We start from the raw sequence: 144,179 nt of genomic DNA, 5'->3' as shown, positions 1-144,179 counted from the left end.
TAATAATGTCATACATGAGATGGGTTGAACGAGGGCTAATAGATTTGTTTCCCCAGTGAGCCTAAGGAAGGAAATAATTGAAATAGCCCACCAAGGTCATATGGGTGTAGTAGAATAAAAAATAGCATTTGTGAGTTATTGTGGTGGCTGTTTATGGATAAAGAGGTGGAAGGAATAGCGAAAAATTGTGGGATGATGTGCAAACAGTTATAGTTGTTATCCGATATGCAAACAACCTTTACAGCCAGTGAAGATTCCCATGAGGCCTTAGGAAACAAATAGCTGTCTGATATTATGGGACCAATAGATATGTTTGGTCTATAGTTGCAGTTGTGATTATTTCTGTAAGTGGTTCTACATTTAATATTGATGTTGATGTACGCAATTATACACGTGTGCAGAAAAATGAACCTGCATCACTGTTATCAAATCCACCCGATATGACCTCTCCATCAACCCTGAGTCCGAATCAGGAATCCCAGCACTAGACCTTGAGGTTCCGTGACGGTTCCGTGACGATTTGAACCCGTGTTTTCAAGTTTGTCAGAAATACATAATATTGGTATCAGTGAACCGCAAATGATCCATTTAGCATACCCTGGTGTTTTCGCTACGCTACAAGCAAGAGCACTCCTTTTATTAACATATTTCTGATCTACCCACGGCATCCATCTTAGATCATGGCAGCCATTTTGTGTTTCTTGCCCTCACATACGCAATAACCTCTGATCACTTCATTTCGATTAAGGACACGTAGCCTTAGCCGGAGATTCACCTCTTTCATGATACGTGCACCTTAAACCAGATCACGCTGTAGCTGCATGACTCGACAAAGACTGCCTCCTCTGCCCGAGGCCAGCCCTGTCAAACTGGTCTTCGTGTCCATTGTCCTGATCATGATTAGGCGGCCGAAGCCGGTAGCCTTGCCCATTTACAACCCACAAGCATCTCTTATCCCGCTTTCCCATCTTCCACACCTGGCTCCGTTCCTTTCTTTCTGAAACTTTATTAGGGGGAGGTAACGAACTTTACGATGAGGCGGTCCGGGTCCTGAATGCAATATTGACAGGGAATTGTGATGAACTAGTGGGAACCCCTCTTCGTAGATGTTTCGTATCAGATTTTATCAACGGTTCCTGTGCACGCCAAATATTTATTGTTTATGACACAAAGGTTTTGGGAATGTACCAACATGTGAAGAATTCGCCTGAAGGCCAAAAACTAGTATATAAGGAGCAACCCACTTTGTACAATTTGAACAGGCTCCTAGATTCTGCCCGTGTGTAGTATCTGTGACTTCTGTGTCCCTGCAGTAATAAACCTTTGGTCTTTGACGCCACCATCGAGAAGCCCGTGTTTCTGTTCATTTGTGCACCAAGGCAGGTGGAACTCCGGGGTCTTTGGGTGTTGTTCCCTGACACCTCTGGACGGAACCAAAAAGTCCAGAACTCCAACCTCATAATTAACAGCCAGGTCTTCGGCATCCTGTGAAAACGTAACTAATCCGAAGTCCTACATATATTGAGAGTCAGGATATTCGAATTAGCGGCTGCCAAAATTATGAAAAAACGGCCACCCATTCTAGGTTTCCTAAATTACCTGTTTTAAATCAGAACCTGTTTAGCGGAGCGAAGAGCGTGCGCTGCCATATAGAAAGTGGTCCGGTAGCCGGACAGTTGTCATATAGGGCTCTATGCATGTGACAGATTAGCTTAAAGATGGCTCTCTTACTAATGGGAAGGCAATGAGGAGAATTTGGACAGACTGTAGCTCATTTGAGTGCCACTTCAGTGATAGCAATCATCTCGAGGAAGTGCTCACCTTCTGGGGTGAAAAGCATCAATGGGCTTAGTCATAGCCTTTGTGCACTCATTCACTGCTGTTTCCACTAAACAATCCTATCTAATCATAGGGGGTTTGGAATGACTAGTAAAGGAGGCAGGATCTTCTTTCCTCCATGACCGCCGTAAAACAGGAGATGAATTATATCTACCTGGAGAACCATTTAATGAAGAAAAATAATTAAGAAACTATCTGACCAAATGATAGGGTTGATTAACTGAATAGTCACTGTATTTAAATGTGTGCCCTGCCTTAGTCATAGGACTTTATAACCACTGATTTAGCCCCATAATCTCCACCTCATTCTCCAGAGTACTACTCATGAATCCGACTGGTCCTGAAAGTGAAGGCAGACATCACTAATGAGAAGAAAGGGCCCGATTCACAGAACTAACTTAAGACAAAATCCTAAACTTACTACTTTTGGTATTCACAGAAGTTAGGATTTTGTCTTAAGTTTGTCTTAAGACAGACTTAAGTTAGGATTTTGTCTTAAGTCTGTCTTAAGTCTGTCTTAGGACAGACTTAAGACAATAAAGCAGATAGTTTTGCTGCCAACTCAGAGTTGTTACCAAGGGATTTATAAAGGCGAAGCTGAGAAATCAAAAACCTCACAGTTACCCCAGAGAAGTCAATCACCCTAACACACATACAGATCTCCATGAAGGATTGCAATGTCCTCACCCTTCCTTCCAACATGATTGCTTTTTTGCATCCTATATCCAGTCAGCACCGCTGAAGCAAGATCAGGCATGGTATGTCTATTAAGTGTAGCCATCTGTAATACTATGTCTGGCTTTAAGTTATGAATGACATCCAAGATTGCCATGCAATGTTTAGGCAGAGGTCTGGAATTAAAGTAAAGGTACCTGATAGACAAACCTTCAGGTCTAGCCTCTCTAAGAACATTCTTTCCCAAATGGCAACAGCCAGACACTGCCACAGCAAATAAATTAAAAATCTTGGAACCCTCCAAAGCCGTCCCAAGCTCAGACTGGTTCATTCATGTCCATTACAGTTGGCACAGGAGAATGGTCCAAATGCCATCCCTGTTGCCCCCCACGTAACAGATAACTATGGGCCAGATGTAGGAGCCCAAATACCGGTTGGTAACGGCCGAATTCGGCCGTTACCGAACGGTATTTGGTGATTGGGATGTAGGGGCATCATTTTACAGATTCAGTAAATGTACCGAATCAGTAAATTTACCGATTCTGTAAAATACCGAATCGGTAATTTTACCGATTCGGTAAAATCCAGATGTAGGTGGGACTCTTCTGAGTCCCAAAGGCCTTTCAGATTCGGTATTTTACCACCCAATCCAATTGGGTGGTAAAATACCGAATCCTGGTGTGCATGCACATGTGTGCATGCACACCTATGCCATGTGACAGACAGACATGCCCTTAGGGCATGTTTTTGTGCCACATGGCACACATGCCTATATTTGGGGTGCTAGAGGGTGTCAAAGTGACACCCCCTGCACCCTTGCTGGAATCGGTATTTGCCGAATCGGTAAATACCGATTTGGTAATGCCCATTGATTCCTATGGGCTTCAATGCCCATAGAAATCAATGGGCATTACCGAATCGGTATTTAAAGAATCGGTAAATACCGAATCTTAACAATTCGGTATTCACAGAATCTGTAATACCTACATCTCCCCCCTTCATATTTACAGACTCTTAAATACCGAATCAGTAAAATTCGGTATTTAAGAGTCGGTTAATATGAATTACCTACATCTGGCCCTATGTGTAGTAATTTGGAAATTTGGAACCATCAAGAACGAGGCATACCTATCCAGGGAGTCCTTACCGTGACTGCAACTGGCAAGAGCCCTGGGGGCGGTCAGGCATGGATGGGCACAGATGAACTTGCTTTTTTATCGCGCCTTAGTTACACCAGGAGTGAGGACGACAGCATCCGCGTTTAAATCTATCATGGCGGATGTCTAAAAGACTTTTAGCACCACGATGATGTAACACACCACTGGTCTGCTGCCTTGAGATGCCGCTAAGAAAGAAAAGCACTTCCAGCTACATTTTAAACAGAAAGAGCACCCGAGGTTTGCAGCTAAATAGAAAGATTGCCAAACACATAAATAGCCATTGCATAACAATGGAGTGACCCAAAAAATTATCTGAAGGACCTGGTAATTTGTGATACGTACCAACTGTGGGCCAATCGTAAAGTTACATAAACCCAACCTATCTTGATTACTTTTCAATAACCTAATCTCTCATAACTCAAAAATGGGTGTAGATAATATTTCTGATAATTAGGGGACAGTATGTTTTAATTCTATACATTTTACATCGCACACAAAGACAAACACATTTAAATGTCAACATTACTGCGTGAACAATCATAACATCTTAGCAACATCTGGAGCTTTACCAGGACGTGCAGTGCCCGCGTTTGTACTTCTCGTTCTCTCAGCTCGACAGCAGACTCTCCTCCCCGTCCGACCATTGAGGGACCTTTTTAAAACTGGGGTACACCATAGTTATAACACTCTGGTCTGGAGAAGAATACACTGGTACAACATGAGCCAGGCTCTCTCGAACTGAACTGTAAAAACAGCTGATTTTTGAGGAAGTCGTAGAAAAATCATTCACATATAAATTTGTTTCTCATGCTACTCCTATATTTTGGAACTTTCTTCCACAGGACATTTGATGCCAATAGGGCAGAAGAAACTAAAAATAATTCTCCTTAAGTTGCATCTAAATGTCGACTGTTAAATAAACAGCCATGATTAGTTCCAGACAAATCGTTTTCTCTCCTATGTGTATTTACTCATATCCTCTAACTGTAGAAGGATAAGCTTGTTACACTGTTACACATGCCTCTGAAAAATTGTATTACTGGAAAGTGCTTGGATCACTATGGGGACATGCAGTTCTACATACAACAACCTTAAATAAAGGCAACACAGCTATAAATATTTTGCCATTACAATATGGCAGGTTGGTCAGAGGGCCCAGAGCACACCCCCCACGCTGAACTATTGATGGCGCGGGATTACCAGTCAAGTATTTTCCAGACACAACATACTCACCTGGGTCCATAAACATACACACTACTAGACTGGTAATCACCTTTTCTGCCTATCAGGGGTTTATTAACTTTTAGGCCTTATACCTGTACACCATGACTTACCAAATCCTTGTCACTTATGCTCTGAGTCCTAAATCTGATGGATCAAAGAAAGTTAGAATAATAGGTAATAATATAACATTTACATTTCATAAAACAAACCACAGACTCGGGAAAGTTTTAAACACTTTATCTATGTAATATTTTGTGAGTTAGGTGCCACAGTAGTGAAATTAGGGACTTTGCAAGTAAGAAAATAATGATTAAAACATAAATCTTGCAAGACTTTAAGAAAATACTTTTAGACATTGGTACCTGGGATGGGTGGAAAAAGGAAAACAATGCAAGGACATACCACACAATATATTTACCTAGAATTGTGCGAGGACCAACCCTGGCCACGGGCTGGGACAAGAAAAAGGCTCCCGACTAATCAGGTGCCAACAGAACAGGTGCAGGACAGGACAGGCAACTTCCGCTAAGTGCAACACCAGCATCACACCCCTCTCTATGGCTACTCTCGGACTCCGACTGGGTAGATCGATTCTTCTCCTTCAGCAAACTCCCGATTCTTCTGTCAAAGTGCTCGACTAGCACTCTGCTCTCGATTCTCCTTCAGCATACGTTGGGTCAGTGACTGGTCTGTGACAAGTCGGACAATCTAACTAACTAAGCCTACCTTAGTTATACTATTTCCAGGGACGTGTACCACCCCCCAATGTTGAAAATGTGTGTATTCCCTTGTTTGATTGGTCAGAAAAGCGAGGAGGGTCATCACACCATACTAGCATGCGATCATTTCTATTCGATATAGTTGATCAATGCTCCCGCCCATAATTTACTTTCCCATGCTTTTATTCCAACCAGCAATATTTGCTTCAAATCATATACAATGTATTAAATACAGTTCATATTTCTTCCTCTCCTGGGGTCACAGGGTCAGGTTCCCAGGAACATTGCGAGTAAGTCAGAACTTTGGCTGCTTGTCAATGTCAGCATTTTCAAGGTTTTCTGTGATCATTTGCTCAGACGCAGCCCTTTCAAAATGGAGTTTGCGACACCCTTCAGGCCCAAATACAAGCTAATAATAAAATCATAGAGAGACATATTAGAATTCGAAAATAAATAAATGCACTGTATACCACTTATTTCTTCTCTAACCCATTTCTTTATTTTACCTATAGCATTATTAGTTAAGCAGGACATACAAAGTTTAGTTCGAGCAGGAGCATGTGCATTAGAATGTGAAGCACGACGCAGCCATTTTTGGCACTAGTGCGCAGCTGCAAAGAGTTCCCACCAAAAGCAAAGATACGTCACACTACCTAGATGTAGCAGACGCATGCACAGAAAGCATCCCACGTTTTCAGCGGCCATATTAGGACACTCGGTTTACTGTTAGTAAAAGCACATAGATAAACTTCCCCTAGATACTAGAAATGTTGTGTAGTGCAGTTTTGGTAATCACAAAACATGTTGGTTAATAAGTTACATGTTATTTCGAGAGGATTGAATACAAGCAAGTCTCTGTATGTATGAAACCTTGCTCCATCACTATGATGCTCCAGTGTATCCCATAGGAGCGGTTCACTAGTGAGGTACAGTAGACAGGTATGAGAGCAGTATATGTCATACTCTACACCCAGGTTTCCTAAATGATAGCTGGGGCCAGAGTAGGAGGAAATAGCTGAGTCTCCCCCCTGAGGAATGTGTGACTACATTGGTGACACCCCTCGCTGAACCATGAGGCTCAAATGTATCCCCTAAGAGGGGTTCATTAACGAGATACAGCAGACAGGTAAGAGAACTGTATGCCTCATATTTCTGCATGAGATGAATGTATGATTCAGTCAGGAAGTTCTTAAGCCCCGAAGAAGACTGTTGCAAATGGACAGGCAGATAAATGTATATGTAAATGTAGTGCTTTTTATATGGCGCACAAATCACCCCTGAAGGTGTCTCAAGGTGCTGTGCACATACCGCTGTGGAACTCTTCCTGGCCTTTCCCTGTGAAGTGCCCACTCCTGGGCACCCCCAAGGTGAAGCCAGGCATCCTAGCGCTGTTGAGATTAAGCAAGCTATTGCCCAGAGGTGCAGAGTGGGACCCATGATTAGAATAGGCACGAAGCGAGAATTTTCAGGTACGGTGAAATTGAGCCCAAGACCCGCTGAGGCAGGAATTGAACCCTGGTCCGGGCCAGATCTCTGCATCAGAGTCTGCCGCTCTAATCATTGAGCCACACTTCTCCACTCGGTCAAAACATGCTGCCAGTCAGGTCTGGTTAGGTGAAATATTATCCCTCACTCTGATGGCACCCATTTTTGTTTCTAATATAAACAAAGGATATCTATAAATAAAGTAAAATCTTGGCATACCCTAAGGTATTTTTTATGTACATCAAGACGCCTTCAATTTTCCTAAAGGAAAGAATATCAAAGAACTCCCAAGGTTAGTTGATTCCGCTAGAGTAGTATCTTACTCTAGCATGGGTAGGGGGTCGCCAATGATGAAGCATGCCATGAAAGGTTGTGGATGAAGGAGCCTCTCAAATATCTTCAAGTTTCCACCTAAGCCTTTTGAATACTCAAGCACCTTTTTACAATTTCTTTGTGCATTCCTCCCAGGCAGTGAAACAAAGCGGGACTGAGCATTAGGAGAATGGGCCATCGTGCCAGCATGGGTGTGGTGGAGCTGCCTTACATACATTTCGAAATGGCTGCCTTCAGCTCACTCTCAAAGGGACTTGACAACAGCCTATATTCACCATACGGTAGGCGCCCAAAGTCTTATTTTTTACTAATACCAATCACACAATTGTATTACCAAACCTTATCTGCAGCTTCATTAAGTTACACATTAGCCAACATTGTATTAAAAAACTATCAGATGTTTTTGATAGCTGTCAAGCTCACACATTACTTATATTTTAGAAAAATTAAAAAGAACAGGAAAGTTAGTTTTAGAAAAAATATATACCATTTGTATGTTTATTTCGGAATCACGAATAAGTCACAATGATCACAGTTAATTAAAACAATTTTACAGTAACATGTTAAAAAGCATTCAAAATCATTGGTATAAACAATAAACAAACAATTTATGCATTTGTCAAGTTAAAAATGTTCACAAGAACAGGGGTCGACGCGGCGTTTCGGTTCTGGGACAACAATTAAAACCTTCTTCAGGACCAAGTTCTAGAAGGAAACACACAATTACTTTTTTGTGTTTACAAATCTTTTTTAACAACAACACATAATCCTAAAACAATTCCTGTTGTCTATAAGAACATACTACAGCTATTTCGCAGTTGGCACTAGTCTAATTCTAGTTTTTGGTAATGTTATTGGTATATGTAAAAGACATTTTAGTTACTGAAAAGGTCACCACCGGTAAATACCAGTATCTAATTTCCATAGGAATGATGTTACACTGTTGCGATCTAAACAGTGTATTAAGCGTGGCGTTGGTTGCCCCAATTTATGAAACTCCAATAGTTGGTAATATCATTGGTGTTCCCACAACATACTAAATTCTATAACAATCACCATTGGTCTCTGGTTTGCGAATAGATGATGACTTGCTCTTCTCACCCAATAAATGAAAAGAATTTAGGAAACTATTACCTTAGTTATAAAACACTATCGTCCAGATAAATCATGGAGGACTAGCCGCACAAATATAATTTCCGGGTCTCAGCTATACTGCATATTTCCAAGTGTGGGGATATGTCTTTGCGAAATTATAGTGCCTGTGGGTAAATAACAGTAGGGCCCATGTCAATATCTCACCAAACATAATATATGGTGTGTTTAAAGAATAATGGAGCAATGAATCTATAAGTTATGCAGCTACCTTGTATTTTCATAAGATGGATACGCGCTCTGGTAGTAGGAGCCACCGATATGGGATTTCTGTTGGGCTGTGGATAAGTGAAAGTGAATTACTATCGTTTTTTTAGGGGTAATACCCAAAAAAGTCCAGAGAGGCTCTATTGTGTGCACTTACCCAGTTTATAAGTTGCTGGACCCTCAGTTTAACACGACCTTATCAAAAAGCCAATTGAAATACACGAAAAAGAGAAAGAGAATGACTCCTCCGAGGGGGAGGAAGAACCTGAAGAACCAGAAAAGACTACAGATACGATAGCGTATGTAGGTAAGGGAACTTAACTTAGGAAAGGCATTCGTCCAGAAAGCAAGAGAGTTTTTCTCTCTGGCATATCAAAACCGAATTCTCCTGAACATCAGTTCCAAGAGACTGATAAAATGCTTCGAGAACGAATGGGGTACCATGTACTCAATTCTATGGATGAACAAGAACTAGCCCGGTCAGCAGTACTATGGGCTGACAATCCGAACATATACAATGATGACACAGTAGCGCAGACATTCTTGAATCTATCCCCAGACAAACAGAAATTAGCAGGTGTATACATGATTCAGCACCTCCTCACGTTATACAGAAACCAACATTCTGATCCAGGTCCCTTACACGATACATTAGAAGCCCTACTCATGGATAGATGGAGAGGTCTAAGTACCAAGTTAATACAAATTATTCTAGAACAACGTCACAGATATAACACTTTCTTAAGCTCCGAATATGTTCCCGCTCCGCTCCCAGAAAGAAGAATGTATCATATGGAGCGTCTGCATGGCATTGAAAGTCAGAACCCCTTACGAGAAGTACATCCAGTTATGGGTACCGATAACAACTTGAAACGTTTGTATGTACACACGCCTCTGACCAAGTTAGAACTGTTGGAAATGAAGAAACTAGTACCCTGTCATGATAAAGACCCTGCGGGTTTTCACAGAGAACTTAAAGACATGTTACTGATGGGAGATTATGAGTATTGCTGGGATAGATGCACAGCAGGTTAATTGGATTTTGAGAGGTTTAGCTAGGTTTAGGTGCTACTCAAGTGACGTCAAGTGCCCGTGACGTTAAACTATAACCATAAACAGTGGGATTAGTGAGTCACTGGCCCCATCCTTGGGTGCACACTGTAGTTCCTCTGTGGTTCACAAAGGTTCCAAACTTGGTTGATTTATGAATTGTTCATATTTATTATATTCATAAACATGTACGTTCTTGCATTTTCAACATCTTGAGTCAGTATTTAGCGTCAATCCAATGCATTTCGGGGCTATACGCTGCCCCTTCATCAGGGATGGGGTACTGTAAGTAGAGTTCAAAGAAAAAGGTATAAGTGGTAATGGGGGATAAGAATAATAATAGAGCATGTGTGGTATGGGGAGCACTAAGGAATGTGAGGGGAACAGGGTGGTGTGTGAGTATTATGGGGTCACCTTCATGCGTTCAAGTCTGCCCGTGTTCAAAAGGTGAATAAAAGAGAAACCATGCTTCCATGGTAGCTTACGTTTGTCATTGGTATTGCGGTAGCGCCAGTGTGCTAAAAAAGTAAAAAGTGCATTTTGTAAGTATACGCATAGATTACTACGTAGCTTACAGTCGGTAGTGGTTCGTGCTGTCCACTAACCTGTTTAGAACGAAGAATAGGCTTCCAGGTTCATCCACTTGTGACGCCGGTCAGGACGCGAAGAGTATCCTGCCGCGTTTAGTCAGTTGTATTAGTAGCGGTCACGTGGGGAATAGACAGTGTAAACAGACTCGCGAACGGGGTCTGGCTTTGGACGAGGTAATTCGCCGGTCAGCATACCGATTTACGATGTGGAAAAAGATGTAAAAAAGGTATCATGCAATGTGTAGAGTAGTGTTAGTATAGTTAGTATAATTAGGGAAACGAGTAAATAAAAATCAAGTGAATATAAACAGTGTCCGGGGAGGACAAATATTTGCAATTAAGAATTGTGGGGGAAGATCATGATGTACACAGGGATAAATAATAATAAACAGTACGTTGGTTGAAAAGCAACAGGAAGCCTATTAGGCTCCAAGAGCAACTTTCATAGGTAGCAAGACAGTTCGATTCTATCATTGAGGCCCATAGGCTTCTGTGTGGAAAGTCTTTGGATCCAGGTGTTCTCACGTTGCAGGAGGTATTTATTATTGTCTCTGCCTTCCATTTTGACAACAGTTTCCAATATGATGAATTTTAGCTGCGAGATGTTGTGTTTGTGTTCTTCGAAGTGGATTGCCACGGAAGATTTGGTATTCTTCAGTCTAATGTTAGACTTATGTTCTGTGAGTCTGGTTTTGATTTTCCTTTCGGTTTTACCGATATACAGTTTCCCACAAGGACATTTAAGGGCATATATTACATTGCTTGAATCACAAGTTGCATTTACTTGTAGTTTGATGGTGTTGCCCTTCATCGGATGGTTAATCGTGTTGCCCTTTATAATGCTGTTGCAGTTCCCGCAGTTGTAACAGGGTTTGGTACCAGTGTGTTTGACAGTCATGGTAGGTTTGTGTTGGACCAGTTCACCTAAATTCTGAGCTCGGGTGAATGCAAACAATGGAGGTTCAGAGAAAATCTTGTTGAAATCCGGTTCCAGATTGAGTAATGACCAGTGTTGGTGTATGGTTTGTTTGAATTTCATGGTAGCTGTAGAGTATTTGGAGACTACTACTATCCGTGTCTGTTGTTTTTTGGAAGCAGGCTGTAGTAATTTTTGTCGGTCAATGCTGGAAATTTTCTGTTTGGATTCATCAATGATGTTCGGTGGATATCCTCTGTCTCTGAATTTGGTTGCAATTTGTTCGATGGTTTGTGTGGATTTTACTGGGTTAGATACTATTCTCTTAGCTCTGGCCATTTGTGAAAACGGGAGGAATTTTTTCAATTTGGGTTCATGGAAACTTGTATAGTGGAGCATGTTGTTTCTGTCGGTCGGTTTTACAAACAGGTTTGTTTCAAATCCCTGTTGGGTGATGGTTACCCTGACGTCTAGGAAATTGATACTCTCCTCAGATATTTCCCACGTAATTTGTATGCGTTCGTCTACTTGGTTAAACTGTGTCAATAGGTGTTGTAGTTTTTCTCTGGTGTTTTTCCACACGATGAAAATATCATCAATGTATCGTGTTAATAGCACCAAGTTGTCTGTCCATTCCGATTTGTTGAAGATATGGGTTTCTTCATATTGTTCCTATATTGAAGCCTATTCTTCGTTCTAAACAGGTTAGTGGACAGCACGAACCACTACCGACTGTAAGCTACGTAGTAATCTATGCGTATACTTACAAAATGCACTTTTTACTTTTTTAGCACACTGGCGCTACCGCAATACCAATGACAAACGTAAGCTACCATGGAAGCATGGTTTCTCTTTTATTCACCTTTTGAACACGGGCAGACTTGAACGCATGAAGGTGACCCCATAATACTCACACACCACCCTGTTCCCCTCACATTCCTTAGTGCTCCCCATACCACACATGCTCTATTATTATTCTTATCCCCCATTACCACTTATACCTTTTTCTTTGAACTCTACTTACAGTACCCCATCCCTGATGAAGGGGCAGCGTATAGCCCCGAAATGCATTGGATTGACGCTAAATACTGACTCAAGATGTTGAAAATGCAAGAACGTACATGTTTATGAATATAATAAATATGAACAATTCATAAATCAACCAAGTTTGGAACCTTTGTGAACCACAGAGGAACTACAGTGTGCACCCAAGGATGGGGCCAGTGACTCACTGATCCCACTGTTTATACTGATGGGAGATTACACATATGAAGATATCATGAAAATGTTAAAGGTATTGTTGCCTACCGGCATCTACGAGAAACTTAAGGAAAGAGAATGGGAGGTGGGAGACAAAAAGATTGTATGGGCAGAAATAGAAGACGAGGAGGAAAAACGTACCCCAGGGTTAGGCCTTGGGGAGAAAACTAAAGCATTACCAGGTTTAATAGTACAGGTTCTGCCAAGATTACTGACAACTAGAAAGGAAGACTGGGATGCAATCTCAGCATGTAAACAGAAACAGGATGAAGATACTAGTGACTTCTATTCAAGATTCGAGAAATGTTTCATTAATAATAGTGGTCTTAAACCAAGTAGCGAGTCGTACCCGCATCTTTTTGTATCAAAATTAGTGGAGAATTCCCTGTTAGCAGTTAGAAACCGTGTATACAAGGTTGAGAGTACATGGCAAGCAAATACGCCATCACAGATGTTACAGATGTTACAATACCATCAGAACAGAATTAGAGAAGAACAGGATCATGAACAGAAACGCATGAAAGACACGAAAATGAAAATGTTAGTGGCCCAATCGGTTCCAGCCGACGGCCAGAGAAAGGGTACGACCCAGACAAGTCACGCCGCAGCTCCCGTTAAAGGGACATGCAATTATTGCAAGCAGCCAGGTCACTACGTACATGAATGTCCAGTTCTGAAACATAATATAGCAACAGGTAAAACTAAGGAAAGACCGCATCCGCCTAGACAGGACCAGGTCCAGCAACAGACTTCACAGAATGCACAGCCCATGCAGAATACACAGCCTATGCATGCTTCACCACATGCAGCACAGACAGTAGCGGTATCATAGCCACAGCCCATTGCTGCGACTCAGCAAGTTTCACAACAGATGTACCAGTATGCCCAGTCCGCTTACCCTGATTATCAGCGATACACATGAAACAGCCTAGAGAGGGAGGTTGGCTTGCCTCTTATTGAAATTCCTGTAGATCAAGAGGGTCCTTATGTACATAGTCAAGTATTGGGAAAAGACAGAAAGTTTTTAATTGACACAGGGGCAAGCCGCACCACAATCAGCCACGATGAAGTCCCAGGGGCACCCCTCTCAGGCTCACAGAATGTTTCCCTTGGTTTTTCAGGACAACCTATTGTAAATGAGGTATCGAAACCCGTTCCCCTGGCTGTGGGTCCATTATCACGTGTTACAGACTTATTACTTACGAAATCATGTCCAGAAAATCTGTTAGGTATCAAAACACTAAAGGCTCTAGGAGCAGTGATATGTTGTTCCCCGGAAGGAGTTAGACTCTTTTTGCGGGATTTCAAAGGTCACTATGTATTACGAGAGTTTGATGTCAGATTGAAAAATGTACCAGATCACTTGTTGCATGCATATCACACCATACCGTGTTACACTGAAACCAGGTGTTGTTTTACCGCGAATCAGACAATACAAGTTACCACCCGATGCTGTAGTGGCTTTACTGGAAATCATTGAAGAGCTCATTGCCCAAGGAGTGGTCGTAGAGACCGACTCCAATATCTGTAATTCCCCTATCATTCCGATTCTTAAACGTACTGATCCCAATGCACCGCCAGTATATCGGCTGGTGATTGATTTACGAGAACTGAATAAATGCATCGTTCCACAGTACCCTGTGGTTCCCGATATCTCTTCCCTATTGACTGCTATTGATTCAGAAGCAACGTTCTTTACTGTAATTGACCTCAAGAACGCCTTCTTCAGTGTGCCTATTGATCCAGAGAGCCAATACCTCTTCGGATTCTGTTTAAATGGACGAAGTTTCAAATTTTCACGCGCACCTCAAGGATTCACAAAAAGCCCCAGCATCTATAGTCAAGCACTGAAAAGACAACTAGATTGTATTCAAATGCCAGTTAACACCGCTTTACTGCAATACGTTGATGATCTGCTGATCACCGCACGAAGTGAGCCCGAATGTGAACAAGCATCACTGACAGTTTTACATTTTCTGGCCGAAAAGGGACACAAGGTGTCTCCTTCGAAGCTACAATTCTGTGTTCAGCAAGTTGTGTACTTGGGTCACTTGCTGTCCAAAGTGGGGAGACAGCTCACTCCTGATCGCATTCAGCTAATTGTAAATATGCCACAACCCCAGACACAAAAGGAAGTGCGGGCCTTTATAGGCCTCACCTCGTACTGCAGACAATGGATTCCTCAGTATGCATTTCTAGCTAAACCACTCATTCAGTTAACAACACAGGAGGCAGCGACTTCGACTGCCCTTCCTTGGACTCAGGAACATACACAGGCTTTTGAAGAACTAAAGAAAGCTTTATGCCAGGCACCAGTTTTAGCGACACCATGTTACAGCAAACCTTTTACACTTTTTGTTACAGAACGTGAAGGTACAGCGTTGTCTGTCCTCACTCAAGACCAAGCAGGTTCACATAAGCCTTGCGCTTATTTCTCAAGTACATTGGATTCAGTAGCCCAGGCACTCCCTGCGTGCTTAAAGTCAGTAGCAGCAACAGCACTAGCAATCAGACAGAGCGACTCAATTGTTTTAGGACATCAATTAACAGTCCAAGTTCCACATGCTGTAGAAGTTCTTTTAAACAGAACCCAGACTCAACACTTGACTATAGCACGACTGACAGGTTATGAATTGACGCTATTCCAGCCACACATAGAAATCAGACGCTGCAGCATTCTAAATCCCGCAACATTGTTACCTTCAATTATGACAGATCCAGCCCCGCATGATTGTATAGAGATCATTAATGCAGTAACAAAGCCTCGACGAGACTTAACAGATGTCCCACTGACAAATCCAGACCTGACACTTTACGTGGATGGTTCATGCATGAGAACAAGTACAGGAGAATTAGTGGCCGCGTATGCAGTGACCACTGAAACTGAAGTAAAAGAAACATATCGTATTGACACGCTGTCCGCTCAAGCGGCAGAGCTCATAGCTCTGACCCGAGCCTGTATACTAGCCAAGAACAGAAATGTTAACATATACACTGATTCCCGTTATGCTTTCGGAGTTGTACACGACTTCGGAGTGTTATGGCAAGAACGAGGTTTTCTGACCTCTCATGGTGCCAAGATTCAACACGGTCCCCTCATTCAAGCACTGTTAGAAGCAATACATCTGCCTTCAGGCATATCTATCATGAAGTGTAAAGCACATACTAAAGTTACAGATTCTGTTTCCCAGGGTAACGACCTGGCAGACCAGACAGCAAAGCATACAGCATTGACTCACACCCAGACAACTGACGTGACAAAGACAATAGTACCGACACAGTGTATGACAGTCAGGGATCCCACACTAGATGTAATCGATATTCAGACACATGCTACTACAGATGAAATAAAGAAATGGACCGAACTAGGAGGGATCCAGACAGAGCAAGGTTGGATGACGAAGGGAAAATCTACATGGTTTCTCCCCGACTCTATGGTTCAAGTCATAATCAATACAGCACATAGTCCTGCACATCTAGGAGAGAAAGCGATGTTAGACAGTTTACAGAACCTCTGGTATAACAAACACTTACGAGCAGCAGCAAAACAGAAAGTGCGTACCTGCATGATCTGTTGTCAGTTCAATCCAGGAAAAAGCCTCCCTGTAGAGCAAGGTGGATTTCATCCTCCCGATCACCCTTTTGAAGTCCTCCAGATGGATTATATCCAGATGGACCGTTGTCGAGGATTCAAATATGTCCTCGTAATTGTTTGTGCACTTTCCCGTTGGACCGAAGCATATCCAGTCCCAGATTACACTGCTCCGACCACTGCCAGGCAGCTGGTTCGAGAATTCTTCCCACGGTACGGCTTGCCTCGTGTCGTGTACTCAGATAACGGACAGCCATTCTCATCCGAACTCATGAAACAAGTTTCCCTGCTGCTTGGATATCAGTGGAAATTCCATTGTGTCCGACATCCCGAAGCCGCTGGCCTTGTAGAGAGGCATAACCAGACACTAAAGACCCGCCTTGCTAAAATATGTAAAGAGAAAGGGGTCGACTGGATAGTCGCCCTGCCAGTTGCACTGTTCTACATGAGAATGGGTGCCCATTCGAGATCAGGACTATCCCCGTACGAAGTGGTCTTTGGCAGACCACCGAATATGTGGGGGACGCCCATACCTAAGAAAATTACTGATGTCGATTGTAATATGTTGACAGATTACCTTGCCTCCTTGATGTCTGCACTCCAATCATGTCGTTCACAGGTTGCCGCAGCTTTCCCTGACAACACTGATGTAAAGCCGCATGATGTCCGTCCCGGTGACACAGTCCTAATTAGGAACTTCGACAGGAAAAGTCCGCTGGAGCCCCGCTGGAAAGAGCCGAAGACCATCCTTCTTACAACTCGGACCGCTGTCAAGATTGAAGGCCGAAAGGGGTGGATCCATACCAGCCATATTAAAAAGTGCAACGAACTGTTACCCGAAACCGACTCGTCCACCCCCTCCAAGGACTGCCTCGATGCTAAAGACTTTAAAGTTACTAAACAAGAGAAAACTCCCCAAGAAGAATACCGCATGAAACTTCGATCTAGCAAGTCAGACAGTTTAATTGTTTAAGTCCTCCCCTAGGTGAATCGGTTAAATAGTTTCTGACATGTATCCCCTAGATCAAGATAGAGAGAGAGAGAGACAACTCAAGAAACGTACATATTGCAAATCACTCCGCAGTCACTGTATAGTGACTTTATTGATTATGTTTTTTCTAAGTCTTCTGATTATTGTTGCGAGTATATTGCTTCCTATCTACTACCCTATCTTCAAGCGTGAACAATCTGCTTACAATGTCACTGCTGAACATTCTTTTAGCGAATTACCTCCCCACGAACTTTCTTACAGACTCGCGCTGCGCAACAACACATTCATTAGTATGTTACATCACTCCCATCAGACTAACAATGCTACAAACTGCTGGATATGTGGCCGACTCCCTCCCTACCAGAAATACAAGGGAGTTCTGCCCCTCTGTCCGTACCCGTTCACTCACAATGGCTCCTGTGGTGCATGGTTTAGAATAATTAATTCCTTAGATCCTGATATTGCTGTTTTCAAAGGGAGCTGGGTTTGGGGAAACTTGAACTTGGTCCTGCTTAATGCCTGTTACCCTGACAAGAAGGGACTTCCCACTAGAATAGGAACTGATCTAGAAAATGAAGTATATGGATTAGGTAATTATACAATTAACCTTATGATTCTTACTGTTGAATCCGAAGCTGCACCAGTTCTCCCTGCTATGTCAGTATTACCAGTTACTGGTGATTTATGTGTTAGTAAGAAAGGTTCAGTACACTTAGGTCATAGTAAATGTACTACTGTGGTCGAATTCAGTGATCAAGGCAAATCTTCTTTTAGAGCTACCCGTCATTCCTACTTTGTTTGTGGTCATACCGCATACATACGTTTACCTCCAGATTGGGATGGTACCTGCTACATTGCATTCCTTCTGCCACCTGTTTTTCTAGCCCCTCCTGATTATCACCGAAATACAAATCTAGTAAAGAATAGACTCCGAAGAGATCTCCCGATCGTCGACTACACTGAAACGGCATGGGAGCAATACACAGATTTTAATAAAGGATTCTTTTTCTTCACAGGCCCCGTCCAGAATAGTAAACTAATACGCAGATTAACTAGAACACTTGAAGCAGTAGTGAATGAAACTGCCTCCGCCCTAGGTAACTTAACAGAGGAGCAGTCCGCCATGCGGGTTGTTGTTCTTCAGAATCGTCTTGTTATTGACGTCATCTTGGCAGATAGAGGCGGAGCTTGTAAGGTCATCGGGTCAAGTTGCTGTGTTTTCATCCCAGAAAACGCGCCAACGGTATACCAAGCTATTACACGTCTTCATAAAATTGCAAGTCAGATACATCAGAATCCAGGCACCTGGACTTGGTCCGGTTGGTTCTGGACAACGTTGACCGCTTGGGGATGGAAGATCCTATCCTTCCTAGGCATTGCCCTTGTCATAGTATTCAGCTGCTGCCTGTGCCTACAGTGTGGGCCGGCGATCTGTGGACTGTGTGCCACATCGTGCATTGAACATTCCAGTTTTCTCTCAAAACGTGAAAGGAAGAAAAAAGAGCAAATGATGTTACAAGAACAGACTGATCGATTCATGAGGATCGATATATCATGAAGGGTCCGTAGGGAACAAGGAGGGAATGAGGAAATATAAATTTTATGGTCAAGTTGTGTTCCCTAACGTGTACCCCACCGTCTCCATGTACCAGCTTAAAGTGCATGTAACTTCCCTCCTGTGCCAGCTATGAAGACGCAAATACATTTGCGTCCAACGTTAACATGTCCTCTTTCAGACCCACCCTGAACGGGTTGAATATTCCGTTTCTAAATATGCTATGCCAACGTCTTTTTGTGGTGTACTTTACACGTTTTTCAGCTCTGGCGAAGTAGGCCCTGAATTCTGCCATCAAGCCTTTTTCTGCCTTCTGACTCTGAGAGCCTCAGCCCAGGCTACCTCTGTACCCGTGACCCCTGCCTTACTCTCTGTGCGGCTCCTGGCGCTTAGCTCAGCCTGCTGCCTGCCAAGACTGAATTCAACCTTCGAATTATCTGTTCCGCTCCTCGAAAATGCATTCCTGCCTACTAGTTTAAGTAAACATCCTCCCAGCTGCAGAGCAAAGGGTCAGGCCTCACTGTCTCCGTGCAAGTAATTCATAGCCTCTGTTACCATGGAAGGCCCATGCCCCTCGCATTCTCATGCAGACACTTAGGCGCTTATACACGGACTCACAGTCAGTATAGAATAGCTTCTGCCCCAGAGACCTTTTCCGTTTAGATAATATGGTTCCCAAACATCAGATATCAGATATGATAGAGTACGAGTTGATCTGACATGCCAGACTTCTGTCTCTTTCCGCCAGTGTAAATGTCAAGTCCCCTGCACCCTCTGGTTCCACGTCAATCACACGTCATGCAGCTGCGCGCGCATCCAAGCCTCCGATTTCTGCTGACATTGCAACATTCTGCTTTGTGCCACCCACTTGTGACACCTACCTGTGACGTTTCTAGAACACACCTCCATGTTCACGCCTAGTTCACGCCTTCTAATTACGTATCACTACCACGTGTGTGTTTTATCTTGTCTTCTCTCAGCTGTTACGCCTACTGTATTGGTTTCTATAATGCAACTTAAGTATATAAGCTATGTATTGTCAATAAAATATTGCTCTATCCCTTCCTACACCCCTGTGGTGGTAGGAACCCGATATCCTGGTCAGACCATTCCTTTTTAAGGAATAAAACCCCTAAGAACTCTAACACCACGGACTCTGCCTCTTTCTTTCCGATTGAGTTATTATTGATTAAGTACTTACCTGCATAGAAATTAGGACGGTAAATCAAATATTTACCACAGTGGGAGGGGGTAGCACCTTGGCCTGAATAGGGTTGTGCCTGCCTTCCACAATGATGGCTCCACCTCCTGCTGGGCAGCTGATGACCCTGCCCCTCTCTCTGAAAGGAAAGGAGAGGCCAGGAAAACAAATTGCTCAAGGAACATCCAGAACTGGTTCAGACCGGGCTCGGAGCCCTCCTGCACAAAGGGAAAAAAGACTTTAAGGGGTATTAGTATAGGACCCCAGACTACAGAAAATTAGATCATCCTTGAATCAAGAAAGAAGCTCTGCCAAGGAGAAAACTGGAAGACTGAAGTGTGCTTGTGGACTGACCTGCAGTTGCTTTGCTGCCAAGGAGAGGGGAAATCTTGACTTTCAGGAAAAAAGTCACAGGGTTCATATCAACATAGCTACTATCTTGCACTTACCTGCTGATCTGGTGTAGAATTTTCCAAAACCTCAATAAACGGAGGTCTCAGATATTTGTATCTGGTTGTCATCAGAGGGTCCCTTTGAAGTCATGGATAGGGAACTGGCAAGCCAAATTAGGGGGCTACCTTGCTGCATCAGTTTTGGAGAGCATCCATATTTAAGCCTTTCCAGAATGCATCACTGAGCCAGGATAGGTGGAGGGTTTATTCCTGTTTGTTATAGCAAGGAGCGAAGGGATAAATAGAACCTAAAGGTTGGAAGGGTGCCCACCAGTCACAGGAACCCCCCCCCCCCCCTCCTGTTTTATGTCCATCAGAGGTTCAGAAAAAAGGGAACCTGCAGAAAATGGCCTGGCTGATGCACTCATTTCAGTACTTTGACATCTAGCTTGAACTCCAGCTTGTGTACTCTCTTTCAAGACCAATAGAGGGTGGACTTGCTTGAGACGCTAAAGGAAGGGGTTACCTTGACTTCATAACTCTAGCAATGGGCACGTAGAATCTTGCTGCTACTCACAGTCACCCTGCATGTGGCAAATGGCCGGGGTTGCTGAAGAGTGTAGACAAGTGGATTGGTATGCCATAGATGACTTGGAGCTGCTTTCAGGATCATCCCAGCTCAGTAGATTATGCAGACTGGATTTGAGGGCAGACCCATTCCCATAACGCCAAGTTGCTGCTAAGAATGAGAAAGAAACTAAGCTAGAGGCTCGAGAAGGCAGCAGGAATTCCTCAAAATGACTCTGGGGATCTGGAGGCCCCTGTATGGTAGTGCTGACCTTTCCATTGCAGACCTTTTAGGGAGCTTCCTTCATCACTCCGACATTCAAGATGCTGAAAAGCAAGTAGGGAGGAGAGCTGAGGCAGTGTTCTTCAGTAGAGGACATCAACAGTTAGGGTGCTGGATAATGGGGAAGCTAGGACCGCCAAGCTGTCACTGAGAAGACGTGTCGGAGCCCATATGATTGTCTCTATGCTAAAAAGCCACTAGACATACATTGTTAAATGTAAGCCATGTATGTGTTCTGGAATAGGCACTTTTAGTGTTATTGGTGTGTTCTGCAATTTGCTGGAGTGAAAAAAGTCATATGATACGTATACACTAAACAAAAATATCCTTGAGGCAATAATTCAAGCTTATTCATTGTACAATGTTGAATATGCCAGTCAACAAATTGCCTTCCAAAGTTGAACTCGACTCTACATTTCAATGTCATCCAAAGAAGACTATTGAACATATCTCATCATGGCCAATGGCCATTGCCTGTTGTGCATAAGAAACACTGTTATCAATTTCCTGTCTTACCCTGATTTCATTAAGAGCAGACCTACCTAAAATGTAGAACAAGCACTTTGTACCACTATTCATCATATATTTCAGGAAACATATCATTCAGGCTCACAATGTTTAAGGTAGGAGTCAATAGATTACTTGAGAATCATATAAATCATTGGTTTTAATATATGCAACGAAGGCAGCAATAACAGACATCATCTGTGGAAACACAATTTCAATTGTAAACTAGACTAAAACTACTAACTGGTATACTTGCATCAGCCTTCATTGCACCTAGGGAAGCCTAATTCCTATGGGATCCTGTCATTTCAAGAAAATTGAGTCCCACAAGCGCCTGCACAGAAGATAAAAAGAGATACATCTAGTTTCTAGTCCAAAGCATTGAAGTGCCAGGGGCTCCCTGTCTGGAAGACACACATCAAATGAGACTGCTTGTGCTCAGTTTTTTTTAAAGTTCTGAGGTATGTAAGAAACTATGATACACAGTCATAAAAATCTGCAAACGACAATAATTGTGTTTTCGCTTTAAAGTGTCTAGTTTGAAATCAATATTCAGGTATTAGCCATGATTATCTTGGTTTCTTCATTCGTATCTGTGGGTTGTCTGTCACATTTTCCTTGTATCACCAGTGCATAGCAACATATTTCTTAGAACGTGTTGGATATGTATTTTGAAACCCTATTGCAGTATTACACACCAACCAAAATGAATACAAATCCTTGTCTAAATGTATTTTACCAGTGTATCTTTACTCCATGTCATTGCGGAAAAATCAGTAGGCAGTGTACTACTACCTCAAATGCTTCGTCTCCCTGCAATGATTCATTCACACAAGCTTCAGAGCAAAGCAGTTACAGTTTATCATTTATAGCATTATTTCTTGAAATAAAATGGAGAAATATTAAGATTCACACATTTGTGTCCTTAATTTTTTTAAGTGCATTGATATGTGTGTGTGAAATCCTTAAACCATTCCCTCCTGAGAAGCGTAAATATAATACCTGTAGGCAGTGTTAATGAGGCAAAATGATGACTTTTACCGATAAGTTAAAGTTAGACCTCAGGTCGAAGTTTACCTTTGTGAAGAGGGCTCTTTGACTTCAGGTCCAAAGTTAGATTTTAGGAATAAGGGAATGATTTTGATCTTGGCGGACGAAATCCCGTTATATCCCATGGGATTTGCATTTTAGTGGATGGGATAACCGTCACCATTGTGACAGAGTAACCTGTCCTCCTCGGAACTCTAAATCAGGCCCATTGTAAACCGGACTCTGAGTGGGCAAACCACTTAATCAAGCAAGTGGGGACAAGAGTCACCAGAGGTCTGTGAACATATATCATAAACTACATTCACTGAGAAATGGAGAACCTGACCAAGCTGGCCCAATCTGAAAAAATATGATGTGACCATTCGATATTATTGGTAGCCATACTGATTGCTGAATTTGTTGATTCTTTGAAATGGTCGCTTTTTCTTCAGGCTGCTCAAGAAAGTCCATTGCATTGGTCTGTTATGGTTGATTTAATCCTTTCTGCAGCAATTTAGTAACATAGGTAAGCATACAGGAAGTGTGAAATTAATGAATATAGCGTAGACTTGCATACCCCAGATCACGCCCTCATTGTTCTGCATAAGTAGGTTTTCGGTTACTTAGGAGATTTATGAAAAAGGACTCAACGCTTCAAGAAAAATGTCAGGTATTCATCAGCAAGCCTTATCACTTCCACCTAAGGAGGTGTTGTTGCATGGAGGTAGACCTGCAGCAAACACATCACCAAGACTAAAGCACCGACATGTTTGGTAGGATCAATTCTAAAAAAATCAGCACATGCAAAAAAGAAAGACTACGTATGCTAATCAAACTTGATGGACTGCTTAGATAGGACAGGGTTTTGATACAGGATGTGGGTAACAGCACAACGCAGGATTATCTGCCCACTACCAATTCCTACAGATAGATGAGGAATAAGGGGTACCAAACAGTACAAAGGCTACCATAAGGTTGTTAAAAGTGACAGCTTGCAATCAGATTTGGGGGTATATTTACAAGCCCCTAGCGCCACAGAAACATCACTTTTTAGGACATTCCTGTGGCAACAGGGGCTTCGCCCCATCTACACAGCAGCGTTAAGCTGTTTAACGTGGCTTAACTCTGCCTTGTAATTAAGGTTCCCTTTCACGCTATGCTTAACATGAAAGGAGGGCAATGGTCGTTGATCTGTGGGTTCCTCTGCAACACCCTTTGATTCTGACCCTGCCCCCTATTTACAAGGGAGGCTTAAATAGGAGGCAGCGCCAGAATTAAGATTATTTCTCCCTTTTTGTATGCTGCTTTCATGTGTCACGCGTTGTGCAGCCACATGAAAACAGTAAACAGCCAATGATTGTTTGTGTGCAGGAAGGTCCCTCTTTCTGCACATTAACACATTTAAAAAAAAATTCTATTTTTCAACTTCTATGTGTGCTGCACTTAGCAGCACACATAGAAGTTACAAGAAAGCATTTCAACTTTGCTTATGTGCAGGAAGGGGCACATAAACAATATTTTCCTGCATGCAGACACCCTTGCACTATAATGCAACGGTGCCTGCCTTGGCACTAGGATGCTAAGTGTAGTGCCATCACAGGGGAAAATACAGGGCTGCGCCATATTCTTGTAAATATGGTGCAGCCCTACATTTCTGAAGTGGTGGAGTGAGGCGTTAAGCCAGGAAGGCTGATGCCTCACTCCGCCACTCAGAGTATTCAACCATTAGAGCCAAGATTAATGATTTGAACATGTTACCACCTTCAAGACCCATCCAGAAATGGTGTAGGTGACAATTGCAGTGCAGAAACTCCTGACTGGAGTTGTCACTTAGGTGCTTTGCTGCTGTTCAAAGGCAAATGTCTGAGGGCTACAGAACCTTTCAACTCTGTTATGTTATATTGAGCTGAACTACGTCGATGATTTTATTGTGTAGGGGTACACTCAGGGAGAGAAAAAATACACTAAACGCCTGACCAAACAGACTGGAAGGAGCGAAGAGCTTTATTTGGCTCATAAGCGACTGTACGTTTCTGAAGCAACCTAACTGTCCTCCAAAAATATGATCTATGCTGATACACATACCCTTAAATTCCACTCCATGCAGATTTTTTTTAAAGAGAGTGGGTGAGACTTTATCCGGGAGACATCATGAATATTCTGGTTGCATAATTTTTGGATGACTTGAAGCCAATGCATCAAATAGTTTGGTAGGCTGAGATGCACAAAATTGACATAGTCTAGTAAGCAAAAGCTCAGAGTGGGACACCTGGGGTTGAGCTTAGCTCTGAACCAGCCTGAGTCCGGCCAAAGGTCAACACGCATATTCACCTAAAACTATCTCTTTCTAATTTGTGTTAATTTTATGGAAGTTACTTTCTACGCACATCCAGATGTGTCTCATACATTTTTTAATTTAGCACTGAATGAATGGCTGCACTACCGATCGGGTGTAATCAGGGCCGGCTTTGGTGCTGGTGGTGCCCTGTGCGACAATGTCTGTTGGCGCCCCCCCAATGACCTGCTCTGCCATGGATTCCCTCACCACCACCCAATCTCCAGAACCACTGTCTCCCGGATTCATTTTGTTCTATAGAACACTCATACCAGTTTAGGATGTCAGAGCACTTTATATCACCCATACATTGCAAAGAGACAATCATAGGTGTGTAAATCTGTGTATAGGAAATGATAAATCTGACAGGACTACAATGTGTAGTGTAGGAGTAACAAGTCATTAAGACTGGTAGGCAATACAATTTAGGAGTCCATTGTTAGGGGTTCTCTTTGATAACAAGAATTGTTTTCCACCCAAATTAACACTTTTAGCAAGATTAGGATAATGAAAGACTGGGAAAAAAATATATAACTCTAAAATATACCTTGCAGTTTACATACAGCTCTTTGATGACATTTAATAGCTCAAGTTCTGGATTACAATTTTGACTTACAAAGGACAAGTAACAAAAAGAGCTGTTTTGCAGAAGCAGTAACCCACTGACCTATTTATATTATATGCACTTTGTTATCTGCGTGGTGTGTGTTTTCTCAGCAGCAGGTATTTTAACCCTCTATGCCACCTAGGATGAGTCAAAACATCCACTAGACAAACCTCCAGCCTCTTTCCAGGAACACAATAAATCACAGGAGGTATCTTGACGTTTTAATTGATGCCTACAAAAATAGCTTGAGGCCAGGAATGCGCCAGCAGGTTGGTGCTTTTAAAATGATAATATTACTTGTAAAAATTATATCCTCATCCCAAGTCAGTGAGGTGCGTTGGCACCGATTGCACCGCCCTAGAGCCGGCCCTAGCTGTCATCGGGTTTATCAGAAAGGAGAAACAGACACTTGTTACACTTCTAGACCATTGGTATAGAAGATTTTAGAGTATCCTCAAAAAACCCAATGCTGATATAGTCGTGCGGTATATCTGATTCATCCGCCCCGCATTCGGGTTGTTGGCAATTATCATCGGTTACTCTAAAGTAGTGGTATTGCCCGCCTCAGCCCGAGGCACCTCTGGTCTATTGTGCAGTGTCCAGAGAAGTGAAGAAAAAGTGTGCAAAAACAAATTCTCAAAAAAAGGAAGAAAAAGTTAAAAACTGGAGAATCCTCCTAGGGAACTTTTAATAATGGTATGATTTCCAGGTTGGTTAAAATGGTTAGGGTACTACTAGGTAGATCGAGTTACTGGATCTGAGTAGTTCTATATATACAACGTCGACATGTTTCAGGTCTCTGGGCCCTAGGGGTCTATAGAGCTTTCGTCAGGACTCACATACATATAAACAATGGACTTTTATTTACTCACACCATTTGTGTAGTTATTAACTGGTTTCCTGTTTTCATTTGCAGGAATATTGGCTCCTCCGGTTTCTGAAATAGAATGGGGAGAGTACACAGAGAAATACACACTTTTCTGTAAACATCCTGATTCAGGTTTGCGCATTAGTTGAATAAAACTATTATTCATTTACAAAGACTTATCAGATAGGGGAGGGTCTCGGGATTGAGTTTACCGCATTAGTGACATTAATTGTAAATCGGGATTGAGTTTATCGCATTGGTGACATTAATTGTAAATCAGAAGTCAAGTTGGTTTGCTTTACGCGCCAGTTAGAAAAGGGGCGCGCTGATTCGAATATGTGACCGGAGTCTGGTATTGTCTAGCCACATGTTTGTGTTAAAAATCCCTTGGTGTACGGGTGGGAGGGCTCGCAAGTTCTAAACGCTGTGCGCTGTCCTACCTTATGCCGGGAAAGCACTGGCTTGCATCAGGGAAGTCACTTGACTCAGAGCTGTGTTTAAAAATATCGCATCAGTTAGCATGTCACGCAGGCATCTTACCGGGGTTCTGTGGATTCACATTTCTCCCTCCGCCATTACCCGCGTGTGTTTGGGATTCCGTCTAGTGCTGGCTCTGCCCCCGGAAGTGACGAACTCGTAGGAAGGAATCATTTTTAAAGTCATCGGCCTGCATAAACAAGGAGGGTGTTCTAGAGTGGATTGACATGGCTAGAGTTTCCACAAATACATCAAAAAGATGAGGGAAGTGAGGCCAGACCTGAGACACTCTATCATCTGAACTGGCATCGGTTGTGTGAAATGAAGGAAGATGCACTGCCTGTGAGAGAACACCCCTAGAGTCTAAAAAGGATGGACTGGCCCAACAGTGTTAAATGCCTGTTTAACACCTTCAATGCTACAGCAATTCTCCCTGGGTGCTGAACTCCCTTGAATCCCCTTGTTCATGACGAGCTCAGCTCGTCATGAGCACACAAGCAGTGTACTGCATGACGAGCTGAGCTCGTCATGAGCATGGAAGGGGTTAAGCAGCCATCTTGAGATCATTTAATGTGGCTCGGAGAACAAACGCAGTACTATGGAGTGGACAGAAACCACGTTGGAATGGTTTTAAGTTCTTCGGCCTGTTTGCATGTACTTGCTTGATTGAGTATCGACTGACTTTCTAGTATATTACCTGTTGCTCATAAAGAGATATAGGGCAATACATTTTCATGATAGTATGTTATTTTCAGGAATGGCTCTGGGACCCTATCCAATTGAATTAAGGAACTTGAGGCCATATTATCAAGAAAGGGCGATACATTATTGCCGCTTTTATCGGCAGGAAACTGCCACTAAAGCGGCGATAATGGGCTTGATAATATACCCTTGTGAATTCCCATAGAAGCCCAGGTTAACACAGGTTAAGCCCAGGCTTGATAATATGCCCTTGTGAATTCCCAAGAAGCCCAGGTTAACACAGGTTAAGCCCGGGTTAACATACAGCTCCGCAGGGCGGCTTGCTGCATTGTGCTGCGTGAAAGTTTGTTAAATGTGCCCTTAAGTGTTTAATATAGTAGGATACAACAGTAAGTAAATGAAGAAGTATGAAGTTAGCAGGGAAAAGAGAAAGTTTGCGAGAGATAATTAAATAGGGGGCAATAGTGTGTTCAGCAGAAATTGTTTTCCTATATAATTCCTATATAGTCCTCTATAAAGATTGCTACAAATGCAATAAGTGAGAATAGTACATACTTAAAATGTAGAACTGCCAGCATTGAACTTGTACAATAATATCTGTTTGGAATTTAGGTACATAACATCCTACATTTTTTCTAGGTAAATTTTGGGTTTAAATTTCAAATTTAGTTTCCCTAAAACAGATAATATTTGGCAAACAGTTGTGATTATGATTATAATTTTATATTGAGAATACAAATCAATTGAATGTCACATATTATATGTGCCAAACTAATCCTGCTGAACATCTGTATTTGCCTGAATTTAGAGTGAGACAACTGATGGGGGGGTAGTAGATGGGATATGACACGCTGTCCCAGTTTAATTCTCGCATCATAGAAAGGATTAGGGGTTTGTTTTGAATGCCCACATATTTAATTTGCTTGATTTATTTCTGAACACCACTGAAAAGGCTGGTCAACGACATACAATGAATGTATCTCCACATATATTTCCACCTCCCTTTCTTGACGGATCACTTGTGTTATTACTGATGGCCCCACACTCTATGTTTGAGATAGGTATAGCTTCAGACAATCTGACGGGGAGAACAAAGTTCTAAAAAACTTAGGGTGGTATTAGACCTGGCATCTTTGGCATGGTTTCCCCCTATCTTTTTGCCTCTTCGTCCTGTTTTTTTTTATGCTGTGCTGGATTTCGTTTTTGCTGGTTTAGATGCTTTGGGAACTTTGACACTGCTGTTCAGTGTCAAAGTGCAAGTGCTCCCTGTGTAAATTGTTATTATGATTGGTTATCCATGATTGCCATATTTGTGTCACCAAGAAGTCCCTAGTAAAGTGCACTGAGTGTGCCAGGACTGGTGATAACAAATGCTACTAGTGTGCCTGCAGCATTGATTGTGCCACCCAGCTGAGTAGCCTAAAATGGTGTCTCAGGCCTGCCACCGCAGTGCCTGTGTGCAGTCTGTGAACTGCCATGTCCTCCTGGTCAGTGTCCCCACTGGCCAGGACTAACCCTTCCCTTTCTGTACACATTGGTCACCCCTATGGAAGGCCCAAGGTACGCCCTTGGGCAGGGTGCAGTGTATGTGAAAGGTAGAGCATGTACTTGTGCAGGTGACATGCTCTGGTAGTGAATTACAGCCATTTTCGTTTTTCACTATTGCAAGGCTATCTTGCCCCACAGGCTATCATGGGGAATGCTGGCTGCAGTGGCTACCAGCATATCTTCCCAAAGGAGCAAGATTGGACATACAAGTCTGGTATCCCTGAACTCAGAATTTAATAACACATCTTTCAGGAAAGGTTGTTGTTAAATCCTGTGTTTGAAAACAGTGCTTTTAGAAAGTTGCTGTTCTCTTGTCTGACCTTTCTGTATGCATTGGCCTGTTTGTGAATTGACTGTCTGGTTTGTGAGTGACAGGGGCTGGGTGGCTACCAGAGTCTGAGTGGGCCATCCCATCTGAATAGGGCTGTGCCTGCCTTCCACAATGCTGGCTCCACCTCCTGCTGGGCGGCTGACGACCATGCCCCTCTCCCTGAAAGGAAAGGAGAGGCCAGGAAAACAAAGTGCTCAAGGAACACCCAGAACTGATTCAGACCGGGCTCAGAGCCCTCCTGCACAAAGGGATCAAAGACGTTTAGGGGTATAAGTACAGGACCCCTGACTACAGAAAATTAGATCATCCTGGAATCAAGAAGGAACCTCTGCCAAGGAGAAAGCTGAAACTGAAGAAGGAAGACTGTCCTGCTGTTGCTCTGCTGGACTGACCTGCTGTTGCTTTGCTGCCAAGGAGAGGGGAAGGACTTTGCTTTGTGCTGTGTCCCCTGTCTTGAAGGAATCTCCAAGGGCCTGAGACGAGCTGGCTCCCTGTTAAGAAGTCCCAGGAACCAAAGGACTTTACCCCCAGCTTCCCTGAACTCTGCTGAGAGAGTTCTGTCCTTCCTAGAGTGCTTGGGCCAGTTGTGGTGCCTCTGGAAGTTGTACCTGTTTTGGGAAGCTGGAAACCAAGCTTTTAATAATAATAATAATAATAATAATACTGGATTTTATACAGCGCGAACAGCTACCTCATGAGGAGGTGTCCCGGCGCTAGTAGAACACAGATGTCCTGGGGCAAAGATAGGAGAACTAGCGTGGCTGGGTGAAGAGCCAGGTCTTTAGCATCTTCTTAAAGCAGGGTTCGGATGGGGCCTGCTGGATTGCTTGTGGTAAGGAGTTCCACAGAGCGGAGACGTTTGCTGAAAAGGTACGACCGCCCAGGCGGGCCTTTTTTGCTCGCGGGACGACCAATTGGACACGGTCATTAGACCGTAGTGCGCGGCTTTGGGAGTATCTTGGAAGGCGTTTTTTTAGGTAAAGTGGGCAGGAGCCATGCAAAGATCTGAACGCAAGCGTCAGAGCTTTGAATTTTATACGGTTGGCCACTGGGAGCCAATGCAGGGTTCGAAGATGCGGAGAGACTGACTGCTTGAAAGGGATTCGCAGTAGCAGTCTCGCAGCCGCATTTTGAACTACCTGCAGTTTGTGGGTCAGGTATTTAGGGAGGCCCAGGTATAGACCATTGGCATAGTCCAGCCGTGAGGTGACAGTTGCATGGACTACCATTTTCCTGCAGCTCTCCGGTAGAAGTCTAAGAATTTTTCGGAGGTTTCTTAGCTTGCTCAAGCAGCAACCGGCCACTTGTTGGATATTGGAAGTAAAGGACATTTTATCATCCCATCTCACTCCAAGGTTTTTTGCCGAGTGACTGGGCGAGGGGGGGGGGCCATCTCCAAAGGCCACCAGAGATCTGGGGCGGGTGTGGGACCCTTGCCAAAGAAGATGACTTCGGTTTTATTGGCGTTTAGTTTTAATTTATTAGTATTCATCCAGTGAGCAATGTCCTGGAGACAGCCTTTAAAGTTTGAGAAAGAGTCCTGCGTCATCTCAGAGTATGGAAATACCAACTGGGTGTCGTCGGCATATGAGATTGCCTTGACACCCCAGTTGGCAATTAGCGTGAAGAGGGGGGCCAGGTAGATGTTGAACAAGAGAGGGCTGAGGGCCGAGCCCTGCGGGACTCCACAGCTGAGGGTTTTGGGTGTGGAAGTAATCGTCCCAAGTGCCACCTTCTGCGTTCTCTGAGATAGGTAGGAGTTTATCCACCCCAACGCTCTGTCTTGAATGCCTATCTCTGCCAGCCGGCTGAGTAATCTGGCGTGGTCCACCGTATCGAAGGCGGCCGACAGATCCAGGAGTACCAGCATAGCTGAATTTCCTGCATCCATCGACCACCTCACTGATTCGGCTACCTCTATGAGCGCTGTTTCTGCAAGTTTTGTTGCATCGCTCGCTTGCGGAGCACTTCCCCGACAGTGCAAGGATCGAGATTGTTGCAGCGCCTGTTGCCGCTGCCAGAGCCGTCGCATCCTTTGTTTGCGGGAAGATTACCATCGCTGTGAGTGTCGTCGCAGAGCCTGACGTCACTGGGTGAGAACGTCGCACCGTTTGCTTGCAGACCACATCACGTTGCTGCGAGTGTCATCGCAGAGCCATCGCATCGAGGAGCTGTGAGAGGAAGATCACCGGTGGTCCGTGCATCATCACCGCGGAGATCGTCACAGCACCTACAGATAATCGCATTGTGCCTTTGCGAGAGAAAACTTCCTACGGAACCTACGCACCGGAATCCATACAAGTCATTGCCTTCCTCCCCATACAGACCGGATTTGTCGCAACACGCCCTCTGCTGCAGCGGAGTTGTCGCATCGCCGCCCCAGGTTCTCAGGAGCAACGCATCGCTTGTTTGTCACCGCACCAGCTTCTGCTTTGGAACTTTGTCACTTTTAAAAGGTACTGTTGGTAAAACGTGACACAACTGTGAACTTTTCAAGCTACTGTGGATTATTTTATCGCAACCTTAAGAACTCTTTTGTCGCCATATTCTTGAACTGTGTATGTTGGATTTTTATTGTAGCCACACTGGAGATCATCGCCGCCCCGAAGATCGTCGCATCGTACCTTTTGCGAGCCGCTTCCACCGAAACCAGGCGCCCCGGAATCCAAGAAAGGTATTGCATCCCTCCCCATACAGACCAGAGTCATCGCAACACACCCGCTGCATCCAGCGGGTTGTCGCATCGCCTTGCTTTTCAACGCTGCAGCTTTCACTTGGAACTTTTGTCGCATCTAAAGGCACTGTCGACTTAAACATGATGCAACTGTGAATTATTTTAACGCAAACATAAGAACTCTTTTGAAACCATAATCTTGAACTGTGTATGTTGGATTTTTGTCGTTTTGGTCTTGTGTAGTTTAGATTAAATACCTTTATTTTTCAGAACTGTTGTGGAGACAGTTTGTGGTTTTTTCACTGTGTTACTGTGAGTGTTGGTACACATACTTTACACATTGCCTTTGATAAGCCTTGACTGCTTGTGCCAAGCTATCAAGGGGGTGAGCAGAGGTTATCTAAACAGTGTTTCCTCCTTACCCTGACTAGAAGCAAGGGTCCCTATTTGAACAGTGGCACCTACCTCTGCCAAATAGAGACCCCCAGTTCTAACAGGTGGCAAAAAAGGCAATTGCCTAACTATGTGGATACAGGCTGCACACATTAAGAAGATTTGGCTTCTCCCTTATAGTTCATGATCCAACTTGCAAGTGACTGCTTGGTGTGTTTTTGGTCTCCCACTTCTTTTAGACTCAGTGCTATAGCACTGAGTGTATTTGCTATATGTTTGTCATTGAGAAGTTGCTAGGTACAACGATGAGAAGAACAGGATCCTTTGGACTGCAATGTGCAAGTACATAAAGGCATTGTTTTAAAAATTCAGCCCCAGAAAGTTGCAGAAACCCATACTAAAATGTGTCCAAACTCACATTCAGCCCAATGTACTAGTATGTAAATTTAAAACATTTAAATTTTCAATAATCTTGTCAATTGGTCTATCAGCTGCACAGTTCGTACTATATTCAGTCTCATGATTATGTTCTGGATAACACTGGTGGTTCATAGAAACATAATGAAAGTAAAGTAGCATAACACAGCCCGTGAAACTTCTGTGGCCACCTCATCCGGAGCACCAAATTCTACTTCAGGCGCCAACTAAGGAACAACCAAGGACCTTGGTCCACCATCTATGGAATATCTATGCCAGTGCCTGACTGTTTTAAGGCAAGCTACAGCTGATGCTGAGGATCCTAGTGAGATACAAACTAAAGGGAAAAGGTGAACTGTGTGACTGTGAGGAAAGACATAGGGCCTGATTACAAGGTGGTCAGTTTATTCCAAACCATTCATAAACTCATGCTTATGCATGGCCATAATTCTGAGTTGGTAGGTATGTAACATATCAAATAATTATAAAATGCATTAAATACCTCAAGCCTGCACATTTTAATGGATGAAAAGCCTACAGTATTTACTGCAGAATGCAGATTTTGGTGAGTGTAACACCAAAGTCCACAGGTTATTAGCCACCAACTCATAATAGGTGTTATTTATTGCACCCAATTATTAACATATCCTGTTATATCATTATTTATTCTGTAGCACTGAATCAGGGATATGGAGTTCAATCCACAGAGATGTTGCTGTGATGTACTCTTGTGGCACTCCTTGGACACTCATGAATTACAGAGTTAGCCAGGAGTAAGCCACCAGGATACCTAGCAGAACACAGGGCTATGCCAGGAGTATTCAAGAGTAATTTACACCTACTAACAGAAAAATCTTCATCCATTGAGTGCAGGATGTACAGCACAGAGCAGGCTACGTGTCTTTCTCCACCACCTCAGCCATTCACTCTATTGAAATGCTAAGCCTCCCTATATTTTTTCAAATTAACAGTATTGACACTATTAAACAGCAATATGCAATATGATTGGGTGAGGCTGGCAAGGTGGCAAATTTGTAAATATAACTAAAACATATTTGTATAAATGTTCTTCATATGTTTTGAATACATTTCAAGCATGTTTACAAAGGTGGCGGTGTCAGTTACAATGATCTCCATTCAACCAACATCCAATCTATTACCCTTCATTTAAGGGTCCCATACTGTAACATAATCCTTTTAAATTCCCTGAATTCTTCCTCATACAGCCATGAGCAGCTCAACCTAGGGGTATAAACAGTGAATTCCGGTTATTTTCAAGCATTCATGAGGACTCTCTTAAATGATGATCAAGGTAAGTCGCTTTAGCTAATCCTACTCAAAATTCTTTGAAGCCAGGACAGTACAGGACGAGTGGAGGGCTTTATGCAGTGCCCTTCTATGCCCGACCATCACCAGGAACAAGGTCACCTACGCATGGGAGTCTGCATGGGGTGCAAGAAGAGGCACTTGCCCCCCCCCCCCCCCCCGGAGCACCCCTCCTTGACCCCCACTGCGGACAACCATGCTTTTACGGATGCCTTTTGTCTGTAATTCTGGGCCCTGCAGGAAGCAGAGCTGTTCCCTGCCAGAGGCCTCAACTCCCTGATTGGGCGCCTTGCACGCCTCCTCGCAGCCCCTCCCGCCCATTGTCATTCTGTCTGTGGCTGATTACCACATACAGAATGATGATGGCCCTGAACCAATGAGGCAGCTCAGCGGGTTGGGTATGCGCTGCTGAGACCAGCGGACACAGAGCAGTGCTGTGTGTGCCATCATCGGGTCGTTCTCTCCCTAAGGCCATTAAATGGAACAGGCTCTGCCTCGAGTGCCACTTGACATCACCACTGCTAGAGGTGGTGCGGAAATACACCCACCCCCCTTCAAACTCGTGCTCAATGGCATTCTGGTTTGTGCAGTCCTTTCCTTAATCAGCCTTAGGTGAAAGTGCAGGCTGCATCCTAAGGGGAAGTGGCAAACTAGGTCTGGACACCAATACCTCCTTTTAACACTGTGTAACCTGAGAGCAAGGGGTCTTCTGAATGAAGATCTGGGGAGGGGGGAGTCGATGCATTATCCTCCCAAGTCAAACTTTGAGGTTGCAGCATAGCCCGGATTTCAGATCCCACTAAAACGTACACAGACTCATGTCAATAACATATCTATCTGCCAGTATGCACCCTATCATGTCTGGCAGGATGTCCCGACCTTGCGTTTCACTGCCTTTTATCCCTCTGTACCCCACTCCCCGTTTACTGCCTAAAATCCCTCAGTACCCCACACCTTGCGCTCACTGCCTTCTATCCCTCTGTACCCCACACCTTGCACTCACTGCCACAACATATCCCTCTGTGCCCCACACCTCGCGCTCACTGCCACAACATATCCCTCTGTACCCCACTCCTCTCGCTCACTGCTATATATCCATCTGTACCCCACACCTTGCGCTCAATGCTTTATATCCCTCTGTACCCCACACCTCACGCTCACTGCCACAACATATCCCTCTGTACCCCACACCTCGCACTCACTGCCACATATCCCTCTGTACCCCACACCTTGCGCTCACTGCCTTATATCCCTCCGTACCCCACACCTCATGCTCACTGCCACAATATATCCCTCTGTACACACACCTCACTCTCACTGCCACATATCCTTCTGTATCACAGTCCTCACACTCACTGCCTGATCGCTCACTTTACCCTGCCATTCATCTTCTACGTGTTCTCTCCCCTTCCACTCGTTCTACCTCTGTTCACCCCCTTACTTCTTTTAGTACTTTACTCGCTTCTCAATACCTCTACTTCTTTTCCTCTTCAGTAAAATCTCTCTGACACATATCTGTACTTCCTTTATATCAACGCACCCCGCTACCTCAGTCTTTATTATTCCCTCTTCCTCAGCTGTGTCTACCTGTCTCTGACACACCTCAACCTCTCTCTACCTGACCCTTTCATGTTCTATGACTGCGTTAGTCTCTCCTCTTCATCTTTGATTTACCTGTCTCTGCTCCTGAATATTTTTCTTCTACACCTCACTTCTTTGTCTACCCTTCACCCCTCGCTACCCTTCTGTTTGCCACACTACGGTTTTTACCCGACCCACCTTTCAGCGCCTCTTCCCATTTCGCCTCCCTCCCTCAGAGCACTCTCCTAGCATGCATCTGTTTCTCCTCTCACCACCATGCCTGCCTCTACGCCTACTTACCTTTCTAACCAGCCTAACTTTCTACCTTCCTGTTATTCCTGGTAGTGAACCTTTCAAATCACGCCTCCGGTTGTATTACCTACACATTCAAATTGAATATGTCATTGCGGTGCTCCAAACCCAACATTGAGACCCAGTCCCCTAGCCTCTCAACATGCCCAGATATAACAACAAGCAATGGCATAGCTAAAAGGTCTCGCCTTTGGGATCTGCTGCATAACTAAATACTTTTAAGGTCCCAAAGGCGAGACCTATTGGCTATGCCAATGCTTGCTTTCTCAGCTTGGCCTGAGCATTTCCCGATCCTGATTGTCTGCCATTTTAGCCCTGACCCTATTGATTAACATAAGCCACGCCCCTTCATTTGCCAGGTTAGCCGCCCTCTGGAAAAATTTCTGCGGACGCCCATGCCCCTACGCCAGTAACATCAGAGGTTAGTTGAACAGCTAGCATTACTTATGTCTCCAAAGCACTGCACAAAATCAGTGACAAGTGGAGAGCTTCAGGAAACTACCCAGTCTAGCAGTTTTTCCCACTTTATTTAGAAGGCCCTGTGGCATGTCTAAAATGGAAATTACATTGTCTTAAAGGCACTTTTAAAGGCACTCATGTAACTACTGAACTGATAGACGCTCTTACTCCCCCAATTGGAGTTTCCAACATTAAGGCACAGAACAAGATCCCACTCTTTTCACCCTTTGACCCCTAACTGCCCAAACAATTTTCTCTGAAACATCAGGTCTTTACCTAAGCGTACCACTCTGGGACCTGCGTTCCTCGTTATCACCAGAGGTTGGTTTACCTGCATAAACGTGGCTGAGTCCCACATCTTTGCCAGCAGTTACACTAGCACTCCATGAGAACTACCACATGTGTAGACTTAACAGAATAAAAAGAATGGAGGGCGATATTGCCATTGTTTTAAAGACTCAGTTAATGTCTCTCTTATTGGCCCAACAAACACAGACCGGGTAGAGATATGTAATATTTAATTAGAACTTCCCCCTAATGAATGCTGGAAAGGTGCTTTAGTATACCTACTCCCTGGACCCAAAATTTTAGGCAGCACTTAACAGAGCATATTGCCACCAAAAATTTAGTATTACAATATTTTCTATAATTAGGTGATTGCTAACTATCATGGAGAAGACTCCCTAAATTCCGATGTAGCACAACCTATTTCTGCACTTAAAAATAATGCTCGGCTTGCATCAGAAAATCAATGGGCCCACCCATGTGGCATGGCACACGTTGAATTTACTCTTTACAAATTCTAAACCTTGCCCAGCAAGTCCACTTTACCTCTTGTCTGGACAGATAATTCTTTACTATGTTTCTAGATTTCTAAAGTAGACAAGACTGGTAAGGTCAAAATAATTAAAACTAGAAATTTGAGTTCTCATTTGTTTCTGAGGCCTCAGAAGTTGACCAAGCTGTAGCTGATTGTCATAAAGCTACTCCCAAAACCAAGCATAGAAACCATGCACTCTGGTATGCCACTGAATTGTGTCAAGAGAAATCCTCCTGCTGGCACATAACCAATAATCTTAATGACAATGACGCCTATAAAACTGCTCCCACTGTGTATAAATGAAACTAAGCATGGGTTGAAAATTCATTCCGCTCGCGACATTTGCAGATTTTTGGCACTTTCGCAATCCGCGAATCGCGCTAAATTGCCAAACAATCCGCAATTCGCAAGTTAGCACATTTTTTTTTGCTTGTCCCGCTTCAAAAATACAATCACGCAAGCGCTGCGTTGACTTACCTTGATTCTGAGTTTTCTGAGTTGTTTTCCTCCCGCGAACAAGATGACCGTGCCCAAAAATTACCGCATGGGTAAGTTCGCGGTAGCCGCGCTGAAAAAAAAATCGGCGAACACGCCAAAATAAAAAAATGTGCATGTTCTCACAAATCCGTGGATTTTGCGGACCACAAATTCCCTTTCGCGCGTATTCGCGGACCACAAATTTGCCAATTTCGCCCATACCTGAATGAAACATCAAAACAGCTAATTAAATATTATTAGGATTCAAATTGGCAAAGCTGGCAACTCTCCTATACTGTTTTTTAAAGTGCTGAACGATTTTATCAATCCCTGCACATGCATTCAAGAACTACACGTTTTGCAGAATTATGTGACTAGGTATCAGACTAAATCGCTCCGGGCACCACAGAATGGTGTCTCTGGGGCTGAAATGTACCCGTGCAGAGGGGCAGATGCTTACTCCCCCCCCTTAAAAATCATGCTGATACCTAGGAGATTGGGTCCCCAGGCTGAGATCCGGTCTCAGGAAAGGGGGTCTCATTCTCCCACCTGATAATCACACCAGGTCCTGGGAAATGGCGCTCCCCAGGGTCAAAATCAGCTTTGAGAGAGGAGCCATGTGCATCCCCCTTTACTTAAAAGAGTGGCCCTAGGAGATGGGCCTTGAGTCCTAACAAGACTTGGAGAGGGGGGCACACAGCCCTCCTCCTCTTTAGAAAAACAAAGGCACTGGGACTCAGAATTCCCAGGGCCAGGCCTTTGACAACTCCCCACTGGACACATGCGAAGGGCTTAGTCAGTGTGGTGTTAGTTCCCTTTGTAGGGGTTGACCATAAAGGCCTGGCACCTACCCCCCACTACACAGTGTGGGGTAGGTTGCATGTGATGGGTGGACAACAGGGCTTCGCTATAGCCCAGGCCCTAAAGCCAACCCCTACCAAGTAAGGCCAAAGGCCATCAGCAGTGTGGGGTTGATCGACTTTGGGAGGATTGGTCACAGTGCCTGGCCCTAGGCCAAGTCTTGTGGCCACCCGCGCATGGCTGCAGGAGGGGGTTGCCTGCACTTTGTGGCCAATCCCACACCGTGCATATTCAAAGGCCCTGCTAGGGTCAGCTGCCTTTAAGGGGTTGGCCAATGGCCCTGTGACCAACCCCCCACTGTGCATAGCAGAATACTGTGCAAAGCACAGCATCGCTGCATGTAGGGGGGTTGGCCACAGCACAGGTTCGAGCTGCAGTTGTGTCTAAAGTTTCCTACAGGAAATGCATTTTTTGACCTCTTTTTTAAAAAAAATGCTCAGGAACTACTGACCGGATTTACACCATTTAGGAAAAAGAGTACTTTCTGAAATAAGGGCTACCTTTTTGCCAAATTTGATGTAATTCCAGTTGGCAGTTCGGGCTGTAGTCGTGTCTAAAGTTTCCTTTGAGAAGTAACAAGGAGAAAACACAATTTTTCTTGGCCCCTGGTTGCCGAATCACCCCAAAACTTTCAAGATAGGATCTAAATGGAGCGCCCCACAAGTGTTAAAAATGTTGCGAAGATTCGGCAACCGGAGCCAAAGTTATTGGGAATCGAATGTTGTGATTTTCCTATAGAAAGTAGGTCCTAACTATAACTACCTACTGGCGACCGCCAGTAGGTAATATATTAGGGTTATAGGATATATATACATGTGTCTGGACAAAGCTATACCTCTCTGAAGATCTCTAATTAGAGTGAAACACTGTGTCAGGGGTTGCTTTTACTCATTTCAGGTTGGCTTGAGTTGGATTTACCAATTCAAAGCTGTAACACTGTGCCTGGAGTGATAAATGGCTTTTGTCATTTTACAGCTCAGCAAGGACACCACTGTGCTAGTCCTATGTAAGCATGGGCGAATTTTGCGAATCTGGTGTTCGCGAATTTGCGTATTTGCGAACTCGCAATTCGCAAAATCCGCGAATTCTCGCGAATTTGCGGATTTTTTTTTGTGTTCGCAAGGGTTTCTGCCAGTTTGTGAGGGTTTTGTACCAGTTCGCAATTGCGAACTTACTTGTCGGCTCGCAACGGTCGCGACTTTGTTGTTTCTACGTCTCGTTCATCATCACAGGTTCACAGCACCCTCTGTTTTACCACTGACACCCTCTGATTCACCCATGCCACCCTCTGGTACATCACTGCCATCCTCTGATTCATCACTGTAGATTATGGGGGGGAAAAGCAAGCACACCTGCCCTGCTTCAACTGACATGAATTAATTTGGGGTTGATTAATGTGTCACTGAATTTAAACTTCCTGTCTGGCACCTGCTTCCTTATCTGTAATTTGCTTTCTGTTGTAGTGCACTTTTTTTTCCAAGAACCTTTGTGGCCTACTTGTAGCTATTCTATGAGCCTGCTGTGAGGGTCAGAGCAGGGTCATAAATAGTTGCAAGTAGGCAACTGAACTCTGGAGGGGCCCCTCAGGAAGCACTACAGGGAATGAATACTAATGATGAGTTTGAACTTTTGCACCTGCTGAGTGCTTTCAGTTTTGCAAAACTCTCTTTTTCTGCAGAACAGCAAATGTAATGCCCCAAACAAACATAGGCACCCGAACTCTGGAGGGGCCCCTCAGGAAGCACTACAGGGAATTGTTACTAAGGATGAGTGAACTTTTGCACCTGCTGAGTGCTTTCAGTTTTGAAAAACTAATTTTTCTGCAGAACAGCAACTGTAATGCCCCAAACAAACTTACTTGTGAAAGTTGATTTCTAATCCAAAAGTGATCCAAAGAAAGTCAAAAAGGCCTCAAATCCAAAAAAGTGCAGGCAAATGTCAACCTGAGGAGTTATTGTGATAAAAATCATCATTTTCAGAAGGTTTATGCTGCTTGCTAGTGGATTTCTTGTGCAGAATTGCAAATTTTGTAATTTCGCGAGTGCGAGATTGTTGCTGCCCGCCGCATCTACATGTTCGCAATTGCGAACTCTCGCGATGTGTCGCCAAACTCCAGCGGGATCCCGCAACAAGATCCATAATGGCGCAGCACTCGCAAAATATCGAGAAAAACAACTCGGCAAACGCTGAATGATGGTAAGTGAACGCCGCACGCCGCAATATTGTATCACCAAGCAAAAAAATCCACTGCGTGCGAATTTGCGGGTTTTTGGTAAATTCGTGAGAGTTCGCGAATTGCGAATTTACCGAAAATCCGCAAAATCCGCGAGCGGAACGGATTTTCCGCCCATGCTTACTCCTATGCTTAAAGACTTTGCTGTAGAAATGGCAAAATACTTTGTCCTTTTCTATCTCGGTGCAAATGGCACTGTGCTAATCCTATGCTTAAAGACTTTGATAGAAAAACAGACATTTGAGGTGAGCAGATCTAGAGTTTCGCTGGTGTTGAGAGTGCTCTAACAGAAGCTGCTTTCCACCTAAACTTAGGAACTACCTAGAGTTTTTGCCTTCTTTTTTGCATATATATATATATATATATATATATATATATATATATATAGATTACCTACTGGCGGTCGCCAGTAGGTAGTTATAGTTAGGATTATTTTGTGTAGGGAATCCGCAACATTCTATTGGGAATAACTTTGGCGCCGGTGGAGGGCTCTGCCTGAAATTTTCCTCAAATTTGCCTCGCGGCGCTCCACTCCTTCCCTGAAAGTTTGGGGGGGATTCGTCAAGCGGGTGCCGAGATAAAAGGGGGTCCTAAAACGTGTTTTCCCCATGTTAATTTCATAGGGCGGTTGCACTCACTTTTAGCCCGAACAGCAGAATGGATTTCCACCAAACATGGCAAAATTGTAGGGACTGGTAGCTTGATGTGCCTTTGCTATGTCTCAAGATATGTGCTCCAGTGGATTTTGAGTAATTTAGGTTCCAAAAAATATATATATCTATAAGCGCGCCCCGGTACGCGCACCGGGACGTGCTCCAGCGCACTACGCGAGTTCGCGCGCGGAAAGCTGATTGGCTCTCGGGTGTCTGTCAACATTCCAAACAGTCCGGAGCAGCAGCCATCTTGTGTCTCGGTAGGATCGAGACACAAGAGGTGGCAAAAGCAAAGGGGGAAATGACCAAAAGGGGGCAGGGTAGACCCCCCCTGGCCCCCTAGGTTTGATGTGGGGGCCATAAAAGGGCCCCGCGGGGCAAAAAAAACCCAAAACATTCGATTTGCGCGGGGGAGCGCCCGGTCCGCGCACCGGGGAGCGAACCGGGGAGCGTACCATGGGGAAAAAAGAATGACAGACTTTTTTTAAAAATGTAGCATTTTTTTGTAAATTGGAGGTAGTTCTAAAAAGAACTGTTTTTTTTATTCTTTTTGTTGTTTTATATTTTTTTATTGTTTTTTGGAATATTTTGTACTTTTTTTGGCTTTTATGAACAATTTTATATTTTTTTTGTTATTTTTATGGGGACAAACAAAAAACAGGGAATTGTAAACAGCTCAACTGGAGCAAAAAAAATAAGGAAAAAATTAAGGTTTTTTTGGGCAACGGTGGTTGTCACCAGCACGGTTGATGAGTTTTATGCTTTGCTCACCATAGGTAATTGTTTTTCCACAAAATATACAAATGATTTTGTATTGTCCAAACTGGGTTTGTATGTTTGGGACCATCTCCCTTGTCTCTGGACCTGATGGAGTGGGTTGCTTACTTTGGGAGGTGCTGGGAGAAGATTGGGGAGGGTTTTTGGTCATTTCTCGGACCTCTGCCGCAGCATAGTTGTTAGGGTGCCGGCGTTGCATGTGGCCAATCATGGTGTTATTGCCAAAAGAGTACTTTTTGTTAGGGTTCCCCCTGGAAAGTATAGTGCCACAGATTAGACAAGTAACCAAAGGCGCATTTACTTTCTTGAGGTCCTTTGGGATTGAAAAAAACTCCCAGATAATGTGCTCCTTTGGCTTATATGGGGTAGTATCTTCAGGCAGGAACCTCCTCCTCTCCTCCTCCTCCTCCTCCCCCTCCTCCTCCTCTTCTTCATCTCCACCACTGTGGTGTTGTGGTGGTCCTTGTGGTGGTGGTGGTGGCTGAGATGCTCCTGCTGCTGCTGCTACTGTAGCCATTTTTCAGTACAAATCCAAACAGGTCTTCCTCAGTCAAAGGACAAAGTGAGAATAAGGAAAAAAGGTGGGGGTTTTCATTATTTGGAAAACAAAACTGTTCTGAACCAATGAAAAGTGTTATTTTCAGGTCACATGACCCGACGCGCTTACTCTACGCCACCCGGGGCGTGCCCCGGGGCGCTTACATAGCGCTTACGTATGCGATCGAGTGCTTCCGGGTGCGCTTACGCCATGCGTATCACGTGGGCGCGGCTACGCGATATGTCACGATGATGTTTTCGTTCGCGGCAATAGCGCTAGCGGGACGCTCACCGGTACGCGCACCGGGGCGCGTCGGAAGACTGCGTTTTCCAGTGCGCTCACCGGTACGCGCACTGGGAGCGCACCAGGGCAACAAAATAATTTTTAAAAAAACATGAAAAATATACATTAAAAAAATAGTATTACATAAATATGCAACATAGGATTCATTAAAAAAATATTATATTTCATAGCAATAGAAATTTTATATTAAAAAACCTTTAAAATTCAATGACAAAAACATAGGTTTGAGGCCCTATATATAGTTAGGAATTAGCATTAACAAAACCTATGAAATTTACTGAAAAAACCATAGGTTTCACACCAGTTATAGTTAGGAATTAGCATTTAAAAAACCTATTAAATTCACTGAAAAAACCATAGGTTTCACACCAGTGATAGTTAGCTGGAAATTTTACTGACATAAAACCATTGAAATTCCCATGTTATAGTTAGTTGGACTCACTATAACTTGCGTGCCTGCAATGCACTGCTGATGACGTCACATATTACATCACTCATGACATGGTTAGTGACATCACTCATGATATCACTAATGACACCATCCTTGTGACAGAGTGACAGACCTCCTTTCAGTGTAATGTAACCCTTGAAACACATATTCAAAAATAGAAACTAACATTTTCAAAAAAATAGACAAACCCATACCAGTTACAACAACCAATTCAGCAATTCCACCATCTATATACACATCCACTCATTCACCAACAGTTCTATATAGTCACTCAAACATATATTCACTCATCATATATAGTGAAACACCTATACATCCTGTTACACACCGACAGTCATCCAAAAAATACTCACACACATACTCACACATGCAAATAAACTATTGAACATCCATTGATTTGCATATACAGCTATACACACACTAGCACATTACTTCTAAGGAAACTTACATATACTTACTCTCTTAAACAATCACTTATAGAAACACATAATTATTTAAACAGGAACTCTTTCAATCTCTCACTCTCACATATACTCACTTATATACATCAATACTCACATATACTAGATTAAAACATATGTAGTTACTGCTAAAGACACTAGTGAGACAGTCATTCACTCACTAACACACACTATACACACTCATCCACCCATACAGTCCTGCACATATGCTGTCTTCAAAACACAAACAAACAGTGAGTCAGTCATTGATGCATCTATGTGCTAAGTAATACCCCCACCAAACCATACAGACACTCATACTGATATTAAAAAAACATCTAATAACCCATATACAAATACATGTAGCTATTCACCAATCCATGCAGCCACTTACACACAAAGTAAAACACTGATACAAACATTTAAATATTTAAACAATATTCGCTAATATATGTATTCACTAAGATACACTTAATAAGCCAGTTAACCAATCAATTTAAAAAAAAAATATTAATCCATTTAGACACTTACTTAAACATTTATTCTTCCATCAACCTTTACATATACATATATAAAACATATTTATTTTTCAAAAAGACACACATTCACTGGATGGTGTCATCACTGATGTCATGAGTGATGTCACTGACCTTGTCATGAGTGATGTAATATGTGACGTCATCAGCAGTGCACTGCAGGCGCGCAAGTTATAGTGAGTCCAACTAACTATAACGTGGGAATTTCAATGGTTTTATGTCGGTAGAATTTCCAGCTAACTGTAACTGGTGTCAAACCTATGGTTTTTTCAGTGAATATATATATATATATATATATATATATATATATATATATATATATATATATATATATATATATATATTTATATATATATATATATATATTCTTTCCAAAAGTTGCCAAGTTGGAAGGTCACTCACGAGGGGGTTAACACACACTTGCCGTCGGCAGCACCACAACAGCCTGCAGCACATCCGTCCATTTACTCGCCAAACGCGTTTCGGGCGTCATCCCGCCCTTGATCACTGGCTGTAACAACGAGGCAACTTTTGGAAAGAATTTAATGCGGCTAGTCCAGTCGCGGAAGGTCCCGCCGCTGAAACTAGTGGATCTACACTGCTCAGCATCTTGTGCAGTGAACAGAACGAGGGGGGCCTGAGCCGTTGGTATATATTGGCAGCATGAGGGTGCTGCATGACATTTCCTTCCACCCACTGGGGTAAGACATTGTGAAACAACGACAAATCAGAGGTGCCCACTGGGGTTTTAGCATGATCAAAGTTTGGGCAATGGACTGCTAAGACCAGAATGCAACTTTGCCACACCCACATGGGTGGAACTTGGTACTCAATAAATCATGTGCATACAATCAGCCTCTGTTTCTCGTTGTTAAAGCCAGTGATCAAGGGCGGGATGACACCCGAAACGTGTTTGGCGAGTAAATGGACGGATGTGCTGCAGGCTGTTGTGGTGCTGCCGACGGCAAGTGTGTGTTAACCCCCTCGTGAGTGACCTTCCAACTTGGCAACTTTTGGAAAGAATATAAATATATATATATATATATATATATATATATATATATTACCTACTGGCGGTCGCCAGTAGGTATATATAGTTAGGATTTTTTCTCTATGGGACTTTTGAAAATTCTATGCCTAATAACTTTGGCGTTTGTGGACGGAATTGGCTGAAATTTTCAGGAAAATGGCACATTTTGTTTCTGAGCAGCACCTGGAAATTTGGGGGGGGTTCGTCAAGGGGGGGCCGAGAAAAAAGGGGGGTCCCAAAACGCGTTTTTCCCATGTTATTTTCCATAGGGCGGTTGGACTCACTTTTAGCCCGAACGGCTGAATGGATTTTCACGAAATTTGGCAAAATTGTAGGGACTGTTAGCCCGATGTGCCTTTGCTAGGTCTCAATATATGTGCTTCAATGGATTTTGAGAAATTAACGTTTAAATCAAGATATATATCTGTAACAGCGCTCCGGGCAGCTATCTGGTTAGCGAACCTTTCGCGTAACGGAACTTTGCGATGAGAAGCTGATTGGCCCTCCGGTGTCTGTCAACATTCTAAACAGTCCGGAGCGGCCGCCATCTTGTCTCTCGGTAGGATCGAGAGACAAGAGGAGGCCAAAACAAAGGGGGAAATTACCATAAGGGGGCATAGTAGATCCTCGTTGACCCCCTAGGTTTTATGTGGAGGTTTTAAAAGGGCCTAGAGGGTCCAAAAAAAAAAATTTTTTTTTGCGTGGTAAGCGCCAAGTTCGCGAACCGGATAGCTTTCTGGGCAGCGAACTTTATGGATAAAAGAATGAAAGACTTTTCTAATACTGTATGTTAATTGTTTGTTGTTTTTCTTGTTTTTTTTTGTTTTCTTTGTTTATTTTTTTTTTATTATGATTGTGTTTCATATTTTATTAAATTTTCTAACATTTCATTGTCAGAAATGTCATAATTTATTATAGGGTGTAATTGTTTTTCATTTTGAAGCAAGTTGTCTACTGCTTCAACACATTGTAGAAGTTCGTGGTCTCTACTGTCATCCATAAAGTCATCAAGTTTGTCTTGGCTGTTCTCCTTCAGTTCAATCGAAAATGAAACTTGTTGTTCGCCTTCCATTTTGCCTGAAATTTTGAATAAGAAAATATATATTAGTAGAGATAGGGCACTGTTGGGATTAATTTTAGATAGGCAGTTTTTATCAGTGAATTTATCTTTTGGCAGTGTATAGTATGAGAGTGGAAATAGGACTATAAAAAAGTGTATGTGATTTAACCAAGACAAGCCTTACTCCATTGATAACTATAACAGAGAAGTCTATCTAAATACATTACTACTACAGAGGGATAGTGTATATCTAGCAGAAAAAGTCTACTATATTAAGTCATAGTGCACAATATATTAAATTATAACTTACCTTCACAAAGAAGTTGAAGTTTTTTGAAGCTTTTGAAATAGGAGGTACAACAAGAAGTAGTAGTCAAAATGGCTGTGTTTCCTTCTCTCCCTTTATATATATACAGGTATATAACCAATCAAATGTCAGGTAATAAAAGTAGAAAATGAAAGTAACATTTTCATTGGTTGTCAATTCCAACAATTCAGATGTGTTTTGTGAAGTAATTTACCTCACGGTACTTGGAGAGGTCTACAGGCTAAATGGCTAAATGGAATTTCAATGAAATTTGTGAGAATGGAAGGGATTGTTATGTAGTATGAGCTAATCTATATTTGGTGAGAGTGTCTCTAGTCGTTTTTCTGTAAATTACTTTCCCGCCTTTTTTTAGGACCGCTTTCCGGGAAGCTGCCCGGTTAGCGAACCTTAAGCGTCACGGGAGTCCACCATTTTGTGTTTCGTTCGCATTAAGATACAAGATGGAGGGCAAATAATGTTTAGAATGGGTAGAAGGGGTCATGGTAGACTTATCTTGACCCCCTAGGTTTTCTGAGCGTGGCTGAGGAGGCTTATATGTGCGGGAAAAAAAATGTTTTTTAAAAAAATTCCGCGAGGTTAGCTTTCGGTTAGCGAACCGGGTAGCGCTCCGGGGAGCGAATTTTGTGGAAAATTAGTGAAAAAAGTTAGAGAAAAATAATAATTGTGAGTGATCAGATGTAGGGTAGCTCTGAGAAGAGCTTTTGGGTTTATGGTACATTTAGGTACTTATAAGTAGGTACCAATGCACAGTCTTAAATTCAGAATGAAAATTCTGTTGCCCTCATCTGAGAAGTGAACTCCATCTCCTCTGTAGATATCTTGCATGTAGTAACGCAAGTTGTTGTTGTACAGAGAGCCCATTCCATGGTCTCTCATGTAAGCTGAAACAGATTTGTTTACATGCTTCCTCGCTTTCTCAATTTGTGGACAAAATTGGTTGGACCACCTCCATTTCTGTCTTTGGCATATATTGGAATATACCAAGGCAGTTTGAGGAAAAAGTGCCATTAATTGCGCCAAGGTGTCCTTTAAAAGCATTTCCAGACCTACCCCTGTCAAAGTGCCCAAATCATTACCTCCACAGTGCACTATTAACAGGTCAGGTTTTGGCAAATGCATAAAGGTTTTCACCAATGGAATCAATTGGTGACATTTTAATCCTCTTTGGCCCAACCAGTTAATTTCCACATCTTGTAAATTGAGGTTGTGTAAATTTCTGCTCTCAGCATACCTTTGAGCCCAGTGGATGTAACTATGTCCAACAATCCAGACGTTAAACATGGTGGAAGAAGGTTGTTCTGCAGTCAGATGAAGTGTGGTAATGAAAGGGCAGTTGAAACAGTAGGAGTTTCTAAAGAAAAAAAACTGTGGTTTTACTATGCTAATGATTCATTAGCAGTGATTGGTGCATTTCCATTTCGGAAAACAGAAAGTTAGGGTGCATGGATGTGTTCTTTGAAAGATGTAATTTGAATGGTCAAGGAAGAAACAATTAATGAAAGATTGCACTGGATACGCAGGTGCACTGAGAGTTCAGAGTTCAATTGAAACATTGTTTTGTGAATTTGCAAATATGAGAGGTCTTCCAGGAGGTGGTTGCTATGGAAACAAGGCAGACAGGGCAGAGGGGGGAAGGGTTTTGATTTGAAAAAAGTGAGGGAAGAGGTATGATTGGCTAATATGAGAGATATGTGAAAAGAATATCTGTATTTCTGTGCTTTCAATAGCTGCAGCCTTTGGAGTGCATCCTTTTTCTTCTGCTGAAGACAATTTGGTGTATTTCTGAGACTGTTTTCAAAACTCAAAAAATATTTGCTAAGGTGAGAAAAGATTTATTTAATTTAGATAGAGAATAGTATGATTTAAGGAGAAAATGATGAAGAAAGCTGTGTTTTTAAAATGTGGTTTTGTCTCTAGTGATATACTAATAGAATTAGTTTCATAGAGAAATTATAATTGCATATTTGGTGTAACATTCTGGCATGCAGTAACACAAGATATTGTAATACATGGAGGCCATTTCATGGTCTGTTATGTAAGCTGAAACAGATATGTTGCTTTTAAAAACGATTTAAGAAATCAATTACATTTCTGGATATGTACTGCTAGAGCTTTATAGGTTGTTTTGGGCCATATTTATAAGGTATTTGAGTGTCTAAGATGTTGTGTTCGCCTTTTAAAATGTAAAGTGTTCCTCATGGGGCAAGTGTCTTGTAAATACGCTCCCACTTGTGCTTGGCAAATTTAGATTTTGATTATGGGAGTTACCTAGCCATGTTAATAGTGTCCCAAAAATGGTGCTAGGGCATTCCAGAAAACACTTTCATGTGTCTCAAGGACATTTTTAGTTATTTCTTCATGAATGCAGGTATACAATTGATTTATATGCTGTGTTTAAAAACGAATTTTGAAATGAATTAAATTTCAGGATATGTACTGTTAGAGCTTCATAGGTTGTTTGGGGTCATATTTAGAAGGCATTTTAGTGTCTTTGAAGTTATTTTTCCCTTTTTAAATGGAAAGCGTTCCTCATGGGGCCCTGAGCAGTTCTTAGCCATGTTATTTAATAGGAAGTGGATAACATGGCTAATAGCATTTGCTGGAAAATGCATGAATATCGCTGATTTTTCTGCTATATTCTTGCATTGTGGCCGTTTTTTTTCACATTGCTTCATAGGTTGTTTGGGTTCATATTTAGAAGGCATTTTAGTGTCTTTGATGTTATTTTTCCCTTTTTAAATGGAAAGCGTTCCTCATGGGGCCCTGAGCAGTTCTTAGCCATGTTATTTAATAGGAAGTGGATAACATGGCTAAGAGCATTTGCTGGAAAATGCATGAATATCGCTGATTTTTTTGCTATATTCATGCATTGTGGCCGTTTTTTTTCACATTGCTTCATAGGTTGTTTGGGTTCATATTTAGGAGGCATTTTAGTGTCTTTGATGTTATTTTTCCCTTTTTAAATGGAAAGCGTTCCTCATGGTGCCCTGAGCAGTTCTTAGCCATGTTATTTAATAGGAAGTGGATAACATGGCTAAGAGCATTTGCTGGAAAATGCATGAATGTCGCTGATTTTTCTGCTATATTCATGCATTGCGGCAGTTTTTTCCACATTGCTTCATAGGTTGTTTGGGTTCATATTTAGAAGGCATTTTAGTGTCTTTGATGTTATTTTTCCCTTTTTAAATGGAAAGCGTTCCTCATGGTGCCCTGAGCAGTTCTTAGCCATGTTATTTAATAGGAAGTGGATAACATGGCTAAGAGCATTTGCTGGAAAATGCATGAATATCGCTGATTTTTCTGCGATATTCATGCATTGCAGGCCTTTTTTTATCACATTTGCAAGCACTTCTTAGCCATGTTATCCAATGGGAGGTGGATAACATGGCTAAGAGCATTTGCTACAAAGGTTGTTTGGGGTTATATACCATTTTTGGGAAATTATTAACATGCCTATCTAACTCCCATAATCAAAATCTAAATTTGCCAACCGCAGGTGGGAGCGTATTTACAATAAATTTGCACCATGAAGAATGTAAAATAGCATACTAGATACTCAAATAACTTATAAATATGACCCAAAACATCTTATGAAGCACTAGTAGTGCATATTCCCAGAAATGTATTGGTTTTCATTTAATGATTTACTTCATTGGTAGGCCTTCACATGTTTTTTTACCTTGGTTTTTTTTCAGTGAAAATCTTATCTGCAACCATGTGTTGGCCTCACCTCAAATAAACAAAACAGGTGATGGACTGAATGTGGATCAATGACACACATTCACCCCAGTCCAAAGATCTGGGCCTAAACAAACCTTTAGATAGGCTACATCTTATCGTCATCCTGAATTAATGATTTAAAATATTAGGGAGTGATTTATGAGTGTTGTATGCCTGTTTTGTACCATTGAGTGTCATTTTTGTGATGCAGTGCTGGTGGAAAATATTTGCTATGTTAAATAATTAGTACGGCATTAAGTTTTAGATGACTGTTATTTATTTACTGTTTGGTAATAGTGGTTAATAACATTTTATATTATATTTTTTCACAGATTCAACTGCAGATTCTTTCATAGTTTGGAAAATGCCTTCCAGAAGTCGAATACGAAAGGCTAGAAAACGTCAAAGACAGCAGGATGATGTTTTATTGCAGCAGTCCTCTTCCCCAAATACTTGTCAAAACACCAAGAAAGGGCCGGGTAAGAGCACGAAATCATTCTTAAGAAATATTTGTAGTAAAAAAAATTTTGCACAAAAAAATGTGTCTGTTCACCAAAAAAAAAGTAATTTAAATGGAAAGGAGAGACACATCACAAATGTTACTGGTAGAGGAAGAGATAACTCTGTGCATGATAGTAGAAGGAAACAACAGTTTAGGGACATTCGACAACGAATGTTCCGTAATAGGATATTAGTTAATTTATTGAAAAATATTAAAAAGAAAGGCCAACAGAAAGCGGCATTTTATAGGAAGAAGAAAAATGTAGAGAAAATTATTGATCATGCTTTTGAAATCAAGCGAAAGTTGTTTATTTTGGTAATTAATAGAATTAGGAAACTAAGCAAGGTAATTTCTGATTTCAAAACAAAAAGTAGATGGAAGAGAGTAGTAAATCGTACTAACTTTTGTGAAGTTTTTTCTGGAGAATGGATGCATAGTTCAAGTTCTGAGGCATTTTTTAATGAAGAGACTTATTTTCAGGATAATGATTTGGTGCATGCAGTTGACATCAATGGTCGAGCTTATGAAGTGAAGGATGGTTGTCCAGTTGAAAAAGAACAACTTGTGACAACAGAGACAGAAGAGGCGCTAAGTGATGAGGTTTTAGGAAGACGTCCTAAGGGTCCTGTGTACATTTGGAAGTGTAGTTCTATTTGCAGTGTGCGACAGGTTTCCATCAATTTGCTTTGTGATTTTATACGGACATTTAATAAGAAAAGTTTGAAGCAGAAAATGAAGTTGTTGCAAAATTTAGATCCTTGCAGAGTGAGACAAATGACAGGTTTGCGTGGTCATTCACTGGCTTGTCTTTCCAGGAGAGTATGCCAGAGTGTTTTTCATCATTTCAGGATGCTAGCAGTGCATCATAATAAAGTGAGAAATTTAGTGAGAATGTTGTATTATGCTAAGAGTCCAGCAATTATGCTTAAACAGTTATGTGCTGCTCTTTTGCATGGTTCTGAAATAGATGTGAAGAATCTTTGTGAAGAAATTGAGTTTTGTTACTTTGGTAGTAAAGATGAGAATGTTCAAATTGACCCTGAAGTAGAGGGTAATGTGGAAGATAATGTACAGGTTTCCAGTACAGATAATTTTCAGAAGGAAATTGCCACGTTTCAGATGAAATCAAGTGAGAGGCCTAATTTCACTTGTGTATGTTGTCGACGCACTTATTATAAGAATCAGACTAAGGTAGTGGATTTATATGCAAAAAGTGAAAGGGAAAATAATAGTGAATGGAAGGATTTAGCCACATACTTGATGGTAGAAAATTATTTTGATTTGGGATCGGATCAACGTGTGTGTACTTATTGTTGTAATAAATTAAACCAAAACCAGATGCCTGCTAGGGCAGTTCATAATAATCTGGAATTGGTTGAGATTCCTTCTGAATTGAAGGATTTAAATACTTATGAATCTATTTTGATTCAAAGTATCCATCCCTTTCAGGCTATTGTAAGAATGGAGCCAAAGACAGGGAAGTTGCCTCCAGCAGATTTACAGAGAGGATTAAAGGGAAGAGTTGTTTATTTGCCTCTAGATTTGAACAAAAACATTAACACAATTGGAATAGAAAAAGTGGAAGAGGAACCTCTGGTTATCTTGGTTAATGGGGTTCCGACAAAGAATAAGAAAATATGGCAAGATTTAGTGGATGTTAGGAAAGTCAAAAAGGCAACAGTGTATTTGAAGAAAAATAATAAGTACTATAAGAATGTATATGTTGCAGAAGAGGAAGTAAGTGATGAAGAGGATAGCGATTTGTGTGCTGGCCAAATTGAGAAACTAGAGGCCTCTAAAAGTGAAGAAATATATGAACATTATAGTGTTCATCCTTTGCATTCCAAGGAAGTCATGGGGAATGCTATTGAGTTGTTTCAAATGAAACAAGCCAAAGGGAGTCCCATTAGTGTTTGGGAGGAAAGTTTGGAAGCTCGGTGTTTCCCACAGCTATTTCCCACAGGTCAAGGAGGAAGATATGATGAGCGACCTCGTGAAATTCCTGCGTCTGAATACCGGACTTTACGATTGTATGCAGAAGATCCTAGGTTTCGGCAATGCATTCCCTATTTGTTTCATCTCCTGTTTGAAAGCGATCTGTCTGGACTTTCATATGCAGTGAACCATATCTTAAAAAGTGGTATACAGATGCGAAACATCTCGGCAAGTGACTTTATGCATAAAGTCAATGTCCAAGACAGTATTTTGGATTCTCACTTAATTAATCTCATGGCGTGTCAGCGTGGTACTAATGAGTACTGGTACCGTCGTCATGGTGATTTAAAATGTATGCTGAGGAACTTAGGAACTCCGACATGGTTCCTCACTCTGAGCTGTGCTGAGTATGGCTGGGATGACTTACTTGAATTTCTACGAGAGGCAAATGGAAATATTGAAAACATTGAATTCAAGACACCTGGAGAACTGTGTTCTTTGGATCCTGTGAATGTATGCAGGTACTTCAATCATAGATTTGAAGCTATGATGTCTTTCATCACAAATAAAAAGAATCCACCTCTTGGAGAGGTGTTGGATTTCTTCTGGAGAAAGGAGTATCAAGCAAGAGGTGCCCCTCATATACATATGTTGCTGTGGATCAAGGATGCACCTAAATTTGGAACAGATCCGGATGACTTAGTGATGAATTTCATCGAACAGTATTCTACATGTGCTGTTCCAAACGCAACGGAGAAGAAAAGTCTAAGAGAACAAGTTCTACGTTTCCAAAGCCATCGTTGTGGGAAGTACTGTCGTCGTAAATTCAGAAACAAGGACAAGTTCTACACCAAATGTCGTTTCAACTTTCCACGACCGGTGATTTCTAAAGGAAGAGTGAACAGTTTGATGTCTTCGCTGCGACATAATGTGACGAGGAAATCACCCAAGAATACATACAATTTGAAAAGGAACGAAGAGTCCAAGTACATCAATGACTACAACCCAGTGATTTTGTCCATGTGGAATGCGAACATGGATATACAGTTTGTGGCTGACAACTGTATGGCAGTGGCTCGGTATGTGACATCTTACATCACCAAAAAAGAAAAGACCGAACTGAAGGATATGTGGGAGGACATTTCCCATGAAAAGAGCCTCAGCAAGAAGTTGTACAGTTTCAGTCTGAAGATGTTGTCGCATCGAGAAATCGGAGCTTACGAATGTTCTGATCGATTGTCTTCAGCAAGTCTCTATGCCAAATCCAGGAGTCTCGTTTGGGCGAGTCTTGGTCTTGCTGCAACGCGAAATCGAGTTCTAAAACCTGTTCGGGAAATTGAGTATTTGGCAGTAAAGGAACCAAACAGTACCGACATTTTGAAGACCAACATGTTGGATACATATTATCCAAATCGAAGCAGTCACCTTGAGAATGTTTGTCTATATGAGGTTCTCCAAAATTATATATTCAAGAGGAACATCAAAGAAGATATTGAGAAAGGAGTGTATGCTGTAATTGGAAGTGAGGGATGCCTGGTCAAGCAAAGAAAATGCCAATTAGTAAACCATCGAAAATTAAGTGGCGAATCTCCAGAAAAAAAGGAGTTTTCTATTTAGCACTTTTGCAACTTTTCAAGCCTTGGCGTGCAGAAGAGGAACTGCTTGGAGATTTCCTCTGTTACGAAGACTCTTTCAATGCAGCCAAGGAGTCCATAGAATGTCCTGCTTTTTCTAAATATCAAGAAATGCTAACTTTGGAAATTGAGCAGGAAGCAACGATTGCAGCCGAGATTGCCAGAGACAGTTCTCAGGACAGTCAGAGTTCTGTTTCATTGAGTCAAGATCCACTTGGAGGACCTATTATCGAAAATGAAGCTGCCACTGCTATGAATGAAGTAGAAAGAGCCATGGCACATGCTCAGGAGGATTCAGTTAACTTACAAGACTTGGAAAAACAACTCAACGTTGAGCAGAGGAAAATATATGATGAAGTTACCAAGGAAATTGAGCACGGATTAAGTCATGAGAAGAAAGAGTGCTCGTGTACGTCGTTGAAGCCTGTCCGACTGTACGTGAGTGGAGAAGCGGGAACTGGAAAAAGTTTCCTCATTAAAGCAATCTCTTGTTATTTGCAGGAAAGGACTGAGTCATCGCTGTCTTGTGTTGTCACCGCTCCTACTGGACTGGCAGCACATAATATTAAAGGTATTACTTTGCATCGTCTATTGATGCTGCCGGTGGAGCATGACAACAAATTACAATACAACAAGTTATCTGGAGATGCTTGCTGTGAAGTTTCAAGAGTCTTGAGGAAAATGAAACTACTTATCATTGACGAAGTAAGCATGGTTTCCAATGTCATGCTTGCCTTTGTGCATTTGAGAATGCAAGAAGTACTTAAAACTGAATATGATGTCTTATTTGGTGGGAAACACATTATTGTTTTCGGAGATCTTCTACAGCTGACACCAGTAAAAGGTCAACCTGTGTTTAAAATACTCACGCATGAAGATACCAGGAAGTGCCTAGGGAGCATTGGCAACGTCAATATATGGTTAAACTTCAATTATGCAGAACTGCATCAAAATATGCGTCAGGCAAAGGATGAAGATTACAAGAATATTCTACAAGATATTAGAATTGGAAAAGTGACCGAGTATGGGAAAGAAGCTTTAAATGCACGGTTACTGTCAAATTTGTATCCCAAACAAGAGATTGTGCCTGAGAATATTTTTCAGAAAATTACTGAGAAGAAATCCGGGATATGTCTCATGCCAACTCTTGCAGAATGTGCCATCTTCAACAACAAAATGTTGAATTTAGAAAAGCAAGAGATTGTGAAACTTGAAGCTATCGACAAATTAGAGCATATGGGATCAACAATTATTTTGTCAGATAATTTGAAATCAAAATTGGATTCATTAGAGAAGACTATATCTAAGACAGCGGGTTTTGAAAAGACTCTGAATGTGTGTTTAAATTGCCGAATCATTTTGAGACGGAATTTACATGTAGAAAGAGGTCTGGTAAATGGATCAATGGGTAATGTTGTTGATTTTGAGAAATACAGAAATAGATATGGAATAGAATTTTTACGAATTAAATTTGATGGCATTGAGGAAGTACAGAAAATTGCTCGTTGTTCTGCTAGGTTTTTGCTTGTTAAAGACTTATATGTTCGCCGTAAACAGTTTCCTGTTTGCTTGGCATATGCGGTGACAATCCATAAATCGCAAGGTTTAAGTGTAGACTGTGCATTGGTGAATATTGGCAGTTCAGTGTTCAAGGAGGGTATGGCATATGTGGCATTGTCGCGAGTTAGAACTTTATCGGGATTGTACTTGATTGACTGTGATGTCACAAACATTTGTGCGGATCTAGATTGTGTTAAGGAATACAATAGGTTAAGAAGAGAGTATGCGCCACATTTGCCTCAATATCCTTTGTTTGAGAAACGTGTGGTAGGCCGGAAACGTAGAAATAGTAGTAATAGTAGGGAGGTTGTTGCAAAAAGACTAAAAGTCAATGAACCGAAAGTTGTTAGCAGAAAGAAAGTGGATTCTGTTGAAGATGTTGTCGGTTTTCAATTTGAAAACAGTTCTGGTGTCAACTGCTATGCAAATGTAGTGGTTAATGTTCTCTTTTCACTAGAGAGTTTAAAAGAACAGATTCTGTTGAATTCTGAACAAATTTTATGCTGTTTGTTGAATTCTGTTTTCGAGAAATGTAGCACTGATCGAACAAAAGTAGAAAGTGTGTCTGAAGTTCGTTATCTGTTAGATGAATGTTCAGGTCAAACAGACTTCTCTGAAAATAATCAGCAAGATTGTCAGGAGTTTTTAATGTATATGCTTGATATATTGCAAGTTGAGGGTGTAGATGTAGATCACCTGTTTGGGCTTTCTTATCAATGGCAGCATGACTGCGAGAACTGTATGGTATCAAGTACTACTAGTGTAGACTCAGAAAGATTTATATATTTAACTTTGCCAGACAGTAAATCAGTCTCCTTTAATAAGCTAGTAAATGCAGCGGATCACAACATGGAGTGTAGCCAATGTAAATGTGATATGATGTCAACATTATTTATACGTAGATATGGCCAGTATGTCATTTTAATGATGCAACGATGTAGGCCTGATGGAACAAAATTGTCAACTTTAATAAAAAATTTTGTGGCTTCTCAGCTGTCAATATCAGGGAGGACTTTTGTTACTGTAGCAATTATCTATCACGATGGTTCATCAACTACATCAGGACATTATACAGCTTACTTAAAGTCTGGAAACGGCTGGTCATTCTGTAATGATTCTGTTGTAACGTTCAAAAAAAAATTGCCGTTTGACCTTAAAAATTCTTACCTGGTGTTTTTAAAACCAAAATTTTAAGTAGAGGGAATGTAAGTCTGCAATGCTGTCTCGATTAAAAATTCAACTATATAAACCTGATGCAAGTAAGTCTGCTTCATAGTAAGCAGTATCAGTGTCATAGGAAAAGGAGAACATGAGTGACAAAGAAGAGTAAGATATTAGTAGTCCAGGATTGTGAAAATAATCTCAAATATTTTATTTTTGAAAGTTGCGAAAATAGAAAATGTCGGGATTTGATTGGAAGAATTACAAGATTTGCGAATCGCGGCAACATGATTTGGCCTAGTGGAAACATGTGATATAATGAGAGAAGTTTTTTTTCTATGTAACATATTTCACGTATCGATGGAGGTTTTCTTTCAGAAAGTGGCGGGCTGAAAATATTTAAAGCACAACAGAGTGGATGCTGTTTATAGAAGATCCTTCGACGTCATTGAAAGTAAGTTAATTTTAAGAAGTTTTGAAATCAGATTTCTTAGGTTGTATGGGTTTTTTAAACACAGTCATTTTGATTGTGTTTTTTTTTCCCCGCTGTTACATGATGAATACCTTCAAGTCACTGATTTAAGTGAAATTTGATACATTCTGAGAACAGCAAAAATAAACCATTTAACATGTATAATTAATGTTATGCTTTTTGTCCTTATGATATACATTTAGAAATGTGTGGTACATATGGGTAAGCTGAGTTCTGTAAATATCAATTTTAATGCTTAGAGTGCTGTACTTCTGGGTAGTGTTTTTTTTTTTATAAAAAAAAGAGGCCTCACCTCAAAGAAAGCTCTTGAAAGCACACATCTTATTTGCATCCTAAAACAATCATTTACAATGTTAGACACAATTTTTTTATGGCTTTACATCTTTTTTGCGCTGCTATTGCATCACTATTGTGAGACATTAGCAGTGCAAGAAAAACATCATGTTCCAAAATAGGCCTCAGTTCAGCAACATCAAGATACAGTTTCTTTCGAATATATATCTTTAGGATTGTGTAGTGAACGTAGAGAAGCAGAGACTTCTGTAAATGTCAAAGTTGTTGAAAAACTGTTTGTTTTTGAACCTTTTCCCTTGTCTTTTCTAATTTTTAAATACATGTTTTAATATTTTTTGAAATGTTTGTTCTTTGTTTTACAGATTGAAAGTATGAAAAAATATTTAAAAAGGTAACAAGAATTATAAGGTAAATGTTTTCCACTCTTTTTACCCGCAATGCACTGCTGATGATGTCATTGACACTATCTCTCATTTACTCTCTCTAGCTGTCTTTCTTTTTACATTATTCTCTGATTACTTCCCTTATACTAACTCTTCTTTTTTTTAAAAAAATATTTTTTTTAGTTCGCTTAAAGTTCGCGAACCGGTCAGCGAACTTGAAGCGAACCAAAAGAAATAGAGCTTGCCAGAGTGATAAACATTCTAGCAATTTTGTTTGAAAGGGGAGGTAGTTCTGAAAAGAACTGTTTTTTTTTGTTTTTGGTGTTTTATATTTTTTTTTTTTTTTTTTGAACATTTTTTGATTTTTTTGTATTTTTAGAACTGTTTTATGTTTTTTTTGTTTTTTTTATGGAGGGGAGACAACAAAAAACAGGCTTTCAAAACGGCTCAACTGGAGCAAAAAAAAGAAAATTACTTTTTGGGTGCATTAGGGCATTTATGATTTTCATATGCAATGTTCATGAGGTTGACACTCATGTTGCCATATGACAGCATTTCACCACAGTAAACACAAGATAACTTTATGTGCTGGAAGATAGGTTGGATGTTTGGCACAGTCTCTTGTGCCTCTCTTCCCGTCAAAGACAATGTGGATGTAGATCTTGCCACAGGAGTTGCCGTCGGATTGTCTACAAGATCCCTTAACTCAGCCCGGCTGTAGTTCAAGGGATGCCACCTGCTCATGTGACGATGCATTGTATAGTTCCCCATACTGTACTTCTTTTCTGTGCCTCTCGACAATCTGTGATCACAGATGAGGCAGGTGGCATATTTTGCATTCACTTTCTTTGTTCCAGGAGGGATGGTGAAAAACTGCCATATGAAACTGGATTTTCGTTTGGAAACCCGGGGCAACTCATCAACAAATTGTTGTTCCTCTGTCTCCTCTTCTTCTTCTTCCTCATCTTCCTCCTCTCTGTTAGTCATAATTTGTGTAGGTGGTCCTCTCTTCTTATGAGGAGGTGGAGGTGGTGGTGGGGGTGCACCAGCTGCAGCAAGAATGGAAGCCATTGTGGATCTTCAGATAAATGGTCTTTCTCTCACCAAGATGAAAGTCAGAGTGAGGAAATAAGGAGGGGTTTACATGATTTGGGGAAAACAAAAGTTCTGAGCCAATGAAAAGTGTTATTTTTAGGTCACATGACCTAGTCATACATCATTTGGAAACCAAAAGTGAAATGAACCAATGAGAAGTTTGATAAACAAGTCACATGACCTGTTCCGCTTACGTTACGCGGCGCGCGCCGCGTCCCAGATCGCTTCTGGACCGCGGTCCGGAGCACTTCCGGGAGCGCTAACGCGACGCGTCATTAGACGCATTACGCGATAACGTGATATGTCGCGCTTCCGCGACGCGTCACTGTTCCGCTAACGTAACGTTGACCGGTTCGCGGACTAGATCGCGGCATCAAGATGAGCTAACGGAAAGCTTCCCGGTTCGCGAACTAGAAGCGAAGAAAAAAATATTTTAAAAAAATTATCAATAAATATCTATATATATTTTGGGATTTAAAGAATAATACATTTTACAGCTACAGATGTTAGCTTTTAAAAAACCAATGAAATTCACTGAAAAAACCATAGGTTATAGACCATATATAGTTAGAAATTTACATTTAAAAAACCATTGAAATTCAATGAAAAAACCATAGGTTATAGACCATATATAGTTAGGAATTCGCATTTACAAAACCTTATTTTACTCGCACAAAACCATTGAAATTCCATATATAGTTAGTTGCACTAACTATATATCGCGCACCCGCAATCCACTGCTGATGATGTCACATATTACATCATTCATGACATGGTCAGTGACATCACTGATGACATCACTGATGACATCTCAAATGACATGACTGATGACAACATCCAGTGACTGTATGTTTCTGTAAAGTTAAAATATCTCTTACATATTGAAGAATGAGTGGATGTATAAGTGTCTGGATGAAGGATTTAGTAGGTGCATGACTGACTGTATGAGTGAGCTATTAAATGTGTCTCACTGAGTGCATGGGTTAGTGACTAAACTGTCTTAATTTGTGCATCATTATGTCTGTTGTTCTGTAAACTGTTGCATGTGTTGATAAGTAGCTATATGAGTAACTATATGGGTTATTGATTGGTTGCCCAAGTATTTGTATGGGAGACTGTGTGTGTTTGTGGGTGGCTGGGAGGTGTATGACTCTGTGCATAGATGTGTGAGCAGTTGATTCACTAGATGTATGGTTTCAAAAGTGCATGTGGAAACAACTGTATGGGCGGTTGACTGTGTGCATGAGTGTATTGGTGAGTGAATGGATATCTCAGTGCTACATGTCAAAGTAAGTACATATGTAAAGCACAGTACATGTGAGAGTTGACATATATAAATAACTGTGCATCAGAGCCAGTGAATGTGTGAGTGGCTGTATGGATCATTGTGAACTTGTATCAGGGATTGTATAAGAGAGTAAATATGTGTTAGTATATGTTTGAATAAGTAAAGTTTGTCTAACTGTATAGTTGAGGAAATGGAGGTGTGATTGATTCTTTGCATGACTGACTAGGTGTGTGAGTAACTCCATGGATGAGTGACAGTCTGTGAGTGTCTGTTTACACTGATTGTATCTAAGGTTATATTAGAGTCTGAAGAGGTTCATCGTATTATCACATGAATGATATCATCAGTGATATGATCAGTAATGTCAAATGAGATGTCATCAGTGATGTTATCAGTGATATCATTTGAGATGTCATCAGTGATGTCATCAGTGATGTCACTGACCATGTCATGAATGATGTAATATGTGACATCATCAGCAGTGGATTGCGGGTGCGCGATATATAGTTAGTGCAACTAACTATATATGGAATTTCAATGGTTTTGTGCGAGTAAAATAAGGTTTTGTAAATGCGAATTCCTAACTATATATGGTCTATAACCTATGGTTTTTTCATTGAATATATATATATATATATATATATATATATATATATATATATATATATATATATATATATATATATATAAATACCTCCTCCTTCCAGAAGTAAACCAGGACACCCGGAATTCGTTTGCAGATTTTACTTGGCAGAATGAAAAAGTGCGACGCGTTTCGCCGATAAGGCTTGCTCACACTCGTCTTAGTTACAATGACGGCCATTTCTTAAAGTGCTCCAAACACACCCCCAAGTGTAAACAAACAGTATCATGGTAATGCGGGCAGCCATATTAGTAAGGATACTTGTACCATATATACATTAGTTGAATCAAATTACATTGTGTTTGTACCATAATCGATCATTGTGACATATGTATATCAAAATTTAAATCGCGATTATGCCAAACAATTCAAATTGTAAACAAATTACATTACTTGTTGGGCATGTTCGTAAATACCACAATTGTTAAAATCAAGCCACATGTAAGCCTATGAAATAGTTCAATGAGCCCATAATGTGCCAATTATACCTAGGCTATTTCACAGAACCCAACAATAATTAGCTATCGTCAGTTGCGGTCATGTGACAAGTCTCTACACGTTACCTATGTTCTCATAGGCTATTCAGTAACAGGCTCATAATATGCCTAGTACGATTGGTTCGCGTTGCTAAGAAACAAGTGTCAATAACATACACTGTCAATGCGTAAAGTACTAATAGTTTGTATAATCTAGCCCAAGTGGACAAGTCTAGCAAATATAGCCGACATCGAACCACTTGAAATCTTGTCACATAACAATTGGCAAAATCCTTGCCCCAGTGGGCTACAATAATACATGTATATTGCCGAGTTTGGAAATTGAATGAACCAATGTTGCTGGTATTTCCAAATTCATGGAATCCTTCCCCGCCCCAGTGGGCAAATCATATACATAATTAGCACTTAGTGTCCCAACAAATTTGATGTTTGTTTACACTTGGGGGTGTGTTTGGAGCACTTTAAAAAATGGCCGTCATTGTAACTAAGACGAGCGTGAGCAAGCCTTATCGGCGAAACGCGTCGCACTTTTTCATTCTGCCAAATATAATCTGCAAACGAATTCCGGGTGTCCTGGTTTACTTCTGGAAGGAGGAGGTATTTGAGAGATAATTCAGGCCTGTCGGTGACCTATCCGGGACCGTTCCGTGACAGCCCAGGGTGCACTAACCGGCACTGGAGGAGAGTATATATATATATATATATATATATATATATATATATATATATATATATATATATATATATATATATATATATATATATACCTTGAAGATGAAGGATCACAAGACAAGAAAACAACAGCCAGCCAGGGCAAAAATCTGGATCCCAAAGGATACAATGAGTCACAAAGAAATAAAATATCCAAGAAAGATCGCCAGCAGGTAGTTATAGTTAGGACATATTAACCATAGGAAATCCGCAACAGCCTACTCCCAATAACTTTGGTGCCGGTTTACGAATCTGCTCAAACTTTTCCAAACTTTTGGCCAGCTCCGGTCCGCTCCTATCCTGAAAGTTTCACGATGATTCATCAAGCGGGGGCCAAGAGAAAAGGGGGGTCCCAAACGCATTTTCCCCATGCAATTTCCCATAGGACCTTTAGCCGCAGCTACAGCCCGAACTGTTGAATGGAATTACACCAAATTTGGTAAAGAGGTAGTCCTTGGTTCAGACTCGTGCCTTTTGCTTATTTTGTGTAAATCTGTTCAGTAGTTTCTGAGAAAATGACAGTTAAAGTCATTTAAATATCGATGGGCGTGGTGGATCCACGTACCTATCCGCGTACCCTAAGCGCAGCCTGCACACACCCTGCCGTGCACGAGCTTCTATGCTAGTTGGCTGTCAACAGTGAAAACCAGGAAGTGTTGGCAGCCACCATCTGCCTCGGTAGAATCGAGGCACAAGAAACCCAAAACAAATGCTGCAAAACGCCAAAAGGGGACAGAGTAGATACACCCTGACTCTCTAGGCTTGCTAAGGGGGTCCCACAAGGGACCTCAGGGCCCACATTTAAAAAAAAATGCCGGATGCACATAGGATCGGCGCATCCTAGCAATAAAAAATAAAGAAACGTTGTCTCCCGCGGTAAATGTAGTAATTTGCCCACTGGGACCAAATCCCGGGGGCATTATGAAGAAAATAGTGCGGGGGGTCCCAATCCCCCCACACTAACCTGTGGACTGCCACCCCCCTGGGGCTCTTACTTAATATATGCTGGGGGCTCACGGGCCCCCCACAGCCCCAGGGACCCCCACCCCGGGGCTTGTTTCAAATGGGTGAGGGGCTCTCAGGCCCCCCTCAGCCCCAGGGACCAACGCCCACCTGTGGCTTAAAAGCATTAACTGGGGGGGCTCTGAGGCCCCCAGCCTAGGGGACCGCCACCCCCGGGGGCTCTAATTTAATGTATGCGGGGGCTCATGGGGCCCCCCACAGCCCCGGTCTAACCCAGTCTAACCCAGGGTGGTGTGGAGTGCAAAAAAACGATGGATTTGGGCCCAGATCTTTGGACTGGGGTGAATGTGTGACATTGATCCACATTCTGTCCATCACTTGTTTTGTTTGCAATTACCGCCATAAGTGCACTGGGGATGCTCAGACGTGGGTCCCAGGCACTCCACACCACTGGAGTCAAGCTAGCCGGGCTGATTAGAGGTGTTACCTCGAAACCGGTCCGGTCCTCGGATGCTTGATTCCGTTCTGGGAAGGACATGGCTTTTGTAGTTCGGACTGGACTGTTCCGATGGGGCACAGGGTCAGAGCTGATTTGCATATCACCATTGTCTAACCCAGGGTGGTGTGGAGTGCAAAAAAACGATGGATTTGGGCCCAGATCTTTGGACTGGGGTGAATGTGTGACATTGATCCACATTCTGTCCATCACTTGTTTTGTTTGCAATTACCGCCATAAGTGCGCTGGGGATGCTCAGACGTGGGTCCCAGGCACTCCACACCACTGGAGTCAAGCTAGCCGGGCTGATGAGAGGTGTTACCTCGAAACCGGTCCGGTCCTCGGATGCTTGATTCCGTTCTGGGAAGGACATGGCTTTTGTAGTTCGGACTGGACTGTTCCGATCGGGCACAGGGTCAGAGCTGATTTGCATATCACCATTGTCTAACCCAGGGTGGTGTGGAGTGCAAAAAAACGATGGATTTGGGCCCAGATCTTTGGACTGGGGTGAATGTGTGACATTGATCCACATTCTGTCCATCACTTGTTTTGTTTGCAATTACCGCCATAAGTGCGCTGGGGATGCTCAGACGTGGGTCCCAGGCACTCCACACCACTGGAGTCAAGCTAGCCGGGCTGATGAGAGGTGTTACCTCGAAACCGGTCCGGTCCTCGGATGCTTGATTCCGGTCTGGGAAAGATATGGCTGTTGTAGTTCGGATTGGACTGTTTCCATGGGGCACAGGGTCAGAGCTGATTTGCATAAAGCCATTATCTGACCCAGGGTGGTGTGGAGTGCAAAAAACGATGGATTTAGGCCCAGATCCTTGTACTGGGGTGAATGTAAGACATTGATCTACATTCTGTCCATCAAATTGTTTTTTGTAATTTTCTCCCTGAGTGTACTGGGGTAGCTCAGACGTGGGTCCCAAAGCCTCCACACCACTGGAGTCAAGCTAGCCGGGCTGATGAGAGGTGTTACCTCGAAACCGGTCCGGTCCTCGGATGCTTGATTCCGGTCTGGGAAAGATATGGCTGTTGTAGTTCGGACTGGACTGTTTCCATGGGACACAGGGTCAGAACTGATTTGCATAAAGCCATTATCTGACCCAGGGTGGTGTGGAGTGCAAAAAACGATGGATTTAGGCCCAGATCCTTGTACTGGGGTGAATGTAAAACATTGATCTACATTCTGTCCATCAAATTGTTTTTTGTAATTTTCTCCCTGAGTGTACTGGGGTAGCTCAGACGTGGGTCCCAGAGCCTCCACACTACTGGAGTCAAGCTAGCCGGGCTGATGAGAGGTGTTACTTCGAAACCGGTCCGGTCCTCGGATGCTTGATTCCGGTCTGGGAAAGATATGGCTGTTGTAGTTCGGACTGGACTGTTCCCATGGGGCACAGGGTCAGAGCTGATTTGCATAAAGCCATTATCTGACCCAGGGTGGTGTGGAGTGCAAAAAACGATGGATTTAGGCCCAGATCCTTGTACTGGGGTGAATGTAAGACATTGATCTACATTCCGTCCATCAAATTGTTTTTTGTAATTTTCTCCCTGAGTGCACTGGGGTAGCTCAGACGTGGGTCCCAGAGCCTCCACACCACTGGAGTCAAGCTAGCCGGGCTGATGAGAGGTGTTACCTCGAAACCGGTCCGGTCCTCGGATGCTTGATTCCGGTCTGGGAAAGATATGGCTGTTGTAGTTCGGACTGGACTGTTCCCATGGGGCACAGGGTCAGAGCTGATTTGCATAAAGCCATTATCTGACCCAGGGTGGTGTGGAGTGCAAAAAACGATGGATTTAGGCCCAGATCCTTGTACTGGGGTGAATGTAAGACATTGATCTACATTCTGTCCATCAAATTGTTTTTTGTAACTTACTCGAGACAATGCAACATATGCCATGCCTTCTTTAAACACTGTACTTCCAATATTTACCAAAGCACTGTCTACACTTAAACCTTGAGATTTATGAATGGTTAGAGCATATGCTAAAGAAATAGGAAACTGTTTTCTACAAACATACAGGTCTTTTACAAGCAGAAAATGAACAGTACAACGTCCAATCTGTTTCACTTCTTCAAGCTGATCAACTTTAATCTTCAAAAATTAAATTCCACCTCTGTGTTGAAAATTTACAAAATCATCAACTTTTCCCATTGCTCCATTTGCTACGGTGCTAGCTAGCTTAAAAATATAAATATAAAAAGCAAAAGATTCAGAGCTACCTTTTAAGAGCAAAACGTCAAACAAGTCAATGTAAAATAAGTATATTTCAAATAGCCATGTTAACACTGTTTAAGCTAGCATATTACACTATCGGTGCCTTGCCTTAGATCGGAGCACTGCATCCTGTTGGGGGATCTGAATATCCATATGGATAATGTAGCGGATCCTGACACCATCAAATTGCAGGATTCTGTGGCTCTGTTGGGCTGATTTCTTACATCACTAGCCCCACGCACATCAAAGGCCATACTATTGACCAGATTTTCTCAACCAGGATGATCGAAGTGTCCTTGCCGCATCCTGTGCCTTGGACTGACCATTTCTTAATTGATTTTTGGATTCTTTCCTCCGCCATAACTGGTTTTAGAGCGTTGAAGGAGGTTACTCAGACGAGGCGGCCTTTCCATCAAGTTACTGTGGAAATGTTGTCCGATGCTTTGCGCTGCCATCCCTGTCGACTCTCGGGCAGTCTGGAGGAAAATCTAGATTCTGTCCAGAAGTGGCTGGCAGCTAGATTTGATGAACTTGCCCCGAGGAAACCAGCTAAATCGGTGGCCAGTCATGTCTCGGCCCCGTGGTTTACTCCTTATCTGAGAAAAATGCGTCAGGACTGTAAGAAAGCAGAGAGAATGTGGCGGCGCAAGTATGACCCGGATGATAAATCTAAATATCGGGAAGTAATTAGGAGCTATCATAAGCATATCTCCGAGGGTAAAAAAGTTTACCTGGAGCGCAGAATGGACGAGGCGGAAAATAGGAGTAAAGAACTCTTTAAGATTGTAAAGGAGTTCATTTCCCCTCCTTTGAGCTCGCCCGCCCATTCTCACTCCGAGGTCTGGATTAGACAGCTGGGGGACTTTTTCATAAATAAAATCAAGTCCATTCAGGACACTTTCTCAGGCGCCGGCATTGGTTCATCCACTAGTCAACGGGCCACCCTCCCCTCGTCATTTGATGAGAGGAGCACAGTCCTTTCGGATTTCCCTCCCCTATCCGTAACTTCCTCCCTTGATCTTCTCTCCCGGCTGCAATCTGGCTCGCCGTTGGATCCTTACCCAACTAAATGTCTACGAAAAATAGCTCCTGCAATTAACAGCTTGCTTAATCCGCTGCTCAATCTCTCCTTGACCACAGGCGAGGTTCCATCAGCCTGGAAACATGCTCTGATCCTGCTGCTACTCAAAAAGCCCACTTTGGATCCTTCTGTCCATGCTAACTACAGGCCGATCTCCCTTCTCCCTGCTCTGGCAAAGGTGATCGAGAAACATGTACAGCTATCTATCTCCAACTATATAGAGAGCAATAACATCTTACATGATTCCCAATCGGGCTTCTGCGCTAACTATAGCACGGAGACAGCTTTGCTCGAGATCACCGATGCCATCAGAGAGACACTTGATCTGGGGGGAAGGCTATCCTGGTTATGCTGGACTTGTAGGTGGCGTTCGACACCGTCCCCCATGCCGGTCTCCTTTCTAGACTCTCGGAGATCGGTTTTCGGGGGACGGTGTGGAACTGGTTTAAATCCTTTTTGGCCGGCCGACGACAAGTGGTCTGGGCACCTCCGTTCTCCGCGGTATTTCTGCCGCTAGAGGTGGGGGTCCCTCAGGGTTCAATCCTGAGCCCCACCCTTTTTAATATCTATATGGCCCCTCTGGCGGCAGTAGCGGAGTCCTTTGGTGCCCGGATCATATCCTATGCTGATGACACCCAGCTCCTTTTTACATTTAAAAAGGGAGATGCTATTGATGGTGGTCTGATCAGGGAATGCCTGGGTGCAGTCTTCGGCTGGTTCCGGCGATACAGTCTGAAGTGCAACTCCGATAAGTCGGAGCTGCTTTTTTTCGGCTGTCCGCCGGATCCCAGTTGGAAGACCTGGTGGCCCCAGGACATGTTTCCACCTGATGTGGCCTCTGTGAAGGCCAAAAACCTTGGTGTGCAATGTGATGACAGCCTCTCTTTCGGACCCCAGATCATCGGTCCGTCTGGGAAATGCTTTGGCATTTTGAAAATGCTTCACAAGTTTCTTCCTTTGCTGTCCCTGCAGCACAAAAAAATCATAGTGCAGTCTCTAATTGGCTCGCGACTGGATTACGCGAATGCCCTGTATATTGGGCTGCCTAAATACCTGCTGGCCCGTTTGCAGATTGTGCAGAACTCGGCTGCAAGAGCCATTTTTGGTCTCCCACGCAGGGCAAAAGCCTCGGAACTACTAAAGAGCTTGCATTGGCTGCCTATTGCTAAAAGAATCACCTTGAAGGTGTTGACCTGGGCTTTTAAGGCCCTCCATTCAATTGGCCCAAAATATATGGAGAAGCGCTTGGCTTTTTACGTCCCTAGGAGGACGCTCCGGTCGGCCTCATTGGCCAAAGCCATTGTTCCCCCGGTTAAACTTGCTCGGATCGGGGGGCGTTCCTTCCGATACTTGGCCTCGCGCAGCTGGAATGAGCTACCCGTCTCCTTAAGAAAGTCAAATAGTCTTCTTGCTTTCAGAAAGGAGCTGAAAACCTGGCTCTATTCAGTATGATCTTCTTGTTGGGCCTCTGTGAGCTGCTGCATTGTGTTCTCCTCTACAGTTCTCTTGACCAAAGCGCCGGGACACCCCCTGGGGTAGCCGTGCACTATAAAAGAGACCTAAACATAACATAACATAACATAACATTCAAATTACGTCGTAAAATTACTCGACAGTTCACTCATACATATACAGTCTTTTCTAAACCTGCAGTTATAGACATCAACTTTCACAAATAATCCAATTTTGACTGTAATTTCTCTGAATGCAGAATAGTAACGTATTCGTGCTACATTCTATCGATAGCTTCCATTTTCAGTACTGGTTGTTTTGCCAATTTCAAAAGTTCTTGATTGAATGTAGAACACTCTTTCAGGGTAGGCCTCAGGCAAACTATAGAATTCTGTTCTCCACATTTTTTGTATATTATTTCAAGTGCCATGTTTTCATTGGGAAACAAGTTCATAATAAGTTGACTATGTAAAGCTTCTTTTCCAGGCCTGGACGTAGTTCACGTCTGCAAAGTTACAAAGAACCTCTGCGATGTTCCATGAGTGGCAATGTGCTGTGCGAACTGCAGTTTGTGCTGGTATTCCAGCTCCTCAGGTAGAAATTGTACCCGAGCAGCAGCTTGCTCTCACAAACTTACCGTTCACGATCACAAACTCACTGTTCGCGATCACGAGCAGGGAAAAATTCTGCTGCACATCGCGAAGTTGTTCGCACTCCGCGTACTCCGCGGAGTACAATGTGCAGAAACCCTGCAAACTCCGCGAACAGAGCGAATTTCAATGCCCAGGCCTATTCTTTTCTATCTTTTGTTAAAACACCAATTCTTATCTCTTGAAGAATGTTTCCATAATGCTTATTGCATGCTTGTCTTATGTTCTTAATATGTTCTTTATATTCAAAATAAGACCAAATGTCTTTGCAATACTTGCCCAAGATTTCTTAGTGTCTTAATGAAGAAGTGTTTTACAAATAGGTTGTCCTTTTTCCGGAGTAAGTTGTAGTAGGTCGACAAATAGAATTGCATGTTTTCCTCCAAATAGAACATCATAATCAGTTTTTAAAATCTTTTGTATTCTTAAATGTACGAAGGCATTCTTAAATAGTGAAAAGTACTTTGACAAACTTTTCTAGAAAGACAAGCCAGAGAATGACCCTGCAAGTTAGTTATTTTCTCTCCTTACAAGGACCTAGTCCTTGCAACATCTTAATCTTTTATTTAACACGTTTTTTACCATAATCTTGTAAGAAATTTCATGATATATCAATAGATTCCTGTCATATACTACAAATAGTACTGCAATCCCACTTATACACTGGAGCTTGTGTACGTCTCCCTTGAACCTTTTCAGCTATTACTTCTTCCACATTTCTAGGAACCATATTTTCTTTTTCAAACCATGTTTAACCTCATAACAACTACCCCTGGTATCAACTGCATGAACTAATGTATTTTGCTGAAAATAGCTTTCTTCATTAAAAAAAGTTTCAGTACTAGAAGTGTGCTTCCATTCACCCAAATTTATTTTGCTAAGTTTAGTTCTATTAACCAGTCTTTTTCTTTTACTTTTCTCCTTCATAAAGTGCATTGTTTTATTAAATGTTTTCATTCTCTTCAATACTAATATAAAACAAATCAAATCAAAAGCCTTTTCGATTACACTTTGAATCTGTTCTTTCTTCTTGTAAAACATTGTTCTCCTTTTATATTTTTTGCAATCTTTCAATACATTTTGTAGTACTCTACTTTTATACATTCTCTTCCTAATGTCTTTATATTCCTGAATCCTTTTTTCAACATTGATTGTTTTCTTATAACCTGATTTTGCATAAATTTTCCTTTTTTCTTTTCCTTCTGTATGCTTGTAGTACTTTTCTTACTCTTTTTCCCATTTTGAAAACTGATTACATTTTTAAAAGACTTTTAACAAATTATTTCGATCTTTTACCAGAAGATTTTTTCTTCAACAACACATATTGTGCTTCAACTTCTCCTGTCAAACTGAATATATTTTAATAATTATGGGGAATTTCTCCCAAAAATTATTTTATCTTTCTAAAAAAAAATATTTATTAATATTAAAATAATGATATTCAAATATTGTCATCTAGAAATAAAGAAATACATTGAGTAGTGCCTGGGTGAATAGATAAGTGCAACAATATGACCTGGAAGATTCTACAACTGCAAGAGTAGCTCATAACTAGTGCCTGGGTGATTGCATGGCTGAAAGGGTAATAGCTGGAGGATTATTAGACTACATAGCAAATCAGTGGGTGATTTTATACCTGAATGAGTACTGCTTGGGTTGCAGCAGTACATATGTAAAGCCTAGATCATTGGAAGACTGCATGGGTAGTACTTGGATGTTTTTATAACTGCATGAGTATTTGACCTAGCCAAATATAAAGCAGCACACTTTTACATGACTCAACTATAAGTCTCTCCTTATTTTTAAAACCATGCATTCATATGGTTGCATTTCCAAACCATTATCATACTTCAAAGAAATCTGTATACAACATTTCTGGAATATTGTGGAACTTACAACTGAAACATTTAATAAAATCTGTCTGAGTGATTGTATAACTTCATCAGTAGTGCTTGGGTGATTGTATGAGTGCAAGGATAGTCACTGGGTAATTGTAGTAGAAAATGGATAGTGACTGGCTAATTGTATGCGTGAATACATAAACATTGAGGGCATGGATTGGTGTATGAATAGAGCCTAAAGGTACAGAAGACTCATTGAGTAGTGCCTAGGTGAATAAATGAGTGCAACAGTAGGACCTGGATGATTCTACAATTGCAAGTGTAGTGCCTCGGTTATTACGTGAGTGCATAGGTACAGCCTGCATGATTGCATGACTCCAGGAGTAGTACATAAGTAGTGTCTGGTGAATTGCATGACTGCAGGGGTAATATCTGCGAGATTACTGAAATACTTAGGAAGTTAGTGGGTGATTGATTTTATAAGTCCATGAGTACTGCCTGGGTGATTACAAAAGTACTAAGATACTGCCTGAGTGATTACAGGAGTGCAAAGGTAGTACCTGGGTGATTTTATAAGTGGATGAGTATTGCCTGAGTGATTACATAAGTACAAGAGTAGCGCCTTCAGGATTGAAAGAGTACACGGATAGTGCCTGAGTGATTGAAGCACTGTGTAGCTAATGCATTGATGATTGCATCAGTACTGAGGTAAAGTCTGAGAGAGTAAAGGAGTACATAGGTAACACCTGGGTGACTGCATGACTACAGGATTAATATCTGGTGATTTACATGACTACATAGAAGGTGACTGGGTGATTTTATAAGTGCATGCGTACTTATTGAGTGATTTAAGGACTACTAAGGTAATGCCTAAGTGAATAAATGAGTGCACAATTAGTGCCTGGCTGATTTCATAACACCATGACTACTGGCTGAGTGATTGCATAGGTACAAGGTAAGTACCAATGTGATTGAAAGAGCACAAAGTTAGTGCCTGAGTGATTATATAAGTTCATGAGTAGTGTCTACATGATTCAACGTTTGCATGGGTAATACCTTAGTGATTGATTGAGTTCATAGGTAGTGCCTAGATGTTTGCATGAATGCAGGGGTAGTGCCTGAGTGATTACAGAACTGCATATCTAGTGAGTGGATCATTGGAAGACTGCATGGGTAGTACTTAGGTGTTTTTATAACTACATGAGTGTTGGGCCTTGCCAAATATAATACAGCAGATTAATACATTACTCAACTATAAGACTCTCCATATTGTTAAAAGTGTCATACATATGTCCCTACATTTTCAAATCATCATCATATCTAAACGAAATATGTTTACAATATTTCAAAAGTATAGTTTAAACCTAGAAACTGAGACATAATAGGTCAGCCTGAGTGATTGTAAAACTTCATGGGTAGTGCTTGGGTGATTGTACAACTCCAAAGGTAGTCGCTGGGTAATTGCAGGAGAAGATGGACAGTGACTGGCTAATTCCATGAGTGCACAAATAAAGGTTGAGTGAATGGATAAGTGTATAAATAGCACCTGAAGGCATCAATGAGTCACTAAGAAGTGCTTAGGTGAATAGAAGAGTGCAACAGTAGGGCCTGGGTAATTCTATGACTGCAAGTGTAGTATGTGGGTTATTACATGAGTGCATAGGTAGGGGTCAATCAATCAATCAATCAAAACATTTGTATAGCGCGCTACTCACCCGGAGGGTCTCAAGGCACTTGGGGAAGGGGGGTCCGCTAGTGCTCGAACAGCCAGGTCTTGAGTTGCTTCCTGAAGGCGAGGTGGTCTTGGGTCTGGTGGAGGTGGGTGGGGAGGGAGTTCCACGTCTTGGTGGCCAGGTAGGAGAAGGATCTTCCTCCCGTTGTGGCTCTTCGGATGCGGGGGACGGCTGCGAGGGCGTGGGTGGTCGATCGTAGCTGGCGGGTGGGAGTGTAGATGTTCAGGCGGTCGTTGAGGTATCTTGGGCCTTGGGTAATACCTGTGGGGTTATTGGAGTACATAGGAAGTGAGTGGGTGATTTTATAAGTCCATGAGTACTGCCTGAGAGATTACAGGAGTGTAAAGGTAGTGCCTGGGTGAATTTATAAGTGCATGAGTAATTACATAGGTACAAGAGTAGTGCCTTCATGATTCAAAGAGTGCAAGAATAGTGCCTGGGTGATTGAAGCACTGTATATCTAATGCATTGGTAAGTGCATGAGTGCAGAGGTAACGTCTTAAAGGAGAACATAGGTAATGTCTGGTTGACTGCATGACTACAGGAGTAAGATCCGGTGATTTACATGACTACATAGAAAGTGACTGGGTGATTTTATAAGTGTATAGGTACTTCTTGGGTGATTTCAGGACTACTGAGGTAATGCCTGAGGAAATACATGAGTGCAAAGGTAGTGCCTGGGTGATTTCATAGCACCATGACTACTGGCTGAGTGATCACATAAGTGCAAGGGTAGTGCCTCTGTGTTTGAAGGAGTACAATATTAATGCCTGAGTGATTATATAAGTGCATAAGTAGTGGCTACATGATTCAAAGAGTGCATGGGTAATACCTTAGTGATTGTATGAGTGCATAGTTAGTGCCTAGATGCCTATATGTTTGCTTGAGTGCAGGAGAAATGCCTGAGTGGTTACAGTACTGCATATGTAGTGAGTGGATCATTGGAAGACTGTATAGGTAGTTTAGGTAGTACTTGGGTGTTATTATAACTACATGAGTATTGGGCCTAGCCACATATAAAACAGCAGACTATTACATGACTCAACTATAAGTCTCTCCATATTGTTAAAAGCTTGCATACTTATGTCTCAATGTTTCCAAATCATCATCATATCTAAAAGACATATATACACAAATATATATATATAATAGTTCTGAAATATAGTGAAGCCTAGACACTGAGACATGTAATATATTTGCCTGAGTGATTACAAAACTGCATGGTTATTGCTTAGGAGATTGTATGACTCCAAAGGAAGTCACTGGGTAATTGCAGGATAAAATGGATAATGACTGGTTAATTGCATGAGTGCACACATAAAGGTTTAGTGTGTGGATATGTGTATAAATTGCACCTGAAGGCATAGATGAGTCACTATGTAGTGCCTAGGTGAATAGATGAGTGCAACAGTAGGGCCTGGGTGAATCAATGACTGCAAGGGTAGTGTGTGGGATATTACATGACTACATATGTAGATACCGACTACTATTCTATGATTGCAGGAATAGTACATAACTAGTGCCTGTGTGATACCATGACTACATGGGTAACATCTGGGAGATTACTGGAGTACATAGCAATTGAGTGGGTGATTTTATAACTGGATGAGTATTGCTTGGGTGATTGCAGGAGTATAGAGGGAATGCCTGAATGATCAGAGGAGTTCAAAGATAGTGCCTGGGTGATTTTATAAGTGCATGGTCACAGGCTAAGTGATTGGAGGAGTGTGTTGAGCCTGACAGGGTGATTGGAGGAGTGTAACGGTAGTGCCTGGGTAATTGAACCAGTGTATAGGTAATGAATTGGTGATTGCATGACTGCAGAGGTAATGTCTGGGGGATTAGAGGAGTACATAGGTAATGATTGGGTGATTGCATGAGTTAAGGGATAATATCTGGGGGATTACAAGAGTACAGAGGAAGTGCCTGGGTGATTTTATAACTGAATCAATACTGTCTGGCTGATTAGAGTACTATTGAGGTAGGGCCTCAATGATTGGAGGAGTGTAAAGGGAATGCCTGGGTGATTTTATAAGTGCATTAGTACTGGCTATGTAATTAAAGGAATGCATTGATCCTGAAAAGGTAATTGGAAGAGTGCAAGGCTATTGCCTGGGTGATTTTATAAATGCATCGGTACTGCCTGGGTGATTAGAGTAATACTGTGGTAGTGCCTTAGTGATCGCAAAAGGGTAAGGGTAGTGCCTGGGTGCACTGGCTAAGTGATTAGAGGAGTGCATAGATCCTGAAAGGGTTATTGGAGGAGTACAATGGTAGTGCCTGCATGATTAACCCATTGAACGCGGCGCACATTCCGCTGCAGTGTGTGTGAAATAAGGAGTGGGAGTGGTTCGGGTGACCCCAAGCCGTCCTCCACACACAGCCACCATGACTTTGGATGGCTGGGGACCGTCCAACGCATCGAAAGGGTTTAACCAGTGTATAGCTAACGCATTGGTGATTGCATGATTGTAGGAGTTATGTCTGGGGCTTTAGAGGAGTATATAGGTAATGCCTGTTGATTCAATGATTGCAGGAGTAATATCTGGGAGATTACAGGAGTACATAGAAAGTGCCTGGGAGATTTTATAAGTGCATGTGTACTGGTTGGATGACTGGAGTAGTACTGAAGTAGTACCTGAGTTATTGGAGGAGGGCATAGATCCTGAAAGGGTTATTGGAGGAGTACAATGGTAGTGCCTGCATGATTAACCCATTGAACGCGGCGCAAATTCCGCTGCAGTGTGTGTGAAATAAGGAGTGGGAGTGGTTCGGGTGACCCCAAGCCGTCCTCCACACACAGCCACCATGACTTTGGATGGCTGGGGACCGTCCAACGCATCGAAAGGGTTTAACCAGTGTATAGCTAACGCATTGTTGATTGCATGATTGTAGGAGTTATGTCTGGGGCTTTAGAGGAGTATATAGGTAATGCCTGTTGATTCAATGATTGCAGGAGTAATATCTGGGAGATTACAGGAGTACATAGAAAGTGCCTGGGAGATTTTATAAGTGCATGTGTACTGGTTGGATGACTGGAGTAGTACTGAAGTAGTACCTGAGTTATTGGAGGAGTGCAAGATCATGAGATGTAGCAGAATACTGAAACTGCAGAAAAAAAGTCAGGTTTATGACATGGTCCACACTTTTGTACTACAGTTTTAAAATTCTGTAACTACTCAGGTTGTTGGGTGTACTCAAAATAAAGCATGAAAGCTAAACATGAGTCTGTTATTAATATCACCATATTCCTGAAACTATACATGCATATATGTGTACCTTTTGAAATCATCATCATATGTAACAGAAATAATCAAGTAGACTGAACTTTACGTTTCACACCTACATTTCTGAAGTGTATTTCATGTGTACCTTTCCCTTAGACTCATTGAAAGTAGCCTAATCAGTAATCCCGTCTGCCAACATGTCTTAAAACTCACTTTTACTCTACAGCTTCACCGTTCTATGAATATTGGGCCTGGTGAAACATAAATCTGCAACCTATCACATGTCTCTACCATAACTCTAACTGTGGGCCCGATTCACAGAATGAACTTAAGACTCAATCCTAAACTTACTACTATTTTGGTATTCACAGAATGCACCTACTATGTTTGGCATTCACAGAATGAACTTACTACTTTTGGTATTCACAGAAGTTAGGATTTTGTCTTAAGTTTGTCTTAAGACAAACTTAAGACAGACTTAAGACAGACTTAAGACAGACTTAAGACAAAATCCCAACATCTGTGAATACAAAAAGTAGTAAGTTCATTCTGTGAATGCCTAAAGTAGAAAGTGCATTCTGTGAATACCAAAATAGTAGTAAGTTTAGGATTGAGTCTTAAGTTCATTCTGTGAATCGGGCCCCATATTCCTAAATGCATGCTTGCTCCTATCTATACCTATTGCCAAAAGCGAGTAGAAACATAACCACACTTACAAGACCATAAAGGCCTTATAACTACACTTAACATTTCAAACAGACCTAGATTATGTGGCAAATTTCAAGTGGACTTTTACACAGACACTCAAAAAGTACCATAATCAATAATTTCTCTCCAAACATATCTTGAACATCACGGCTCTACTACCACTGCTTCACTATTCTTGTACTAATCAGGTATTGATCATAGCTAACAGCAAAGCAACCCTTCACTTATCTTTGATGAAAGTCTCCCCATGTTTCTAAAACCCTTTATGCATATGTCTGTAGCTTTTCCTAGCAGCATCATATATAAAATACACAGATAAATGTACACCTGTGTTTTATACATCTATTATCTTCAGACGCGTAACACATACCATATTATATGTGCACGTAGACACATATCTCAGACACAACACCATCCACAGTTCGGAATTTGACAGACTACACTTTAATTTTCAAACAGACACTGAAAATGATGTGGTAAATATGAAATTTAACTTTTCAGATATCACACAAATTACTGTAATACATTAAATCTCTACAAATATCTCAAACCTAACTTTTGGGCTGCTACTTTACCATTCTACATCTACTTATGATGTTACATCCAACCCAAATAGAAAGCAGGAATCCTTCATATGTCTTTACTAAATGTCTCACCATATTCCTAAAAGCATACATTAATATGTCTGTACCATAACTCTATCCAAACCTTAAAAATTCACAGAACAAACTTCTAATTTCAGCCAACATCAAGAATTACGTGGCATATTTCAACTGTACCTCTCTAGAAACTTAAATAAATAAGCCTAATCAATGATACCTTATGTCAACATCTTTTAAACCACACTATTATGCTGCATGTTCACAATTCCACTACACTCACAGTCTTGAGCCTACCACATAAAAAGCAACAACACCTATTTGTTATACATCATGTACCTTCAAATGTATTAGACATATGAAAATACATAAACAAGTAGAGACACACTTGAGACAGAAGTCCATGCACACCTTAAAACTTGGCAGACTCCACCTCCAATTTTAAAGCAACACCTAAAATATGCAGTATACTACAAATGTACATATCCACACACTAAAACAAACTACCATAATCACTCATCAATCTTCCAATATGCACATATTACTATAGCATCTATTTCAAACATCATTTAGCTACAATAAAACAAACTAAAATACACATCTCTACATTTAATACTATATTTCAAACATCAAAGTTCACCAATATGTTTTAAAGATTAGAAATAAACCATATACATAATACACCCCACAAATTTCTAACTCACCTTCCAAATTGATTTGTAGAATTTAAAATATCACAAAGTCACAAAAGAAACAATTAATGTAAAACACGACTCTCAGCAAGGTAAAATCAGTAAAGGCAAGCTTTCCCTCTCTTTCTCCACACAAATACATGTAAGTACAAATCACATTGCTTCCTACATTATTTCAAATTATAAAACACATTTCTATTGGTTAGACATAACAACCCTTACCAACTGACTTCTAAAAGTGCCTAAACTGGTTCTGGAATTTTTGTGTGGCTCCACCGTGCACCAAGGCGATGGAGATGTGAATCCATGATTCCATACAGGAGTTCAAAAATATATTTCAAATAAAAATACCACTATTGTTTAACAACACACCACTTCTGAAGATAGTACTGACTTGGGAAATTATACTTTAATAATATATCACCAATATATCAATTACAATTTCACATTTTAGGTGCGCAGTTAAGTTTTAACCCTTCCCACATTCTCCTCAATGCCAGTTTCCATAGTAACAGTTCATGGAACATTCAACTGAACAAACAGGTCACAAGTTCACCATCTTTTCAAGTTCAGCACACAAGGTTACAAATGCAAATAGCAGGTGTGGTTGACGTTTGCAAAATATGAGCTCATCCTATCTTCTGTACCTTTCAAACATTTTTTACTAACCAATAGGAAACATGCTTTTTAAAGAAAGTAACATGCATTCTATTTGTGAGTGTACAATGTTCTTAAACAGCCAATCAATTCTCAAATTTTTTTAAAACAGCATATTGTCTATCATTTTAGATACTTCTCATTCTACCAACTGACTACCTCAGCTACAGACATCTTTTCATTACTTCCAGACATCTCTTCAAGATGCTTACAGTATGGATTGTTTGACACAGTTATGTTTTCTGGTGCAAAAGGTATACTGATCGCAAAGGTATTGACAGAGACCTAGCTACGCAAAATGTGGATATTAAATTGATTGCAAAGGGAGGATTAAAGTGACACCAATTGATGCCTTTGGTTAAAACCTTTTTGCATCTCCATCACCCTGACCTCATGATTGTGCACTGTGGTGGCAATGACTTAGGCACATTGACTGAGGATAGGCTAATGAAGGACACCTTGGCACAATTGATGTTGCTTTTACCTCAAACTGTATTTATATACTGTAATATATGCCGAAGACAGAAATGGAAGTGGTCAAATCAATTCTGTCTACAGATTGAGGAAGCTAGATAAATGTCAATAAAGCTGTTTCTGCTTCCCTCAGAGACCATACAATGGTGCCATCTATAACAACTATCTACGTTTTGATATGGATGTCATTTACATAAGTGATGTATTACACTTCACAGATTTTTCAATAAGCTAAAGCTGTGCATCCACACTTACATGTAGCAACAACAAACTCATATAGAAAACAAGGGCTCTTTTTAGAGCCATCCTATAACATAATAGGGAATATAATTTTTTTTACACGTACATTTTATTTCTTATTTTGTGTGGATTTGCACACCCAACGTGAATATGCAAAAGCATGAATTCAATGTACTACAACACAATACACTTTTCAAGTTTAAGTATTAATTTTTTATTTTAAATATTTTTAACAACTCTATCAATGGTAATCTTGTCCTTAACTTCAATCACAGTAACCCTTTAAAACAACTTCAAAAATACAACACTACCTTCTAAATTATATACTACTTAATTACTTATTTAAGGTGCATTCACGAATCCAACATGGCGTCACACGGGGGGCGTGCTGAGAGCCGCATTGGGGTTGCGACTCCAAACTTGAAAGAAAAACAAATCCCACGTCCATTAGTCACTATTTGCCCCATTGACCACATCCCCCAGGGCCTGCCAGCAATTATTTTTTACAAATATTTATGAGGGGGATGACGCTGCCCCTCTCCTCAGGCCAACAATTGCCCCAGGATCCCATCCCCCAGGGCCTGGCCTCAGTGTTGGGGACTGTGGGGGAAGCCCCAATGCCACCAGGGTACCTGCTGGCTCCCCGCCTCCTGTAGGAGTTGGCATTGCTTTTGGGTAAGGGGAGCTGCTAACATGCAGCTCCCCTTGCCCAAAAGCAATTTTGCTTTGCTTCTTTGAAGTGAGAGCAGGTTTGATGCTCTCGCTTCAACAAAGCAAAGCAGTGTTTGCTGTGGCAGGGCCAGAGCCATGCTCCCACCCTGCCTTAGCAAACAGCAATGTCCCCGGGGTGGGCATCCGCGGACATTGCAGGAGCTGCCCTGGGGGTGGCGGTCCCCGCGGCCACACTAATTATTTGTCAAAGCCCTGTGGAGGTAGCAGTCCCCGGGGCTTGGGGTCCCATGAGATGTCATCAGTGATGTCACTGACCATGTCATGAGTGATGTAATAAGTGAAATGTCCAACTAAAAATAACGTCCCTGAAACCTATGATTTTTTCAGTGAATTTTTAAGGTTTTTTTAAATGGTAACTTCTAACTATAACATCCCTGAAACCATTGGTTTTTCAGTGAATTTCAAAGGTTTTTTAAAATGCTAATTTCTAACTATAATGTCCCTGAAACCCTTGGCTTTTCAGTGAATTTCAAAGGTTTTCTAAATACCAATTTCTAACTATCACTTCCCGGAAACCTATGTTTTTTTCAGTGAATTTCTAAGATTTTTTTTAAATGCTAATTTCTAACTATGCCTACATAGGTAGGGCATGTGCAGAAAGAGAAAGAAAGGTGCAGAAAGAAGCAAGAGATATGCAGAAAGAACCATCAGAGATGCAGAAAGAGGCCTTGTTGCAAAATCATTCTGCGCCCTTGGCACCTCCCAGCTTTTTGCTGACTGGTACAGTACGAGTGTGTGGGAAATGCCTGGTTCATTGCATGAGTTCATGGTTAGTGCATGAGTACAAAGGTAGTCTGTGTTGATTTTTTAAGTGCTTGGATATAGGTGTAATATTTGCATGAGTGCATGGGTAGTGCCTGGTAGTTGGAGGAATGCTTGGGTAATGCCTGGGTGATTGATTGCATGAGTGCATGGGTACTGCATGAGAGATTGGAGGAGTACATGCATAGAGCATGGTGATTTTTTAATTGCATGCTAGTGACTGAATGATTGCAGGAGTGCATTGGTAGTACATGGATGATTGGAGAAGTGAATGGATAGTGCCTGGGTTCTTCCATAAGTCGATGAGTACTGCCTGGATGAATAGAAGAATTCATGGGTAGTGCCTGGGTGATTTTGAAAATGCTTAGTTACTGCTTGGGTGATTGCATGAGTGCAGAGGTAATATATGCGTGATTAGAAGGGTGCATGGGCAATGCTTAATTGATTGTATTAGTTTATGAGTAATGCCGGGATAATTGCATGAGTGGATGGGTAGCGCCTGGATGATTGTAAGAGTGCAAGGGTAGTGTATGGTGATTTATTAGGTGCTTCAGAATATTTTTTTTAAATAAAATGTTGTCCTCATATGCCAAAAGATATTCTCGGAGATCTTTCCCTTGTTACCAACCACTGATACCGAATGTAACCAGGAATGCTCATAACCTCCGAAGATCTTATTGGAAGCACTTTTTGTAGATACCCATCCAAGATGAATCAATTCAGTTCCTCTAACTGACCACCATAGAACTGATCTTAGGGTACTTTAAACTACAAAAAGGCATAATCATTGAACCTTATTCTTAAAGCTTGTCCAACCAAGAGATACATGGAGTCCAAAAATGTTTTTTTCTCTTCCAATTTATGCTATCTAATTTCAGTGTATACTTAATTGCATTAATCCAATCTAAATAAATTGGTGCGGTATCTTTTATCCATAATTTACATATTTCTCTTCGAGCTAATATGATTAAAAAAAAACAGCAACTTATTTGTCTCTCGAGAAAAGGATTCAAAATTCAAAGCAATCCAAAAATATACAAGTGAGGTACTGACCTGTACATTTAACTTCAATATACTTTCCACACCTTCAGATACCGCACACCAATACTTATGCAAGGCTGTTCCTTATTGTCCTAAATGTAAGATGGAAAAAGCATACGATCTCCATATGTTTTTTAACATGTCCTTCCTTGCATAAGTATTGATGTGCGGTATCTGAAGGTATGGAAAGTCTATTAAGTTAAATGTTAAGTGCTTCAGTATTGGTGGGGTGTTTGGATCACTGTATAGCTGGTAGCTGGGTGATCAGAGGAGTGGATGGGTCATGCACAGGTGAATAGAACACTGTATGGGTAGTCCCTGAGTTATTAGATCAGTGCACGAATAGTGCCTCCCTTATCGGAAGAGTGCTTATGTTAGGCCTGGGTGTTTTTGTAAGTGCATGGGTATTGCTCGAGTGATTTTGTAAATGCATGGATAATGCCTGGGTGATTGCATGAGTATATGGGTAATGCCTGGATGTTTTCAAGAGTGTATGGGTAGTGCCTGGGCGATTGCATGAGTGCATGGGTAGTACCTGAGTTATTGCAGGAGTGGACAGGTAATACCTGGGGCATTGCAAATGGGCATGACTAGTGCCGGGGTGATTGGAGGAGTGGATGTCTACTGGCTGGTTAATTGACAGAGTGAATGAGTAGTGTCTGGGTGACTAGGAGAATACCTGATTAGTGCCTGGTTAATTGGAGCAGTGCATGAGTAGTGCCTGAGTAATTGCATGAGTGGATAAGTGAATGTATAGAAGATTGGAAGAGAACATGAGTGATGCTTGACTGCTTGGAATAGTTTAGGGGTAATGTCTGGATGATTGCATGAGTGCATGGGTTGTGTCAATTTGATTGCAAGAGTGGGAGAGTAGTGTCTGGTGATTTTATAAATGCTTGGCTATTAGTGGAATGTTTGGATACGTCTATGGATACTAGCTGGTTGATTGCAAGAGTGCAAGGGTAGTGCATGGGTTATTGCAGCAGTGCATAGGTAGTGCCTGCATAATTGTATCAGTGGATGAGTAATGCCTGGGTGATTGAAAGAGTGCTTAATAATGCATCATTCATTTTTTAAGTGCATGTGTAATGCTTGGGTGATTGCATGAGTTTATAGGTAATACATGGATGTTTGCATGAGTGCATAAGTAGTGCCTGGGTGATTGCATGAATGCATGGGTAGTGCCTGGGTGGTAGGAGGAGGAGTGCATGTGTACTGCCTGGGTGATTTTATAAGTGCTTGGGTAGTGGCGGAGTGATTACATGAGTGCTTGGATAGTAACTGGGTGATTGGAGGATTGCATGGGTACTGCATGGGTGATTGCATGAGTGCATTGGTAAGGTCTGGGTGATTGGAAGCCTACATTGCTAATGCTAGACTGATTGCATTAGTTTATCGGTAATGCCTGGATTATTATATGAGTGCATGGTCAATATCTGGGTGATTGCCAGAGTGCATGAGTACTGCCTGGGTCATTGGAGGAGTGCAAAAATAGTGTATGGTGATTTTATAACTGCATGAGTTTTCACAAAGTTATTGGATAAGTTCATAACTATTGATTGGTAGCTTAACGCTAGAACACTTGGCCTCTACAGCAGGCTCTCTTCACACTGAGCTGTCCGTCTACGTGGGCTTGTGCCTTAACAGCATTACACTCGCCGGTTTGTGTGTTGTGTGTTGTGTGTTATAAAACAGAAACTGCATATTCCCTAAAGAGTCTGTTACACAGCACACCCAAAGAGCAAGTGCCAATGATTAAGTGCCCATGTATGCACTGGTTGACCACAGTGCAAATTAGGCAGTAGTTTAAAGTCTAAAATTGCCAAACTGATGTAGCAGCATGGTTGCCTGCTACTAAAAGATGTAAGGCTGAGCCTAGAACATGTGGTCTCTCCAACAGGCTCTCTTCACACTGAACTGTTTGTCCATGTGGGCTTGTGCCTTAGCATCATCACACTCGCCCGTTTGTGTGTTGCGTGTTGTGTGTTATAAAACAGAAACTGCATATTCCCTAAAGAGTCTATTACACAGCACACCCAAAGAGCAAGTGCCAATGATTAAGTGCCCGTGTGCTCACTGGTAGACCCCAGCTTAAATTAAGCAGTAGTTTAAAGTCTAAAATTGCCAAACTGATGTAGGAGCATGGTTGCCTGCTCCGATTAGATGAAAGGCTAAATACTAGAATTAGTAGTGTTTCTTATTTAATTCCAGGGCCTGGCCACCCTTTATTTTAAATTTTAGAGGGGGGGCAGGGTGGCCCCCCTCCTTAGGCCAATATTGACCCAGGGGAACCCATCCCCTGGGCCCAGTCATTAAAAGACATACTAATAATAATAAAGAGAAGGGGGCCATGTGGCCCCCTCCTGGGCCACTTCTGGCCCCAGGGACCCCATCCTCTGTGGCCTGGCCTCAATGTTGGGGACCATGCAGGGAGCCCCAATGGCTACCAGCCTCCTGCGGGAGCCAGCATTGCTTTTACACAAGGGGAGCTAACATGCAGCTCCCCTGGTGCAAAATCAATTCTGCTTTGGTTTGTAGAAGCGAGAACATCCCTGTCATAGCAAACAGCAATGTCCCGGGGGTGGGCACCCCGGGACTTCGCAGGAGCCTGCCCTGGGGGTGGCGGTCCCCAGGGCCATCAAGGGCTCCTAGAGAAGGGCCATGCAGCACCCCTCCCAACATTTCTAAATCCCCATGGAGGTGGTAGTCCCAGGGCCCCTGCCCTTATTGGTTAGATGCCCCGGGGAGGTGGCGGTCCCCGGAGCTGTAGGTGGGCTGTGTGGCCCCGTGAATAGATTAGAAAGCCCCGGGGAGAGGGCAGTCCCTTGAGCTGCAGGCGCCCCTGCGGGCCCCCGCTACATGAATCAAATTGCCCCCGGGACCTAGTGACCCCGCCTGATTTCATTTTTTGAAAAACACTTCTTGGGACTAGGGGAGCTTGTGGGACCCCCTGAACAGGTCTAGGGGGTCAGGGTGTTTTTACCCTGTTCCCTTTTCTTGTTTGCAATGAATGTCTCACCTTTTTGATTTTCACTGGATGCGAGGCACAAGATGGCTGCCAGCACTACCTGGTTTGGAGTGTTGGCAGCCAATTAGAATGAAGCTAATGCTCTGGAGGAGATGTGTGGTTAGGCTCCACCCAGATATATATATTTCTTTTTCCTTTAATATTTCAAAAACTACTGAACGGATTTACACCATTTAAATAAAAGGGTTCTTTCTGAACCAAGAACTACCTTTTAGGCAAATTTGGTGTAATTCCTTTCAGCAGTTGGGGCCTGTTCCAAAATTTCCAATGGAAATTAACATGGGGAAAATTCGCTTTTGGACACCCCTTTTTTCTCGGCCCTCTCTTCACGAGTCACCCTGAATCATTCAACAGAGAAACTGAGAAGGCCAACCCCTTAGTTTTGAAAATTTTGCAAAGATTCATCAAAGAGCGCTAAAATTATTGGCAAATCAAAAAATGCTTCTCCTATGGAAACTAGGTTCTATCTATAACTACCTACACTACACACACCCTATAACCCTAAAGTAGATCCTTAAAACCCTATACCCCTACCAACCTATAACCCTAAAAATAACCTTACCACCCTATATCCCAATCCACCCTTAAACTCTAGAAACACAGTTAGCACCCTATAATCCTACTCACCTCTAAAACCCAAGTATGCCTTTACCACTTTATATTTTACCCCCTTGCTAAACCTTACAAATACCCATACCACCCTGTACTATACTGTGTAGGGTGCTAACAAACCAGTAATATCAGCAATGATTAAACATTCCATAGTTTATTTCAGGGTATAACCCCATAAAACATGCAATAATGGATACAATTGTGACATTTTCATCAATAAAATAATAAAATACAATATTGCTACCGACACCTAACAAATGCACTGAAAGTTGAAACATTCAAATGTGGCAAGACTAGTATACATTACCTCATGCATAAGTAGACAATTGCTACAGTTGACTAACAAAGTGCAGTGCTTTATCTTAAGTTTTTGCTATACAAGAACAGTTGACCAACCCCAAGAGATAAACTTTGACAATACATGCAAATAAAATATTTTCAATCAATCAATCAATCAATCAATCAATCATTTATATAGCGCACTACTCACCCAGAGGGTCTCAAGGCGCTAGGGGGGGGGTCCGCTACTGCTCGAACAGCCAGGTCTTGAGTTGCTTCCTGAAGGCGAGGTGGTCCTGGGTCAGGCGGAGGTGGGTCGGGAGGGAGTTCCAAGTCTTGGCGGCGAGGTAGGAGAAGGACCGTCCCCCTGTGATGGTTCTTCGGATGCGGGGGACGGCGGCGAGGGCATGGCCGGTCGATCGAAGCTGGCGTTTGGGAGCGTAGAAGTTGAGGCGGCTGTTGAGGTATCCTGGGCCTTGGTTGTGTAGGGCTTTGTGTGCATGGGTGAGGAGACGGAAGGTGATTCTCTTGTTGACCGGGAGCCAGTGCAGGTCTCTCAGGTTTCCGGAGATGTGACTGCGACGGGGGATGTCCAGGATGAGTCGTGCTGAGGCGTTCTGGATCCGCTGGAGTCTCTTCTGGAGTTTGGCGGGGGTTCCGGCGTAGAGGGAGCTGCCGTAGTCCAGGCGGCTGGTGACGAGGGCCTGGGTGACCGTCTTCCTGGTCTCGGTGGGGATCCACCGGAAGATCTTGCGTAGCAAGCGCAGGATGTTCAAGCAAGACGAGGAGACGGCGTTGACTTGTCTGGTCATGGAGAGGGAGGAGTCCAGGATGAAGCCCAGGTTGCGTGCGTGGTCTGTTGGTTTGGGTGCGCTGCCTAGGGTGGGGGGCCCCTAGGAGTCGTCCCAGGTGGAGGGTGAAGATCCCAGGATGAGGACTTCCGTCTTGTCCGAGTTCAGTTTCAGGCGGCTGTTCACCATCCATTCCGCTACCTCTTTCATCCCTTCGTGAAGGTTGGCTCTGGCGGTGGCGGGGTCGTTGGTGAGGGAGAGGATCAGCTGGGTGTCGTCGGCGTAGGAGATGATGTTGAGGTTGTGCTGGCGTGCGAGGTCTGCGAGGGGGCTCATGTAGACGTTGAAGAGGGTTGGACTAAGCGAGGAGCCCTGTGGGACGCCGCAGATGACTTCGGTGGCTTCTGATCTGAACGGGGGGAGACGGACTCTCTGTGTCCTTCCGGCGAGGAAGGAGATGATCCACTCCAGTGCCTTCTCCTGGATTCCGACATTGCTGAGGCGCTGCACTAGTGTACGGTGGCAGACAGTGTTGAAGGCCGCGGAGAGGTCTAGGAGGATGAGGGCTGCTGTTTCTCCGTTGTCAAGCAGGGCTAAGATGTCATCGGTGGCTGCGATCAGGGCGGTCTCGGTGCTGTGGTTGGCCCGGAAGCCAGACTGGGCCCGGAAGCCAGAGGGATCTGTTTTCAAAATCTCCATTGAGTCCCAGTTTATGTCTCAAACTCAATGAACAACATAAGGTAATAATCAATTGTTTCCTAATAACTCTATATGCTGGAAAAAGAATTAAAAAAATGTTCAGTTTCCTTAAATGGACAGCAAACTGGGCATGCATCATTTGAAATACATGCTAGCACCATTTACCAGAAAAACTGGCAGGATGCATATTCCCAATTGATGTTGTTTTTTTATTAAGCAGTACATTACAAAATTTAGATACAGGCAGCCACCCTCTATTCACACGGTCTTCCAGTTTAATAGTTGTAGCCTGAAGATTTTGTCCAATATGGAATTTTTTTCTCTAAACCCTGCGTGGAACGGGCTGAGAACTTTATGCTCCTCCATCCCACTCTGCAGGCGGTATAACAACACGTGTGCAAGGATTTTTTGGCTGATGTCAATAAGCCTTATGGGCCTATAATTTGTGGGTAACATCCGGGATCGCTTTTTGTAAACCGGTATTATTTATGCCCCAGCCCAACTAGCGGGAATTGCCATGCCTTGCATGACAGTATTGAATAGAATCCAAGAATATGGTGCCCAAATAGTAGGTTCACTACGGAACAAGTCTCCGGGAATTTTGTCTAACCCTGGTGCCTTACCAGGTACTGTTTGACTTAAAGCGCTGGTTACCTCTGTGAGTGTTATTATCGGGGTATCATCCGCCACTCTGGGGGTGATCATAAATGCATTAGAGTAATCAGCCTGTGGGGAGTGACATGCGTTGTCCACTACATCAACCTCTGGATTTGCCCTCAAGTAGAGGGACTCAAAGTAGTCCTTCCACACCTTTGCCCCTAAATTTGGCTTTATCGCCGGCTTTCCTTCAGAGCTATCTCTGTTTACCACGTTCCAAAATGTCTTCATGTCACCGGTGCCCAGGGAACTTCTAAGGGTTTCCCACTTATCACTTTCACACCTTTTTTTGCCTAATCAATCCTAGTTTGTGATGCAATCCAGAGTACTGGTTACACAAGACATGCAATAACATAGGCGGGAGAGAATGAACCAAAGATTCTGAATCTGAGCATGATATAAAAGAAAATGATAATGTTTCTTTTGAGCTGCTATATGGTGGTGGGTATAAAAGCAAAGCTCAAGCATGTAAAGAGATAAAGATACACCGGAAATTTAACATTTTTATAGGCTGGTTTATTTTTCCGTGCATGTTGCAGCTTGCCCATTCCCAGCTGGCAGAGCTTCAGATAGCCTATTAATATGATTTAGAACCTCTCTTAGATGATCATGGTTTTGCGTATCAGGTCACCAGATATTCAGATTTGGCAGTGACATTAAGATATGGGAGACATTTCTGATTGTCGTTGATGTAAATATATACATTTGGTCAGATTGAGAAGAATGTGAATATGTGACTGTGCATCCTTTGAATGCCCTACTACATACGTTAAGTCCTAAATGACCAGTGAATAAAGGAGGTGATTGCAATGCAACCTTTGAGCCTTCTGATGTACTATCTTCCCTTTTAATAGGAAGATGTACAATGAGGTATACCTCAAATAGATACTGTAAGCATTAGGATACTCACATAGGCGGCAGTCAACTGTAATATATGAGTAAGAACAGGGGATTATGAGCTTGTCATGGTCGTTCACACTCTCACTATAAAGCCAAACTTAGGGGTCGATTAGGATCGCAGACAGAAACGTGTTCCATCCGCCAAGGAAGGTGGCAAGATACTCCGGACCGCTCCGCGGATAAACCGCCATAGCGATTAGGATAATATGTGAACCAAACTCCGATCGCGGCGGAGCACACCAAACTCCATCCGCGGCGGTCGGAGTACACCAGAGACCGCCGCGAGCGGACGCACATGATGAAACACCGGCCTCCGCGTACGCATATGACCGTGAGAACAGCCACATCTACCGCTATACCTGCGGAGGCTCCGTGTCCGCGATTAGGATAACACCGCCTGTACCCCGGTACGCACCGCAATCCACGTCCGCTGCGGTAACAATGCAACGAGAAACCGTGCATCACAGCGGAAGGCCAACACGAACAACATGCCTACCGTCAAACCAATGACAAACAGTGCGACGGAAGTAAATAGCAAACACAGGAAACTAAACTACCACCCACCTGAAACATCTAAACCAATCACAAGACACAACGACCCACCCCCAAGTACCAAATAATGCACACTAGTCAACACACCCACCTAGCACCTGACTGCCAATAACCATTGAGACAGGACCAATACACAGACCACAAAACTACTCCCACCCACTAGCGAAATCCTTTGCATCACAGCATAGCTGATAGCAAGAGGCCCAAGAGTACCTACAGCACACACCTATACAAGACACACAACCACCACCCAAACACACCCACAACACAAACACCCACCACACCATTCCTACACACCACACACCTGCACCTCCCAATTCACTCAAACCCACACCCTGAACACCACACACCATGGCACCCAAAAAGAACCCCAAATTCACTGACACAGAGTTAAAGGTAATGGTGGATGAACTCATCCGTGTAGAACCCCACTTATTTGGGGCCCTAGTATAGCAGACAACTGTGGCCAGAAAAAATCACATGTGGGACAGGATAGTTACTAGGGTGAATGCGTCAGGGACAGTGCCGAGGACAAAGCTGGAGATACAGAGGCGGTGGCATGACCTCAAAACCCGGGTCAAAGGAATCCGGGCCAAGATCCATCTCCGGGCACATCACACTGGCGGCGGAACACCCCCGGAGCCCTTACCCTACACCGATTGGGAGGAAAAGGTGCTGGGCATACTGCACCCAGAGACCCTTGACGGAATTGAGGAAGGAGAAGAGGCTGGTATACACAAACAAAGCACCACGAGCACAACAACATGGCGTGCTTCACTCAACTTTGAATACACATCTCCGAGGCCCCAACCCATGCATGCACTCCACATACTCACCAACGTGTAAACCACTCCAACAGGCCCCCATGTCCACAGGGAGTGCGGTGGTGGTGGGTGGGGTGTGTGAGAGGATGGCACTACAACTCCCAACAGGCCCCCATGTGCATAAGGAGTGCGGTGGTGGTGGGTGGGGTGTGTGAGAGGATGGCACTACAACTCCCAACAGGCCCCCATGTGATTAGGGAGGGCGGTGGTGGTGGGTGGGGTGTGTGAGAGGATGGCACTACAACTCCCAACAGGCCCCCATGTGCATAGGGAATGCAGTGGTGGTGGGTGGGGTGTGTGAGAGGATGGCACTACAACTCCCAACACGCCCCATGTGCATAGGGAGGGCGGTGGTGGTGGGTGGGGTGTGTGAGAGGATGGCACTACAACTCCCAACAGGCCCCCATGTGCATAGGGAGGGTGGCGGTGGTGGGTGGGGTGTGTGAGAGGATGGCACTACAACTCCCACCAGGCCCCCATGTGCATAGGGAGGGCGGTGGTGGTGGGTGGGGTGTGTGAGAGGTCACCAGTACAACTCCCAACAGGCCCCCATGTGCATAGGGAGGGCGGTGGTGGTGGGTGGGGTGTGTGAGAGGTCACCAGTACAACTCCCAACAGGCCCCCATGTGCATAGGGAGGGCAGTGGTGGTGGGTGGGGTGTGTGAGAGGTCACGAGTACAACTCCCAACAGGCCCCCATGTGCATAGGGAGGGCGGTGGTGGTGGGTGGGAGGTGTGCGACTGGACACTGAAATGTCATCAATTTGAAAACAACACGTAATGTCCACAGTACTGACCTGCACAATCTTATCCCCCAGGTGATCGTAATCTCACTGGTGGAACCACCATCCGTCCTCAAGACTCCCCGCACACCGAACTCTCTGGGGACGATGCCACAGCCAGCTCCAGTGCGGAGGATGGTGCGGGCCCAAGCAGGCTGACAGGGCCATCTGGCTCCCAGTTGATTCCAGCCCCGACTACTACCGCCTGTGCTATTCCTGCTACACCGGCCAGAGTGACCTGCTCAGCCACCACCACCACCACCTCCACCACCACCAGTACCACCACTCCTGCCTCTGCCACCCTGCCTAACCCACCGCACGACGCAGGGCCTGCGCCATCCCAGCCACGCTGGGAGAGTGTGCGTCAAACAAGAGATCCGAGGCCACATCAGCAAGGCAGGAGTGCTACGCAACGTCGTGCAGAGGACGGACACCCACCCCATCCTGTGGCGCAGTCACTGGAAGGCCTAGCCAGGGTCCAGGCTAACTACGAGCGGGGCCAGGCACAGGCAGGCCGTGCCCACCAGGACTCAGTGGACAACACCAACATGTTGTGGGCCATTGACAACCGGCTTGGGCAAATTGTAGACATCATGGCCCAGCAGACAACCATGTGGAGGGAATGGATAGCCCGCAACACCCCCACCCCCACCCCCCTTCGACCAATGCCACGGGCAGCAACACCACCGCCACCTGCCCCCCTGCCGACGGATGTGGCACCGGAGCAACCTGCCCCCCCAGCTGACTCTGTCCCGCCTCCAAGACGGAGGGGCCGTCCGAGGCAGGAAGTGGGGGAGAGCAGTGGGGATGCACCTTCCACATGCCCCAAGAGGGGCCGTCAATGACTGAGACACTGCCAGAGCCCGCCATTCACCCAGCAAACTATCCTGTCCCACATAGCCAATCATTGGCACAGGTCTGCTGGACTAGACAGACACCACCCAATGTGGTGACAGCACGGACATTTCATCTGCCATTACCTTAAACTCACACTCCCCCACCCCACACCAATTTGTAAATATGCACCCGCACCAATGCACAATCTGTAAATAAATACCACTTACTCACTCAAGTATGTGTTGGCTCCATGTTTATTCACATACTTGTATCAGAAACAGACGTTACCAGGTTCAGGGATCCAAGTCGTACATAATCATGCCGCAGTGGGAGTGACATAGGGTAAAACAGAGACAGCAAAGACACGTCAGGAAACAGAATCACACCCATCACAACACACTGCAGTGCAACATTCCACAAACCACACTCATCACAAAATCATTGGATGAGAGGACACACATCATGGAGACTTGCATGTCCAAATGAATAAACACACACACACATGCAAACATCACATAGCAGAACACACAGATGATGCACACCACAACCACACAACACCAGCAAACATACACAAGGCATACACAACCAGCACACCACAACCACACAACACCAGCAAACATACACAAGGCATACACAACCAGCACAAGAGGTGCACACTCACATTTAAGGGAAGTAGCGATCAATGAGCTGGCGCCTCTGGTCCACACCTTACTCCTCACCACTATCCTCATCAGTCGACATGGGTGGGTTGGGAGGGCTAGGAACTTGTTGTTCATCAGGGTCCAAGAGCAGTTCTATGTTATTGCGCACAGCCAGGTTGTGGAGCATGCAGCAGGCAATCACGATCCTGCATACTTGGCCTGGTGAGTAAGGCAGGGCCCCTCTGGTCTTATCCAGGCACCGAAACCTAGACTTCAGCAGTCCAAAAGTACGTTCAACCACTCTACATGTCCTTCCATGGGCATCATTGTATCGCATCTCACCCGCTGTTGTAGGATTAAGTATGGGACTCAGCAGCCAAGGCCTGTTTGGGTACGCCGAGTCGCCTATGTTGGGGGAAGAGAGAGACAGACATATCACTACCAGAATTTGTGGGCACACCGTGCCACACAGATATCACTCCTGTCACCACAGCATACTCACCAACAAGCCACGCTTGTGCTGGACGCAGATTTGCCATCAGTTGGGGGACAATGCTGCTCCGCATGATGTGGGAGTCATGTGCAGAGTCAGGAAATCTTGCACACACATGGGATATGATGTTGTCGGCCTGGCACACCACCTGCACGTTGAGGGAATGGAAGTGCTTCCGATTCCTATACACCTGCTCACGTGCCCGTGGTGCAACGAGAGCGATATGTGTGCCATCAATGAAACCCACCACGTGTAGTTTCTGGCCCAGTGCATAGAAGTCTGCTTTGACCGCTGCCAACTCCGCCGGCTGTGGGAAATGGATGTAGTCATCCTTGTACAGCATCATGGCTGTCAGTACATCCCGAAGTACCTTGCTGAACATGGACTGTGACATCCCCCCGGCATGTCCAACAGTGTACTGAAAGGTGCCAGTTGCAAAGAAATGTAGTGCCGCCATCACCTTTGCTGTGGGTGTAATGGAACCTGGATAGGCTCTTCATGGTTGCAGGTGAGGAGACAATTGGTCAACAAGCTCCATCAATCGACGTCGATCCAGCCGGAATTTCCTGATCACCTCCTCGTCAACCATATCCTCCAGAACAGTGTATGGGCGATGGACATTTGGAGCCCTCCTGTGTGGGAGTAGATAGAATGGAAGTCAATTCACATACAACGCATGTCTGTGCAACTCACTCACATGTCAACAAACAAGTAAAATGTAGTGGAAAATTGTCATATGTGTGACATCTCTGATTGTCACGACAACATGGAGTGCCGTAGCAACAATGTGCAGCCACTAGCAACATGATGTGTCTCAACATGTGCAATGCTACTTAGTTCCAGGTCAACATCACTGCCAACAAGACATGTGTCATGACCCACATGTGTAGAAGCCACATCACAGACACACATGCAAGTGCATGCACACAAACGATGAAGATACACACACACCATCTCATCATGCACCAATGGCAACAGCAATCATGGTGGGCATACGTACATTACATGCATGGTGACACAACAGGCAACACACATACAATGAATACATGTGTACCCCCTCCATAGCCAGTACCTCACATAAACGACACACTGACAACAGAATCAGAATTTGCCGATACATCCGTGATGTACTGTGTAGATGTGAAGAACTAGAAACGTGTGTAGGGAAATACCCGACGTCAACACGTCGACATGCACATGTGTTGCACATTGTTTGCACACCGATGGGCATAGTATGGACACACATGGAATAGAGCATGACAGATGACGCACACAACCGTCATCACGCAACTGCTGACAATACAACACGGTGCATCGTCAGAAAATATACAATCATTTGCGCCGTCATGGCGGTGCACTGCTTCCACTGTTTACGAATGGCCATACGCGGGCTGTGTTCCCTCCTCCCATTGGCTGCATGTGCACGGACCGTCACGGTCACACATCGTCAACCGCATGTGCTAGCTTCCGGGACGGATGCCTCTTTTGCAACAATGTTCAATCAGTGCCGCCACCATGGCGGCGCACATATTCGGCGGGGCAGGTGCAGGCCAACACATCCTTCAGATGATGTCAATGGACATGGAAGTTCATGACCACCCTTACAGTCACATTGCATCATCCACCGTACACCGGCCGGCCCAGCCCAGTCCAGGACCGCCGTGCCAGGCATGTCACCCACGGCCTGCACAGCCCCGTCCACTACCGCCCTGCCAGGCCCCGTCCACTACCACCGTGCCAGGCCCGGCCCAGGACTGGCCTGGCGGCCATGTCAACCACCGCCGTGCCAGGCCATGTCAACGTTGGTGGTTGACATGGCCGCCAGGCCGGTCCTGGGCCGTGCCTGTCATGGTAGTAGTGGACGGGGCCTGGCACAGCGGTGGTTGACATGGCCGCCAGGCCGGTCCTGGGCCGGGCCTGGCACGGCGGTAGTGGACGGGGCCTGGCACGGCGGTAGTGGACGGGGCTGTGCAGGCCGTGGGTGACATGCCTGGCACGGCGGTCCTGGACCGGGCTGGGCCGGCCGGTGTATGGTGGATGATGCAATGTGACTGTAAGGGGGGTCATGAACTTCCATGTCCATTGACATCATCTGAAGGATGTGTGGCCTGCACCTGCCCCGCCGAATACGTGCGCCACCATGGTGGCGTCACTGACTGAATATTGTTGCAAAAGAGGCATCCGTCCAGGAAGCTTGCACGTGCGATTGACGATGTGTGACTGTGACGGTCCGTGCACATGCAGCCAATGGGAAGTGGGAACAAGGCCCGCGTATGCCCAATCGAAAGTAGCGGAAGCAGTGCACCGCAACACCACGGCCAGTCATTGGCTCTTTTACAAACACGCATCCAGTGCTGACCAATGGCTGGCGACGTATGCCACTGACATGGCCTCAGGGCCCTATGTATGTGTGATGTCCGAAAGCACACATTCAACGCTGGGAACCAGTGCTGCCTGTGACCATCACCTCGACCTGCTGCTGCTGAGCTGACCACCGACTGCTGCCTGTGACCATCACCTCGAGCTGCTGCTGCTGAGCTGACCACCGACTGCTGCCTGTGACCATCACCTCGACCTGCTGCTGCTGAGCTGACCACCGACTGCTGCCTGTGACCATCACCTCGACCTGCTGCTGCTGAGCTGACCACCGACTGCTGCTCAGTGCCATACTCTGTGAACTTGCCATGTCGAGAGTCAAAGAGATCCGGTCTCGTCCCTTCAGCGCCGCGGAGCTGGATGTCCTCGTGGACGGTGTGCTCCGCAACTTCGGACGGCTGTACGGCGCCCCCGGACAGGTGGTAAGTGCAGTGTGGGACATGTTGGTGTGCATGAGGTGGTCAATGACTCCGGGCCTCTGCAATCTTGGCGGTGTGCTGTGGGCCCAACACATTAGTCGAAATGTGCATGGCTGCTTAGAGATACATGTTGCCCCTATCTGTGTGACTGGCCAACTGTCCACTGACTTGCACCCTTTTGTCTCCCATCATGGTAGGTCAAGCTGCGCCTTCGCAAGGACGTGTGGAGGAGCATTGCACGTGATGTACGGGCAGTGGGGGTGTCCAATAGACGACATACACACTGCCACAAACGCTGGGACGACATTTCCAGGCTGAGCAAGAATGTAGCGGAAGTGACACTAGGGATGATTCCAAGAACGCCACGTCTGGCCCGACGCTCAATTACCCCTCTCAAGCACCGTATCATTGCTGTGACGCATCCTGACCTGTCCGACCGGCTGCGTGTGGATCAACAGCAAAGTAGCGGTAAGCATACTGTCTGTGTATGTTGCTTGTAAGTGCAATGCATGTATTGTTGCCCAGACACATTAGTGACTTCCGTGTAGCGTATGTCTTGTTGCAATGGCATGTTGGTGACATTGGCGGAGTCAAATGTCACGTGCAGGTCCGGCATGTTGACCCGCCACTCGCTAAGCAGTTGAGTGTTGATGCACATGCTGTTGTGGTCCGTCACCCCATGGCAAGACGGGTGTGCAGATGTACGTGCTCCTGCTCTGTCCGCATGCTGTACATGTTTCACGGCCAACACCGCTTATTTCATGTGAGGATGACTGGTCGGGGTGGCCCGTGTGCAGGTTGGGGGCTAGATGTACTTTGTCAGCAATGGCGTTAGGGATTCCGTTGTACTACTGTACGTGAGTGTGCCCATGACTTACACCAATTTTATGTGCATTTCAGCTTTGGCAGAGGGCACTCAGCCACAGACGGCGGAGATGATTGGAGGCAATGCATCCGGATCAGACTTCGCGCATACGCAATCTGACACAGAAGAGGGCAGCGCCGGAGAGGGGGACAGGACCATCCCTGAGGACGCGCATGTGGAGACAACATCATCCTCATCTTCCGACATTGTTGGTGAGTCTGCACTGTTGTCACAGACTGGGAGTGGGCAATCAACACCTTTGGTCGGGACACAGCACACAGGGCCTACCCTGCTGCCAACTGCATCATGTACTGTTCGTGCACGCAGGAGTAGGGGGAGCAGAGTGGCGTTCGGTGTCGGCACCACTGCCCCAGCCTTGGTGAGCCAAAATGCTCTTTGTGCTGAGGCTGTTGATCTGCTGCGACAGCTGTGTGTGGGGCAGACCAATATGATAAATGCTTTCCAAGACCACGATAGGAAGTTGGGGCAGGTGGTGGCATTCAGGGAAGGGATGCATGGCGATCTTGCTGGTCTACACAGGACAGTTCAGTCATTGGCTAGGAGTGTGTCGTCTGCCATTGTACAGTCGCATGGACTGGGTGCTACTTATGTTTCCCCATCTACAACACTGGATGTCTCAGAGGGGAGTGAATATTCTGACCAGGACTCAAATACAGGTTATTGCACTAGAAGCAGCGTCAGCCAGCACGTCAAGGCACGGAGGGCTCAGACACCATCCCCTAGGTCAGCAAAATCTGTTCACAAAGACAACGTCAGATACACTGGAGTGCATACACGGGATCCACAAATGGTGTTGGGGGAAATGCCTTCACATGCTACACAGGCATCCCACACAAAAGGTACTCCCAAGGCAAGGGTTACTCTCAGTTCCAGGGACACTACCTTGGACAAGGACAGTCAGAAGACGAAAGCACTTCATAAGGACAGGGACACTCGGAAGGAAGGAGCCACTCATAATGACAGGGACACTAGTAAGGAAGGAGCCAGTCCCAAGGGCAGGACACTAGGAAGGAAGGAGCCAGTCCCAAGGGCAGGGACACTAGTAAGGAAGGAGCCACTACCAAGGGCAGGGACCCTAGAAAGGAAGGAGCCACTAACAAGGGCAGGGACAAGGACAGTCATAAGACAAAGGCACCTAAGAAGAGCAGGGATGACCTGTTGTCGCGCGAGCGCGTCGACAAGATGGCCGCCGCCACCGGAGCTCCGTAACTTCGTCAGCCTAATGAGCTGAATAACGACGATTTTACCACAAGGTTTGCTCAATTCTGGCAGCGCTTGCCTCCTATGCCCGCCCCCTACCTTATCTGTGAATTTTGGGCGTTTTCATCGCGCGGGGATCCCTCTGTCTGCTTCCTGGCTCCTCTCCCCAGCCTCTGCTCCGGTTCTGCTGATTGCCTCAGCACAGGGGGCGGTGCATTTCTGAAGAAAGGGCCTGGCTTGGGCCTAGCCACTCCCACGGCTTACCTTAACTCTTACACTGCCTTTTACTCAAGTGCTTCTGGAGCTTTTAATACCCTTTTCCCTCATATTTATTAAATTTTGAGGTGGATTTGTTTTTTTTACATTTTTCTGACGCAAAAAGTTGTTTTTTCTCCTCAAGATGGATAACAAAAATTATGTTAACAACAAAAGGAAGCAACAGGTGTCCCCTCCCCCAAATAAATCTAAGGTTGTTAAAACTTCTGAACCTTCACTTACTCTGATACTAGAAGAAATTAAAGCGCTGCGCATGAATACTGATACTATTGCAAACGAAGTGAAAAATGTTCGCAAAGATATGGCGTCCATGTCCATGAAAGTTTCTGATAACACTATTAAAATTCAGGACAATAAAACCAAACTTGACGCTTTTACACCTTTGATGGCTCAGATAGTACCAATGCATAACCAATTATTGGAATTGGAGAACCGTAATAGACAATATAATCTCTGCATTTTCAATTTGGCTGAGGAAGTTGAGGGCTCCGACTGTCGCTTGTACTTGGAATCTTTGCTGCCTGGTCTTCTAAATATCAAATTTCCAGAAAAATTTGAGGTGGACAAAGCGCATAGAATTCCCTCACACAGGAATCCACGCCATACAAAACCCAGGCAAGTGATTTTTAAGGTCTTGCGTCACCATCACTTGGTTCTCATAAGGAAAGCAGCCAGAGACATTCCTTCGCTTCTGGTAAATGGCTCCAAAATATTTATCCATCAAGACTTTGCTAAGGAAACGGTTGCTATTCGCAAGGAATTTTCCTCTCTGCGTCCACAATTGAAAAGCCTTGGTTTTAAGTGTGGTCTATTTGATCCGTCTACAATGCGAATTTGGAAAGACATCTTCTCAAAATCTTTTCATCGTCCTGAAGACTTAAGACTTTTTCTGGACCAACAAGCTTCGTCATCAATGGAGACTCAAGCTCCTATTACCTGAACGCATTTAATTTGAGCATTCCTGGCGATTCTTCTTTCTTCATGTGCTGCAACGGTCTCTGGCCATGCTTGTGGAACGGGTGTGCGTCTCTGTGTCCTTATTTATGTGCCCTGTTTGTAGCTTTTTCTTCCTTTTCTGTTTCTTCCTTTTGTGTCTTTCCCTGCCTTTTCTAGCTTTCTACGTAGAGTTACTTTTCTTCCATGGCCGTTCTCCTTCTTCTCTTCCTTTAACTCCTCTCTTCATCCTCATTTTACTTTTTCATGGCTGCTACACATGATGTTAAAATTGTTTCTCTTAATGTTAAAGGTCTGTGACATCCAGTTAAAAGAACGAAAATTTTAGACTACTTGGGTGCTTCTAAAGCTGACATATGTTTTCTTCAAGAAACACATGTTGATGACAACATTTTACAATATATTAAAAAAAAGTGGGTGGACACTATTGTTTTGAGAATAGAACAAGGAAAGCAACCCTGCCTTGTGATATAATGGTCCTAACAGTAGGATCCAAACAATATATATGGGGTGATTAGTCTAGGAGCTAGCATTGCACATAACAAAAAATGGGTCAATCCAAGTATACTCAAGAGAAAATATTTAGAATATATATATATTTTTATTTTTTATATACTCTTTAGATTGAGGTAGAAAAAACGTACAAAAATAGATAGCATTTTAAATCCACATAATATTTTTTAGAACATCAAAAGACACACATTGGTGAGGGGAGGGATAAAAAGAAGGGAAATTCATCCTACTTTAGGACCTACCCAGTAACAAACCACTCCAATCATACTCTCATACTCACTGATTTCAAATTTAATCTACCTAATATTCTACCATTCAACTTTCATTCTTCCATTCATTCCTATAGTCCTGGCGTGTGCAACACAGAGATGGTAAATTTGTTGCATAAATCAGGATGTTATTCCAGGCAGATGACATTAATACGGGTCCTGATGAATCTAGGACAGTGTGCCGTATTCCTGGAAACACAAGCTGACGTGCGTTTCGGTGACAGGCCAGTGGGGCCACACCTTCGTCAGGGCTGGGAGTTGTTAACTGGGAGGGGAAAGAGTAAAAATATGGAAATAAAAACAATGTCTTAGATTTTTTGTTCTATATACACAGTACAAGCATAGAGTATTCACACATACATTTTCCACTGTTTGATGCATTTTAACATCTTAAATCAGCATTGGTTATTGGTATGATGACTGTATGGTTGACTTTTTGTGGCTGTGCAATGCCAGACGACCTAGTGACACTCCCTAGGACAGACTCCAGGTTAGGTGAGATCTGTAAAAGGCACAGAGATAACCTTAACTAAGCGACCCATTGAGTACATTTCATAACAACTCTCATATACAAAATTATTTTTAATACATACACACATTCATTCTGGCGCGCATATGACCAAATTTTTACAATTGGACCAAAGATCCCTCAAAGATCTGTGCCTTTTACAGATCTCACCTAACCGGGAGTCTGTCCTATGGAGTGTCACTAGGTCGTCTGGCATTGCACAGCCACAAAAAGTCAACCATACAGTCATCATACCAATAACCAATGCTGATTTAAGATGTTAAAATGCATCAAACAGTGGAAAATGTATGTGTGAATACTCTATGCTTGTACTGTGTATATAGAACAAAAAATCTAAGACATTGTTTTTATTTCCAGATTTTTACTCTTTCCCCTCCCAGTTAACAACTCCCAGCCCTGACGAAGGTGTGGCCCCACTGGCCTGTCACCGAAACGCGCGTCGGCTTGTGTGTCCATGAATACGGCACACTGTCCTAGATTCATCAGGACCCGTTGTCATCTGCCTGGAATAGCATCCTGATTTATGCAACAAATTTACCATGTCTATGTTGCACACGTCAGGACTATAGGAATGAATGGAAGAATGATAGTTGAATGGTAGAATATTAGGGAGATTAAATTTGAAATCAGTGAGTATGAGAGTATGATTGAAGTGTGGTTTGTTACTGGGTAGGTCCTAAAGTAGAATGAATTCCCTTCTTTTTATCCCTCCCCTCACCAATGTATGTCTTTTGATGTTCTAAAAAATATTATGTGGATTTAAAATGCTATCTATTTTTGTACGTTTTTTCTACCTCAATCTAAAGAGTATATAAAAAATAAAAAAATATATATATTTTTTTTTATTTTCTCTTGAGTATACTTGGATTGACCCATTTTTTGTTATGTGCAATGCTAGCTCCTAGACTAATCACCCCATATATATTGTATGGATCCTACTGTTAGGACCATTATATCACAAGGCAGGGTTGCTTTCCTTGTTCTATTCTCAGTTTTCTCCCCCCTACGGCCTGCCTACATCCTTAAAAGCCCATTGGGGAACCCCCTTCTTTCATTAATGGACACTATTGTTTTGTCACCTGCCCTTGGTAAGAAAAATGGGGTTGCGATTTTCTTTGCAAAGAGATTACACTGTCAGATTATTAATAAATTCACAGATAATGAAGGTACATTTATTGTTGTTAAAGTTAAAATTCAAGACTCCACCTTCTTTTTGCTTAATATCTATGGCCCCACAGCCGATGATCCTTCGTTTTGGTCTAACTTATCTACAGAAGTTCTAAAGTTGGGACGAGTTCCTTTGATTGTTGGAGGGGATTTTAATGTGATCATTGATCCATTACTTGATAGACTTTCTACTACCAAGTTTAGACCCCCTAAAGTTTTTCATGCTTTTAAATCTTTCCTTAGTACAACCAAACTGGCTGATGTATGGAGACTACACTTTCCCACTGAAAAATGGTTTTCTTTTTTCTCTAATCCCCATAATTCTCATTCAAGGATTGATTATTTTTTGATTTCACCTTCCCTACTTCAGTCAGCTACAAATCCTGTTATAGGCACTATAGACATTTCAGACCATGCTTTAATTTCATTTGTCTTAAATATTTATTCTACTTTTACTAAACAAAATAGGTGGCGTATGAACTCGAGCATTGTCCTTACTGATAAGAATAAACCTAAACTATTGCAGGCTATACAAGACTATTTTTTGTTCAACCCTGAAGATTCCACATCAATTGTCACCAGATGGGATGCATTTAAAGCCTACACTAGAGGTACCACTAGTTCTATTATGGCTCAAGAGAACAAACAATTTAACGCTAACATTAAGCATTTGGAAAAGCAAATTGCTAAATTTGAGCGTTTGTTTATCCCTTCTAATGACCCCCAGTACAAACTTACACTTCAAAAACTCCGCTATGAATTTAATGCCATCCTTAGTCAGAGAGCAGGAGTTCAACTTTCAAAGTCCAATGCTAAATTTCGTTTTAATACAAATAGATCGGGAAAACTCCTTGCTAATTACTTACGAATTAAAAGAGATAAGACTCAGATTACCTCTATTCGAGGATCTCAAGGCAAAGTGGCTATTTCTCATAACGATATTGTGCAAGAATTTTTACGTTTTTATTCTACCCTTTATAGTAAACCTGACACCTGCCCTGAATCTTTAATCGATTCTTTTTTAAATAAGTGCAATTTACCCCATATTTCCTTATCAGATAGAACAGGTCTAGATTCACCAATTACATCTGAAGAAATTTTGCTTGCCATCAAGTCACTTCCCAAGAATAAATCCCCAGGTCCGGATGGTATCCCAGCAGAATTTTACAAAGAATTTCAATCTCATCCCCTCCCTTATTTGAATACCCTTTTCTCTCATTTTGGCTCCTCTGGTACTATCTCGGGCTCTTTTACGGACGCCTTAATTATTGTTCTGCCCAAGCCTGATAAAGATCCTACCTTGGTCTCTAATTATCGCCCCATTTCCCTAATAAACCAGGATTGTAAGCTTTATGCGAAAATCCTTGCTACTAGATTAGCTCCTGTCCTCCATTCCATTATTCACTCAGATCAATCTGGTTTCATGAAAAATAGATATTCTGCTAATAATACTAGAACTCTACTACATATTATTGAACAAAGTTCTCACCTTACTTCTCCTGCGGGAGTGATGGCCTTAGATGCAGAAAAAGCATTTGATAAGATTCACTGGCAATTTTTATTTAAAACTTTATCGTCCTTTGATTTTGGTGCCCCTTTTATTCGTATGATTTCTGCTTTATATTTTGCCCCTACTGCTCGTTTGTTCATTAATGGTCAAATTTCTAGTCAATTTCCTCTCTTTAGAGGAACTAGGCAAGGTTGTCCCCTTTCTCCACTGTTATTTCTCTTAGGTATTGAACCTTTTCTTAATTATATTCGCCTTTGTGATGACATTCAGGGTATTATGATCAATGATGTAACTGTTAAAACTTTAGCCTATGCAGATGATGTTTTATTATTTATTAATAACCCTCTTTCTTCTGTTCCTTCCCTATTAAACATTATTGCTCAATACTCTATGGTTTCAGGTTACAAATTGAATGTAAGCAAGACTGAATTTTTTCCTTTGAATATGTTTTGTACCTCAGAGATGCTCCCGAACACAGATATTCTTTGGCAAACAACCAAAATTAAGTATTTTAGTATTCTATTTGCTTCATCGTTGCCAGCTACATTAAAACTTAACTCTGATTTCATAATGGACTACAATAAAAACAAAACGTCCAAGTGGTCTGCCCTTCATCCCACTTGGTGGGGAAGAATGGAATCTATAAAAATGAATATAGTGCCTAAAGTTTTTTACTCTTTAGCTATGATCCCCACCCAATTTCCTCTCAGTTTTTATAAAACTGTTGACACACTCTTATCTAAATTCCTTTGGTCTAACAAAGTCCCTCGTATTGCTTACAAAAAGTTAAACATTCCTAAGACCCGGGCTGGTTTTTCCCTGCCAGACTTTCACCTTTATCATAAAGCATTTATCTTAAAGCAGAGTGCCCTTTGGTTTAATACTACACATATGGTAAAACCTCCAATTTGGTTGGATATTGAAGCATCCATTGTACGGCCCTTTTCTTTACCTTCATTGATGTCAATGTCATCCACAGCGAAGGTTGTTCATCTTTCCACTATCATTAAGTCCTCCAGATTGATAATTAATGATTTAGATTCTAATTTTGAATTACCCCTACTCTCCACAGTCCACTTGTCTTTATGGCACAGTGCACTACTTAAATTGAACAGAAACATTACCTTCTGGTCCTCTTGGATTTCCAAAGGAATTTTATATCTTAAAGATGTATTTAATGGTAATGCTTTTATTCCTTTAAACAGCTACAGTTAAAGTTTGGTCTCCCAGCTACTGACGTTTTAAAATATCAATTCTTGTGTAACTCTATTTTGGATTCCTTCCCCAATGGTATTCCCTCTTCCACCACAAATGACCTATTAATTTACCTAACTGCTGCAACATCGTCCCCTAAAGCTGTCTCTGTTTTTTATAAAAAACTTTCCACCTCAGAGGGCTCCAATGTTCAGATCATTTCGTCGTTCTGGAACAATGAACTTTCCATCCCCCTGTCAGATGACTCATGGTCCTCTATGTGGCTTGACAGTATCTCTGGCTGGCTCCCAGTGTCCCTTTATCAAACCAATGCTTATATTTTATTTAACACTTTGTCGACTCCATCACGTCTATTTCGTGCAAAACTGTTACTTTATGATGTTTGTTGGCACTGCAATGCTAGCCCTGGTTCACTTCGCCATATGTTATTTGAGTGTCCAGTTATTATGAAATTTTGGTTGGAACTATGGAGTGTAATTTTGAAAATTTTACCTTTACAAGATGATATTTCCTTTAATTTATTAATTTGCAAATCGATTGCCCTAACTTATCCCCTTTCTGAGTCAGAGGCAAAATTGTTTAATTTTCTAATCACAGCTGCCTTAAAATCCATAACTTTCTGTTGGAAAGATGCTTCTTCTCTTTCAGTCCATACTTGGTGGTCATGGATTACCTTTACGAGAAGAGGTGCGCAGCTATCTCTTAAAGGCGTTACTCATAATCCACAATCATTTCAGTCGTTTTGGTCTCCTATTGATTCATATGTTTTGCAATGATATTGTTATATATTTTCTTATGTTCTATTTTTACATTACATTTTAACTGTAACTCTGTAGTTTATGAATTTATGATCCTATGACATGTTCTTTCCATCCCCTCTCCCTCCCTTTCCTCCTTACCCTTCCTCTTTAATTGCGATTCTCTTTTATTATTATATGTTAATATTGCGTATTTTGGTTTAATGCATTTCATATTTATTATTTGATCGCTTACGCTTGTAAATTCCTTCCTCTTTTTTGTATTGTACTTGTTCTTTTTCATTTTGTCTTAAAACTTAATAAAATCTTTCTGAACTAAAAAAAGAAGAGCAGGGACACTCCCAAGGGCAGGGACACACACAGGGAGAAGGTGTGTTCTGGGGACAGGTACACCACAGACGACAAGTCTGCTGCCAGGAACAGGGCACCATCCAGGGAACAGGGAAGGTCCACAGACAACATTCCTCCTACGGAAAAGGAACATCCAAGGGACAAGGCTTCTCCCATGGACACTGGCGCTATCAAGGACAGGCATACATCACCCCTTGCTGCACTGAGGCTGATGTTGTTGAGGGAACGGAATACAGATGTCTCCGCGGTGGAGTCACCCCTTACCTCCACTCCCATCAGGGCCCGTCAGGAGCAGAGGAAGGTGGACCCTGTAGTAGCATCCCCCATGACACATGTTGCAGAGGCCAGAAGGCAGCCACACAGCAAACGACAAGCAGGCTCCAGCACGTCCCCAGAGAGCATTCCCCCGGCAGCAGATGCACCACCCATGGTGGGTGATATTTCATTTCAGTCCGAACCACTTGCCAGTCCTGTCCTGTCCAGGGTGCACTCACATATCCCCAAGAGACGTAGACACACACCATTGACACATGCCCACCCCGATGTCGGTCAAGTGCAACTATCCCCCGCTCCCAGAGCCACCCTGCCTCCTGGCCCATACAGCCCTGTGGCTCATCATTTCAGTGGTCCCAGTGGCGCAGCTGCAGTTGACTCGCATGTGTCAGATAGTGGCACTGTGTCTGTTGTTTGCTGTCATGCATCATGTAGTAGCACTGTATCAGTTGTGCCCTCTCCTGTTTCTGGTGCTGGCAGTGTGTCTGGGTCTATGGCCCATGTGTCAGTCACTCGAGCTGTGGCTGTGTCTCACACTCCTGTATCAGGTGCTGGCAGAGTATCTGGGTCTATGGCCCATGTGTCAGTCACTCGAGCTGTGGCTGTGTCTCAGACTCCTGTATCAGGTGCTTGCAGTGTATCTGGGTCTATGGCCCATGTGTCAGTCACTCGAGCTGTGGCTGTGTCTCACACTCCTGTATCAGGTGCTGGCAGTGTATCTGGGTCTGTGGCCCATGTGTCAGTCACTCGAGCTGTGGCTGTGTCTCACACTCCTGTATCAGGTGCTGGCAGTGTATCTGGGTCTGTGGCCCATGTGTCAGTCACTCGAGCTATGGCTGTGTCTCACACTCCTGTATCAGGTGCTGGCAGTGTGTCTGAGTCTGTGGCTCACGTGTCAGTCACTACATCTGTGGCTGTGTGTCACACTCCTGTTTGTGGTGCTGGCAGTGTGTCTGGGTCTGTGGCGCATGTGTCAGTCACTTGAGCTGTGGCTGTGTCTCACACTCCAGTTTCTGGTGCTGCCAGTCTGTCTGATGCAGGTACTTCACGCAATCTACCTGATAGTGTGATGTGAGGTGCTGTTCACTTCACTCACATGTCATTGGACATGGTGTGTACATTGTCCATTGTAAACAGTCTTCCAGTGCTATGGTCCTTGGGACGGTTTAATTGTAATACGTACTTGTGCTGCCTCTGATGTACGTGCTCTGGTGTCCACAATGCCCTGTTGCTGATCTGATAATGCTGTCTGCCCTCTCATGTGCTGCCTCTGATGTACCTGCTCTGGTGTCCACAATGCCCTGTTGCTGATCTGATAATGCTGTCTGCCCTCTCATGTGCTGCCTCTGATGTACCTGCTCTGGTGTCCACTATTCCCTGTTGCTGTTCTGATACTGCATTGTGCCCTCTCATGTGCTGCCTCTGATGTACCTGCTATGGTGTCCACAATGCGCTGTTGCTGATCTGATAATGCTGTCTGCCCTCTCATGTGCTGCCTCTGATGTACCTGCTCTGGTGTCCAAAATGCCCTGTTGCTGATCTGATAATGCTGTCTGCCCTCTCATGTGCTGCCTCTGATGTACCTGCTCTGGTGTCCACAATGAGAAACAACCGTTACATCACAACTTTTACAACGCACTTCTATTACAACGCAACTTTTACAACGCTGGATCCATTACATCGCATGCCTTTACAACGCATGACATTACATAGCAGATGCTATTACAACGCATGTTATTACAACGTAAGTATATGTTAGAATATAATTTGTTTTTTATTTTATTTAATATTATTAAATTAATTTAATTAATAATAATAATAATAATAATAAATAAATATATTAATTTATGTTTTTTATATTATAAATTAAATATATTAATTTAAGTAATTTTTAAAAATGAGTATAGGAGTATATGTTTTGGGGTACTGAGGTATATGTTTTGGGGTGTTTGGGTATTTTTATGTTTTAGGGCTGGGTTCGGGGTACAGAGGTATTTTTAGGTTTTAGGGCTGTGTTTGGGTTTTGGGGTACAGGGGTATTTTTAGGTTTCAGGGCTGGGTTTGGGTTTTGGGGTACCGGGGTATTTTTAGGGTTCGAGGATAGGTTTGGGTTTTGGGGTACAGGGGTATTTTTTAGGTTTTAGGGCTGGGTTTGGGTTTTGGGGTACAGGGGTATTTTTAGGTTTTAGGGCTGGGTTTGGGTTTTGGGGTACAGGGGTATTTTTAGGTTTTAGGGCTGGGTTTGGGTTTTGGGGTACAGGGGTATTTTTAGGTTTTAGGGCAGGGTTTGGGATTTTGGGTACAGGGGTATTTTTAGGTTTTAGGGCTGGGTTTGGGTTTTGGGGTACAGGGGTATTTTTAGGTTTCAGGGCTGGGTTTGGGTTTTGGGGTACAGGGGTATTTTTAGGTTTTAGGGCAGGGTTTGGGATTTGGGGTACAGGGGTATTTTTAGGTTTTAGGGCTGGGTTTGGGTTTTGGGGTACAGGGGTATTTTTAGGTTTCAGGGCTGGGTTTGGGTTTTGGGGTACAGGGGTATTTTTAGGTTTCAGGGATGGGTTTGGGTTTTGGGGTACAGGGGTATTTTAGGTTTAAGGGCTGGGTTTGGGTTTTGGGGTACAGGGGTATTTTTATGTTTTAGGGCTGGGTTTGGGTTTTGGGGTACAGGGGTATATTAGGTTTCAGGGCTGGGTTTGGGTTTTGGGGTACATGGGGTATTTTTAGTTTTTTTTTTATTAAACGACTTTAAATAAAAAAAAAAAATTAAATTAAAATAATTAAATTACAATAATTAAATTAAATTAATTACAATTTTAAAATTAATTACATTAAATTAATTTAATTAAATTAATTACAATTTTAAAATTAATAAATTAAATTAATTAAATTAAATTAAATTAATTAAATTAAATTAAATTAATTAAATTAGATTAATTTTAATTTTTATTAAAAAGATATACTTACCTATACTTACATTGTAATGGCATGCGTTGTAATAGCATCTGCTATGTAATGTCATGCGTTGTAATGCCATGCAATGTAATGGATCCTGTGTTGTAAAAAATGCGTTGTTACAGAGTGCGTTGTAATATTTTGCGTTGTAACGCATAGATCCGTCCACAATGCCCTGTTGCTGATCTGATAATGCTGTCTGCCCTCTCATGTGCTGCCTCTGTTGTACCTGCTCTGGTGTCCACTATGCCCTGTTGCTGTTCTGATACTGCATTGTGCCCTCTCATGTGCTGCCTCGGATGTACCTGCTCTGTTGGCCACAATGCCCTGTTGCTGTTGTGATACTGCAGTCTGCCCTCTCATGTGCTGCCTCTGATGGACCTTTTCAGTGCAATGGACTGTTGATGCACTTAGCCCCTCTCATGTGCTGCCTCTGATAAACCTTTTCAGTGCAATGGACTGTTGATGCACTTAGCCCCTCCCATGTGCTGCCTCTGATGGACCTTTTCAGTGCAATGGACTGTTGATGCACTTAGCCCCTCTCATGTGCTGCCTCTGATGTACCTGTGCCTTGCCATGGACTGTTGATGCACTTAGTCCCTCTCATGTGCTGCCTCTGATGGACCTGTATCTTGCCATGGACTGTTGATGGACTTAGCCCCTCTCATGTGCTGCCTCTGATGCACCTGCTCTGGTGTCCACAATGCCCTATTGCTGTTTTGATAATGCTGTCTGCCCTCTCGTTTGCTGCCTCTGATGTTCCTGCTGTGGTGTCCACAAAGCCCATGCCCAAGCCTACACTGTGATGATACCCCGATCATGTGTAATTAAACAAGTCAATCATGTGCTGTGCTTTGTCGGAGTCATTCCTGCGTGTGTGATACAGGTGTGTATTTGTATTTGCTTCAAATCAGTGGGTTCAGATACATGACACTCCCCCTTCCTACGTCACGACCCTTGCAGGTACTCCCCTCCAGACAGCGAATGGTTTGTAGCCTACTTGCGTCGTCCTCGATAGTGGGCCAAGACTAGGACGTGGTGGATCGCGAAGAGTATCAGGTAAGCGTGTAGTGCTGGGTCCATGTCGGCGAGCGGCACGTGGTGGGTATGTTCGCTGTGGGGCATCCGCAGTGTTCAGGCAGGTTGTTTTCCCGCAGCGCTTTTATGTGTATTTTCCGCCATCTTGATTTGGGGGACGGTCCTAGACGTCAGTCCGTACGGCGGAGTCTCCGGATTGGTTACGTTCGCCGCGTGGTCGGGTGTAGTTGGGCGGCGGAGCGTGATCTTCCGTCGCGGACGGATTTTGGCCCATCTTTCCTATCCTGATCTGGCGGACGGAGTGACCACGACAGGCGGACACAGAAAAGGCATGTTCCGCATACTCCAGGGCTGCGGAGGCACTTCCGTCCGCCATCCTAATGACCCCCATAATTTGAAAAGGGGCGATTCTACAAGCAACACTGATTGATATAGAGGCATTTGATTGTCATGACAGTGACCATAATGCCCTTGATCTAAAAATGCCGGGTGCTGTATTTGGTATGATGGTTGAAGAGGATAATGTACCTGTTCATGGGCTGATTGTTACCAATTTCTGGGGAATATAAATTGGACTTGTGTAGCCAACAATCCTAAGACCATCAAGAGTATTTACAACTCATTTTGAACTGCTGTAGAACCTTACGAGAACACAGGTACTCCAATCCATCTAGCACTAATTGATCAACTAAGGGCCATCTTCACAAGTTTGTAAAAAGAAATCTAGCCAAGTCAAAAGCAATTCCTGGTATAACAAGGAATGTAGGAGGGAAGTGACAAGACTAGTTGGGGAAATAATAGCAAAATCACACTGGAAATAAGGGAAAGGAGAAATATCTTCAAGGATACCCATATGTGTATTGAAATAGAATTGGAGAAAAGCCAGTAGATTGAGATAAAAGAAGCAAAGGAAAGGATAGATGCAAGATTCTGTTGGTGTATCCTAGGGAACAGTTGTACATCTGGAAATGGTTAACCTGAGACATATGCCTCCCCGGAAGCTTGTGAAGTTTATTTTCCAAATGTATGTGCACATACTAGTGTGTTGACTTCAATAAAAAGTAGCTTGGCAGGGATTTCATCCCTTGATGTAGAAGTGATAAACACCCTTGGCCATTGGTCATCCATAAGAGACACAGAGATAGCCTTACTCTTCCTGAAAAGGGAGAAGGCTCTTGGACCTGATAGAGTCCCAGATGATTTGTGTTTACCTGAAGACACTGTCTGTGTCCCTTATATAAATATCTTATCAAATGCAATAAGTACAGGTGATGAAATTCCTGAATCTTAAAACAGGGTAGAAACTGTCCTCATTCACGAAAACGGGAGTAAAGACAACCCTGCAAACTTCAGGCCTATAAGTCTGATTAACAATCTGCCAAAAATCTTCTGTAAAAAAGTGTTATCTAAATTGAATGAATGGATGGTTGAAAATCACACATTGACTGACTTACAAGCATGATTCCAGTCAAAAGTAAGTTCACTTGACTAGATCTTTCACTTCCATGAAATATGTTAGAAGTATATTCTCCTTTAGCAGGACCCCCTCTACATAGCTTCTGCTGATATGAAGGCTGCTGTTAACCTAGTTCCAAGGAATTAACACTGGGATGTACTGAAGAATTATGAAATGTCTGGTTCTTAATTGACAGTTTTAATGAAACGTCATGCAGGAACATAGGCCCCAGGGCTTGAAAATTCCACTCGACCGCTCGCATAGTCGGGCTATATTTAACAAGGTCGAGCTGTTTTTAGGTCCTACTCGCCTTTCTGGCGAATAGGAAAACAAACCAACTTTTGTCTTCTGTCTGTGAAAACGGAACAAATGTGACAAGATAACAAGATTTAAAGGCATTTTTATTGCTCACAAAGTAAATGAGCAATAAAGATGCCTTTAAATCTTGTTATCTTGTCACATTTGCTCCGCTTTCAGAGACGGAGGTCAAGTAGGTTGAAGTTAGGTCGAGGACATTTTTTTAAGGTACTAGTCCTGCAGGTCTAGTACAATTTTTTGGATTTTTCGAGCCCTGGGCCCAAGTAAGATGGAGGACCTATACAGTGAGCATACATGAAGAATTCCTATAGTCAAAGGGATTAGTCAGGGATAGATCTTGGCACTTACTTCATATAGCATTTATATCTCAGGACGGTAGACGGGCTGAATAGGTATTTAAATGATTAAACATTTATAATGAATTAATTCATCTTTCTTCTCACTACTTTTAATTTATTTCGTACTGTTATGGATTTACATTCATTTAGAGTATTTCCCCTTTCTTTTTTCATTAAGTGCCTCAGAAAACCAAGGCTAGCTTGATCAGCTTGGTTTCATGCATTGTTGATTTATTTAGACTTTCGTTAGGGTATCAACCATTGAGGAAAGGATGTTATTTTAGTTTATTATCTTACAGTTAACTTCTCCTGAATGATAAAGTTATTTATGGAGGAATAATGTCTTCTGGAGCATAGGAGGTTATGTTCTTCATGATGCATATCCAAATGTTTGGAGTATGAACTTCCAATGAAGAAAAAAGTGATAAAGGGAACAGAAAAATAGTTAAATCAGTACAAGCAAACATTCTTCTGTATGACTTGCATATCATTGAGAATATCCCCAGTTTATGGATACAGGGTATAATCTAAGTATCAAGGAATATTTTGCGATGAAGATGAACAGTTTCAGGTTGATGTTTATTTTTACCTTGTAATGTGACAGAATGAAAAGACGTGCACCTCTACTGCAATTTTAAGCACATGATCTAGCATTCTTTTTATTTCTCTTTGTCTAATTAGATCCATGATTTCATGTGAAAACATGACCACTCGGAAAGCAGTAAAGGATCAGCATGCCGATAACTCTCCAGACATGTAAGCAACATCAGTAACCAAATTCAGGACATCTATAAGAAGGCATGGAAAGACAGAATCAAACTTCAGTGACAGAGTTTATTCTTTTGGGACTTACTGATGATTTGTATTTACAAATACTGCTCTTTGTGATCTTCAGTTTGGTCTACTCTGCTACTCTACTTGGTAATATTGCTATCTTCATATTGATATGGACTGATCCTCTTCTTCAGAACCCTATGTATTTTTTCCTAAGTAACCTTGCCTGTGTTGATCTTTGTTTTTCCACCACTGTCACCCCCAATATGCTGGTAAACTTCCTGCGTGCCCGGAAGACAATCTCCTTCTCTGGTTGTGCAGTACAACTCTTTTTCTTCAGTGCTTTTGGGATTTCTGAGTGCTTCATTTTAGGGGTAATGGCTTATGATAGGTATGTGGCTATTTGTAATCCATTACTTTATCCAGTCATAATAAATCAAAAGATATGTGTCCATCTTACATCTGCCACTTATGTTGTAAGTGTACTAATCGCAACCCCAGAAACAATCTTTACCTTCAGCCAGTCTTTCTGCAAATCCAATTTAGTTGATCATGTTTTCTGTGACTACCCACCGCTACTAAAGCTTCCCTGTTCTGACACGTATGCAAATGAAATGGTAATTTTTCTCTTCATTATTCTAATCTCCATGGGCTCATGCAGCATTACCCTGACCTCCTACTGCTTCATAATCTCCACTATCTTAAAGATTGACTCTGCCACAGGAAGACGCAAGGCCTTTTCTACATGTGGCTCTCACCTTACTGTGATCTCTCTGTTTTATGGAACTGTATTACTTATGTATCTACAACTTGCATTTAACTCTTCCATGACTCAAAGTAAAGTTCTATCTGTTTTCTATACAGTAATGATTCCAATGTTAAATCCATTGATCTACAGTCTCAGAAACCAGGAGGTAAAAAGAGCTTTCAAAAAATGTTTTGCTGATCGGTAACAAATGTTTCCACTTCCATACCATGGAATGTCAGAGCAAATGTTTAACCTTTGAATAATGATTCAATATATTGATATATCTTAAATTATCTTTCTGCAGGAGGGTTGTTGGACCTCACATCATTTGCATGGTTTTCAGCCAACTTTTGCCATCCATCCTCCTTTTTTTTGCTGACTTTGTTACTCCATAGGATTGTATGACTTAACAACTACTGCCTAAACCACGACTTCTAGAACAACGAAGGCTAAACCACGACCATTACTTAACCACTACATTTTTAACCACTACTCCCTAAACAACGAAAAAATAAGATTTAATGACACTTTTTTAATTTATGCCTTTTTTTCGAAAATACTAGTTAATATTTGTTTACAAAAACGAGCACACTGATCATATTCTGTTCGATTGGAAAGCATTTACAATTGGTAAAATCAAAGCAACACTGCCCTCTCCTGACATAAACCGGTAATTTAATTGTAAACAACCTTAGCTGTATTTGAAACGTAACTATTACAAATGTATTCATCACGGTATATTTCTAACTATATATAATATATATTTTTTATCGTATTTGTGGGGGGAGTCCCCCCACACCCCCCATCTACCCATTTATACGTTTTCCTAAATTATCCTGCGTGCAACTCCAGTGTTCTAAAAGTCGTGGTTCCATCCTTCGTTGTTCCGTCCTTCGTGGATCAGCCCTCTTCGTTGTTCACTCTTCGTTGTTCCGGTAAGTCGTTGTTCAAACATCGTAGTTAAGGATGTTTCCCGTCTAATTTTCTAAAAGATGCATTTTCAGTATTGTAACTAGAAATCCAACCTCCGATTTAAGAGGACTGTAAATAACTATTGCATTTGTGTGCAACCACTATATCTCTACCTGCTCTAAAACTAGTAATCACATAGTAAATGTAATTAGGCAACCCATTTTAGTCAGTTAAAGAGATAGAACCTTCCAGTAGTGGTTTTCAGTACCACAGCATGTAAAAAATAAACCCACATGTCATATATTTTAAATAGCATGCACCCTGCCCTGTGGGCTTTTTGGGCCTACCATAGGAGTGAATTACAGATATCAAAAAAAAGAATGATTTAGGCATGGCAAAAGGTTAATTTTACTATCTCAAAATGGCAGATAGAAACTCCATACAGGCTGTTTTAAAGGGATGCTTCAGTGGGTGGCACAATGAGTGTACATTAGTTAGTTGGTTACTTATAACTTTATTCGATTTTCTTTCAAATCATAAAAGTACATGGAAAAACATCATGCAATGTGCACAATGGGTATCCCAAATCTTTCAACATTCAATACAATATATACCAATCAATCAATTCTTTCTTTATTTGTCTTGCCAAAGACAGGACTTAAAGATACACATAGATGAAAAAACATCATATAAAATCAACATTTTACAGCAAATACAAACTCATTTTCCATTTAAAAAGAATACAACAGCACAAACATACAGTACTTTTTCTCGGAATTATCTAATAGGAACTAAAGTGACAGTGCAAAATGCTTGGGTTCGTAAGTAGCAGAAAATATTATCTAATAGTGCAACAAAGAAAAACAACTGCAGCCATCAATAGCAGCAACTATTATCCAAAAATACATGAATAATACAATCCGGCCTATAAAGGAGTTAGCAAGATGGGTAAACATTTTAGCAGCAATACTAATGCATTCCATACAGAAAGTGATACAACACATTAAAATTAAAAAAGCGCTCTCCTCTTTGCTAGAATACACTTCAAAAAGCTGCAACAGCAAAACAAAGATCATTCAGTTGCTGCAAAAAGTACAAAGTTGCTCTGCACTTAGAAAATTTGTGTCCGCGCAAGAGATGTATTGAACATTCCTGGTAAATGGAAGATAAAATTGACAAACAAATACAAAATGTAAAATTGTTTGACTCAAATGTTCATCACAGGGGCAAACCGTAATAGATTCTGATGAATACTGACCCAGGGGGAATCATATCAACCAACGAAAAGATCCCAGCCTGAATCTAGACAACAGATCCCTTTCATGCACATTGTTTACATATGTTAGATACTGAGCAATGTCGGGAGGAACATGTATAAGGCAATACTCCCTGACTGTGGGTTTGGCTACTTCAGGCAATTCCCTGGACAACTCTTTTTGTTTGCGGAAGCTCACCAAAACCCGCTGTTGATCCCCTTTAACAATTTGATCTGGGTGCTCAAACGGGGAGGAATAACCAAGTTCCGTCAAGCAGGTTTTAATGTATTGGTGCCAAATGCATAGCATGTACGTCCCTACATTCCCAGGATCCCCATAACATATGTTAAAATCGGAATACGTTTACGCTTATAGATCTCTAAAATAGGGGCTATGGGCTTTTTACCTATGGTCATTGCAAGTGAATAAGTGGTACCAACTGTGCGTGTAAATCTTGTTATTCTATTCTTTATGCAGGTATGCTACGTACAATCTTCATCAAAGTCCAGACCTAAATACAGAAAGGAGCTAACTCTTTCCAGCTTTTAACCCTTGATATTCAGGCTACAGGACATAGGGCCAGATGTAGGAAGGCTATTACCGGTTGGTAACGGCCGAAGTCGGCCGTTACCGACCGGTAATAGACTTTTCATATGTAGGAGGCACATTTACCGATTCGGTAAATAACGAATCAGTATTTACCCATTCGGTATTTACTGAATCATCATTTACCGATTCGGTATTTACCGAATCCATAAATAAAATGTAGGAAGCACTTCAAAGAGTACTCTGGGCTTTAAGGATTCGTTATTTACCACCAACTATTAGTTGGTGGTAAATAACGAATTCCTATGTAAATGCAAATCTGTGCATTTACACCTAAAATGTATGTGTGCCACATGTGCACACAAGCACTAATCAGGGGTGCTACAGGGTGTCAAAGTGACACCCTGCCACCCTTGACTTTTTCCCAATTTTACCGAATCGGTAATTACCGATTCGGTAATTGACATTCATTCCTATGGGCCTCCAGGCCCATAGGAATGAATGGCAAATACCGAATCGGTAATTACCGATTCGGTTAATACCGAATCTTAACGATTCGGTATTTTTTACCGATGTTTTACCCACATAGCATTTACCGATTTAAAAATACCAAATCAGTAAAATTCGGTATTTTCGAATCAGTAAATTTAAATTACCTACATCTAGCCCATAGTGGCTCCAACCCCAAATCCTTCCTAAAGTTAACATAGCTGGAAATGAGTTTTTTTAGACTGATCGTAGTCCTTGTCAAAAGGACTGGCTTGCACGCATAAAGGGACGCTGGCACTGCTTTTGTCTCAACCTGCTTGTAACAGCAAACAATTTATGGATGGGATACTGACAATGCAAACATTCTCCCCCAGTCATAAGATTTGGGTTAAATCCCTCATTCTTTTGCCCACTATGCCACCCCGGTATGGATCCAGTCATATGCAATCATTCTTGATCTTTTGCCTCATGGGAACTGTCCAAACTGAACTGCCAGGCCAGATTCTCCCTGAACCGGAAACAAGCATCCTGGAACCGGTTTCAGGGTATGTCACCGTTCTTCAGCCAGTCTAGTGTGAATCCAGTACCACAGTGAGCAAGTAACCCACGTCTGGAAATACCCATCCCACTTAGGGCGAAAAGTGTTACAGCAAACAATTGATGGACAGAATGCTGACAAAACAAGACCCCGTGGACACCCATATTTATTAAAATGTCCCACAACTTATAGCGTGAGACATAGTTGAACGCACTGGTTAAATCCTATTTGTATTTGGCCAGAACAAGGTGGAGATTAAGAAATTGTTTGATGGTCCCGAGACCTTTCCTAAACCCATACTGGGTCGTAGCCTAAATATGGTTTGCATTAATCCAGTCCTGGAGGCGGTCTAATGCAACTCTCCCAATAACTTTAACCAAAGAGGACAAAAGAGATATTGGACGATAGCATTTAGCATCATGCACATCACCCTTTTTAAAAACATACCAAACAGAATAGTTGTAGCACACCCTATGTAGTCACAATGAGTTCAATCAGAATAGTATCTCAAAATAAGAATATATAAAAAAAACAGCATGTCATAAAGTCTCTAATGTCTACAGGCAAGCGTTTCCTATTTCCATCCACCGTCGTTTTACAAAGGACCATCCACCAATTACAAGAGATGAAAAAAAGAAGTTCCTTTATTTTTTTGGCGTAAAATTTCCAGCAATTCTTGAAGCCAACACGTGTTTTGTCTGTACAAATATGTATTCAGACTTTCTCAAGGCAGACTGAATAACCGGACCAGAGTTTACAAGGAGAGTCGGATGTTTCCAGATACCGATGGTCACAATTGAACTTGTTCCGAAAAAAGTAAAAGTAGTCCCTTTGGATGCTGGGGAAATGACAATATGTGGAAACACTGGACCAAAAGTGTTGCTGCTTGTAAGAGGGACCATCCATCAATTCATTAGAACCCTCAAATTCTAAAAGGACTCCCCAACACGGTGTACAAATATACAATAAACTGGGCAGTAACCCCTACATGCATCCGTATCGATTCTCGGGATGTTTGACCGTTATATGTCAGTTCCCGTATGTCACAGAACCAGGCACTGCCGCACTGTCTGTGCGTGTGAGGTACAGTTAAAAAAAAACAAGAGAAGTGCGTCAGGAATTTGGGAGTCCCTCACTGCAAACTGAATTAACAACAGTGGTAAGTACCAGAATGCTGGGTCTTCCTTAAATAAATCCAGAGGAATTCCATCTGGGCGCGGTGCCTTCTTATATTTACTGTTAGCAATTGCTTTCCGGACTTCCCCTACATTGCAAACAAGATTTTGACAAGTTAAATTCAGCTGTAGTGGTGCAGTCTCTGCAGCAAAGTCAGCCGAATAATGGCCAGCATAGTGGGTCACCAAAGTCTCAGGGGGGATATGGACAGTTACTTTGTCTGCTGGTAGGGTGGGAGATAGAACAGACCATACAGCCTTCGAGAACGCCTGAGGGTCCCTTGAAAGGCAAGAGCTCACCACTAGATCCCACTTTTCTTCTTTCAATGCTGCCTTTCTTTTCTTAATGGCAAGCTTATACAGCTTCCTATTTACCTTATCACTATCAGGTCTCTTGGGTATTGTTTCAAAGGCCTGCATACAATATTATTAGCCTCTCTACAAGCCTCGTCGAACCAGGAATGAGCTTGATTACAGGACTGGGACATAGGTTTAGAAAGTAGATATTTGACTCTGTCTAACAGGGTTACAAAACCTGTTAAGATGTGAGCTGGTTCACGTGGTATACAATTACAGCTAGACACAAGGGCAGAGCTAAACAAAATTGCCTGCGACATAACACTATTCATGTTCACTGAACGCCAGACCACCCTGCGCCCAGTGGCGGCTGGTGACATTTGAAAGTGGTAAGGCATAAAACCCTCCCTAATCCCCTAAAGGAGATTTGGGGGGTATCCCCAGAGAACATTTTGAAAAAATAGTGGACAAATGGTGCATTTTCAAGAAAATTTGAGAAAGCAGGAAGGTTAATAAAGCAATTGTGAAAGTGCAGTTATTACATTAATAAAGAGATGTCATATAATATAGGTAGCTGCCTATTCAAGCTTTCTTTTCCCCATAGTCCAGCAGGGTCTTGATACAAGACAGATAAGGGAAAAAGCAGTGTGGTCCACTCCTCGACCAGAAAGACACCCATATTTTGTTGGTAAGAAGTCAAAAGAAGTCAAAAGATTGGTCAAAATGAAAACCTGAAATGCATTAGGCAATCCAACAATTTGCAAGTACATCTCATCTATGTTCAACAAGCCATGTTTTACCCATGATTGGAATTGTGAATCACCAAATAAACTGAGCCACTGCAATCAAAATTAACGGAAACTGTGGCTCAAGGTTACATATTGGCAGAAATTGTAAAAAACAGAAACACAGTCTAAATAACTATGAAAGTGACTCATAAATATTGACCATGAAACTCAAACTCAGAAATTCCAGATTCAATTCACTGCCAAAGCAGGCCTCCCACGTCCAAATTTTGCGTGGGCTAAGTGCAGTCTACAATGCATGACTTGCCAAAGCAAATTAAAGTTCTCTCATATTTTAAAATTTCCTGTAGCAGACACAATTTTAAGTTACCCTAAAGCAGAACAAGGTTTTACATTCCACCATTCAATGGTTTGTTCCAGTGTCTGGTTATAGTAGAGATAACTGTGTACGTATGCTCATACCTATATTTGACTTACTTCCGATGTGCCTCTTTTTCTCTCTCTAGCTCAACATACTTGTTATACGCCTCTCTCATTCTGCCACACGCTTGGCTCCATCTCTCTCTGTTTCTCTCTTTGTAAAATGTGCAAAATAAATTGACAAAGGAAAAGCAAAGTCATTGTGATCAGGAAGTCAAGCTTTGTCCCCACAGAGAAGGTACTGGAAAGTAGAGTAGCCAGCAAATCACTCCCTCTTGCATATAAATTGATGATCATTTGGCATCAATTCGTTTTCCTAGCCCAGTATTAATGGTTTTGTCTCATATTAGAAAGCAAATCATGGATACGCCTGACATTACAGGGGTGTGCAAATTTTCAGGCAGTGATGCTGGGATTGATTACGCTAGATAAAAAAAATGGGAAGCTCCCTCAGGTTTATGCATATTTCAAATATACCCGTTACACCAGAAGCATGGCTTGCTTCCCCCTGGAGCTCAAGCACACCTCTCCCAGTCAGTGCTATTCCACCAGAGGAAGCACTGCTTAAATGTCACCTCTGTGCATTCCTAATCAACACTGATATACAGAACATACCAAATGCATTGCTGATCAAAGGGTTTGAGTACACTCTGAACGTTAACTACCTGACAGCTTCTCTTGAGGTATCTGGATGTGCCTCCTGTTTGAGACAACTAGCTACTCCTGGACAAACCGAATATCCCACAGGCCAAATCACGTGTGTTTGTCCTGCGACTGACAAAGCCTTTATGAATTGTTTATTGCTCTGTAAGCATTAGTTGAAAAACACGAAACGCTCTATAGACACTCCCTCATATACATAAGAAAAAACTATTTCGAAGCCATAGGCCAAAAAAGTAGGACTTGAATATGCAACCACTCTGGTGTTACTTTTAACATACACAGATCGAAGCTGTTCAGGGTCATGTGTGTTTGTAGTTAGTCACTGCGGATGTTCACCTTTCACATGCCATGGCTATAAACACGTGTCCGTAAAGCCAGTGAGAGGCCCCCCTAGCCACCATTACATCCTCAACCCTTCATTCATGTGGAGCTTTGATTCAGATTGGAAATGACACTTTCACTCGAGTAGTCACTGAGAGCTGATGTCTATTTTGGCTCCGATCTTAGACTGTAACAAACCTAAACAAAGAAAGGCCCATAACACACTATTCGGCGATGAGCAGGCTGTTAGCATCTCACAGTGAGAATAATAAAAAAGGAGCCTGTTTTAAGCTGCAAATAAAAAACAAGATGTGTAATTTTTATTTCTAATGCAATGTGCATAATTAGCATGAGAGCTGTCAGAAGGCATAGGGTTTTCTTTCAATGAGGGCAGCATTTCTGGATTAATTCATCCTATTTTAATAGGCAGATAATGTACTAGTCGGTGTCCACAAAGTGTGTTTATGATTCAGAACCTTTACAGAGGAGACACCGAATCAGAGAGAGTAATGATATTTTTTTATCATCACCATCAGATGGAAATAGTCAAATGCTCCTAATTTGCATGCTATTAATAGTCTAAATCTCACCGCTTCTACCTTCTAAAGTAAGTCCGGCCACCCTCCGAAACCAACAACAAAAAGTGTGTACTGGGTAGCTTCACTATTCAGGCAGAGCCGAGCATGTGCTAGCTGTGGAGCAGACCCACAAAATCACCTCAACAATGCATCAAATCTGTTTACTGCACCAGGGAACCTCATCACAATGAAGCACCTTATTTCTGTGTTCTACTGTATTCATATGTGAACACCATGAGGCACATGCAGATCAGTCCTCTATGGGACTGACCCACTAGAAGAATGCATAGGTGACTGAGTGCGAATGAGGGGGCATATTACCAAGACAGGCGATAAAATTCCAATTGAAGCCCAGGTTAGATGTCCTTCACCTTTAACATGGGCTTCAAGTGGAATTCCATACAGCATATTATCAAGGCCATTATCGTTGTTTTAGTTGCAGTTTTATGCCGCTAAAACTGCGATAATTTTATTGCCTGTCTTGATAATATGCCTCTAGGTCCCAAACTGGGCTGCTCAGGGGATCTCAGTGGGTGCATGTGGCTGGGGAGAGTTTGCAGTAGTGTGAGGGACATGGAGGTTTCTTGCCGAGGGGAAGGGTGGCTCTTCTGAAAGAATCCTACACTCTTTGAGAAGGATTTGGAAGTATGTGACACACAGATGTATATAATTGTAGAACATGCAGAAGCAGAAAGGATTTGACTCTTAGATTTAATTTTCTACATTTGTGAATTATTGCCACAAGAGCTCCTCCCAATACCACAGACAGAGCGTTGCAGTCCCTTCATCTGCCCCAAGTAAAGAGTGAGAGAGAAGACGGCATTAGACTTACAACGCTGAAGGCATAACCCCCGCACTCTGCCCCACTTGCCATACGTACACGTTCGTCTTGTGGTGGTCATTTGTTGGGCGCAGTTTATTAGGAATACAAGGAAACACGTATATACTTTTATATTTATGTCCTGACAAACTTCCTTGTCATTGTCTCTTGGCCCTTCTGGGTCGTTTCCTATGGTAGGTTGGTTTTGCGCTCACTTTGTGTGGGGAGGGAGTAGCTTCTGTCCTGGAGTTAGGCCACCTCGCTACCTTGTCTGACTCTTGTTGTGCCCTGCTTTTCGGCGGGGGCTGGGCTGGGGCTCCGTGTGCTACCCCCCGTCTTTGGTAGGCCAACTTCCCAGCCGTGAGGCATCCTAGAGTGAGTGCTCCTACACACCTGTCCTTAGGCCAACTCACCCAGCCGTGAGGCATCTGAAGGTGAGTGGACCTATTCTGGCACACCGCCCTCCGGTGTGCCTCCGTACCAACCGTTATCAGCGTAGTTCACCGCCACGCTTGCCTGTTCCTCAGCCCTGCGACATTGCTGTTCCTTAGGTGTGGGTGGGTGGGACAAAAATGTGGTCTCCGACACCGGTGCTGCTCCCCCGCTCCGATAAGATAGGAGCTTGCCTGGGGGAGCGTTGCTTATATGCTCCCCCATTTGCCCTCCAGCCCGGTATGCCCTATGTCCATTGGGGGGTTATTCTCCTGCCTCGGCCTCCATTGGCCGGGGGGGCCAGCGCCTCTTCGTTGGCCGCTGCGGGGGGAGGGCGCAGGTGTTTCCTTTGTTCCTGGTCACTTTGCGCACCAAAAACCAGCCTCCACTAGTTTGTGTCAGGGGGCACGGCGCTAGTTATGGCGCCGGCTTCCGAGCTCCCTTTGGGAGCAGCCTCTGCAATAACCCCCACACTCTGCCCCACTCCCACATGTATACCACATTTGCCATACTGTATTGCTTATCTGGACAAGAAAAGCCAACGTAAATGTTCCTCTTGTGTTGGTCATTTGTTGACAGCAGTTTATTAGGAATACAAGTAAACAGGTATATACTTTTATATTTTACATGTTATGTCCTGACAAACTTCCTTGTCATTGTCTCTTGGCCCTTCTGGGTCGTTTTCTTTGGTAAGTTGGTTTTGCGCTCACTTTGCGCGGGGAGGGGGTAGCTTCTGTCCCGGAGTTAGGCAATCTCGCTACCTTGTCGAACTCTTGTTGTGCCCTGCCTTCAGGCGGGGGCTGGGCTGCGAGCACCGTCTCCGCTTGCTACCCCGCGTCTTTGGTAGGCCAACTTCCCAGCCGTGAGGCATCCCAGAGTGAGTGGTCCTACACACCTGTCCTTAGGCCAACTCACCCAGCCATGAGGCAGCTGAAGGTGAGTGGACCTATTCTGGCACACCGCCCTCCGATGTGCCTCCGTACCAACCGGTATAAGCGTAGTTCTCCTCCACACCGTCTGGGAGGCTTCCGTCTCCCCGCGGCTCCCCCAAACTACGTCCTGTTCTTCCTTATTTGCACCCTGCCAAGCCCATCACTCCCCACAGGTTGGCCCGATTTGAGCCTCCACACTCTCTATCTTTCATGAGACTGCCTCCTTCCGTTTTGCTCCCTCGGTGCCCCCTCCGCAAGGCTTCCTGACGGGGCCTGCAGGAGCCTCGCTTCATCTTTTCCCGTGATGGTAGGCCGCCCTTGGATCCCTCCGTGCACCCCTGCCATGTGTCATCTCAATACCCTGTGTGGTAGTAGCCTTCCCTCAACTTTTAGTAATTCCTTCCTCTCCTACACTGCTTGCATTCCTTCCACTTTTATCCTGTGGGGAAGGGGTATGCGCTCCTCTGGGCCTGTTGCCCTTTATCTATCCCCCCTTCGTCTTGTCAGCATGCCCCCCCCCCCCGGATTGGGGGTGGGTGGGTCACGCTCCAAGCCCTGGGGCATCCCCCCTTTATGGCGTAAAAGCCGTTTGTCTCTTTTTCACCACCTGGCTAAATATTTGGTAGCACTTTGCTTTACGCCATTTGTAGTACTCTGTCGCTGTGTCATAGCCTGTAAGATGGCAGTTATGCCTACCACAGCCCTGGCTTCCCTGCCCACTTCACCTCTGTCCGTCACTGACTCGCTATCCTAAAATGCAGTCTTGATCTCGCATCCGAGTCGTGGTGTCCACCGCACCTTCTTTGTATTACTGGTCGGCCCCTGCGTGCTAAGGAAGCTCTGGCTTTGTGCGCAATGGGCGGAGGCCTATTAGCTTTCCCTGCTGACAATATACGGACTGGACTGTCCTAATGTCAGCCCCTGCTTTCTCTGTGTTCGGAGTCTTGTTGCTTTTGTGTCCTCAAGTTCCTGATTCCACTTTCTCAAACCTCGCTGTCCATGAGTAAGGTATTTGCACTAGTGGACAGCTTGTGCGATCGCGTCTTTTCTTTTCTTTCTTTTTTTTTTTGGGTATCTCATTTTAGTTATAGGGATAGGGGATAGGACCAATAATTCTTATCCCCAGCCATTTTGTCAAAGCATACTATGTAGAGTTTTAGCATCTGATCTGCCCTCGTCCTCTCAGCTAGTTTTGTCCGGTTGCAGTGCCATATTACGGATTAGGGTAGGGACCCTTATCGCATTTCTGGTTCCTTCATGGCAAACCTTTCTACTTGGAGGAAGGGCTCTGAGTGGCTTTGCAAGCTCTGGCTACCCTACTGCAAGTGGTTCCAGTGTAAACTTGTGTATCCCCGTTTAGCAATATGACGCTATGTATCATGCTGCACACCTGCTGCTTAATTTGATGCGAATATTCTAGCTCATTGCCCGAGCTACTGTGGCTGTACGTGCCTTCTGCTAAAAACATTTGCTTTTTTGCCAATGTTTTACCCGAGAATGTTCCCCCAGTTACCTGTTGACAAGATGAAAGACTGGACTAGCTACTTTTTGGCCTACTGGCTTTCACTATGCTGCTCAACTGTGTTTCCCGTATTCTTCCTGCCAACGGCTGAACTGATTTTTCGCATATGTCTATTTCAGGGAAGTGCATCATGCTTCAAAACCTGTTGCTAACTTATGTTGTCATGCAAGGATACCTGACCATTGTAGTTTTTTTTTTGTGTAACCTTTAATGCCGTCTGGCTCGCACATGACCTGTAGGTACAGGAGCGTGTTACGCTAGCACCAGTTGTGTTGCAGGAGGGCATTATAACCTGAGGTTGATTGACTTGCCCCAGCGACCCATGTGTTCAGTGTCTATGACTCTTTCGATGGGCACCAGGTACCTTGCGCAAGGACACCTTCATTTTACTGTGGTGGGCACGGGGGGGGCTGGAGTGATTTGCCAAACATAACACAGTACCCCTGTTTTGAGTTGGACTGTTCTGGCCGTACGCGGTGCCCCCACCTGGGCAACACTGGCATTGGTCCCTCCCCTCGAGAAGGCCTAACCTGTGGGTATTTAACAAGGGTATACTTTTGTTCCTGAGGGGGCCCTTCGGCGCTCAACCATCCAGGCAATTATTAGATAATTCGGCATGTAGTCACTCTGGTGCCGCTTGCAATGTGTGGGTCACCATTTCAAACCCCCATGTGCATGCATTGCCGGTAGACCGGTTCCCTCACCCGTAGCGCTCCTCATGGGACAGGAGGTATTGGAGACCGTGAGCCCTTAATCCGGTCGCCCCATTCCCGGTGCAATCTTATATAGTGCAGGCCTGCCACTTCGCAAATTGTAGCCAGCGCTCGCCTGCCCGGGTGTAAATATACAGCGCTAGCTCCTTTTATCTTGGCACTGAGGCTTCCTGGTTGATAGAACCTCCTTTACTAGACTGTTTGAATTCCGGCAGAGAGTGCAGCCATGGTCTTTCTGAAAAACTGGGACTAACTGACTTAACTTATAATAGTAGGCTGTGCACTCTGCCTGGTTCAAGCCCTTTGCAGCAATACTATTAACAATCTGCAACCTGTAAATGTAGAGTTTTGGGGGTCAGACTACTCTGGGCCTTGTATGACGAATCACCGCTGCTAGAGGCGGAGATAGGGCTCTCAACGCTCATAACTAGTTTTCAAAATGGAGAGCAGCGAAAGCCAAGTTAATTTTCTTCAGCCCCATTCTTTTCTTTTCTTTATTTATTTTTTATTTACGTGGTCTGGCCTGAACCCCCGACATCAACCTTGGAAGCTCTCCCCACTTATCTCAATTATGGTAACGCAGATTGGTCTATTTAAATAGTTGCCTGAGTGGGGGATATTATAAGGCTAACATTCCTATCCTGATTACAGACAAGTTGCGCTGGTCCTGCCAGGATTTACCAGCTAATGTATTATTAAACCAAGCTCCAGCTTTCCAAACATTATTTCTGCCATGCCGGGCATTATGAATGGGAGGTACCAAGAAACAGATGTACCAGGGAAGTTGTCTTAAATGGCGTCCTCAACAATGCAAACCGCGACTGTCATTCTGAATGCATCTTGTTTTGCCTGTTACCTTTAATTTGCCGAAAGAGAGCATAGCAGGAGCTGTTGCATGATGGCCTGGGTCATTTTTACAGTCAGGCCACTTTTGATGATTTATTGGAGTACTGTGTGCGCACGCGCACACAGGCATAATGCATAACGGGGACCATCTCATGCTCTGAACCTGTTTAGACCACGCCCCACCCTGTTGTCCCAGGGTAATGACCGTCCGGGCGGAGGTTAAGAATGCCTCCCTGCTCAGGTTCAAAGCAAACCTTCCATTCTCCGCACCACTTCCTGTCGTGCAAAGGGGCCCCCCAGCAGCACAATGATATCCTGAGATGGAAACTATTTGCAACTAATACGGTTGTTGCACACGAACCTATGACTTTGTACAGCTGTCCATCAATTCCGAAATCAGGTTATAAATTAGCCGTTATGACGTCACTAATCCTGTAATAGTTCAGTTCTAAAATGGAATTCTGAAATGCTCTACCTTTTCTCTGCGCCAGTCATCCCTTGATTCTTGAGCGCAGCCGAGCCAGCAAAACAAGGGGTTGGACATCTGTGCATATTACACTGAAGCAGTGTGGGGGTGTGGTGCCAGGCATGTTTATCGACAACAAAAGGGGTACATTTGAGTCTACATTTTCAGGAATTACAGCACTGGGAGGTATACTTTAACATAGTCCTCCATCCATAATCATTAACTTATTTTCTTCATTTACATTTTTTAAACGGTGTCTCCTAGCTAAGGTCCCATGTTGACAAGAGTGTCCGATATAACAGCCGTGCGGGGTTAACCCGAGGCTCAACATCTGGCCTACCCGCCAGAGTCAGCAGCAACAGTGTGAGGTGACATGAGCAACCTGGGACACTGGCCACTATTCCATTCTCATTCCCCTTGGCACTTGAGCCACACTGCATGTTAAAACCCAGCACGTAGCACCATTGCCGCCCGGCCCTCCTGCAAGGGCGCCGCCAGAAGTGCCGCAAAATCGACATCTAGCATACCAAGGACGTTAGGTATCGGGCGCTTTCTATCCTTTCTTTGTTCTATGCTCTAGGGACCTCGCACATTTTGTTAAGCTGGCCATGTCTCTTTTCTGGTACCTTGAAGGCATGGGCGTCTGTAGGGGAGGGCAAGGGGGTGCGCTTGCCCCCCCCTGGATCGCTGGTCCCATTCCATTTGGTCCGTAATGTTTAAAATTACAGCAGGCTGTTCCCCTGCGAGAAGCCCCAGGAGTTTAAATGTTCTCTTACTTGGGGCCTCTCGCACTTGTCTTTGAACTCTAGAGGCTGCAGCAGCCCCTCCCCAACCTCGAGCAGACTGTGGACAGGCCCATTGTCATTCTCTCTGCTGCTGATCATCACATAAAGAATGACAATGGGCCGCCTGCATTAAACGTGCCTTGAAGGCGAGTGATGAAGTTAAAATGTTGTCCCCCCTGGAAGGCGAGTGATGAAGTTAACATTTTGCCCCCCCTGGAAACATTTCTGCGGACGCCCATGCTTGAAGGGGCATTAAACAATATTCACGCAGCCCTGTTTCTTACCTCCTTTGAAGGCTGCGGGGGCACTGCCGCCCGCCCCGGCCTTTGTCATCTGGCTTGCGGTGCATTTTGGTAGACGTTCTGGCGCCCTGCTCTGCCTCGATCGCAGTGTCCAACAGCTGGTCATCGGTCATCGATCTTCGGCCTCCTGGATCCCGGTTCCCGGGAGGTGCCACCTGGATCTCGTCGCCCTTCCTGATGTCGTCCTGTTGCTCGCTGCTGTGGCCGGTCCTTCCTCTGTTTTGTGAGAAGGAGTGGGTACCTACACTTCTGTCTCTTGCTCGGTTTGTTCCATGAGAGTCCCTTTCTCCTTGGTGGCTGCATGGCGAGGTGGGGTACTTCGTCTGATCCTGCTGGGCTGTGGCGGACTTGTAATCCATTGGCGCCACTCCTCCAGCTCCCTGATGTGCCCGGTGATGCTTCGTTTCTTCCTACTCCTTGCTCCAGTTGGTGGCCCCGGGCGGGGAGTTCTGGGCCGTCTCTCTCTCTCTTGCTGGTGGAACGGGGTGGGCACCCAGATGTCCCTGGCAACCCCTTATTCTTGGCAGCAGCGGCCAGTTCCTCGGACGTGAAGGGCTTTTGCCTTCGAGAAATGGAACCCTTGAACAAAAATGTGGGCTCCGACGCCGGTGCTGCTTCCCCGCTCTGATAAGATAGGAGCTTGTCTGGGGCAGCGTTGCTTATATGCCCCCCCATTCGCCCTCCAGCCCGGTATGTCCTATGTCCATTGGGGGGTTATTCTCCCGCCTCGGCCTCCATAGGCCTGGGGGGCCGGTGCCTCTTCCGTGGCCACCGCGGGGGGAGGGCGCAGGCGTTTCCTTTGTTCCTGGTCGCTTTGCGCACCAAAAACCAGCCCCCACTAGTCTGTGTCCGGTGGTATGGCGCTACTTATGGCACCGGCTTCCGAGCTTCCTTTGGAAGCAGCCTCTGCAAGTCCAGGGGCTCAGAGGGGTCACCTCACTGAAGGGTCCTGGAGAAGAGCTGGTGGATTGACACGGTTGTAAGAGGCGCAAAAAAAAGCCACCTCAACCCCATGCTACATGCAAAGAGCTGTAGGGGGTCTGCTGCCCATTAGGGGGGCCGGGGCAGTATTGAGACACTGCTATAGAATCCCAGTTTAACACTTATAGAGCTGTAGGGGCCCTGGTGCCCAGGCGAAGGGGCTGGGGCACTAAGGAGACACTGATATAGGATGCCAGTTTTACACTTAGACGAAAGCAATCACTGACAAATGGCATACAAAAAAAGGATTTTAGGCAGACAAACACAGAGACAAAGACAAGCTTTCAGAATGGCACAGTTGTGGCCAAACAGTGATTAGGTGTACAAACAAAGAGAAGAGATTTCAGAAGAAGCAGGCATACACCGGCTGACTAGTGCATCAGTAATCTTCTGTTTTCTTCCCACAGGGAAAATATGTTCACTATGGAGAACCATGATCTACACTGCCCACCCCCCCCCCCACTCACACGAAATGTGGGGGGTTTAATTCCTTTTCCCACCATGGGAAACCTATGATTACTACCACATCGCTACATTTGCACATGTTTCCTGAATGGTAAGCTACCTGCAAAAAATGTATGACTACTACCCAGAGTACAAGTTTGGGCAAGTACTATCCTTTTTGGAGGACAAGGCTAGTAACACCGTCACTTGTAACGCCAATTAATGACGGCGGATCACCCACAGTATTGACAGATTTTCTGCCACTGAAAGTCTACTTCATAATCCAAAGTGCCACAGACCCCGTTTCTTTGAACCAGGCCCTAGAAAAACCCCTAAGTCCCAGCCAGGCACTTACAAAAGAGAGGCGGTGCACGACCGAAAGTTGCTTTTCTAATATGAAATACTGAGAAGCGTCGAACAGACATTTTCATGAGGCGAGGAGCTATGTTGAATTTTAGCTGCTTTCAAGGAAAGTACTTAGCGCCTCTGCGCATCCATGCACACGCTATGCACGTTTCTTCGCAGTGTGAGTTTCATAATTCCTACAGGTCGTTTGATAGCGATTTTCTAAATGTATATATAGATTACATTTACATATTTTTGAAACAACAATCATGACAAGTTTAATATTGAACAAACAGTATTACGTATTAGCAAAAGGCTAGCCTGGACACAAGCCAGGACACATTTATGTATTATTTTGATAAAACATATTTGGATATGACCGACACAATAAGTAATAGGAAAAAAGTTAATTAGCTTTCAAGATGACATTTTTTTGGCACTGCCTTCATAATTAAAATAAAGATGAACGTGGGGCTTGACCTGTTGCAAGACATTACAATAATAACAACAGAAGAGGCAGAAAAACCTGGGTTTGTTTCTGGGTCAGGTCGTGCACAGAGGTAATGCTGGATCCAGATTACTGAAATGGTTTGCCAGTTTCCAAGGGCACTGCTTCTCAAACAGGAAGCTTAGCGCCCTCTCGGCTGGGGTCATTGCCCACTGATGTTCCATGTCACCCTCTCATCCAAACCTGTCTCACTCACCAGAGGGTTCCCAGACTACTGGCTGATAGGAGCCGTGGGGGAGGGGTGGGAGTAGGTGAGGGCGAGAGGTGAGGCGGTAGCATGAGATTGTGTTGGGATCTTCGCTGAGGAGGCAGTTCACCTAAACCATAGAATGCCAGGGTAATTGTTCATAGTGCCCACACCGCTTGTACAATACACAATTACAATTCCCACTCAAAGGAAACTCAGGAGACATTTGTGGTTTATTTCATACAACACAGGTATATCTTTATGGTGGGTCATCTTACGGGCGATCCAAAACAGGCAGCCCCTCGCTGTCCCGCTTGCCTGAGGAGCCATCTTGCACGGCGAGTCGATGCTCTGACGGTGCAGCACATTACCATTTTTGGTATACTCCCACCCCCCCCTGTCAGGGCGGAGCGGTGTGGCACACTCCCGATCGGTTCAGGCCCCCCGACCGCCCGAAGGACTAATGGGGCGCCGTCACGGTTTCCCGGAACCTCCTTTGGCTCCTGGTCCTTGGCTCAGGCACCCTTACTGTGCCAGGCAGAGGTACCCTTACTGTACCCTTCTGCCGCAGAGGTACCCTTACTGTACCCGTCTGCTTCCAGATCGCCCTGTAACTCCGCCTGCAACACAAAACCAGACCATTACAACATTCTAAAGCTTCGCTCCGCCACTCTAGCTGCTGGGTCAGGGTTGAGGGTGGGAACAGAGCAGAGCCGCGGGGGAATCTAGGAAGGAAAGAGGCCGAGCTATGGCTGCTGCGGTATAAGTAGCGGGGCGCCCCAGGTGAGCCCTCCCCCTTGGCCAGTGAGAGGTGGACGCAGGGAGGGGCGCCGATAGGTAGGCTTGCTAGCCGGGTGGGACTAAAGCGCTGCCCCGCCCATCTTTCTCCATAAACGGCACTGGTGGCCGAAAATTGTACTTCTGGCCCCACTCCATGTTGAATGCGCAACTGTCTTTTAGCAAACATGTGAAAATGTTTTATCCTCCTAATCAGAAAGATGGCGATATGGTGAGCTCTGTGGGACCCACTCGCGTCCCCAGGTCAGTCACAAGGGATGTGCCAAAGACCCTCTGGGATTCTACTTTAAAAGACACTCTCCAATTTCGCTTACTGTTTCATTTCTTGACTTTCCGTAATCCCTAAAACTGCTTTGCTCACGTCGTAAGTGGGTTTGGGACCCTTGAAAATCTTCATTCATTTTTGCAAAGAGATACTTGTTCCTCTCACATCGAGCTGCTTCACAACTGTACTGATTCTGCCCCAAGGTTTCCTTGCACATTCAGCCCCTAAAGGTTTCCCAAGCTGCCACACTTCTCTTTCACTCTGAGGTTTTCTACTCGGAACCACGTGGGTTGCCACACCTCATCTATTCCTCTGAAATATCCTCAAACCGTTTCCATGCGCTGTCAAAGTTCTGAAATTTTACTCACGCTGCTTCAACACGCTGCTGTGGTTAAGTTTACTTCCTAGAACCCTGAGGTTTTGTCACACTCCTGAAGTCTCCACACACCAGTTAGAGATACTACCTTGGTTTTTAACTCTTCAACACTGCTGCAGTTATTTTACTTCACAGGGCCCTGATGTTTGCATCGTTCCCTCAGTTCCTTCAGAATCTCCTCACGCCACTAGCCAACGCTGCCTCATTTTTTAGATATCCTTGTGCCGCTTCTACATGCCGTTTAGAATAAGTTCACCACACAGAACCCTGTAGATTTGCCTCACTCCCTCTGTTCCTTTGAACTCACTTCACTCCAGCTTCTACGCGCTGCCACTGAACCATACTCAGGTGGCTGCAGAGGGGGGGGGGGAGAAAGAAAACTCCCCACTAAGATCGTCTTCAGTAGTTTAAACCTCTCACTATGCTGCCACAGCTAAACTTCATTCACAGGAACAGTGGCTCGCTACACACACTGTTTCACTGGTTTTATTATTTTATTTCCCACCTTTTTCTTCACACTGCTGCCATGTACTGCCTCTATACAGTGTCATGAGGCTTTGGCACCAAAGGTTACGCTCCACGCGTCTCTCCGTATTTCAGAGGCTCAACACAATAATGCAGTCCAGCCTGGGTCCCCCACGGTTAATCTCCTTCACCCAAATGAATGTGTGAATCCTACTGGATTTCCCGAGACTTTCCATTACACACCTCCTTTAATTCTGGGAGACAGGGGCAAGCATCTTCCCAACGCTGTCATTAACTCATGCCTCGAATAATTTTTTTTGCTCACCTCAAATCAGTTCCTTTCGCGATGCTTCAAATGCGACTTTAATACTCGCTCCGCTCCTTTCAATTGTCGCTCACCACAAAACAGTTCCTTTTGCGTTACTTCAAATGCGACTTTAATACACGCACCGCTCACTTCACCTCACGCAGCTTCAAGGTCTCACAACATAGACCTGCGCAGTTCTACGGCAAATGGAGAACTATGCCTTACTTCATTGTCTCCTGCTAGTTCGCACCACTGGCTCTGGTACCACTGTGCGCAGAGCGCCGCACGTCACTTTCTCTGAGGAGTGTCTACCGCTAGAGAGATTGCGACAGGAGAGGGTAGGTTCTACTCACTGACGCCGTCCTTGCCTTCGCACTCCGCCTTTGCCCTCCTGTGGCCGTCGTGACACTCGATTTGCACACTATCGTGATGGGAGAGATAGTGCTTCTGAGTCCTACTTCTCACCCCCGATGACAGAACCGGAACTTCCTGTCAACGACTCGACGGTTCCTCGGGGCAAGACTCTCCGTCTTGTCACACACTGAATTCCCTTCTACGCAGACAGCATGACAGCCTTCCGCTCCACAGAGGGGACTTATTACGGTGCCAAGAGATGCCCCTTCAAAGCCAGAAACGGAACGCTTTCGCTACAAGTCGTCCGCTTCTTTCATCAACATCTGCTTCGTGCACAGTCTCCCTTTCATTACCAGCAAACTGCTGTGCCGACTCTTCAATCACTTCCGGGTAAGTCTTTCTTTTCACGATCTTCCTCCGCCCAAGCATAAATCTGTCCAGGGGAGAGACACCAGCTGACCCTGGCTCAGCTCCACGTCCTCGTCGCCAAATACAGGTGCTCCCAGCTTGGCGGCAGTCTCTCACATCAACATTCTATCCTGCGCTCCCGGAGGAAGAGCGGACTGTACCAAGAGGAGAGAGAAGGGAGGGGTGTGATACGGGGAAGTAATGGCTAGTGAGGTTACAACACACCAGTTATGTTACATGAAGACTTTCTCCTCCCCTTTCTCCTACAGCGTCGAACTCAATCATGGACCCCGCATGACGGAAAAGTGTACAAAAGCGAATCTATTACTTGAATTGAGATTCGGATCGCCATACTTGTAGGTATCTTGTGCTGTTAATGGGGGGGGGGGGACTTACATACCTCTGGGAACGTAAGCACTAGTGCTCATGATAGCTGCAGGTTCAGGGTACTGGCAAACAGTGTGAAGAGACAGACTAGTTAGAGCACACCATGGAACTAACACCTTATTACTGACCACCATTTTATCATAGTTGCATCCGTTTAAAAGGTGAATTAATTAAATGTACCTACAAGTCATTACTTCAGCAAATACTTCATATTTACATTCCTGAAAAATCAACTTCTGTTTATGGCTCGACTGATACGTAAAAATAAGCCCTTTGAAATCGAGCACTGATTACACGGAAATAGCTATTCTGATCCTTCCCCGAGGGGGTTGGGGCACTGACGTCACATGCAAAGTCAAAGGAGCGTTCCAGCAGAGCGCCATTACATATAAGCTACCTCAGAAGTAGTATTGTATTAATTATATTGTTTTTGTTTTACCCTGTAAACACCTGGTATTGTCCAGAGGGCTTGTAGAAATTAGTCACCATGAGCAAGGGATGTGTGGCTCCTGCCACACTGTCGTACTGAGTCATAACCAGTCAAGATTGCTCCTTTTGTTGAGACCATTTGAAGTGCCCGTGTGGCCAGCCTGACATGAGTATGCCTCAGCCATGTCTACATCATCAGAAATCAAGAGGAGAGACCACCCCAAACCCCAGTTCTCTGATCGATGTGTGCCCAAATCCATGGCTCGTGCGCAACCACCAGCAACATTTCAGCGGTCCCCCGCCCCACTCGCATCGCTCGGCGAGGAGGCCATGCAGTTCAGGACCGTAATGCGGGAGGCAAAGAAAATTCCAAGCACCCACCAGAAAGCAAACCCACCGCTCACCACGTGCCCGGTCGCCCTCGGGCATTGTGCCTCGGGGACCGGTTAGGCTTGCGGCCATTTTGGATCCAGGTGCAACTTCGGCCCGGCCGGATCGCGCGTTAACCCCGGGTGCTCCTTCAGAACGATGTAACAAATAAAAACATCGAAGAACATCCCTGTGAGGCATCCAGACGAAATGATGGCTGGAGGATAAGCTGGCCTTCGCAGCAATTCAGCTTTTATTTTCATGTCCATGAAATCTTACTTGGACATGTCTCTTGCTATTTCTATGTAATGGCGACTTCGGCACGGCAGCATGGCAGCCAGCCGCTGAGCTCGGCAAGGCGGAGTTCACTGAGCCCCACACGCCAAATCTAACTAAATAAAGCAGCAGACAAGACTGTTAATGACCCTCCGGAGCGCTTACTTGGCACAATAATGGTAATCTCTGAGCACCCTAGCCCCTGAACCTGCGGTTGCTGTTCCCCATGCGGCCACCTCTCCCCCCCCGTGGAATCCAACCACAGGGCCCCTGTGCGACCTGGGTTTAGCCCAGGGACGGAGCCAGGGGGGAGGCGAGAGAGTGGCACCTACCTAAGACAACGGCGACGACGAAGACGGCTTGCAACGAGGCAGGCAGGCGCAGGACGCCAGCACTGAGGCCGGACAGGGGAACAGAGCAGAGCCACAGGAGAATCTAGGAAGGAAAGAGGCCGAGCTATGGCTGCTGCGGTATAAGTAGCGGGGTGCCCCTCCTCCTCCAGGTGAGCCCTCCCCCTTGGCCAGTGAGAGGTGGACGCAGGGAGGGGCGCCGATAGGTAGGCTCGCTAGCCGGGTGGGACTAAAGCGCTGCCCCGCACATGTTCCCCTGCGGGTCACGCGGTCAGCAGCAAAATGCAAATGTTAGTCACATTTGGCATAGGACCACATCGTTTGTCACTGTCTCTTTTCGTTACCCCGGTCCGTACTGTGTCGAACACCGTACAAGGTAATTGGACCAATATATTTCCCTGAAATTTGCAATATCCTCTTACCTCCACGCCTCATTTCCTAGCGCCTGTCAGGTTTCATGTCTCCTTCGATTCCTATCAGGATTATTAGTGTCTGCTAGAGTATGTGTGGAAGGCGTGTACTGCCCATTAGTCCTCAAGTGTTAAAGGGCTTCAGATGGACAGTAGTGCCCCCTCCCCCGAGTAAACCGCAGAGAGGTCAACTACCAATCTCAAGCAGCTCATTTTGGGTCCCACCTGTCGCGTTCCTTCGCTTGTGCCCAAGCCTTGTCAAGCCTAACCGTTCACGTGAGGTTAATCCCAAACCACACTTGAACCATTAAGGTCACGACCGTCCCATGAACACCGTAATTAAGCAGGCACGATACCAGCAAGCCGCTCTCTCTTGCTCTTACCTGACCTCATGCTCCCCTGCTTATAGCCCACAAAACGCAACCTTGCCTAGTATCCCCCATCTCCCGACAGCAAGGTCTCCAAAATCCGCCTCCCTCATCACCTCGTAGAAGGTCTCGATCCCCACCAGCCCTGTCCTTGCAGGTTCCATGTCTCCAGCATCAACCATATCATTTTCCCTTACCACCAATACGGCCAGACAAGATGTACCTACAAGTGTCATGGCCCACCCAGCTCATGTCACGCGTACTCTCCCTTCACAACCCCGTCAGTACCCATATGACGTACCATCCAGTCAGTCGCGGCACGCGGGGGTGTCACGCAGGCAGAGGGGGGGTCACGCGGGGAGAGGGAGGTGTCACGTGGGTGTGGGTGGGTGTCAGGCGGGAGAGTGTCATGCAGGGGTGGGGGGAGCTTTCAAATTTATTTTAAAAAATCCTACCTGACCAGTTCTGCGCCGCCTCATGTCCGTTTCCGCCTACAGAAATGGAACAGCCGTATCACGGCTGGCAAGTGGGTGGCAACCCCTCTCAGCCAATCCTGGTGCTGCCAGCAGCGCCAGGATTGACTTAGGGTATGGTTTCTCTCCGCGTGCCTGTCGATTAGGAGACCGAGTTTTGAGCCTTTGCTCAACCCCTCTTTCCTAATGGGCATGCACAAGCCTGTACATGCACTATTGCGCATGACTGGGCACGACGGAAAATTTTTCCGAACTTCCCCAGTCATCCGCACTTGTGCTGCTGCCTGCCCCCAGTCCGACAATGCCGGTCAGTCAACATGGCGCTGGGACCGCCCAAGGGTGGGCGGTCCAACGTCATGCTGACTGACATGATTGTCAGTTCTCCATCTGTTGTATAGCATTTTAGGGCCCTAGTGTAATTTTCCCAATTCATGCCCATCTATACAGGTATAAATCGCCTTGTCCTTATATGACCATATTTAGACATAGCTTATGCAGTCCAAATACGGCATGACTACTTCCACTAGTTCCGAAAATCCACAAACGACTTCTTGGAAAACTCAACTTCAGCAATTGGGGGTAAACAAGCTTATAGTGCTGTGTGCGCAATTGTTAACCCCTTCCACACTCATGACGAGCTGGGCTCGTCATGGTGTAGCCTCCTCAAACACTGATGACGAGCCCAGCTCGTCATGAAATAAAGGAATACAGCGATTCCCAGCACAGGAGGGGAATTGCCTTAGCAGCCATGGGGTTAAAGGTCGCTGGCGCGATGGTAAATTCAGACCTATGGTCACAAAAACTCATTCTCTCGGACACCATAATGCAGTTCCCTCCCAAACCAATCCGTGCTAGGTCACGTATGACCTTCCTCTAGATCTTCAGAAGTCACCAGAGAGGAATTCAGCGAATGGGAGTCAGAGTCTGGGGTCAACAAGCAGCCCACAAGGTGTTCCCGTGCATGTGCCCTTTCAATCATTCCCGCCCTCTGTTCAACTCCCCAAAAAACACAGCACTCTCAAGTCCCGCCAATGTAACCATTTTTGTTTGCCATCTAGACATCTGAGGTACACGCACAGACTTCCAGTGGATAGTGACTTCACGCTTTGCCTGTATCAAAGTAAAGTCCATAAATTTGGTAGTGATTTGCCTCTTTTTGGGCTGAGAATTTCCCCCAAGGAGGCAGGCCAAGTGAGTACAAAGGGCAGCCTTTAAAGTTATTTCATTTACACAGCCCATTACCGCTTCCCAGAACCACCCTAAGGACAGGCAGGACCAAATCATATGAAACAATTCTGACCCAGACTCCCAACATCCCCAACCTTTCGCAGCTGCAGTTTCTTAAAAAATGGTTAATCCTGCCAGGTGTTAAGAAGGCTTAATGCAGAATGACAAAATTAATTGATTTGATCCTTGCATTACGCGTCTATGGGTAAATTACCTAAAATCCTCTCCCAGTCTATGCCTGCAATCTGAAGTTCTATATCTTCTTCCCATTTCACTTTCAATTCAGTGAGGGGGTTAAGAATACCAACACACATAGCGTGATATATACACACAAAACACATTTATACTGTCAGTCACAGTACAGAGCAGCTAACACACGTTATGTTACTGGCTCTGTTCCACTGTACCTCAATGACTTCTGATCGTGGTGACCACTGCTCTGAACAACAAGAATTGTCCACCAAGAACACCATACTCTTCTGCAAATTCTTCAAACTGGAACAATGCTCCATCCTAGTATAAGTAACCTACATGATTTACCATATAGGCAACCAACGCCTTAATGCCCCTGTACTGCAAGAGGCACTCTTGTGGTCTGGCACCCTGTGATGACCTTTGACTACCATAATTTTAACTGACTTTGGTGAATTATTTTACCCTAGCCTGAATTTACAACATCCTGCAAATGCCTTGCTTCTCTTAAAAGTGTATTTCTTGTAATCTTGCAGTCTTTAAATGGTAGCTGTCACGGAGTAAGACAACCTCGACAAGAACCGAATGTGTGGGATGGCAGTTGAAAGCATGACAGGGAGAGAGAGATGTGGAATATACTTTTTGGTCTTGAATGCAGTGTTGTGAGCAGTGTGTGTACAAATGTGCATTGTGTTGTACATTGGTAGAAATATGAAGTTCTTACAATTGGCTTTGACATGTCCTCATGTCATCCTGTTTTCTGACTCTGCCTTGCTTCAGCTTTTCTGCATGCACAGCAACGCTTGCAAGTTGTTTGAGTTAATCATGTTCAAGGATTGTTTTGTGAAAGATTGTTTAAGGCTTCTTTGAACTTCTTCAAGATAAAGGCTGGAACATGGAAGATTGGAGAAGGGAACGTGGGAACTACTTCCTGCCAGGGAATGCTTCATTGGAAGCTGGCCAGTTCTGGTAAGACCTCTGGCATGGGGGGGAGGGGTGTTCTCTCGAACCTTCTAGTATTTTTAGAGATTATAAAGCTGAGGGCTGTTCACTTAGAAACCGGGATTTTGGAATCCGAATGGGGACAAAAACGTCTACTTCGGTACATAACCTGGCTGTGAATCCTCAGGTCAAGAGTGGGCTAAGATTTAGATACAGTGTTTGTGCCAGGTGAAGTGTTGAGTTTTGATTATTGCCAATGTAATGTTCGGCCAGTGGCTTTGATCATTTGATGTGTTTTCTTTGTGATGAGTAACTGAGTCAAGGCGCACCTCTAAAGTAATCATTTGATGTATTCAGTGTATACATCTTTCTGATCTCTTGCAGGACGTCCAGTATACTTGCTTGAGTCCTAGCTCATATTATTTGCTGCTTGTTCATCCATGGTATTACTCATGCATTTAACTGTTACATTTACCAAGTGTGTTATCATTGTTTCCATATAAAAACATATATCTCTTGGTGTATTAGAATGTTCTGCATTTGGCATCTGGGAAAGCCTTTCTGTCAGAGGGCATTGTGTAAAATAAAACCCCAAGCCTTATTCTAAAAGAGAGAGTCCTTGCATTTTGTAAAATAAAACCCTATTCTAAATGTGTTGTTTGTATGGTGTTGTGTCTCCTGCTTTGCCCTGTGGGTTTGAGCTACTGTGTGGAAGATTCTGTATTATCTGAGAGGCAAAAGCAAGACATCCCCCAAGTCACCTACGCGAGCCACCATCTTTATCTTGTTAAAACTAAATGTAGAATCAAACAGTCATACCGGTGGCCAGATGTTGACAGGGATATAGACAAGGAGGTACGAGATTGTGTGGAATGTATTAATTCTGACAAAAGCCTAGGGACATTCAGACCCACATGACATCCCCTTGTAGTTCCCAACGTGCCTAGGGAAAGAATAGGTGTTGACATTTTTGGCCCAGTCAGCACTTGGGATGGAACACCCAAATAGATTTTTGGAGCAATAGATAATTTTTCTAAATGGCCTGTGTTAGAACTGGGATTTCTGATTGGCTAAGGATTACGCCAAAGCCAGGCAAAAACCACCATTCTAGTCAGGGCAAGGGAGTTACATGCCAAGATAACCCCTGCTCACCCCCTTGGTAGCTTGGCACGAGCAGACAGGCTTATCCCAGAGGCAATTTGTAAAGCATTTGCGCACGCACACAACAGCAACAACATCCTAGGCACACCACAAAAGGAACTCCACACAAGGTTATATAAAAATAACTTTTGTATTGTCAAAACACATCAGATAGTAATCACACAATATACATTGTGCCAACTGGCACGGGCAATATTCACAAGGGATTATTTACAGGACAGGGCCACATGGGCCACTGTCAGAATCAACACTTAGCAGAAATAGCACTTCTAGAACATAGAATAAGTGTAACACAAAATAGCAATTATAGATCACAACCAGCAATCACTGGTATAAGGTAGGTACACACTACGCAATACTAATAACCACAGGCATAGATCACGCATGGACACATAACCTCTCTAGTGTAAACTATACTAGGCAAAAGAACCTCCTAAGCATGAAAACACATCTAGAGGTATCATAGGCATAATGGCATTGCACATTACGCATAACTCACATTTAGGCCTAACCAGTAAAAATACAGTAGGCAATCTCCTCACTAGTCTAAACACATTAGACACTGCCTCCTAAGAATAAATCGCATTTAGGGGTATAGGCAAAAACACTTTACACATGATGCATCACAACACATTCAGCGGTGTAAGGACAAGGCACATGATGCATCAAAAACACATTCAGAGGTGCAGGGAAGGAAAAACACATGATGCCTAAAACATTCAGAGGTGCAACACAGGAAAAACACATGATGTATAAGCAACACATTCAGAGGTGTAAGAAAACACAATTGCGCCAAACTCACACAAGTCACCACCTGTGACTGTCCCTAGGCCACTGGCCTTGTGGTCGCCCTGTGTCCCAATGTCAGGGGCCTAAACATAGCAGCTGCCCACTAAGTGGTGGGCAGCTGGAGATACAATGATAGGGCCACGTGGGAGCCACGCAGGCTCTGAACATCTGGAAATGCCCCCTGAGCCTTGTGGGCTCTCATAACAACTGTGGCGCCTGTAGCCTCTCTGGGCTCGAAGACAAATGGGGTGTTGTGAGCCTCTCTGGGCTCGAAGAACAACTGTGGTGCCTGGAGCCTCTCGGGGTTCCTCAACAAAACGTGGGGCCAGGTGGAAGCGGCCCGCTGCCTTCAGGGGCTGCTCTACCACCAAGGATAATGCCCCCTGAGCCCCACTGGGCTCTACAGCAAATATGCCCCCAGGAAGCCTTCGCGGCTCTAAATCAATGCTGCCCAGGAGGAGCCTTGGGGCTTAAAAACCAACGCAATGCCCCCAGAGCCTCTCAGTGCTTTAACTAAACAACATGTGCCACCTTGAGCTGATGAGGGGCCTCGCAGGCTCTAAAATACACCATGCTCCGGAGTCCAGTGCAGTTCCTTCTCTGGGGGACTCGAGACCAACACGACGGCCCACGGACCAAGACCGCGCCACTGGGGGGGTGCGGACACCGACAATGTGTCCTGACGCTCCCCTCTCTGCACCGGGACATCTCCGAGCCCTCTCCTTACCGGGCTCCGGGTTTCTGCTTCTTGGACGGTGTCGGGGCTCCCTCACTCCAGGGAGAGCCTCGCGGCGGAGCCAGCGTAGCTTCCTGCCTTTCCCCCGGCCTCCGTCGACGTCCTTCCATCTGGGGCAAGCCTTTGCGGCCCAACCAATGGCTGCGGGGCCTGGCTATGACACAAGGGAATCCCGGGTCCAATCACATTGCGGCCCGAGCGCCGAGCCTACACCAATGGCAGTGCGGCCCTTGGAGGGGAGGCGAGCGCAGCGCCTCCACCACGATCCCTGGGCCCGCAGCGGTGAAACACGGGGCAAAGAAGGGGAAAATGCAGGGTGGGCACCTGTGTCCGGGCTAGGGTGGCTTGTGGTCTAGGGCCCGCCCCTCTCAGCATTCGGGTTTACCCATGTGGCAAAATGCATCAGTCTTCCTTGGGAGGGCGTTGGTGGTTGATGTGCTTTAAACCTGCTTGTACGTTTAACTTGCATCCATGTTAGTAGATCTGCGCAGGTCGCCTGCCCTTTAACTGCTGTTTGCTACCGTTCCGCCTAATGCGTGAGGTTTGGCATGTTCCACCTAATGCGTGAGGTTTGGCATGCGCCCGCCTAATGCGTGAGCTTTGGTTGCCTGGTCGCATGCGTAAGTGCCGAAGGCACGCTAACTTACGTGACCGCGCCCTGTCTCCTGCGCTCACTATTCTGGACGATTCCTAGGGAGTGGCTGTGGTTTCTTCCTGCTCCCTTTCCTGTTTCCCTCAGATCCAGCGTTTTGGATTGAGATTTCACCGGAGGCTTTCGGTGTTCGTCGCAGGGGGCGTGGCAGTTTTCCAGCTTGCTCTGTTTCCAGACTTCCAGCATAGAAGAACCGTTTTGGAGCATTCCAAGAGGATGTCTTGTCCATCAGAGTAGTAGAGTAGGTCGTACTCTACAGGTAGGGAATAGGAAATCCTAGTTCTTGGTGTAAATGTTTAAAAATTGCTTTCTTGTTTTAAAAGTGATGATTAAAGCTGCCAATTCATTATAGATGATTTTAAACACAGAAAGTTCGAATCTTTTCATGTTTTATTCTTCAAGTAGAGAATTGCAATCCATTGCTGGCAAGGGTTGTTGAAAGTATTTCTGGGGAGCACAAAACTTATCTGAAAGCGCGTAAATTCTGTTTCTATCGCAAATTGTCTAGGCGCAATCTTTTCTTGAGAATTCAGGCGAAGAGGCCAAAGGGTTATTTTTGCGGATGATGTTTATGTGGTATTTATTTAGGTTACCGTTCAAAACTTTGGTAAAGGAGTTTATTTACTGAAGTGTGGTGTTATTTCTTTGATGGAGAATCTGTCGCAATTCACAAGAGATTGAAAATTAACAGCATAATGAATAAAGAGTTTGATTCTTGAATACAACTGTGCAAGAAGCTTATCGGATTCTTAGAGAGAGCTTGTTTAAAGCCTTGTGTTTAGAATATTCTCAGTCTTGGTACAACGGTCATAGTCAACTTAGAATTTGCAGAATATTCTGTTACTAACTTTTCCCTTTCAGATCTCCTTCCCCGCAGTTCCCTTCCCAATTCCCTTTTCCCCTCGCTTGATCACTCCAAGATTCTGTGTAGTAATTACATTCGGAATTGGAGGTATCGAGAGGTGGGCCCTTATTACTTCACGACAGACCCTGAGGAAGACGTCGCCTGACAGAATAGTGAGCCCACAAATTATTTTCCTCCTGGTCTGTACGTGAAGTC

The 144,179-nt window shown here is 43.8% G+C and overlaps 1 protein-coding gene across 1 annotated transcript; it reads left to right on the top strand.

Moving 5' to 3' along the window:
* Nucleotides 1-113,439: 113,439 nt before the first annotated feature.
* LOC147734855 (olfactory receptor 5T18-like) lies at nucleotides 113,440-114,366 on the top strand. Its single transcript, XM_086952510.1, has one exon. The coding sequence runs from the start codon at nucleotides 113,440-113,442 to the stop codon at nucleotides 114,364-114,366; it is 927 nt and encodes a 308-aa protein (XP_086808636.1).
* The last annotated feature ends 29,813 nt before the right edge of the window (nucleotides 114,367-144,179 follow it).

The sequence above is a fragment of the Lissotriton vulgaris genome, chromosome 1_2 (assembly GCF_964263255.1).
Source record: "Lissotriton vulgaris chromosome 1_2, aLisVul1.2, whole genome shotgun sequence".
Lineage (NCBI taxonomy): Eukaryota > Metazoa > Chordata > Amphibia > Caudata > Salamandridae > Lissotriton > Lissotriton vulgaris.
This window is presented reverse-complemented; position numbering and strand designations above follow the sequence as displayed.

Coding starts and splice junctions, on each gene's coding strand:
- LOC147734855 (XM_086952510.1), top strand. CDS start 113,440: ATGGAAAGACAGAATCAAACTTCAGTGACAGAGTTTATTCTTTTGGGA.